The sequence below is a fragment of the Magallana gigas genome, chromosome 7 (assembly GCF_963853765.1).
Source record: "Magallana gigas chromosome 7, xbMagGiga1.1, whole genome shotgun sequence".
Lineage (NCBI taxonomy): Eukaryota > Metazoa > Mollusca > Bivalvia > Ostreida > Ostreidae > Magallana > Magallana gigas.
In genome coordinates, this window is record NC_088859.1 from 8,444,600 (window position 1) to 8,563,084 (window position 118,485).

Below are 118,485 nucleotides of genomic sequence, written 5' to 3' on the forward strand. Positions count from 1 at the left end.
AGTAAAATTTTTGACATGAGTTTGAGTAAAAATATACATCATGCTGTTTATAATTAGACGTTTCACAAACTCTATGCCCAAAAAACATTTTCTGTCTTTAGTTATTTGTCTCTAAACTTTGCTACACGTCTGATGAATATTAATGTGATCCGCCATTTGTAACGACACTGCGCATGAGTGCGGGAAAACCTAGCATTGAAAACACGATGGAAGAACAGTTTGTTTACAAAAGAATCACGTTTTTCATGTCTCAAATTAGATAATTCTTCTATTAGATTATACTCGAAGCATTATTATTCCGATATTCATTAATATAGAACGATATAAATTGTTAATTATGTTTAATAGAGATGAAACACGATTATAGCATAATCGACACGGTAAACTGAGTAAATACACCTTTTCGTAACTTGAGGGATGCATGTACTGAGAGTGTTTATTTATTTCTTATTCAAAAATTCCTCTTAACGAAAATCCGCATTTGGTTTATAACTTATAATGTAAAGACATGGAACACATGGAGCACGAACCTGACAAGCAAAATCCCTCAACTTCATGATGAAAACTTAAGTTTAATTCGGCTTTACTTCATCTTCCATCAATCTACATGGTCAAGGATGACGATCTTCCCTTTGTTCCTATCCTTGTCAGTCTGTCTCTTTTTTCTTTCATTGCCAAATCTGTCAAACCTTTAACGGTATACCTATCTTTCTGATCGTCGCCATTGTTGTTGATCGACAGAGATGGATGTCATGTGTCCCATTTAAGGCGGGGTTATTCAAATCTTTTGTATTTTTTTACCGTACCGGTAAAAATTTAAAAATATTTTTTTTTTTGGATTTCTTGTATCTTTAATATGCAATTGACTTATAAAGCGTAATTTGTGTGAAAGTCCTATCTTTTAGTAAAGAAATGAAGCAAATAATCAGATCTTATTACTATTCACTAAAAATACGCCACATACATGTATAATGTTCATCAGTACATCTACGTTAATAAGAGAAACAGCCAAGTCGTCTTATAATTTGAGTATGACATCATTATTATTTCGTGCAGTCCGTGATTTTTCTTATATTGCTTAAGGTTTCGACCGATCAAACTGGTTAGAACTGGAACATGTAGAGTTCAGTCCTGTCAATTTCTATAGAGCTGTGAAATAGAATTAAAAGAAAGAAAATTATATAAATACGTCAATATTCTACAATTTAATCGTACAATTGCTGAAACTAATATAAATATAAATAATAAGGAATCATTCTTTGAATATTATGAGGTGATAATTTTGGTCAGGCGTGGTCAAATCTATCATTAGGCCCTTTGGGCTTTATTGGATTTGATCACGACCCGACCAAAATTAATTACAATATCACAATACTCTAACTAAGAATGATTCCTTAAATACATTAGGCCCTTTGGGCTTTATTGGATTTGATCACGACCCGACAAAAATTAATTACAATATCACAACACTCTAAGAATGATTCCTTAAATACATGGGTATCATTCAAAATAGCTAAACGTTGAAAATGACCCAAACGTAGGCTCTGAAACAACGCCGTTGTTATAGCAGTATGTTAAACACTAGTTATAGAATATGTCTGTCGTTTGTACTCTGATAGCTTCAAAGTCCGTCCACTTGCAGATCTTTTGTAAACAACAAAGCTCTGCATACTTCTGCATGGCTAAATTACAACGCCAAATTAAAAAGGGTGTAATCCCTATGATAAATACGACAGACATCGAAATGTATGACTTTTTGTTCAAAGAATGGTAAATGTACTTGTTTGATGTAGTTGGTAATGAATACTTGGTATACATTACTCTTCGCCGTAGGTCATTAAATATTTCCCCTTTACCGGCTCTTACTTTGAGGTGCACCTGAAAACTAAAACTCTAAATCTCAATGCAAACAGTATATCAATACAGATCCTTAATGAAAATAATAAAACTGCATATATCATTTAAAGTGCGTGTGTTTTGATAAGAAAAGTGCATAAAAGGTGTAAATATATATACCTAAAGTGCCAAAAGCGAATTCTCCTGCCAAAAGTTTGCCGATATATATGATTGTGTATCACCAAATTACGTTTTATGGAGAAGGACAAATCGAAAACAGTATTTACGTGATGTAGATATATACGCCCGGAAAACAAGCTACATGTATACTTGATGTACGTAGGAACGCCAGGGAAACAAGTAATGTGGCGGTTAGTTAACCACAGACTGATGCAGGAACGGCGACCAAATTCAATAGGGTCTTGATCCACCGAGAAAAAAAATACTAAAAACGCTGTTACTATTACAAAGACATTTTAAAAAGAAATAACGTACGTATGCTTTGCTTATATTACTCTTTTGATCAAGATTTTAATATCGTGACTTGATATGTCTGCTATTTTGACAAATTGTAGACCTTGTCGGTAAAAGCTAGCTGAGTCCGATCAGGGATTCCTTGTACATTCTAGGCTTGTTGCAGATAGGGTGATTACTTCGTTCGCTATTGATAGAAAAATGATCGAAGAGATATGTTATTGCCTACATACTCGAATAGTTACGCTTTAAAGAACCAAAGCCGTGGTCTGCAATACTGCTTTCGCGATTTCCTCTGTCATTTAATGATCCGATTTCGAATAACTCTATTGGATCTAGTTAATCTGTTCTTTTCACGAAGCGTTCGTGTTTCTTATTATCTTCTGTTGAAACCATGCAGTCATTATATACCTTATTTATATTTAGTGATCAATTAAATCGTCGCCATTGGAACAGCTTGGTCAATATGCAATGTAGGCATTTGGAGCCTACAAGAATAAAAGCCGCTAGAACAAAACGCAGACGATGTTTGCTAATTGAAGTTAGAATGTTGTCTTTTAGTTTTTGTTTGCTTATTTCCCTGACCTCATACTTTGCTCTTTTCTCTTTCGTCTGTTCCGGTTAAACAAAGAAAAGGGGTACGTTTTGTGTAACGCTATTTTCATCTTCAGCCTGCAAGAATGAAAGATGGCAATTAAGTTGATTACTTTGGGAAAGTTGATTTTCCCCCGAAAATGAACATAATGGATGTACATAATGAATTAGAAAACATATTTATTTTTAATAAGCATATTCTAGAAATCGATATAGTTTTAGAGTCCCACGAGAACTTTGATTACTTTTAGGCATCTAAAGAATAGCTCCATACTTTAACAGCATGATGTGGTCTTTATATTTGTCTTATGTAGGTTGTCGGAGAGCTTAGATCAACAACATAATAGGAATTTCAGACGGTTTCATAAAAATCTTTGAAGGATTTGATCACAGCAACCAGTATAATTTAATCGTTTTGTCCGCATATTCCTCGGTAGTAAAGGTACTTTGAAACATTCGTTCTTCAGACCTTTCAATAAATAATCAACTGAAGATACATGCAAAGCCAATAATCCGGAGAAACAGCCTCACCCAGGGTTTCAAATGTGATAACAATGGTTGAACGTTTATCATGCCTTGTTTGAAAAAATAATAAATTATAGATAAATATCTAAACGAATTCGGTTGACATGAGTTTAATTTTATCGATTTTGATGTTCAGTTACGGAAAGGGATGGAAATTGTCGATGAATTATTCATGGGTAGAACATTAACACCAGAAACAAGCATCATTACAAAAATATGTCATTGATTGGCTCGGGTGAGCGGGGCAGGGCGACACTGCAGCAGACAGGCTAGAGATACCCGCAAACCGCCCCGTTAATAATGAATAACTGTCTTACCCGAACGCCCAACATATGTTTTTGTTTGCTTTAAATCAACATGCAAATGTAGGATTAAGGAGAAAGGTATACTCTTCAATAGTGAGACGCTTTGTTTGTTACAATGATAAATTTCCCGTACATAGAAGTGCCAATTTCGATTGTAATTACAATCGATCCACGAGGATATTTTCGTTTCTAGAAAACATCATTACACCTGCCACCCGCTCACTGGGAGCGCATACTTCATGAATTATTGCAGGTGAACTTCTAGAGATCCATCTTGTATCCAAGTCGTACCTTGCAGTATCCATGTTGAAAACGTGCATTGAGTAAGAAGTCTTTTGTGTGGAATTCTTAAAGTGCGGACCTAGGTCCGAATTAACTTGATAGCTAGCTAATTTTCATTTTTATCGAGGAACATGTATATGTGAATAAGAGGAGGGCTAATATTGACTCGAAGTTTGACTAATGCGTTGAATTTGGTGCCGTGGTTTTGGGGGAGGGATGAACTGGTTTTTAGGGGCCTTGGGGGTAGAGACGGTGGCATGTTGGTTACAGAGCAAGATGGACAGTTCAAGAGTTAGTTTGATTAGATGTCGATTAAACCAACAAAGCCACGAGGCCATGCTGCCAATATCAAACATTTAAAAAACAATCAAGACGTTGTCTACAAGGGTTTATTGGGCTTTTATAAGATACAGGTATTTTATAACCCGGGTGTATTTTTTCCCTTCACTTTTTAACGGGCACCTGTTCAATGTGTATGTTCTTTGAAGATTTTCTAGCAACGCAAATCAGTTGACGTTATAAATGACGGAGAAATGAAAAAGAATTCTTTAATTCACAATTTATTTAAAAGGAACAATACATCCCCTTTGTGAAAAATATTATACTATGTGTCCAAATCACAGGTTTGTTTCTTTTTCTCGTTACAGGTTTTAAAAACACGGAATTGCGAGGTTTAGATGTGACGCTTTCCTATTAAATTGTGGATCTTTAAAGGATTTTAAAGATCGCGGCCTTGACGAAAATCTGCTACAGCTAAGCCATTAAGACGAAGGATAATCATGTTCGTCACTTTGACATTGACGTAATTGTTTGTTTGTTCGGAAATAACTGTATTTGAACTGCAATAAAAGTTTCATTTTCTCGCGAACACTTTCAGTATTGGTTTGGATTTTCGGCACAATGGCGCTCTCTCATTACATGTTTACCCCACGCTCTACTGCCGACATCAGGACTTTCAGACTTCGGATTGATACTGATGACCCACTGTTTAGAGGGAAAAAGAAGCTGAAAATGACCGGTCGGGAATTGGGGGACATTCCTAAAGTCATTTTCCAAATTCATGAACTAGAGATTCTAGATCTGAGTCCAGAGAGAGAATCGTGTCTCAATTACAAACTGTTGGCTGTTCCCCGAGCCATCAGTAAGCTGACAAATTTGAACGTTCTTATTTTGGATACTAATGAGCTTACAGAACTTCCGGAAGAAATTTGTCAGCTGGTGAATCTAGAAAGCATGGCGCTCAGTAACAATTTGTTAGAATCCCTGCCCGCGGGTTTTGATAACTTACAGAAACTAAGGAGTCTACATATGGCCAATAACCAGTTCCAAGACTTTCCCAGGGATTTATGCCAATTGGAAAACCTGGAGTTTCTGGACATGAGTGACAATGGACTGAGCATGATTCCAGAGAGTATATCAAATCTGAAGAACCTTCATACTTTGTTACTGTTTCTCAACAAGCTGTCCGCTCTGCCGGACAGTATCACTGAGCTGAAGGAACTACATTGTCTGTGGATCGGGAACAACAACATCAGTCGTCTGCCACAGAACTTTGGTCAGCTGACCAATCTGGACTGGGACGAGAGATACACGTCATCGGTACTGGACGGAAACCCGCTCACCTACCCACCCCTAGAAATCTGCCGCCAGGGTGTTCAGGCCATCGACAGGTTCATGAGGTCCTCTGATCTGAATGGACATAAACTGGTGAACAATACGACGTGGGCAAAGACTTAACCATGGGTCGGGGCGAAGGTCGCTGCACCCACTGCATTTTACGCAAGTTTTAGAACATAATCCGCGGAGATTGACCGATAAGGCGCGTCTCCCAACGGATTACTGAATTATAATTATATCTGGAGAAAAACAAGTGATTCATAATCTGAATGTGTCCATTGTTTTTCATATACAGTGTGTCCATATAAATGTAAATGGAATAAAACTACAACAGGTACATGTACTGCTAATATAAATTATTGTCCCTTTTTTCGTTCGTTCTAATTAAGTGATAGTCGCTTTAAACTTTTAATGTGTATAGTTAAAGTTCATTCTTTAGAATTTACTCAAATGGAAACTATCTCTTTAGAAGCTGTTTTATCGATATATTTTTTAAATCCATAATGTACATTAAATATACTTTTTGTATGTTTAAAAAATCAATGTTAGCTATTGAGTGATATGAATTTGTGAGACATTTAACTGAAGCTAATTAGCCGTGTCTGTGTCGGCGCCCTTTTTGTGTACATATGTATCAGATTATATCAAATCGAGCTTTAATCAGCGAAATCCGTTTTCAAATTATAAAAAAAAATATCACGAACATTAAATATTATGATTATTTCATGAATGTTTTTGGAAAAATCGTTGCTATTCTAGCTGATCAAGGCGAAACATATCAGGATCATTTAAGGACAAAGAGATAGACCGTGATAGTTCACCGTAAGGATGTCAACCATGTAATGTTGTAAAATTTCTAGAGTTACCTTGTACCAACTGTTTTATCAGTAAGAAGGAAAAAGTTTGTAAAAAAATTTAGTTAGTCCTGGAATGGGTGTGCCCACACAGGTATCTCCATGCAATACATTCAAAAGGACAATTACATGTTCATAAGAGTTTCGTATATATAAAAGATTAAAAATGGTAAATCAAGTATTATCGGTGAATATTTTTGTAATATACCTTAAGGGGCAATCAATCAATGAATAAAAATACAAAGTAATTTTCTTTCATTGTTTTGTTTTATGTATCATTGACATTTACATGCATTTACAATTAATGGGCCGTGCAACACGCATTTATATTTATTTTTATATTATAGGAAATATTTTTATTAGTCCAGTAATTATCGAAGCCCTATGTGGAATTTTAGCATCGCTACCAGGAAAACTTTTAGGAAATACTTGTACATTCATTTACGAAGAAATGTTCTTTTCTTACGCATTCTGGACAATGTGTTTCTCTGTGTGTATAAAAAAAAACGTTTGCACGAAATCCAGGCTTGTGTTATCGATACTTGATTTCTTTGCGATTACTTGTTCAAACCTTCCGGTGGTTCACGGGGATCATTCCAAGAAAAAAAGGTGCGTTAAGATAGTAAAATATATCTTCCACATAGTAAAGCTGACAAAAAGGCACCGAGGGGGTCTATATACGGTTTAACTGTTGTGGTGCCATAAAAATATACCTGTATTCGTCATGTTAGCGACTTCTTCAAGTTTTCAGTGTAATGACAATTTAAATATATCCATGTGTCTGCCTAAGCTGTGGCGAGAACTTTTCCACATACACGTATACTATTTATATTATTGGTAATATATTTGATTGGCTTGAATTATATTTGAACGTGTCCTGTTTTGACAAAACTGTATTCGGAAGTTCATCCAGTTAAAAATAATGCACGATGCATGCAGAAAAGTTTCTAAAATTATTGTATTTCGGAAAAGTGAATCATGCACAGATGGGCAGAACTTAAAGCAGGGTCACGTTTTATGTATATTGTTGCAGTCTAGTTTATATATATGGTTAAACATGAGATTCTTTTTTGTAAATAAACAAAAACTCTACAGTACGGAAGCCCATTTAGGACCTATCAAAAAATATTTTTGAATTTGATATAACGGATTCTTGAATTTGTTAAAACGAATTTAAATCGTTATAACAAATTTTTGAATCCGTAATAACGAATTAAATTTGTTATAACAAATTGTAGGAATTCGTTATAACGAATTTAATCTGTTATAACAAATTCGCTTAATTCGTTATTTCAACTTTTGAAATCTGTTTTAACAAATTAAATTTGAAATAACGAACTCTTGAATTCGTTATTTCAAACATTTAATTCGTAAATTGGGTTTTTTAAAATCAGTTATAACCTATTTCATCCAATTTGTGGAAACAAATTTCATGTTTTGGGGAACATATTAAACGGGGCGGACTTCATTTGTTCCATATCGGCGTACGACGAAATGCGCCGATCAATTGATCGGCGTTAAACGGCGAAATGGTAAATGAAGTAAACTAACGTAAAAACAAAAGTGGAGGAACATATTGTCACAGCTGTTGCTGTAACCATGGTAACAGATGTAACAATTCCAAAATATTGTTTAGTCAATACCATTAATTAATAAGCATGCTGATTTATCAAATGGTACTTGCAGCCAAGCCAATGTCGAACTTATGTCATAGAATTTATTTACCAGAATTTAACCGCACCGAAATCGATGCAAAAATAATGGAACTACGCCTCTTCAAAATGTCTATTTTAAAAATTTGCTATTCTAGTCGCCTTTTACCGATGAATACGATATCTTTAAACGCTTGCATGGGCATTATTCATATTTATTTTGGTCGGTGCGTGTTCAAATCCAAAACAGCTTGAAGGGCTTGATGATAGATTTGCTAAGCACGCTCCGACCGAAATAATCACCTAATAATATTCAAAGAATGATGCCTTTTTGCTTATATTTATATTATTTCCAATTTCAACTCTTCAAACCAACATTTTAGAACCACTGAATTTTTTTTTTCATGCATAGCACATGATATGTATTATTGCAGCAAATACCGTTTCTCGGTTATGCTGTAGGACACGCCCATTTTGTGTCGCTCATATTTTATGAACTTATTGGCTTATAGGTTTCAAAATTAATTTGTAATGTTATCACAGTAAAGTACACTTGAAAAATATAAATATGATATTTTATATGACAAAGCCAGGCATTATAACCAGGATGTGCGCATGCGTGAACCAACTTTCCATCGGGATTCGTAAACGTTTGGGAAGAAATTCGATAGCTTCTTAGAGGAACTTCGAACTGATGATAGGTGCTAAAAAACAAAACAAAAAACCAAACCAACAAACAAAAAACCGCTACTTTTATATCATAGTCATTAAAAATAATAGGAATGGTTTACACTTAAAAAAGTTTTAAATATTTGCGAGGACAATAAAGGCAATGTTACATGAAAATAATAGACACGTAGCTTCAAACGGGTGGGTGGGTGGGGGTGGCAGGGAGGGGCCTGTCTCCATGAAGTTGCCCCCCTTTCCCAGCATTTTCGGAGCATGTTAAAAATTGAAAGTGACTGGGAGGAAATAAACAGTGGAATTTAAGTTTGAGGTAAATTTAGCATTTCTATAGCTAACCCCACGGTCTACAATTTTCGAATTTTTGAAAAACATTTTTCTTTTGCATGTCAAGAATTGTTTGGCGATTCACCAACCCCATCCCCCCCCTCTCTTTTCACTTTTTTACGATGCCACCTGTCTGAACAAAATATCACAGTTTCCTTACATATATCAGTAAGAGAGAATTGGGTTTATATATAACCCAATATTACTATATCTCATACAATATTCCATTCACTAGGTTCTATAAACACATACGCTTAAATTCAATGTAAACAAAAATCCAAGGTAAGGAGGACATGGGTTATTGGGGAGGGGTATGGGTGGTCAGGACACCGACCCATGTAGCTCTATCCATAACCCCTCACCAAGGTCTGTGTGCCCATCACCAGGGTCAGAGTACGTATTACCAGAGTAGGTGTACGTACATGTATCACCAGGGTCTGTATATTATGCAAAACCAGATTCAGTATACCCTTCACCACGACACTAGGGTCTCAATTCTTATTAATGTTTCTTTGTGCTCATTACCAGGGTCTATTTACCCATAGCCAGAAATCCACGTTACCATCACCAGGGTCTCAATGCCTATCACCAGGGTCAGTGTACATTTCACCGGGGTCTATATGCCTATCACCGGGGTCTGTATACTAGTATTTATTAATAGGGTCAGAGTACACATCACTAGCGTCTGTATACCCATATACAGAATCAGTATACCCATCACCAGGTTCAGTTTACCTATAACCAAGGTTAGTGTATCCAATTAAAAGTGTACATGTATACGCGTAACCAGAGTCAGTATACCCATCACCTGGGCCTCAATACTTATCACAAGGTATAGGTTTTTGAGACCCTGGTAATGGACACATAGACCCTGGTAATATGTATACTGACCTTGCTGGTGATATGTCTACTGACTTGCTGATGGGCACAGAGACCCTGATGATACGATCACTGACCCTGGTGATACGTACACTGACCCTGATGATACGTACACTGACCCAGGTTATTTGTATGCAGACCCAAGTGATGGGCACACATCGTAATATTGATCCAGGTTATGGGTATACAGACCATGGTGATACAAACACTTACCCTGGTGACGTTCACTATGCTATTTAAACATTTAAAAATCCTAATCCGTGGGGGTAGTGGGTTAGGTGAACACTTAACTTCAATGTTACAGTTTATTTCTCCCTTTCATTTCAGTTTTTACCTGGTCCCAAAAACATTGGTGGGGGGGGGGGGGGCAACTCTTTGTTAATTCACCTTTTATATGTAAATTTAAGAAAAGTGTGCTGAAGGGGGTAGTCTCGTCCCCACTGCCCCTGCTCCACTCCACACACAACTCCCCCACTCCGATGCTAAGTGTCTGTTGTTTTCCTGTAACATTGCTCTTTATTGTTTTCTCAAATACTAATATTTATTCAACATTTTGGTGTAAACCTAATGTACACAACATTCCTATCACTTTTAATGAACATTTATAATGTAAAAATAGAATTTTCCTATACTTTTTTAAATTGCGGAAATATCAGTTCGAAGTTCCTCAAAACAGCTTTCAAATTTCCTCCAAAACGTTTACCGAAAAGTTTGTACACACATGCGCACATCCTGGTTATAATGCCTGGCTACGGCATTGCAAATATTATGTATATATTTTTTTAGGTTTCTTTACTGTGATAACCCAGCCCAATATATACATGTATATGATATATGTTGATAAATCGACACGCCCATTGATTGATAGCATAAATCAAACAATTTTTTGGAATTATGCGCAGACACCCGTCGAAACAAGTCTGTATATATTGTATTTTTGGTGGAAATGCGTCGCTACATATATAGCAGTTCTTAAATATTTTGTTCCTATTTATGTATGAATTCTAGCAAAGCCGATAAAGTAAGGTGTCTTTTGGAATTGTTACATCTGTTACCATGGTTACAGCAACAGCTGTGACAATATGTTCCTCCACTTTTGTTTTTACGCTAGTTTACTTCATTTACCATTTCGCCGTTTAACGCCGATCAATTGATCGGCGCATTTCGTCGTACGCCGATATGGAACAAATGAAGTCCGCCCCGTTTAATATGTTCCCCAAAACATGAAGTTTGTTTCCACAAATTGGATGAAATAGGTTATAACCGATTTTAAAAAACCGAAATTACGAATTAAACCTTTGAAATAACGAATTCAAGAGTTCGTTATTTCAAATTTAATTTGTTAAAACAGATTTCAAAAGTTGAAATAACGAATTCAGCGAATTTGTTATAACAGATTAAATTCGTTTAAACGAATTCCTAAAATTTGTTAGAACAAATTTAATTCGTTATAACGGATTCAAAAATTCGTTATAACGATTTAAATTCGTTTTAACAAATTCAAGAATTCGTTATATCAAATTCAAAAATATTTTTTGATAGGTCCTAAATGGGCTTCCGTACTACAGTGTCAATAAAATCAGACAAAAGAGAATGAATGCTGATGACTCTGAACTCTAATGTTGTGCAAACCTGATCGTAAATATATTTATATGTAATTACATAATTTGTTTAGTATGATAAAAAATGAATTCAACAAATATTCAAATATTGTATTTATCTTTAATCCGTATAAAAGATCTATCCTAGATAGGATTTTTAAATCTTTTTAAAAACTTTTCGAATACGAGGAATCATGACAATTTATTATATCCAAGAGCAGCCAAATCTCGGTCATTTGGGTTTTGAAAATTCATAGGTCACGCTTCTAGATCATTAATTCTATTTACTTCAAAAGAGATATGCCTAATAGAAGCAAGCATTTACACTATGTGTTTGTTAAACAAGTGTATTTGTTGACTACACAAGATTTTTGTTGACAGAGAAATTTTTGTAAATTATCGGTCAAAGAAGTTAACATCATTTATTTTAATGACAAAGGCGCGCGTCGGAACCTTAGGTGGAAGTGGAGGAGAGGGCTGGTCGAGGCTTAGCCCCACCCCCCCCCCCCCCTCTTTTGCAAAGATAGATATAGTCATAATTAATGATTCAATCAATCATTTACAGTGAATTAAGGGGGGGGGGGGGTCACACAGCCCCCTCTTCCCCCTCCTTAAATTGTCAAAATAAAGTTAAATCATACTCCTTCTGGGCTCTGGCAAAGAAAATGAATAACTTGTGAGTCTTATAATTATCAACTTTTTGGAAACTCGTGAGATTTCTTTACATTAGACTGATTTCAACTGGGTAGTATAAAGAAAACCTGTGGGTTCAATGGTGTAACATATATAGAAAACCCATTTAGGCATGTCCCCCGTGGGTTCAAATTTAATCGATAAACACCGTTGACTCTTCCATGTTTATGAAAATACAAGCTGGCACGGTTATCATTTTTTAAACTTCATTTACATCGTCCCATTTTATTAACTGATTAATTTACAGCCATTCCTAAGTAAAAAATAAAAGGAAATGTTTTGTATATTTCTGCAAGACAGAGGCTTCTGATGGAATTATTGCAGGGCTTGCATGTAAATCTAAGAACGTTTATGGAGTAATTTTTATTTCTTTTTACATGTAAGTATGATCACGAGAAGATATATGACAAGAGTCTACCTTTGAAGACTTAAATTTTACCGCACAAAATGTTTAGAATCCAGGAGCTTCCCGCTCTGACTTCAAATCCGGGATCCGCCCCTGATTAAAATTTCACAATGATGTGTAATCCGGAAAAAAATTATTTGGTGTAGGAGTATTCTTAAATTACTTTTAAGCATCGTGATTTAAACCCCCCCCCCCCCCCCCCCATCGGATTAGGGTTTTGACAATTGGCGAGTATGGGTTTTCCTTTGTAACCTTTTTTTTTGCATGGCAAGCTAGCCCTTCCCCGCCCCACCCATCACCACCACCACTTTCAATTTGCTTCCGACGTCACTGAATGATACTTATCATCTTTATGTATTCGTCGATCATGTAGGAGTAGTAAGTGGTGGTTTTTCCGACCATATTCGTCGGAACCGCAGGGGCAAGCCCCCCCCCCCCCCCCCCCCCCCCACTTTTTTGTGCAAAGTTATACATAAGTATAGCTGCAGGTCTTTAGCTCCCGGTCTGGAAAAAATCGGATGGACGACCTGGGAGCTACAGTGCCTCCCATAGTAAAAAAAGACTGAATTTACGGCGCACAAAAAATGCGCTAGTTTTGGACTGATTAACCTTATTTTCACACAAATTCTGTGAAAACAATTAGTACCATTAAATTCTTCAGACAATTTACTACTGATTTTGTTACTTTAGGCCTTACTTGCCTCAGACTTTCTTTGAAACATGCTAACCGACCTCGGAAAATAAAGTATATTAATTCACGTCGAGATCGAGAGTCGCCATTTTTTACATGTAAACAAACTGCACCACTTCACTTTACAGGGCTGGTGATCATGTTTAAAAGAATATCAGAGGCAAGTGAAGTGACGATATCTGTAGTCAATTGTCCGAGAAATTTTTAGGAATCAAATAATTGTACAGAATATGTTCGGAAATAATATTAATCAGTCCAAAACTAGCGCAATTTTTTGTGCGCCGTAAATTGCAGTTTTTGTGATCGGCTTCGGCCGATCACTGTTGTGTCCATATGAGGCATCCGGCAGATGCTTCCACGTGCGCACACATTCCGCTTGCATAAGTAGTCCTTATAAAAACTTGAAGTTTGGTTTAGTATTTATGTAACATTTTACTCAGTTTTATTTCAGTTCATTTACCTTAAGAGATGCAAACATACATAAAATACAGTTCGACCTGTTAATTCAAGAATGCACATTTTGTCTCACGCGTAAGAATTTCGATCGAAAGATTCATACAGTAATACAGTTGACCTCGATGAACTGACCTCAATCATAAGATGCTCCATGAACTAACCTTGATCTATTGATGTTGCATAATAGTAGCTAGGAAGACGCGATTTATAAACAAGGTTACGTTATAATGCGTCCTCGATAGCAAGCTATGATGGCATACAATGTTTTTCAGTGGCATTAAATTATTTTAATACAACTCTTTCTTCGTAATCATGTTAATGCTCTTTGAAGAGCCCTACTCAGTATTCTGAAGAAGAAAAAGATACATTTAATAATTACGTTAAAAATATAAAACTAGACAAGGAGTTTACGAACGGCTTTCCCCAAGTTTATTTCAAAATTAAATTTGTTGACGGTTTATAATGATGAAATTATGGTGTACAGATTCAAAATATTCTATATTTTGTAAAAATACAGTACTTTTTTAATTATTTTACATCAAACTGATCATGTTGATTGCTTCTAGCTATCAAATTAACATTATTGCCGATCATTCCTTTAAAAGGAATACTTGTTACCGCTTGGAAGACGGTATAAAGAGTTGAAATAATTTACAGTCTCCGGGCTGTGCACTTCCTCTCCTTTGTGATTGGTAGAAAATACATGATGTGAAAATTTACATTTATTTCATTGGTTGATATACTGTTCGGCACAAGGAAAATAATTTTCAGATGATCGATTTTACGTACGACTTAACAATTTTCGTAGATTTCAAATCTTAAAAAGTGAGAAAACGAAAGAACAATAAAAATGGCTCTTAGTGAAATTCAGGCTTTCATTTTTCTGTTAACTAGTTGAAAGCAATATTCTGTAACATTTCTTGAAATAATTTGTTCTTTTCTTTTTGTTTTGATTATACAAATACCAATGAAATTTGATACGGTATGGCTAATATCAGTAAACAAGTTTGTATATTAGATACGGTGAAACTAATATCAGTAAAAATGAATGATACTGAATGCAGTTGTGTTAACTTTGATTTTACTAGTGATACAGTCCTTCATAAGATCTGTTTTTACCTACTACGTACAGTTGATTTCAAATAAATAACACGCTGTAAATAATTTTCAATTTTAAGCACGCAGGCACATATTTTTAAAAAAAGAAGTTCGGCACGCTATTGCATGGAGAAGAAGGCGACATTTATATAAAAAAATAATTATATTGTCTTTGATATCTTATTGCTGTTAAGAGTTTGCTCTAAAGACTGTAAGCTTTTTTTAAAAAGCTAAACTTGTTTACTATGAGAGGCACTGTAGCTCCCAGGTCGTCCATCCGAATTTTTTCAGACCGGGAGCAACAGACCTGCAGCTAACATAAGTAAAGACCTTTCTTTATTTTGCTTGTCAAGATTCTTGATATTAAGTTTAGCGCTCAACACCCAATTTGAATTTGCTTCCGACTCCACGGTATTTAATCATTCAAAATTACGAACAAACATGCAAAGACATGGGTATGTTTGAAAGTGCATTAATAAATGTTGTTGAATATATATGCAGACAGCCAAACATTGCAGTCTTCGCAGACAAACAGACGAAAGATCAACTTACAGGAAAAACCTCACTCCAGATCTTCGGGGCCAGAAAAAAGTCGTTAAGATTTTATGATATAAATTTAATCGTTTTAAAGAAAGAATGCAGAAAAAAAGTAGATTAAACCATTTATATATGATTGCTTGCCAAATAGAACAACGTTTTGATATTGTACTGTTTATGATAATATGAAACAGGTGAAAATGTGAAGAATGGTATTGGTAATGTAAATACAATTATATACCGGTATACTTCGTAATGACACAAAATACATTAGATGTTTTTATTTAAGATTCGGAAGCATGATAGAGTTATCCTTCTTTGGCACAAAACCAGAATGTCTCTACTTGATCGATACTTCTCACATAGAACTAATTGTATTCTCAGTCTGGTTAAATAAATGTCTTCCCTAATCCAACATATTGTAAGTGCGCACAAAAATGGAGTAAAATTGCTAATTTAAAAAAATTCATATTCATCAGGTTTAACATTAAATTGTTTGAACTGAAAAAAAGTCAATGCATTGTTTTGTAAAAATTAAAAATAAATTAGATAAATTAACAAAATATAACAACAACAATAACTATATAACAAAGTTGTGCTATCTGTTGATAGTGGAATTATGTCTTTTCATGTGCTTGGCTAGGTGGTCGCTCCTCATGAAGCGCCTCTGACAGTGGTTGCACACAAACTTCTTCTCCCCTGTGTGAGTATACCTATGACGTGTCAGTTCATCAGAGCGCGCGAATTTCTTTTCACAGTTTTCCCACTTACAGATGTAAGGTTTTTCCCCTGCAATACGATCAACCAATCACGGTATAAATATAATGGTATAAATATATGCAAGAGTTCACGAAACTTTCGTTGAAATGTACGATATAAATGTATACTTAAGCAAAAGAAAGAATGGTAACTTACCTGTATGTGTTCGAAGGTGCGCCTTCAGGTGCGAACTCTTGTAGTAAGTTTTCTGACAGTCCTTGTAATGACATATATGACTTCGTCGTCTGCTTCCAACTTTCAGATCTTTTGCGACTCCAGAACTTTCAATTTTACTTTTAGGTGCGGGTGCAATGGGACAATATTTATCAAGCATCTGGCTTTTGCCGTCACAATATTGATGATGCATTGAACAATGGTTCACAATTATGAATTGTATGATGGGAAGAACAGGAGAACTGCTAGACGGAAGTGACGTAGAAGGCACATTCTCTTGGTGCGGTGTGTTTGGATTAGAATCTTTGGACTCTGTCGTCTGCTGAGGTGTTTCGTCCAATGTGAGCATTTCCCTCAGAGACTTCGTCTTCTTGGGTGCAGGTTCAGCTGTGACGTCGTCCTTCGTTCTTTTTGGTGGTCGAACTTCGCTTTCCTCTTCTTCAACGGGTATTGCTTGGCTTTCTAGGTTTTCGGTATGATTCAAAGAAACCGGCAACGTCCCCTCAATTTCATCCCTAGGAATTACTGAATCTTTTTCTACCCTAATCTTCTTTTGAAACGGTTCAAAGCTTTCGTCCTCTTCATCATAATCCTCATCCTCTTCTTCATCTTCTTCCTCGTCAAATGACGCCAAAAACTTTCGCTTGTATGGAATCGGTTTCCTATTACGCGGAGGTGGTGGGCCGTACGGAATGTTGGAAGAATCAATGAACATCTCCGGGGATCTAAAGGGGTTACACGTGGCCCCGGTTTTGGCGAGATGGTAGTTGGGGACGATGACGGATACTTGGTTGCGTCTCAGCATCTCCCGGTCAAAGTCGTCAGGGTCGTCAAGTAAGAGCTATAAATATACAGACAAAAGATTCACTGAAATTTCATGACCTATTACAATAGGGAGATTCAAGAATATTCATATAAAAAAGATTACATATTATAACACAACCTTTATAAATACAAAAACGGATTTTCGGTAAACTAATATTTCATATAATAAACATAGCTGCTCGTATACCCACCCTGGCGAGTTTGGAGGGCCTCCTCATTTTGGGATAGTCCGGATACGAAGACGAGGCTTCGTCGCCCCTGTAAAATCGTGGGCCCCGAACCGGGGACGCCCGGAGGTAGGGGGAGTACAGACGGTCCTCCTCGGACGAGTTTGATGCATTGTCTCTGTGATTGATTCGCGAAGAGTTCCGCATGGCCAAGAGGGTTTCCACGGCATCCCTCTCCCCTGGGTTGTCGATGTCGGGAACGTGTAAAACCATTGTTAATTTCCTGAAAATATTAAGATGGAAGTCTAGAAGTGTCGGATGATTTCAACCCAAGCGCTGCACTGCAGATACAACGCCACGATGTGTAGAGTGAAAAATTATCTAAGTATGTCGCCGCATTGTTTTGTTGTCAATTCCTATCGACTGTTTGTTTACCTGATGTGAATGTATGTCAAATAAAAACGTGAAACACCTCACGTAACTTTAGCATCTCTTTTTAACACAAGTAACTGATAACCAGGGCATGTACAGTTTGCACTTGAGATAACATAAAAGTTTTATTTTATCACAATTACACGCTTATTTATAACGGGATATTTGCAATTCTTTTTCCACGTTCAAATTTTCGCGCGAAAACTGTAGATTGGCGTGGGTGGCAACTTGCACAAATCGGTCAGTAGGTTAATTTTGAGACCAGGGTAAACCATTCTAATGAGGCGGACTGGACGCAACTAGCCTATGTCCATTTAAACGATTGATAAGAAGAAGATATAGGGTATTTCCGATGGTGTAATGAATGTGCTATCTTGTGTTACGTAATGTGGTTTAAAAGTAGGTCATCGTATAGCCACGATAACGCGCATGATTGAACTTGAATCCTTTCATGACCAGGTTGCTTAATTTTTTGACGCATTTATAACGGTAGATATCGATGCTTTAGTTATATTATTCAGTATATTTCACAGCAACTTTCTGCATCTGTGCATTTCATAACAAAAAATGTTTTTTTTGTGTGATTCCAACAGAAATACACGGGTCAATTCGAACAACTTAAATATAACTGATGTTTTTAAATACTAGTTATTTGTTATTATATGCATGCATCCCTAGTATTTATGCATTATCAATATAGTCAAAATCAGTTTCTCGTTTGGGTATATTAATTTTTCCGTGTGAAATGGTAAACATTAAAAGAACACAAATATTTATTATTTTAAAAATAAAAATATATAGTGAATTCCATTAATAAACAAATGAATTTTAAAGAATAAATTTTATTATAGCAATTAAATTAAATGATTACTACTTACTGTAAGATGTCATGTTCCGGCGCGGCGCAATATTATCATAACAATGTAATTGCACGGAAAATTATTTTAATTTTCATCAGCCGTGGTCTGCATGCTTGAAAATCTACGGAGAGCCGTTTTAGCCCAAAACCAAAGGCTTTCAAAGCACAGTGGTAATCGGTAGTCGCACTGGAAAATTCATTCCTATTTCAATTCGAAGATAAATTTGAAAGTGTTAAATTATGAAAAATTAACAGAAAATACACACTAAAATTTTATTAAGAAAATTGTGACTCAACCAATGGAACCAAAAAGGGGTAGAACAAAGGAAAGTGATGAACGACACGAAGACAGAGACAAAAATTAATAAATTATCAACATTTCTCTTTCAGCCTTTGGTCTTAAGGTCATAACTAAGGGGCCTTTTTAAGTAATATGAGATATTCAAGACCTTTGGTTTATTCAAAAGGTTTCCAGAAGTAGAGAAAGCATGAAAACTAATGATGAAACAAACAGTTTTCTATTTTGAGTTGACCGGTTGTCATCAAAACCAATAGGAATTGTGGTAACATGTTTCACTTCAAAAATTTAAACGTGACTAAAACGAAATTGTACATCTACATATCAAAAGAATATAATAATCCTTGACCTTTCGATCTCAGACACAGATCGAAATGGTCTTTTTAAGAACATATATAGATCAGTGTCAAACGTACGTATCTTAGCATCTGTAATTTTTAACTTCTGACATTGATCTTCAACCCTGTGTCCTTGAAATCGATAGTTTTCCTCCTTAGGTCATAAAAAATTGTGATATTAAACATGCATTGCAAAAGCTCAAAGGGTTTTAAATAAATTGGCCTGAAACGATAAAGCCTAGCTGTGACACATTTTGACACAGAGACATTACATCTTTTTATAAGTATTTTGTTTTTCCTTTGAAAAAAAAAGAAGAAAATAATTCTACGTTTGATTTCAAATCATTTTTTTTTTTAAATTATATTTCAAAATAAAGATTCCATTTTTTGAATAATAAAAGTTTTTAATTTTAGTTGGCTTCCGTACACATGTATCTCCAAAGTTTGTAAACAAAATAAGGGTTGGGCGTGGAAATCTTAACCAATGAGAAACCTCTTTAAATGTACGGTCGTCCAATCAAAACCAGTTGTCAGTGTGATCAGTGTCTGATTCTATGGATCGGTATACATGTGTTTTAAGTGACTTTACAAAAAATGCCTGATGAAATCGCCATTGACTCAGGAGGTTCGTCGATGGTACGTGATATGAAGACCGTACCAACGGACATGCCCTTGCTAAGGTCTATCCAAGTTCTCGAACGCTATTTCATGTTGTAATGTACAGTATACATGTATATCCACGTGCTCTATTTAGTCTCGCTGGAACAAGCCGTCCGTGCATGACCTACAAAAGTAACCCCTTTTCCGTTATACAAGCTGGGCGTGCCCTCACGGTTCGACTTTGATCGGACTGGTGTTTTGCGGGCAATGTTGAAGTTTGTACTCTGACTTCGCATATTAATGTGTCCGGACATATATCACAACCACGTGTTTGTGATAGATACAAGACACTGCACATTAATACGATTATATAATATTCGTTGTGTTTAGATAAACATTTGTACTACGATTCAGGTACGTTTATATACGTCCCTGCTGTGATCGGGGTGTAAAAACGACAATCAACAATCTTTTAAAGGGAATATACCCCCCCCCCCCCCACCAAATTCACGGTGTTTATGCCAATGCTAATTATAAAACTTATAAGAGTCACTATACGAAGGCGGTGCACGTTCCCTCTGCGTGCCTTCATCAATTATTCTTATTGGGCTATAACCCTGACATAAGCCTCTGACATTTCCGCATATTTTTTACCTTGATGTTCTTGTTCACCCACGTAGGTGGAATGAATTTCACGATATGAACAGGGCCTGGGGCCAAAGTCTTGGTCATCTTCAAAGTGAATAGATGAATACATTTCTTGCACATCTTAATTCGTGTTCAGCATACCAATTGCTAAATATTGGAAAACTACGTTGATAAATAATATAAAATAGCATGAATTTCCAATATAACTATTTTAAACTGTTAAAAGAAACCTCACGATTTCAAATTAGAAAACTGCATTTACCACTAATAGTTTTCAGAAGTTACGCTTTGATCGTGTATGACCAAGAAGTATTTTCCTCGGCCACAATAAACATACAGATTAAAGTTCATTAATTTTACTCCTGGGTAAGGTGGCTGAATGGTCAGCAAATTAACCACCATGTCCACATCAAATTTAAGATTGTGATTTGCTTAAATAGCTATGAACTATTAATAAGTAAAGAAAAAATCCACATATTTTGCCTTTTAAATTTTGGTATTTCCTATATTTTTTTGTAGAGCTCTTCTTCTAAAGGAGATCAATACAGTCTAAAAATAGCCACGACCATCAAGCCCTCTTAATTAAACATAGAAATCATCAACAGCAAAGCCTGTGCTGAGTCAATCATCAAGCCAAAAACACGGGTTACTCTCGTAATTTGCTTTACTATGATCATGATACATCATCCACCTGTCCTGTTTGAACACATACTGACATAGTTTACCCAATGTTTGGACATTGTTTTCACCCAATGTTTGGACAGTCTTTACCCAATGTTTGAACATTGTTTTTATCTAATTAAATCACAATGCCAGTCATAAAGACGTGTTTCATGTTTTTATTCTTTTCAAATAACCAAAATATAAAAATGAACTCATATATAAAATAAATATTTAAAGTAACCAATATACAGACTTGACATGTATATATATATCATGTATGTACATAAGTTGGGACAAGAAATATTGCATTGTATCCAGGTTTCACCTGCTGAGAAACATCAAATCTTACAATGAACTGTACATGTCTTCATCTCTCCATTGATTACCACAGCTAATTAAAGTACTATCAACAAACTAACGAGCTTAGTGCACTTGAGAAAATCAAGCATAATTATAAATGTAATCTGTGACACTTGGACTACGACCTATGTCAAATTCTACATAATATTGAATACAACCTTATGATACACATGATAAAACCATGTAATCAAGAAAAAACAATTGGAGAGAAAAATGCCAACACCTTTTATCACAAAGAAGTAGGTAGCACTTTTGCTCTTAACTCAATGTGTGAAAAAGGACATTACATATTGCACATACAATATAGCCACTTTCATTCAAAGTGTCTGAATATTTACAAAACATTAGTAGCACCACAACTCGGAGATGCAATACACAGATAAACTAGTGGGTATTGTTTTTTTTACAAAAAAACACATGTCTCCCCTTCTCCCAAAGGATTGTAATATGGGGCAATTTTAACAATTGAAAAAGAATAATGTTACCCAGACCCATTTTTTTCTTAATTTGACCTTGAGTAAAACATGGTCAAGGTCATATATAAATCAATAGTACACCTAAGTGTATTATTATTGTTCTTTGTTTAAAGTTTGAAGTCCTTCTGTCAAAGTATATTCAGGAGTTGAACAATGAAGTTTTTTCTAATTTGACCTTGAAAAAAAAAATAGGTCAAGGTCAAAAATTTTGGTAAGGTTCAACTAGGTTATATACCATCTATCCATGATACAAGTTAAAAGTCTGTATGTTAAAGGAGTCTTGTGTTATGGTCCGGACAATATTTTTTATGAAAAGCTTGACCTTGAAGAACAAAATAGGTCAAGGTCAAAACTTTTGGTGGCGTGCAATCCTTCTCAATACCATCTACCTATGTTCCAAGTTTAAAGTCTTAATGTCAAAGGGTATTAAAGTTATGACCCAGACAAAATTTTATTATTTTTTTCTTTTTTCTTAATTTGACCTTGAGTAAAACAAGGTCAAGGTCAAATATTATTCAATAGTACACCTAAGTGTATTATTATTGTTCTTTGTTTAAAGTTTGAAGTCCTTCTGTCAAAGTATATTCAGGAGTTGAACAATTAAGGTTTTCCTAATATGACCTTGAAATAAAAATTCTAAGTTAAGGTCAAAAAATTTGGAAAGGTTCAACTAGGTTATATACCATCTATCTATGATACAAGTTTAAAGTCTGTATGTTAAAGGAGTCTTGTGTTATGGTCCGGACAATATTTTTTTATGAAAAGCTTGACCTTGAAGAACAAAATAGGTCAAGGTCAAAACTTTTGGTGGCGTGCAATCCTTCTCAATACCATCTACCTATGTTCCAAGTTTGAAGTCTAAATGTCAAAGGGTACTAAAGTTATGACCCAGACAAAATTTTATTATTTTTTTCTTAATTTGACCTTGAGTAAAACAAGGTCAAGGTCAAATATTATTCAATAGTACACCTAAGTGTATTATTATTGTTCTTTGTTTAAAGTTTGAAGTCCTTCTGTCAAAGTATATTCAGGAGTTGAACAATGAAGTTTTTTCTAATATGACCTTGAAATAAAAAAAATAGGTCAAGGTCAAAATTTTTGGTAAGGTTCAACTAGGTTATATACCATCTATCTATGATACAAGTTTAAAGTCTGTATGTTAAAGGAGTCTTGTGTTATGGTCCAGACAATATTTTTTATAAAAAGCTTGACCTTGAATAACAAAATCGGTCAAGGTCAAAACTTTTGGTGGCGTGCACTCCTTCTCAATACCATCTACCTATGTTCCAAGTTTGAAGTCTTAATGTCAAAGGGTATTTAAGTTACGGCTTGGACAAATTTGGATGAAGAAGAATAAGAAGAAGAAGAATAAGAATAAGAAGAATAAGAAAGTCGACAAAAACAATATGTCTCCCCTTTGAAAGGGGAGACATAATAAATTAACAGGACATCACAAATGCTGCAATAGAAAGGAGGTAAAGAGATAAACATACTAGGTACTTTGACCTGTACAAAAGAGAGACAGTTGGGACTTGCATTGCATACCCCCATCTCAAACGACATGATTATAATAGTAAGGACTCAAATAGGACTCCAAGGACTTGTAACCTTGTCAAAGCTGCAAGAATATAAAGTACTTAAATCTCAATGAAATATGAAATAAATAAATAAATTTAAAAAGTCATAAATACAAGTATATTGACAGGCAAGCTTTATATTTCAGAGATATTCAGTCATGAGTAGATTAAGGCCTTAGAATGTTCTCTGCAATGTTGATACAAGTGCATGAAAATAATAGAGATGAAGTGAAGTCTTTTCCTTATCGAGTGGCATGTCTTTTCATGTGCTTGGCTAGGTGGTCACTCCTCATGAACCGCCTCTGACAGTGGCTGCACACAAACTTCTTCTCCCCTGTGTGAGTATACCTATGGCGTGACAGTTCGTCGGAGCGTGCAAACCTCTTGTCACAGTTCTCCCAAGTACATGCAAATGGCTTCTCTCCTGAAACAAAACACAACCTCTGTAAGAAATAATCTGATGATATGTAACATTTAATCATTTTAAAAGTGTTTAACCTTTACAAAGGTGTACCACTCCTTACCATTATAACAAAATAGGCTGAAATGTGTCACAAATTGCAGTAATACACCTACCTGTATGTGTTCTAAGGTGGGCTTTCAGGTGGGAGCTTTTGAAATAGGTCTTTCCACAGTCTTTATATATACACATATGGTTTCTTCTTCTATTTCCCAAGCTCTCATCTTGTAAGCAAGTATCTGGTGAGTTGCTAGGGGGTGGGGCGGGAGCTATGGGGCATAATTTACTCAACCAATCAGTCTTGTCTTTGTCCGAACACTGTACTTGATTATTCACAATGATCACCTGAATCAAAGGGGTACTTGCTACAGTGTTTAAGTTCTGAATTGTTGCAATAGTTGATGTTGTCACTGTGCCATTTTTCTGCATGTCTGTCTGTCTATCTATCATTGGCTTAATCCCTAGCAAAGAGTCAGTAGTTTTGAGTTTCTTGGCCTCTGTATGAGCACTCTTGGGCTGCAATGAGGGCCTCTTGAGATGAAGTTTGGGTTTAATTGGTGGATAAGGGATGTTTGTGGAGTCGATGAACAGTTCTGGAGTCCGCGATGGGTTACTTGTGGCACCCGTTTTGGCAAGATGATAGTTAGGCACAAACTCTGATGGCACTTCCTGGCTTCTCCTCATGGGTTTGTAACAGAAATCAGTTTGGTCTGCCAGTAAGAGCTACAAAATTTGCATTGAAAATTAAGTAAAAATCTATCCCCAATAATTTTATACACAAACAAGTCTTGGTCTACTACAGTACATGTGTCATTGGACTTTGGAAACTTACCCTTGCAAGTTTAGAGTTCCTGTTAAAGATGGAGGGTTCTGCTGAGTTTGACATCGAGTCCTCATCGCTGGACTGGAAGGAGCTAGTGGGGGAGGGGGTGCAGCGAGACTCATCCTCCGACATGACGGAACTCTCATCCCCACTGCCAATACACATTGAATTCCTCATTGACAGCAGTGTCTCCACTGCAACTTGTTCCCCTGGGTTGCTGCACATTGCCATTGTATCACTTTGAAGGACCATACTGATGCCACACAGCTGAAAATGTACCGAGATACTTAAAAAATAAATACTTGTTACCATAGCAATTACAAATACATCTTATTTTACATGTTCAACCTAAATGTAGTTGACCCGATTTGTATGACACACTAAGATACCGTCAGCTGACCTAGTAATAAAGTTTAAACTAAAGTTGATAGCATTCCTTTATCAGCTAAAGGAAGATCAACGTGGAATTATTGCTGCTCGATTTCGGTTTCTTTTCTTTTATCATAAGTACAGACATGTTGATTTTTTTTATTCAATAAACAATAAAGGGAGGTGGAAAACTTATGTAATCATGAAAAATAGGCATGAAGCAGCTGCATGTAATATTATACAATATCTCAGTTCTGGGAGGTCTATCGGACTCTCCGTTGTGAATTTGGCTAGCATCAAAAGGTTCATGACCTATTGACAGCATTTCCCCCGAGGCAGTATACTTGACATAACAATTTCACACTTCAACGAAAATGTGTGTATTGCCTAGAGCTAACGACACAGGCTTTCACATCAAAACGAAATTAAAATATTGGAAAGGACCACTTTGAAGTTCGGAAAAATATCACAATGGCCTTCATAACAACGTCTACACACACCCAGTTTGAGAATGGTTTTAATTATAGTACTGTTATAGAAAATTACGGGAAACGAGACACCTTAGATTGCCGAGCGTTCTCTCGATTAACGCCAAATAAAAAGGCCATTTCTTTAAAGAAAATAAAAAACTTACCTCTTATAATGTTATTCAACAAATTTCTTCCAAATAAAATATCTCACATCATTTCCAAACATTGCAATATGTGAAAAACATCAACAAAAATATCACCAGCACACAGTATGCTTTGTGTTAGGGCGGGGATTTTCTTATCCAATCAAATTAGAGGGGTACGGTAAAAATGACCAATGAAATGAATTCCTTCGTGTGATCACTAGCTGATCAGAATGTCGCTTGCACGTGTTTTTATTTTGATTAGGCAACGTACATCCGGAACATCTCGGGCCTTTCCCAGAAAAACACTGAAAACATAGTTACACAATTGTGTTTTTCTGTGAAAAGCCCGAGGTGTTCCGGATGAGGCAACGTATGGAACTCGATGCGTGTCATTTATAATTATAATACATATATTCATGATTTAAGGTAGTCCTATACTCGGCACTAAATGGGCTCAATCATTAAAAGCTTAGCTTTAAATGATAAATATACATTCTAGCAATACATATACAAAAGAAAATATGTATGTTTACATGCTAGTTTGTTTGTTATCACCTCTCAGACGGGTGTACCCCCTTGCGAAAATTATTGACAATTATGAAATTTGCCAGACGTCTGTTTTTCCTAAAAACAATTACCAATTTTGGGAAAATTAGAACTGAACATACAAAATAGAGTATAAATATTTATTTAAGCCATATCTCATCAATAATTTTGCGCAAATTTTTGTAAGTGAGTACGCTTTATGGACCTAATGTATCAAAATGGAATACAAAAAAATGCAATGCTAGTATCGCGTTTTGTAATTTTTTAACTATTTTATGGACTCAAACTTAAATTCATGGTGTTTATTCTATAGATTGATATCTAAGAAAAAAGATTTGGTAAAATAAATTATATGTTGACGGATTACTTTTCACGCTATAAGCTTTAAACCAAGTAGACCCTGACGAAAAAATCCGTAAAAATCGCATTTTGCTACTGTTTTCTGCCTAAATCTGTCAACAATGTTAGATATCATTTAAACATCAATAAATTGGCGATTGATTAAACTCGAAATAGCTTCTGTCTCTAAATTTAAACCGGTTTTAGTAAAAGAAAAAGAAAAATTCGGGGGGGGGGGGGGGTCAAAACAAAGAAGATATAAGCATACCTGAGATCCTCACCTGGTTAATCAGAAACTTCGTTTTTCATTTTACATTAACAGAATCGAGTTTCTCAATATTAATCATTTCTATCTCTCATAGAATACAAATATTACCGTTCTAATTACCGTCTTCTTTGGAAGACGGTATAAAGAGTTGAAATAATGTACAGTCTCCGGGCTGTGCACTTCCTCTCCTTTGTGATTGGTAGAAAATACATGATGTGAAAATTTACATTTATTTCATAGGTTGATATACTGTTCGGCACAAGGGAGATAATTTTCTGATGATTGATTTTACGTACGACTTAACAATTTTCGTAGATTTCAAATCTTAAAAAGTGAGAAAACGAAAGAACAATAAAAATGGCTCTTAGTGAAATTCAGGCTTTCATTTTTCTGTTAACTAATTGAAAGCAATATTCTGTAACATCTCTTGAAATAATTTGTTCTTTTCTTTTTGTTTTGATTATACAAACACCAATAAAATTTGATACGGTATGGCTAATATCAGTAAACAAGTTTGTATCTATATCTATACTACTATATTAAAATAATAGACTCGAATTTTTTGTCTTTAATACCGTGAAATCGGAAGAATACTGTCTTTTGTTTTATGTATTTTAAACATCATTGGTACTTGAAGATTACCAATTTGTTTTTATTTTTTCTCAGTTAAGCTTCGCTAATTAATAATCAACGAAAATTGCTCAAAACATCCCGGAAATTACCTGAATTTTTTGGATTTTACAATCTTGCGCTTGCGCAATACATTCACGCTAACGGGATCTTTAGTTTATGTTTCCAAAATATCACATCTGCATGAATAAACTCAGAAATGATAATACAAATACGGGTAAATTTTCATTGGACTTTTGCTATATATTCTGTTCATATATATTAATGATTTCTTATGAGAGAAAGTGTAAAACAAAAAAATATACATTTCAACTAAGTACTTACTTTTGTCTTCGTGATGACAAAAAATATTTTATTACATGCAAAAAAGTTACATTATATTTGTTAGGAGAGTAAAGATAGAATATGTTTTATCGTTAAAATGAATGATGTCCTACGGACCCAGTTTTACAAAGAAAATACGTGTACGTTGGTGAAAAGGTGTTGAATACTTCCATTCTATGCATAAAAATTTTTAGTTGAAAGGTATTTGCAGTCTCAAAAAGGTTTGTTGTGATGAATTTGACTGTTATTTTCAAGGCAACTTTAACTTTCTCCTAAATCGTTCCGGAGCGATTCTGCAATTTTCTATGCTATATCATTCGTAAACTACAGTTAATTAACAGCCGTTAAATATGGTTTTACAGATGAAAACTATGGTAAATAATCGTAACATAACACTGAAAACAAATTAAACACTGAAAACAAATAATAAACACTTAAAATATAAAATAAACACTGAAAACATATAATAAACACTGAAACTAATGTCCTTTTTGATATATTTCATTTTATCAAAAAAAAAAATATATAACATGACTGTATATTTTAATTTGATAAAATGGAATATATCGGAAAGGACTCTAAGATTAACAACTGTTAACTATAGTTAACGAATGTATGTTAATAATAGTTTACAGATGCAAATCTATATCAAGGACGTATATATATATATATATATATATATATATATATATATATATATATATATATATATATATATATATATATATATATATATATATATATATATATATATATATATATATATATATATATATAAATTTTTCAATTTTACAAAGTCCGCGAGGAAAGTGATCAGCTGCGACTTGCAAAAGAACAATATTTCATAAAAAAAATTTAAACCTAAACTTAATCGATAATTGCATTATTTATTCTGCATTGACTTTATTTAGCTTTCATTTCAATAACCTCTTATTTTAAAACAATAGTAGAGTATAATCAAATAACGCTAACAATAAATTTGCTGATAAATATACTAGATTCACAACTGTAAACTATAATTAATTTACACTATAGTTAAGAGTTGTAAATCGAAGAATAGTGAAACCATACTCTACGAAAGACAAAGAAGGCCACATAAAAAAAAATTATCGCGTCACTACGAGAAAAGATTTCGTAATAACGACAAAAGATCTCGTTATTACGAGTTAATTATCTCGTAATTACGAGAAAAGATCTCGTTATTACGAGATCTTTTCTCGTAATTACGAGATAAAAATATTTTTTTATGTGGCTCTAAATTCGTCTTTCGTAATATTTATTAGATAAACTATGTTTTGCAATCACAAATGGTTGCTTTCAGTGCTGTGGGATCAAGCTGCCTTTTAGATTATCATGATTTATCTCCTTTAAAAGAAAAGCTCCACATAAAGATAATGGAAAATGGAAAATTTTATGATAAAATATAGGCCTATGACATTTTTCTTTACCAAATAGTAATTGACAGCTTCAAAAAAGCGTTCGCGGGTTATAAGCAAAAGATTTCTGCTAAGATAGCTATACCTTCATAACTCGGCCGCATGAATGATACAAAAAAGAAAGCATTTTACTGTTTATATATATATATATTACAGATACATTGTTTTGTTTATACTGTTAATGGACATCAGTACGTTAGATAAAAGGAACAGCCAAAGTTCCAATAACTTCACAGAGCATATGCGCAATGATTCGCGTAAACATGTACGAAGTATATGAACATGTATTTTTCCAAGTGAAAGATTTGGTAACTGCACTATATTCCGCCCCGTTCTCTCCTCAAAATCCTTTCGTAAGAAGAGGAGATGACCATAGACCGTGTACTTGAAAAGTTTATCTTAGCCCCATGTATGCTTATTTCAAACTATTGTTTAAAAGGAGAGAACAATGTTTTGAACAATGTTTTAAAATAAAGTTTATAAAAGTTAAAAAAAAATGTCTATAATATTTTGACATATTTTTACATTTTGTTAGATAAATATAATATAGTTTCATGCATAGTTATAATTGCTTACCGATCTGATTAATAAATAAATCGTTAGACGTCAAATAATAATTTTTAAAAAAAGATTTTGTGAAGAATATATGTAAACGGAATTTTCATCGAGCGAAATATCTAATTTCGAACGCACCGAAACCTACTTTCGGTTTTGAACTATTTCTGAAGTCCGAAACAGTGTGCTGTTTCATATGAAATAATGAATAGAATGGATGATTTACCAGAAAATCTGTTGTTGAAAATATTTGAGTATCTTGCTGTGAAAGAGCTTTGTATTGCTGGCAGGTAAATATTGGTCTTTGTAGAATCGTCGATAATGATTGGGAGTTTTTTCCCATAGAACTAGAATTGGCCAGAAATTGACACAGTCTGAGCAAAAACTAGGTTAAAAAGTATGATAAAACTTGTATTAAGCAAAATTGTCTTGAACATGGGCCTGAGACACGCCGTACATTTCTGATTTCAAAATATCCCATTTCCCGTTGTTGACACTATAATTGAAACCCCCAGTCACCTCCTTTTGAAGCATAATCAACCAAATGCTGTTAGAAATGACATATGAATACTGGTTTCTACAACGTGCATTTTTCTACCAAAAGTGTGTGGATAAGGTTTCAATTGTATAAACAGATACAGGGGACTGTGATCTTCATTAGAATGCATATTAACCCCACCTAATATGTAACTGATGCTAAAGAAATGCTGAAATGACAAAAACAAATTTATGACCCTATATTAACTAGAATTATTTATATTTTAATGATTAAATGGTGTTTATTCTAATTAAATTACAGGGTCTGCAGACAATGGAGAAGAATAGTCCGTGATAACACTCTATGGAGGCATGTTGATCTCTTGAACTATCGCCTTGATTTAAAGAAGATGTGGAAATTGATTCGAAGTCACCTGTCTGAATGTTTGCTCTCCATTAAGATCAAAGGTTTCTTGGACACAGGTGAATTCATTTTCTCAAGTCAATGGTTTCTGATCTGCTCCTCTCTACATAAACTCTGACCGAACTTGCATACATGTAGTTTGACGTGACTAGAAACCCGACTCTCTGCTTGGTGTCATAAATGTTTGCATGATCAAATAAGAAACAGTGTTTCATGATTGACGTTAATGGTTCAACGATTAACGTTGCTCAGTTGTCATTATAAAATATGGACATGCTTATAAGTTACTTACTTAGCACTACTGGTAAAAAAGTGGTTTTAGTCCAATGAAATTCAACTTTTCTTTAAATTATTTTTTTTTAAACAACTTGTACATGGGTGCAGCCATGCTGTTGAGTATTTCATTTCAATACACTTTTTCTGATTGGTCAAAACAAAAGGTTGTCGCAGTTCAAAAATGTGTTATCTCGATAGATGAAGAAACAGTAAACCCACATATCTATTGCCAGTTCGGTCAAGGGTGTATATAGAGCAGAGCAGATCAGAAACCCTAGACTTGGGAAGATGAGGTGAATATTGACTTACAACAAATACACATGTCTGCAATGTATAAAGGTTGGGTATATACTAAAGTTGACTTATTTTATTGCATTAAAATGTTTATCATCTTGGTTTTGTTTTTTTTTATAGGAAAACCAAAGTTTGGTGTTTATTCTTTGTCAGATGCCATGTTGAAGGATTTAAAAGAAAGGTGTCCAAACTTGAAAGAAATTCACCTAAAAAATTGCAACACAATGAACTTGGATCCCAGTCTGCTGCCTTCAGGTCTAGTCAAATTAACGCTAGAAAATTGTGCTATTGAGCCAGGTTTGATGAAGCATTTTACAAGAGATTTGCCAGAGTTGTCCTATTTAGATGTGTCCAGAACTGTGAGATTTGATGATAGAGAGTTGTCGTATGTGTGTGGCACAGACCAGCTAAAAGTACTAATAATGAATGGTTGTTACAGAGTAACTGCAGAAGGTTTGTCAAAGGCAGCACAACAAATGGCAAGCTTAGAAAGGATGGAGATTGGGGATGCTGCCATTGAAAACAAAAATCAGAACTTTGAACTGGCAGCTCATCACATGACACGTCACATGGTCTCTCTGAAACATTTGAATTTACAAGGCTGCAAACCATTAACTTCAGATATACTGAAGGTTCTCCTCTCTGGTTTGAAGAAGTTAGAGACCCTTAATGTGGCCTGCTGTTTGATGAAGTACGATTCATTTGTAAACATGGAACCATACTTGAAAAAAATAAAACTTCTGGAAATTTGTTCCTCTGAGATGGGACATCAACAAGTAGAGGATTTGGAGTCCATCTTGTTAGAATGCTCAGTCAAAATGGTGAGATGTGTTAAAAGTTGCAGTTCTGCTGTGGTTTCATCCTAGTACATGTATATATATGTACTGTTTATATAGAAAAGCATACAAAAACTGCATAAGTATCTGATTTCACTACACAATTTATTAGCATATACTGGTATTCTTGAACATTTTTATTATTTATTAGAATTTATTGTGACCATGTACATGTATTTATATATTTTTTAGATTTTTACAAAAAATATTCTTTATTAGATTCAAATGTTTAACTAAGATATAATATTATTTATTATGAATATTGACATTGGCTTACCATTAGAAATATTATAGGCAATTCAAATTTAGCATATGTTGAATTGTGAGTACTAGTATTGCATCTAGATTAATATTTATATTATTTTCTGTACTGTGATAGTTTTAAATTTAATTTTTCGTCTGTTTTTTTTTTTTTCTTCAATAATTTAGTATACATGTGAATAATATTATTTACATTGTCCATAAGTTGACTCAGGAATAGTAAAATAAACAAAGTACTGAAGTAGTACTGAAAACCGGACTCTTTTGATGTATCATTATGCATATTTTTCAGTAAAAACTGGCAATCTCTCTCTCTCTCTCTCATGCACCAGAGAGCGACTGATTTGCTTTGTTAGTGGCTATAAATAAAAATGTGTCTGTCTAGTAGAAAAAAATCAACAGTTGCATTGAAATTTGAAACAAGCGTTATAAAATCAACCCCCTTCCCTTCATTACTTGCAGCCAAACACCAATGCTTTGAAAAGTACCGGTAGTTCATGGAAATTCATGCTCATTGTATATGTGCCCAAAATGCGTAGTCTTGTTTAAAAAACACGTATTTAATAAGAACATGGCTCTCTGTGTAACTATTTGGTATAGCGGAAGTTTTTACTTTGACGCTGTTTGGTTTTTTGTTTACTTTTGAAGTTATGCTATTTTTAGTATCACTGGCGATTTGCCTGCCTACAGCCAGGACTCTGCTTTCAGCAAAGCCCGGCTAAAAAATGAAAATTCAATTCAGTTGTTGTACCAGTAATTCCCCTTTACTTTAATTAAAAAAAGAGGCCCATGGGGGAAATGATTAGCATGGAAAAGGAGCCATAGCATGACTTTTGATATTAATCACAATACAGTATTCAGTGCCCAATAAATTGATGAGTTAAAATATGTGGATGAAAAATTACATGCATATATTTAGTTAATGGATCAGATCATTTTAAACAAGAGGCCTATAGGCCACATTGCTCACCTGAGCAACACTAGAAGTAATAAAATCAGCTTAATGGAGACATAATACAAAATATCTGGACAATGAGTGATAAAATAGATCCTGTATTCAAATATCTACAAAATTTTTTCAAGGTGTTCTTATGTAAAAAATGTGAGGATCAAAAAGTTTTAAAGTAACATTAACAATTCATGAAAATAGGGATGATAAAAGGGAGGGTGTGGTAGATGATATGCCTCTTTCTGTAACTCTGGTGGCCTGAACAGTCAATGAAATTGTATGATGTATTTAGTACATGCAAGAATAATGTAAGGTGAAACTATTTAAACAATTTACATGTTAAACCCTCTGTTAATATTCAAACTGACTACATGAAAAATACCTTGAAAGACATCTTATTTAAAGTTTTATTTTAATAAAATTAATGAATAAAAAATAAAAATGAATGCATACAGAATACAATTTCTAATGGAACATTAAAAACATTTAAATTCACTCAAGACATTTTTATACATATACATGTACAGAGTTTGGTGACCCATAAATTAATAATGTAATAAAGTCAACAGTATATTCCATCATAAAGAAAACATTTGTTTTCCTGACATTGGTGATATTTGATCACTATTAATCGGTCTTTTTAGATTTCTGTTGTTTCTTGATTTTGTTAATGTTTGCTTCACGTTTGGCCTTTTTCTTCTGTTCCTTTTCCTTGGCTTCAATTTGTTTTGCTAAATTCCATGCTAGAACAGCACTGATCAAGAACAGGGGTGACAAACAGAGAAGCACATAATAAACAAAGTTCCAAGGATCTGTTGCTGCCCACTTTATCATACTCATCAGCATCTCTCTCCAATCCCAGTCAAACATTGTATAGTAAGATGCCAACTATAAATGATGAGACATACAATTATTTTTGTTCACAAAGACTGCAAGAGACATGCTGTAAGATACAAGTTAGAATACAAGATATATACCAGTAAAATGTATACCACATACTACATTGAATATTAGAATAATACACACCCTCTGTAAATACTATACTATTTTTGTTTACCTCAATGCAGAAACAAGTGCCTGTGGTCTACATGTTTACATGTATTGCACATGTTGGGAATAATCGCCCAAACGGGATATAGAAATACAGTGCAAAAAAAAAAAAAGATCTTTTTTTATTTTGCAAAAAATATTGAAAAACTAAATCTGCGTTTAAATACACAAAATTAAACAATATTTGGTAAACGAGCTTTTATGTAACCCTATAGTTGAGAAATTGATCCCTCAGTATATCCAAAACTTCTTGGGGATCACTCTCAAACTGTAGAGTTACAGAAAAACATGCTTACTAAAAGTTGTTGTAATCTATTTAATTAGTCAGTAGATTATCTAAAAATAAAGATATACGTATATATCATATATGTGCAATCATTGATACATTGTGTGATCAAGTGATAAGTGTACACCAAGTAATAGTTAGATCATATTACTGGTAAGTAAAATTCAATGAAGTGACCGAGCCCCTTAATTGCGTAAATTTTACTACATATTATTTACATGTAACTTGCTTAGAACATAACCTCTTTTTCATTGACTCATCAAAAGTTCTACGCCATTCAGACACTATCTCTCTACTTTGTTCATGGCTGTCTTAGCTGTCGATCGAAATGTGACGTCGCTGTGAATTTAGAGAAATTCTTAACAATTAAAAACATCACCTAATAGAATATTTAGGGACTTCTGATTGGATGAAAAAGTGGGTTATGTTCTAAAACAAAAAAAGATTACTAGCATACTCTGACTGTTCTGGATATTATATTTAATATATCCCACCGGCTGACTTAAAAGCTAATATTGTGTACATATTTATGCGGATATTAAATATTTTTCCCCATTTTTGCACTGTAAATTTATATCCTTTTTTGGGGTATATTTAATGGCCATATTTATCACACAACCTTCAATATATCAAGATTTAAAAAAACCAGTAGCCCCTATAGGTCACAAACAGTAGCACTTGGACTCTGTATTCTCATTGAAACAATAGGACGTGTACATCATTTCGAATTTACTCTGCATGTGTTCGCAAAATCTTCTTTAAAAACCTTCTTACACAATATATCAAAATTGCTTTGATAAAAATGACTATATAACGAATTGTTAAACATTCCCTTAATGGTAAACTCTACTCAAAACTTACATATATTATTGAATGAACCTTTCGCGTCGGTTGATCAAAAACGAAACAGGATGTGATCAAAGAAACAGGAAGTGTTAAAGATTAGTAACTCGTTCTCATTATCGAATCAACCAGTTTAGTCAATTTTGAATAATGTAAAAAAAAAGACCATCAAGTGAAAGAAAATTATTCGAAAACCAACCTTATATATTGTATTTTTAATTTAAAGTCATAATAAATATCTAACTAAAAAAAACCCATGGAGAACGGAGCTTAAATTTTGGTTCAGTTTCTATCCGGCTATATTTTGGTTAAAAATAACATGTAACATTCTTTTATTCATTTAGAAATGTAAATGTAAGTTCACAAAGTAAAATTATCAAAGAAGACATCGGACCCCCCCCCCTCAAACTCCGGGCAAACCACTTGCGTTGGAAGCAAATTGAAAGTGGGGGGGGGGGGGGCTAGACTAATCCTCAGAAATATTGGGGGGAAAAAATCTTATCTACCCAAAATTTTTTCCCCGAATCATGAAATTCCTAATCCGTGGAGGGGGGGGGGGTATACCTATGGCTCCAACTTCTCAATCTTTCAAGGTAAATTTAGGAACAATTATCTTTCCTGCGAGAAAAAGTGTGTGTGTGTGTGGGGGGGGGGGGGTCTGAACCTTCTATCATGCTATGTCCATAATGGTTAGATCTAACTTTGCACAAAAAGAGGGGGGGGGGGCTAAGCCCCCCCCCCCCCTCACCCCCCTAGCCCCCCGGTTCCGACGCCTATGCAAACATAATAATGATCACTCGTCGGACACCTTTGAAGTGTGATATTGGTGGGTACGTGAATGATGTTTTTAGCAGAGACATAAATAACATCTGAATGTTATTTATAAATATCATAATGTTATTTATGTCTTTGCTTTTAGGAACTATAAAGGCGAACGGTGAGAATGCGAATGAATTCTAATTAAGGCGAACGAACTTACATACGGTGGAAATAGCCGGGGTCGTATCTTAGACAACGGAAAGGAATACTTAGAAAAACTAAAAGCACTTAATAGATAAAAGGTCGTTGTTTGAAATGCGTGCACGAGTTAGTGACCTTTTTTTTTTAATTAACCAGCAAGTCTGCGGTAATTTGCTAAGTATTCCCCCAATAATTACAATAAATGCAGTTTTTTTATGATCCTTCTTACATGTCACTAGACTTTGACCCGTGCGTGCACGGGTTGACATTGCATATCGGACATTTAGAAATAGGTACATCGATACACCTTATTAATGACATTTACATAACAAAGCTATAAGCCTACAATAATGCTATTAATTTCACTACACTTTCCTTAGTTTTAATAACCTAACTGTGTCTCGAGAAAGGCCCATCCCTTACTTATACCCGTAAAGTAGCAGAAAATTGCAGAATAGCTCCAGAACGATTTTGGAGAAAGTTAATGAATGATGTTGCCTTGAAAATAACAGTCAAATACATCACAACAAACCTTTATGAGACTGCAAATCTCTTTCAACTAAAAAATTTAATCCATAGAATGGAAGAACTCAACACCTTTTCACCAACGTACACGTATATTCTTTGTAAAACTGGGTCTGTAGGACATTATTCATTTTTACGATAAAACATATTCTATCTTCACTCTCATAACAAATATAATGTAACATTTTTGCATGTAATCAATATTTTTTTGTCATCACGAAGATGAAAGTAAGTGCTTAGTTGAAATGTATATTTGTTATTTTATACTTTCTCTCGTAAGAAATCATTAATTTATATGAACAGAATATATAGCAAAAGTCCAATGAAAATTTACCCGTATTTGTATTATCATTTCTGAGTTTATTCAGGGAGAGGTGATATTGTGGAAACAAATATAAACTAAAGATCCCGTTTGCGTGAATGTATTGCGCAAGCGCAAGATTGTAAAATCCAAAAAATCCAGGTGATTTCCGGGATTTTTTGAGGAATTTTCGTTGATTATTAATTAGCGAAGCTTAACTGAGAAAAAATAAAAACAAATTGGTAATCTTCAAGTACCAAAGATGTTTAAAATATATAAAACAAAAGACAGTATTCTTCCGATTTCTCGGTATTAAAGACTAAAAATTCGAGTCTATTATTTTAATATAGTAGTATAGATATGTACATTACTACATTATTCAGTACGTCTTTAAAATTGTTCATAATATAGTACAACATAAAATGGATAATTTTCAGAAATGATGCCTTTTTATACACGTATTAAGTCAAGATATTAGTTGATTTTTATTTAAATTGTTCATTGAAAATATTTATGTCAAATGTTTACCTAGCTATAGCCGACACTATTTTCCATTATATGATAATATTTACTGATTTGAAAATTTTAAACCATTAAGTCCCCATTTTACCTTTTTTCTGTACAATGTGCGTAAATTAATCATAGCAAAATGTAAAGTTTACTCAAATATCTCCTTAAAAATTTGTATAGGATAGAAGCTTATTTTGATTTATTCTAGGGATAAGAGGATGTAGGTAGTCGGAAAAATAAGGATCGATCGAGAAGGTAAAAAAATATTGTCTTAATTTTTTCTACGGTACCACATAAAACTCTACATACATGTATTTCAAATGCCCGCTGAGAAAAAGAACAATGAATTATAAAATCGTTCTAATGATTGAGCCATCCCTTCTGCGGACCCAGAGATCGACCGCGTGTGCATGTGAAAGCATATTCCGATATGAAGTATGTATACATACTTGAAATCACATACACCAGCATTGTATGTCACAACGGCTTCGTTACATGCAACGATGTTTAGTACAGGAATTTATAAAATGTGTTGTGTACAATAGTGAAATGCTTTATGCGATTATTTTTACCGACTTTTTAAATCGAATCGGCTTATATATGAAGAATTGATTTTAGAGTGCCCTGTAGTGTTCGGTAGCTGTGCGGGATTTCTATCTCGTGCTATCGACAGCATGAGGACACGGGACAGGTGCTTGTTTACCTTACACATCGCTGCCGTGTTGATTTTCTCTGCGTACTCGTTAGACATCTGTGTCACAGATAATTCCGGCGTACGCTGCGGTGATGGGAATCACGTACGCCTCACCCGAATTCAGGGCAACGAGGTAGGTGCACTTTCAATGTATGTTCTTTCACATATGTTTACATCAAATAGTGACGTGCATAACTATACTGGACTTAGTGGTAATTTGATAGAAAACTGTACAATGACAGATAAGTAGCTGTCGATTCCCAGCGTATACCGTTATACCGTAATGTATGTATGTAATATAGAGCTAGAGTGACATGATCATTGAAGTGCCTTAAACTGGACATCTACTACATGTATATAGGCTAATCCTCATAAGCTTTGATATATATTTAAACTACTCGTAGTTTTAAACGTGTAAAGAACAAGATTCTAGAATAGAAGTATATCGCAGACAAAGTTTATTGGATAATTATGATTTAGAGCTCTTTAATAATTTATAAATCAGGGTATTTCATGTAAAAATTATAGAATATCGTGGGATGTTATGATCTGATTGACTAACTAAGCAACGAAATACTGCTCATATATATATCACAACTATTCGTGGATAATACTAGAGGGAGTTGTCCATGTAAATATGATGAACTTCTTGCCAGATTGCATGGTTCCTCTTATCACCAAACAAGACACAAATTATCGAAAGCTCTTTTATAATTTATAAATCAGGGTATTTCATGTAAAAATTATAGAATATCGTGGGATGTTATGATCTGATTGACTAAATACTGCTATATGTATCACAACTATTCGTGGATAATACTAGGGGGAGTTGTCCATGTAAATATACCCTTAAGCTTATCAGAATCCAAATGCAAGCAATTTCCTCTATTCATCCCTAGGACACGGAAAGCGTTGAAACAAGACCTTATAAAACACTCGATCGATTTTAGAATATTTATAAAGATTTGAAATACATTGGACTGATTTGTTATTATTGAAGGACGGCATTCATATTAAAATTACACTGTGAACCCAGACCAATATCGATAAAAGATCATTTTAAGTTTTACCTTCAAATCACAAACACACTTTGATATAATTGCAACTGCTTATATCTTTATCAAGGTGGGACATGTTCAAAAAATTGATACCAACGACACCCTAGGAAGCGTTACCTTGACAACGCTCAACACAAAGCCGCTTGTGATTGGTTCGTTCATTGGAATCTTAAATACTAGTAATACTCTGAAAAAAAAGATTACTTCAAATTAACGCAACCGACACATATGTATAAACTGTGACAATATGCATTGAAACCACAATGTGTCAAATATAGATTATTTAAAACTCTAACTTGAAATTACAGAAGCAGAAAGCTTTCTATCCCCAGAGGAATGTGACTACTTCGTACAAATGGCAAAAGATGAGGGTCTGAAGGAGAGCGAGACTGTGCTTAATCAACCGGAGAACCAGCGCTTCGTGCTCAGAGACCATGACGGAAACAAGAAGCTGAGTGTGCGTGAGGTACAGACGTCATCAATCGCTTACCTTACATACACAGAGTCTAACTGATGCTAACGATCGCTAATACCGTACATAAACAAAGTCTGTCATGCTGATTGTTTCTAAAGTGCGAGCTATTGGATGAAACCGGAAAAAAGCCGAGATTATTGGAGCCCATTGGAACACTGTTTAGCATTTTTAAAGATATATCGGCATTATCCATCGGGAAACATTCGATCGACTGCCTTAGCTTTCTGAGCATCATTAAAATTTATCCCTTTTCGAAGAATATATATATATATATATATATATATATATATATATATATATATATATATATATATATATATATATATATATATATATATATATATATATATATATATATATATATATATATATATATATATATATATATATATATTCCTATGATTTATTATTTTTAGATGAGACATACCATTCAGGGAAGCTTTGATGTTTTCTTGGAGGATGAAGATATATTAAAATTGCAAGTATAGATATCGACGCCTTTGTAGAAAAAAATCAAAAGTATTTGGAGGAAAATATTATTAGAACATTTATTTGTTGTAATCATTTAATTTATTTACTAAAAAGTTCAATGTAAAACGGTTACTATAAAATTCACGGTCGTTTATAAATGCTTTATACCTTTTAAAACCAGCATTCATTACTTTTTGTTTTCTAAAATGTAGGTACAAAGAAACTGGGTGGGACAAAAACGGAGACGGTTAGTAAATCAAAAGTAATTTTGAAGAATAATGACGAGTCATCAAAGATGTAATTGATGCATGCTTTATTTCAAATTCCTGAAAAATATTAAGTACTGATAAAATATACCTCATATCACACTGCAATATTAGTAAAAGAGAGTTGATTAGTCTCGATGGGATGTAAAATTTGTAATATATACAGAATCTCTTTTACAGAGTTGATAACGAATGATGAACTGAAGTCTTTTACCCCGATGATGTTACAAGCCGAGATACAGAAAATAGTGAAGGCCAACCCAGAGAAACATTCCCGGATGAGTAAACAGGTGTGGCTCTACCCAGACCGGTCCAAGGACAAAGTGTTTGCCGAGGTCCAAAAACGGTGAGCGACTGACACACACGTCTCGAGTGCTGTTCTGTGTATTTCTCTTGAATCCAACGTTTTATATGTTTCCTAATATATCTGTTGACCATATATTTCATATGATGTCATTTTTAAAATTTTCAGTGTTGCAAAAGTAGTTGGACTTCCATTAGAGTTAATCAAACTCAGTGATTTTCAGGTAAGAAATACAGATAAACCTAAACGCTAAAATTGTGCTATTTCAATCTGTCAGTTTGATGGTTCATTATTTTTTGTTTAATCTTTGTGATATTAATATCAATCATGTATAACATGCCATTTTGCAAATTGATCAAGAATTCCGTTATTGGCCGTGCATGCGATTAAAAATACATAATTTTTGGCCTCTCTTCATAGGTTGTGTCTTACGGCATAAAGGGTCATTACAATGCACACTGGGATTCAGCGCGTGTGGAACCAAAAGTACCTTGCTGCACTAGAGAGCGCACCAAGCAATGTCGGATATGTAGGTATGATAAATTACATGTATTTGTGAATTGTGAACTATTAATACAGAAATATTGAATCGATAAACGGCTTTTCCCCCCTCATTTTTATAGCTGTTTTATATGGGTGACGTACAAACCTTTACTGGGCTTTAGCATATTTTGTCTTTTTTTAAGGTACATGACCATTTTATTTTACCTGAATGACGTAGAGGAGGGAGGCGAGACAGCATTTCCGGTTGCAAATAACAGCACTCTGGATTACCAGGTCCACTAGTTAAAAAATAGCAGTGATTTCTTAAGAATTTGTAAAGTCAGTGAAAATCAAAAGTAGATTATCCAGATAACGAGTTTACAAAGAACAGTTACTGTAAATCTGTTCTAAAGTACATGCTATACTCTGTCCCGAGTTTTTGCTTCCATCACCTTTTGCTTGATATTTCGATAATCATGAATACCTTTGGGCTCAAACTACGTTTATCCACTAATATGAAAAATGTCCAGATTACATGTTTTGAAACGCCCCCTCTACCGCTTTGGGTTTCAATTCACATCCAAAAATAGAAAGTCTACGGGGATTTTGCATTGCATAAGCCATTAATAAGCCCGGATGATAACGTTAAAAAATTGCGCGAGGTATACCGAGTACTTCCAAATGGAGAAAAGATGTAAACATTTCCCATTATAAATCTCCGTAAGAAATTTGTTTTCGTTCCTATAAACTTTTATGAGTGAAAAATGATAATTGTTCAATGAAGATACCTTGGATATATTCCCTTTTATCGATTTCAACTGTATTTCTTTCACAGGTATGGGTATTTTTAGTAAAAATCACCAAAAAGTGATGGAAGCAATAACTTGGGACAGACTATAGTGTATAGTACCTATTCACTATCTGCACATACTTGGTACAGAATGTCGCATTGCTGGATTTTCCATAATTACTCGTACATTGTATCCACAGACAAACTTTACAGGAGAGAACATAAATAGGCATTGTGCATGCTGTTCAATCCATTTCAATGTATTTATATACTTGAATAAAATACTTCTTAAATTAAAGTTTACATTTAATCACAAATCATCATGTTCTCTGCATCAATTTCAACGTAAACTGTACAGTGTTTTGACATCTATGTGTGATATTTTGTTGCAGACGATGATGGAGAAAGATTTGGTAGACCTCTACCGGAAGTGTGAGGAATCCCCGCTAAAGGTGTCCCCGGCAAAGGGGAAAGCCGTCATCTGGTACAATCATTTTGTAGACGACGCCAATGGTTGGCTAGGGCCGCTAGATGAGTTTACGTTCCACGGAGGTTGTCCCGTCAAAAACGGGGTCAAGTGGATAGCCAATTTCTGGGTCAAAACAACGGACCATAAAATTAAAGACTTGAAGAAAATGCAAAAGTTTTACAAAGCATCAACAGAAAAACAGCCAAAGATGTCGAAAGAGGAGCTATAAAAAGGACAGCACCTACTGTTATTTGCTCAAAATCTCATTCCTTTACTACATACGTTTGTATAAATGGTTTATTTCCTTAATTTATTTTTTCATAATGTTGTCATCCTGTAAATTATTTATTTACCGGGTGGTAGTTGATACATAATTTAATTACTCGTTATGTTGTACATTTTGTATTTACTGCCACCAGGCAATTTTTTTCAAAATTTTACAACATGACTATTTCGTGCATCATCAATTTGTATTTTTAATGAATGGGGGAAAGGTGAACGAAACATGCAATAAACAGGAATTTTTAATTAATTCAGCATTTTGAGTTATTTTTTCTGGCATAGTTAAAAACTGAGGGACGTGAGAAATTGACTAATATGTTTAAGCACTCTAGCAATCGGCGAAGTGCATTTTTTTATTTGACTGGTTTGGCTTCGAACCACAGACGCCTGACGATAAGAATAGACCCTTTTTAAAAAAAGATTTCACCACATATCATAATAACAATTATCGATTATTTTCATTGTACATGCAGCTAGGCAATGATTTTACCATAAAAAAGAAATATTTTAACGTCAAACATAAGATAATCATCATGCCAGTAAAGTTAGTGACTCCTGCATTATTCATACAAAACTGGGCTAATTTTTTTTCCAGAGAATTATTAGAACTGGTACTGTAATATAATAGGCTGAGCAGTTTTTAAATGAAACAAACTAATTACCCTTTTTTATCAATTATGTAAATTTCTGAAGGATGCTAGGAAACCATCTCAAATTTGTTATCTACCACAACAATCGTATACATGTATATTGATTTGAGAAGAATAATTTTTATGTGTATGGCGTGCCGCCTCTTGTTTATTGAACAAATTTCGTAAGATGCATGACGATAAATGTATGGAACAACATGAAAATTTAATGATTAATTGTACAATAACGAAAACACACTAATGTATGATAATTTTAACGGAATTGATGCTGTGGTTGCGCAATTGTTGCAAAATGAGACGTTGCACCGGAAGTTGATCCCGGGTGATTAGATTGTTGCTGCCTATGTACCTGCTGCTGTTCTTTGTAGCGCATGACAAGTTCAAATGACTCCCTTTGGAACTTCCGCCAAAGCTCCTCGGGTAATTCCATCACCTCAGCAGTCAGCCAGTTGGCCCACGCTGTCCGAGGGCTGTTGCTACTACTCCTCCTCAGGTCAAGGACTTCGCTGGTCGGCGGCTGAAGGTGATGGTTTCTTGGCAATGTCTCCGTCGTCTGCTCTGTGGAATCGTCTGGAGTTTCTTGCTTTATAAAGGCGGTCCTGAGATCAGCCCTTACTGGTGTTCCGGACATGTTGACTAACTCCTCCTCGGAAGCGATGGACTCGGGCAGGCGCAGTGGACCGGGGTGAAGGTCGTACTGAGAAATATCCAGCTGGGCCACATCCTCATCCCAGGAGTCATCATCCACCCGCATCTCCGGCGCATGGTTGTGCTGTTAATTGAAAAAGAACACAGAACGAAAAATAAAGCAATTCTCGCCAATGCATTGTTGTACGCCATTTTTCGTATGTAGTATGTGTTGATGACATGCATGACGTTGCGGGCCAGCATACAGGTTATATTTTTGTCGATCATTGTAGCATATATGCAAAACGCGCATTAAATGCAATCAATGGTAAAACTATTTCAAGAGTGGAAACCCCTAACCTTTCAAATCTCAATGATAAATACTTATTAATATTGTATATACGTAAATAACTGATATTTTTTTTTTACATGTTTGACCAATTTACAAATATTATGAACGGATTTTCAATGGTATACGTAGATTGTTATCGGTTTTCCATCGGAGAACAAGCGGTGTTCCATCTTGATCTTTATTTCAGCCTCCCTTTCTATCTTATCTATATTACACCCTTACTTTTGCTAGGTTCCTGGAGTTCCTAGCGATGAGGTAGGGGGACAGGAAGCTGAAGGTCCTCATCACCCATCGCTGTCTGGCGGTCAGACTTTGGGGGGCGAGGCCACTCTTCTTCTTCTTCAGGCGGCCATAGATTGTTCGCTGGGACTTGAACCACAGCATGATGTCCTTACCTGGAGTTTTTAAAAAAGTTAATTAGAATTAAAATGAATTGCTACAGTATACCGATTACGTTAAAAACGTACACTATATAAACATATCTATAAAAAGTTCCTTTGAGAATAAATCGACGTAAATATTTTTTATCGAATCAAAAAATCTCTTGAGGATAGGAGCACAAGTACATATATATTTTACCGACACATAATAGGACTAATAGGAAATTATTGAGACTTTAACTCTTATTTCCTTGGAAGAAAAGATAAACCCTTTAAATTTCGCCAAAACGTACACCAGGATATAGCTTATCATTGTAAAAAGTTTCTTGCCCATGGCATGATTAGATTATTTCTTAATTTGATATTCAAATACCTCGTATATCTGCAAAGTCGTCTATCAAGATAATTAGATCCTCTGTTTTATTTTATGATTATCGTGCTCAAATTGTTTATATTCAAATTAGTGATACATTAATGCATCTTTTAAAAGTTCATTATATATATCAAATGATACGAGCCCATCAACATAATCTACGTATAATATACCATAGAGTATTGTTTTCATAGTTTTAAGTTAACACTTTCAATAAACAAAAACCACTGATGGGTTTTAAATTAATACACCATTTTACAATTCGAGATGATGATGATGATGGCGTGGATCTAGACGGGGCGGGGAGGAGGGGTCCCAATCCCCCAATGGAAAGTTCCAATACTATGTTCCAAGATATTTCATTCGAGGCGCAATTACTTGATATTCAAATACCTCATGTTTCAAATAATTTATATTTTAAGAAAATCTTATGATTTTTTAAATTCATATTATTGAATACTAAATATCGTTTGCCAATATCGTGTATACTTTACACGTTACTATTGCAGTAATAAAGGAAAACGTGCTGCATGAGTATATCTCGAGGCAAAGTGTTTATAGTCACCTTGTAGTCCGAAGTCCTGGGCCTTCTCCTCTAGAAGCCTCTCCCTCTTGTCCTTGTTCTTGAAGTCTCTGACAGACTGGTCAAAGAACAAGGGCTGGCTCTGGAACCACTCGGCGAGGGCATCTTCCTGCTCGTCCGTCAGGCTGTCGGGCACCTTACATCGCCTGGCCCTCAGTCCAAGCTCCTCGTCCTGGAGTGCGCTGTCTTCTTCCTCGTTCAAAATAGAGTCACTCATGGGCTGTACTACAGGATTATCGCTATCTTGTCGATTTGATGGGGTCGGCAGACGACCATTGCTCTCCTGTTTCTCCTCGTCTGGACACGATTTTAATGACTTGATACTCTCCTCGTCACTGAAATCACTTTCCCTCTCCTCTCGCTTCCTTTTTAACAGAAGATAAGTCAACATTCAAACATTTACAAAATCGCGAACTGATCGTCAAAGATTACCGACTGTGCTATTTTTACATTGGTTAGTCACGTGATCTACGACCGGTTGTCAGCCTATCGTGACTAAATAGCAAGTCGATAGTAACGAGGTTATTCCGCGGATGTCAGCTCTTCAGATTTAGTCACGTGGCTTTGTAATCATGCGACCTGTGTTATTGTAACGGCAGGCACGTGAAATCCGTGAGTGAATAGGATTCATGAAAGTTTGGACAACATAAGATTTTTATCGGTCGATGTTATCTGCTTATCGTAAGCTCTGTGTTTGGAATGTTTTTAAATCGGCTCGCATGAAGTCCTAAATCATCTTGAACATGTTGGCTATTTTTAAACAATCTCGCACAAAGGGCTTAGGCGGATCTAGTAAAATGAGTGATCGGATTATTCAATGAAAAAAATTCGATTCATTACATAAATCACTGTAGATAGAACTGTCATTGTTGTACTAATGCCACAAGGTTAACCAGGGATGGTAAATGTCATATTCCCCCTACGGTAATAAAACATATTAATTTAAACATGTATATGTCAGAAAGTTTGCAGCACAGATATAGAATTGAAAACAAAATCCCCATACAACAGTTCTTAATTAAAAATGTATGTCAAATAGTGCAAACATAATCTGCTTTAATCAACATAAATTTCTTCAAAATCTGACATCAGAAAACATTGTTTTTCAATGACATGTATAATGAAAAGAAGAAAATTGATACTATTGGCTTTAGATGGTATGTTTTTAATCGGGAGTCTTGACAAATTCAATTAGTCTTTCCAAATTTTTTTTTCATCATATTTTCTGTTAATGTAACCCAATGTAGGCAATTTCAGACAAAAAATAATTGTATTTTGGTCTGACTCGGATAATTGATCCCGAGGACTATTATTTTCTTTGAAGTTCTCAATATAAGAATCTGCAGGCTTCCATCATATAAATGACAAACGGGGAATTTGATATTACAAACAACTTTTAAAAATTGTCAAAATAAATGTACTGGAATCATGATAATTTTAATTTCATTTCCACAGGGTCACTTTGTCTAATTCTTTGACAACTGAGTTTTAAACAGATTTTAAATATTACTTTGCAAATTATTTCATTTCTTTATAATAATAAATAAAAATTGTTTAATATAAATCAGTATAACCCGCAAACCATTTTACAGATTATCAGTTTTTCTTACATATGCTCGATCTAATCCAATATGGCTCAGATAATGTCCGATTGGGAGAAATGAATTCAGTGGCAGTTCAGTTTAAATTTCTCAGTGTTTTTTTTTTTAAATATAAATGTTACATTTGCGAGTTGAAACAATACTTATAAAATATATATTTGGTTGTAAAATAAGGATAAACATTCATCTGCGTGTACATGGACCTAGTTATATTTTATATTTTTGGATTTTAAACCATTAATGCATTATTAAATTTGTAACAATTTCTTTCCTTACTTCATTATTTTTTATATTTGCGTACAGTATGAAGACTAAGGAAAAGGAAAACTCTTCACCATTCATTTAAGAGATCTTGTCTGATGGAGTTCCACCTCATGCACCATCAGCTCTCTGCACGGTGTTTAGGGGTGATGTACCTTAAAATTGTTACAGTTAATCATCCTGTCAAATAATCAGATTAAGAACACAGAAACTGCCGTTTATTTTATTCATAGTACACACAGGAGATGTCCATAAAGCCCTTGTTGGGCGTGTCATTCACCCTGGCGTTGATGTGTTTCACAAACTTGAGTGTCTCTGTGTCCCTGTAGACCAGGGCCAGGCTGTTGGGGGTGGGGCACACTGACAGCAGCTGTAATCACACATCATGAAAAACAAGGTGTCAATTCTCAACAGTATTGAACAAAAAATAGCAAATTTCAAACATTTTGAATAAAACCATCAAACGACATAAGTGGAATTGAGATTTTAAGAAAGTTATTAAAGAATATAAATAATGGTACTCATCAATTAATCAATTTATGTACATGTATTATCAATTTAAACATTTTACAAGATAAATATATACCTAAAATCTATCGGAAAATAGGCTTATAATCCTTTTATTAATGCAGTCATAACAGTTTTGTAATGTATGTACTGTACCGGTTTTAAATCCTTACTTTGGTATTGTATATCAAAATAAATTTTTGTTCAAAATGTTTGCTTGATTACAAGAGCACAAACTAGTAGTCGGGGGACATACACTAATTACAGAGTTTCTTGTACTGCGGTCCTCAGACATCTGTAGGTCTTACCTCCTCATCCTCTCCTTTAGCTATGTATGATGTTATTCCTCCATATTCTGTCTGCCAATCTACAACACAAACACATAGTGTAATCTAATAAATTGGCAGTACATATAATCAGACAATATGGCAGTAGGTGTATCTTCAAGTTGGGTTAGCCCCCCTGACACTGACACAAGTCGCACAAAAAATACAAACTAGTGATTCCAACTTATCCAAAAGAAATACATGTATCTACACCCTCCATTAGCAGATGAAGCACATTCTGTGCAGTGAGGGCCTACCTCCGCATCCAATGTACAGCACAGCATCCAGAGCACAGTGCTTGGTCTCGGCGTCAGTGTCGTGAACCAGCGTATAACTCCCATGCTGCCATTTCCTGACTTCGCAATGACATCGCGGGGAATCCCCTACAGATATCACAATCATTCATTACTGTACGTTCTTTGAGACACTTCAATATTGTGATGCTATTTCTTTTGAAATAAAAAAGAATTAACTTAACTACATTTTTTTGGTAACCAACTTATGTCTGTGTACGGTAAGTGCAAATATTAAAATGTAAGCAACTGATCTGCAATTTCAAAACCTCTTGGAACTAAATTTTACATTTTTATACTTTTGAACAATCATGAAATTGCATTTTATTGTGAAACATTGTACAATTTCAAAATAATTATGTTATGATGTGCTCTCATCCACATTGATATCTAGCCTTGTTCGATACCACCTTAAAAATATAACACTATTCACTGGATACTGAAATATCATGCAGTAGCTATATTTACAATGATGGTTTTAAAGTAAACAGCCTACCCTTCTGATTTGTTTGTTCTTCCTCATTCTCCTCCTCCGAATCTGACACTTCTGCTAACTCATGGAGTTTCAAACCAGTTAAAGATGACAATATCAAAAACAAGGCATCTGATTGGAGGAATTTCAAACACTTTGTCACATGATCTGGCAGCTCATTCACATCAATACTCATGTAATTTCTATAAACACAAATAGTAAACATTTGAATTCTTTATCATTTCAATTCTCATTGGAAATCACGTTTATTGTTTGTAGCACTACCAAAGTTCATGATTAGGCCTATTATGTAAAATCTGTCTAAATTTTCCAGCATGCATGAAATACTGGTACATGTATCAATTTAGTAAAAAAAATGTATGTGTAAAGTCTTCTATAAACCTATTGTTTGCTTCAACTGTAGCACAGCTAATCAAGTTTCTCCTTAGAAGTTTCCTGTCACTTGATCTACAATAATGTTTGCAAAATATGCCACTATTCTCTACCTTTTGTTGGGGGGACCCTTGATAGACCATTTACTTCTATCAATTCCAGACAGGAGTGAAGCCAACTCTTCATACATGTTCTCCTGGAAATCAGATTACAAAAACATTACTCAAACATTCATAAAATGGAAATTTAACCCAACATAAAAAAATGCAGGCAATGTGAAGTATAACAATTAATATATCATCAAAAATCTACTCATAATGAGTCAAAATCTGTCAATTTGTGTATCAAAACTCTGTATTTAAAGCTAATATTATCTACAACAAAGTACTAGTAATCAATTTTCATGATTCAACAAATGCCCTACTTGACAGAATTTAAATAGAACCATTTTAACAAGGCCTTGGACTTTCAGCAGGACGTATCTATCTATTTTTTGCATCAAAACAAGTTAAAATGACACTGGTTCCATGTTAAATATACACTGATTGCGTAGTCATACCTCAAAATTAAAGCCAGACAAATCTTGTGGATTTCAAAGAGCAATGGCTTGGTGGCCTACAATGAAATAGACAGGCCTACATCACAATGCTGTTTGACACAACTACCCAAAGTCCAAGCTCTTGTTAAAATGGTTCTAAAATGTTCATGTTACAAATAAACAGGGAGTTTTTATAATAAATACATGTACCTGTAGGAAATTACTGAGTTCTATTTGTGATTCCTCTACAAAGGTCTCTTTGATGGAGGCTTGGGTTGCAGAGTCCAGATATTGGGGGTTCAGCCAGGAATAGAAGTCATCTTCCTGTATCACACCAATCAATGAACATTATTCAGTTTAAACTCAAAACTGTATTGAAAAACTAAGACTTCATAATTATATGCAACATTGTAATAAATGATTTTCAAAATGATATGTATACAGTGAAAATCCCGATACTTGGTAATCTCATGGAAAACCTAACTGACTTTTTGTTACTTCTACGGATTACCCTGTATGTTGAACATGAGTCATATACTTGCTTACAAGGATAATGATGAACTTGTTTAATGTACTGTTTACTTACTTCAATATTGATACTGATGGACTTGTGACATGTGTCATTTACTTTACTTTAATAAGTGACATGTACCTGACATAGAAAACGATGGATTTGTACCATATACAGTAAAACACGCTTATAACGAAGTCCCAGGGACGGACAATTTTACTTCGTTATAAGCGTAATTCGTTATATCCGTCAAGTTTCCAATATGTTAAAGAGTCTTGGGGAATGAAATTCACTTCGCTGTAAGCGTAAATTCATTATAAGCGTGTTCGCTATAACCGTGTTTTACTGTACTTGAACCATGTACTTACTTCTATAGATACTGACAGACTTGTACCATAAGAACCGGAACATACTTCTAAAACTACTGATGTACCATATACTTACTTCTAAAGACACTGCTTTACTTGTACCATATACTTGAACCATTTACAGTACTCACTTCTATAGATACTGACTGACTTGTACCATAAGAACCGGTACATACTTCTAAAACTACTGATGTACCATATACTTACTTCTAAAGACACTGCTTTACTTGTACCATATACTTGAACCATTTACTTACTTCTATAGATACTGATGGACTTGCAGTAGGAGGGGCCTCCACATACCGAGATGGTCTGTCTATCCTCGGTCCGTGGAACCACCCACTAATGGATAACCTAGTCTTATCCTCAGTCAGAACCTCCTCCACCTTATAAACAAAATGACACAAAATTACAGTAAAACACTGCCAGTTTGTGTTTGATACTTTAATAAACCAGTAAATGTAATAGTCATTTTAATCTTCACCTGATGAAATGAAGCCGGTGTTACTTCAAAGAAAACAAAACTGTTCTGCACAGGAATCAGGTTTTTGATGATTTCTTTCGGTTCACCATTATCTGAAAAATGGACAGTTTTGTTTTTGTTTTGTCTACAAGCTATATCAGTGATATCATCATTAAAGTAGATCCAGTGTTCTGTGACGTCACACTTTTTTGTAAAACTTTGAATTCTTTAAAAATTGTGCAAGATAGTTTTATTTATTTTATGTGAATATAATCACATGGATGTAATTAGAATTATTGGTAGGTTAAAGATATTTTCGCACTTAATTTTATACTAAATTTCCAAATTTTTATATATTTTATCTATGCAAAGGGGAAATAACTCTTTTTCTGACTTTTCTCTCAGTTGTATGTCTAAATGCTATAGTTTTTCTTATTCCAACGATTAATTTTAAAATATTTTTGTAATTTTAGTTTTCTGATAAAGTTGACATCAAAATTAAACAAGAAAAACAAATATCTGCCTACAAGATTTTAATTTTAACAGAAAAGAAATACATTTTTCTAATGCTAAAATATGCTTTAGTTTATGTTTATCTGGCACATCAAAAAGTGTGATGACATGTATATTTTTTCTAACAATTGGTGACATTTAAGTCTATTAAGTCTAAATCAGTTCGGTTTTTCAACTTTCCTCAGAGAATTTTACGAGTATGGAGCTACCTTAACATAGAGAAGCTCTCCACTATTTTAAGATATTCTAAAATAGTTCCAATACCATCCAGAGAAAACAGCTGCAGACGCCCTCCGTCCCCTTCATTCCACGACTCGGGCACCAGGTAATATATAAAGGCCACCCGCCTGTCATCTAACTCATCATCATGGCAAGACAGCACATCTGAGGAGCACAAAATTTTTAAAGAATTTTTAAGACATTGTGATAAAAACTCTCCCTAGCAGTTGCTCTGAGGAAGGGGTATGATATAAGATGTACAATGTATCTGAATACCACAAAAAAAATGGTAAGAAGATATAAGACAATGACATAACATATAACATACATGTCTAGTAGGATGTTGCAAAAATGTGGAACAGAAAACGGAACTGAAAGCGGAACGGAACGGAAAAAATACTATGACGTTTAATGCTTAAATATTGTATAAATTGGACACAAATATGTACTTTGTATCTTTTATTCATATTTTTGGAATTATTATTATCAAAAGGTAGCTTAATTATTTGATATCATTCTTACGAATATCTATCAATTATATCATTGCATTCAATTTGCTTACCGGTAATAAAGTACAAAACGGAAAAATGAAATTACACACATTGTGATTAAATAAGCTATCAAAATAACTTTTTAATTATTTTCCATTTGTAATATTGTTGGAATAATAGTGTAGGGCAGTTAGTTCAGCGTTTGGTTGTGTTTTTCATACTTCGAACCTTGCTTGGGATTTTTAACTTGTTTAAAAAATTCAAAGATTGAATTTTTACTGATCTATACTATTTAAAAAATTCATTAATAGATATATTGATAACGAAAACGTGACTGACGAACAACATCCACCATCATTGTCAAGAGGTTTTGCTGCAACATCTGTTCGTCTCACTATTTTAAAGATCGAAAACAGATTATCTGAATCATTTTATTGGGTCACTAACACTCTAGATTTCTTGCAAAGTCTCTTTTCTTTCTTCTGATATCTCCGTTCATTGTTTACATCTTCTACCGTTTTAGATTACTTATTCCTAGTATTTTAGGTATGACAGTTTCTTTACGTTTACCTACGTGATTGTACAGTCCTGCAACTTAATCCGAATAGAGCGCTGGATATGTTGTTAAGTTTGATAACCTGGATATTTTGTTAAGTTTGATAACCTGGGACTAGTGGTCAAAGCATGTAATGTTAATTGAGAGAAAATCATACATTTTCTAAATAAATAAAATTGAATATGAGTAACAGTTTTAACAATATTAAAAATTTACATTAATTAAGTATATCGTTTATAGCTTGTTTAACACATCTATCGAGTAAATAACACTACATAACATTTTCTGTATTCCATTCCTTTCCGATTTCCGTTCTGCGTTTTAGCAACACCCATTTCTAGTAAAATCATCATGAATCATGACCATATGAGACAAAGAGAGTGCATAAATAAGTAAATATACAAGAATACTCTTATGTGTGTTTGACAATACATGTAATTACAAATCCAATTTATTTGTTCATCATCCTCACCTGTGTATCTATACATGGCACAGGACATGTCTACCTGGGTGCTTAGTTTAATCCCAGTCATCTTTATAATCCACTCACGAACACTGGTGTAAATCACATCCCTGACAGATAAATGGGTTAACTTTTACCAGTACATGCATATGAAATGTAACAACAAAGTGTATATACCAATGAAATTCACTGTCTCAGCAAATAAAATCAAAATTACTTTTACCTTATTGCACTTAAATTGGGCAACTTTGTCACTTTCAAATCTTCAGTGCTCTAAAAAAAAAAGAATTTCTACACTTAGTTAATTTTCATATTGATACCAGTATGTTAGGATGATGATAACCTTTATAGTAAGCGTGAGTCTCTGATGGTAATAGACAGGACATGAAAGTGGGATGGATAGACAGATGGATGAACAGATGGATGCAGACAAACAAAGATAGGGTGGAATAAAATGAGATGTATGGTAATAAACTTCCTAGCTAGATCCTGTCTCAGTTTGAAATATTGAAATCTTTATCTACCGTATTTGAATTCTGTTGAATATAAGGTTTGAATATCAAAGATTAAATTTTCAACAATGCAGGTTGAAATTGATGAAGGATAATAGTACCATGATATTACCTGATGAAACTTGTACAAGTCGTTATTCTTCTCTACAAAACTAAGATCTAATATTTCATCCTGTAAATTGGCAGTGAAGTCTTTGTTCTGTACAAGGTTCGACAACATACAGTGAAAGAACGGTCTCCTGTAGGCCTTGATGTCACCACACTCACCTGGAAGGAAGCAGATTATGTATACCATATAAGAACAAGGTGAAAGCTATAGACACCTGGTTAATCAGGCATACATGTATCTGTAAATATGCTCACTTGATGTCCATGGAAATCATTGTCCATGAGAAACATATAACACATATTATGTAAACAATATATTTATTATTTGTCTGAAAAGGCAAATTTCAGGAAACCGCATAAAGCTTTTCATTTATTATTTTTTAAATTGACATCATATAGCTGTAGCTAGTCCACTCACAGGGGCTCGTCACGATTTTTTTCAACCTTTTATATATACCACCGCTATACAATAAAATACACAACTTGTGTATTTTATTGTATAGAGGTGGTATATATAAAAGGTTGAAAAACTTCGTGACGAGCCCCTGTGGTCCACTTGTATATTACATGCATGTACTATAACCATTAGAGTTGGCATGCAGTTTTATATTTATAATAGTCTTCACTTGTAAATACTATCCAAAACAATAAATCTGTATTAGACTGACAATCACTTATATCTGCATAACTGGTTTTTTTTAAATTAGAAAATCTTGCACATACAACTGTCCCCATTTTCTAACTCTTCCTCTACAAAATGTGTGAGCTTCTTCAGTACTGCCTCACCCTCAAATACACTGTTCACAGAAATTTCACACTGGCCTTTGATTCTAGTTTTCTTTGATGTCGTATTAGCATTAGATTTAGACGATTTCCTTTTTCCAGACATCTTTTGAGAAGCACACGTGTGTTTGTTTATCAAGATTTGCTTTCACTTTCACTTTCTATGAGACATGCACTCGTTCCGAAAAGTTTCGAGTAAAGAAATGTTTTCACCTCCATACTGATCAATTCGGAAAATTATTTTCTCTTTAAAACCATCACTCGAGTGTAATTTGAGGGCCCAGGGTGGTTTTAATAAGACTGATTTTAAAACAGACAAGTAAAGTACTAAAAAACCTAAACCGTAAAAGGGGTGGGTGGGAGGGGACTATGGGGTGCCGTTTTAATATTATTGAGGTATTTTCTGATATCAAGAATTCTAATTTCTGATATCAGGAAATGGTTTTTTGATATCAGAAATTCGAATTGTTGATATCAGAAAATTCGATCCATTTTTTTATATAAAATTTTTTTGATATCACAAAATAGATTTTTTGATATCAAAATTTTTTTTTATTCCAAGAATTATTTTTCAATATCAATTATTCGAATTATTGATATCAACTAGATCGTTCTCGTTGCGAGCAACGAGTGGGTCTTCCGTCCGATTTTTTAGTAAATGAGATAAAATCCTTCACTTTTAACACTAAATTGTTAATCAACGCCAAAAAAATTAGGAAAAAAAAAATTCGGCACCCAGGGCCTGAACCCAGGTCGCCTGGGCACATGTTCACCACTGTAACGACTGAGCTAATCCGACTCTCACTTCAGGAATTTGATGCTTAATATCTCGGGAACGCATCAATCGATTTTAAATTTTTTTTACATATTCTTAATCAGTAAAAGAGTCTCTATTAACCCGTTAGAAAAATATATATAAAGCAAAAAGTTGAAAAAACCGATTTTTTATCTTTTCTTCCAGTGACGACCGGAAGTGACGGCGGACGATTGTATGACCATGTTGCAACAGGTTAAGTGGAAGACTATCTTCACTGAAAATTTCAGCCCTATATCTTTATTCGTTTTTTGGATCTCTAGCCGACAAAATTGACTTTTAAAAATCGTAAACGGACGATAACTTCCGACCGGAAGTGATTATCAAAAAATTGAAACGGCGGTACAAACTTCAAATACCGACACATCAACCCTCAAAATTTGAAGAAAATCGAATGAGCCATCTTCGAGAAATCGCCTGCACAAAATTTGTAAGACAAAAAAAGAATAAAAAGAATAATAAGAAAAGTGAAAAAGAAACAATAGAATAATAGTAGGGTCTTCCGCTGAAGACGGAAGACCCTAAATATTTAATTTTTTATATCAGAAGATACCTCAAAAATATTAAAACGGCGCCTCATAGGGGATTGTGTAGTATGTTGAATTCCTTATTTTTACTTCCATTTATTACATGCTTCCATAAAGAAGATGGGGGAACAAGATAGCGCAAATGCCCATTTTGTTTTGTCGGAAAAAACAATTTCAAATTAATTTTTTTCCAACCAAATATACTAGATAATGTTATATTAAAAGTTTACAAAAGCACGATTTCTAACTATATTTAGTTTTGAATATTTTAACAAACGATAAGGAAAAAAATAAATTCCAAAGTTTTGGTGGAATCGAACCCACATCCTAAAAACCCTAGCTCTATAATGTTACCTCATGTCTGGTGCTCTAAACACTAAGCCATTTCAGTCACAACAAACATCTTTGTTAAATGCTAAATGCAACTTCAACCACGAATTGACGGACTTGCAGTATTTTTCTAAAAAGTTCAATTGTTGGGATACAAAATGACATTTTTAAAGCATAGTGGGTCATCTCTCCACGTTTTTGTTGATTGAAATCGGTTTGATTTCCTTTAAACCTCATATAGACTATGACAAAAATATGGAGCCCAGACCCACTATATAAAAGAAAAGGCATTGAAGTTCTAAAAATGACACTATTTGGAGGTTTTGACACGCATACGCCAGTTTAAATCAACATATTCTAAATATTTAACATATTTAACGGTTATAAATCGATGTTATGGTAAATATACAGTTTTCAATAACTGAGAAAGAAATTATGAGATTTGTTCATATTTTAATTTTATAGTATCTTATCTATCCTCATATGGGCAGTTTACACGCCTTATTCACCCATCTTCTTTCGGGGGGGGGGGGGGGGGGGGGGCTATATGTCAATTTTTTATACGTAAATCAAAGACAAATGTTTTTTTTCTGTTGAAAGGAAAGCAAGTTATTCAAAGTTTACGTCAGAGGAGGTCACTTTATGTGCGCCACATTGACATATAAAGATAAGTTATATATAAAATCCATACAGAGACTATAGTTCACCTTACGTGTACTATACTGATACTGCTTACTAGATTTTTGTCCTTGAATTTTTTCGGAGTTGATATCCCAACCGATATCGTCAATATTGAATACATTACTAAATATCAACTCGAAATCGGCATATGCGGATCACCTGGAATATTCAATCTTGCAAAATGTACTTAGTAAAATTACCAAAATATAGTCGGACTCTTCCCCCCTTCTGGAAACAAAATTATCCCTCAGACTCACCCAGCCCTGCCCCTTTGAAAATTGTTCTTGATCCGATTAACATCAATGTACATTTTTATTTCAAATAAACGGCAATCGGGCCCCAAATATGAATTCTAAATTTTGAATTGCGAACTGCGTTCTAGATAGAACGCAGTTCACTATTCAATTGCATATAAGGCAATCGGGCCCCAAATAGGAATTCTAAATTTTGAATTGCGAACTGCGTTCTAGATAGAACGCAGTTCACTATTCTATTGCATATAAGGCAATCGGGCCCCAAATAGGAATTCTAAATTTTGAATTGCGAACTGCGTTCTAGATAGAACGCAGTTCACTATTCTATTGCATATAAGGCAATCGGGCCCCAAATAGGAATTCTAAATTTTGAATTGCGAACTGCGTTCTAGATAGAATGCAGTTCACTATTCAATTGCGAACTGCTTTCTAAAAACCGATTGCCCAAATAAACATATATTTTCTAGTTTATTATCAAGATGTCGATATCGTTTTTTCGTTTATCTTGTTTACTATTGCTCTGTTATCTCCAGTATTAAACTAACTTTACATCAACCCTTTTCAATCATTTTTTTTCATTAGTCGTATTGTCAGAGTATCCAGCATGCGAACGAGACATTTCTTGCTTTGTATAGCGACTAGTGTGCTTGGGATATGTACCCTAACAGCCAGTTCCTCCCCATTTGACAGAGATTCACCATCGTCTTTGACTGAATCTGACCACAAAGGATCCGCGCCTGCTTCTCCGTTTGTGTTCAGCGACCTCGTCATTTCTCCGTCGATGCTACAGGTCGACCAACTCGTGAATGTCAACGTGTCTTTCAAGATCACCAATACTGGAAACAGAGATGAAGACGCGGTGAGAGTTGTAAATAATTGTAAACTATTGATGTCTGGATCGATTGATTGAATAATGATCGATTTTTCGCATCAAACACTTCTTTCAAAATTTACATAAAAAAATTTAAATTGATATGGAGTTGGTCCCACTTTTTTGGTTTTTGGGAGCATGTAAGATCGGATTGAAAGGGAGGAAATTAACAGTGATGTTATATGAAGTTAAATAGGTATGCTATGCTCTGCCCCCCCCCCCAACCCGAATTTTGAGAAGTTCCTTTGTTTTGCCTGTCAAGATTTTTTGGATAAGTCCCCCCCCCCCCCCCAGATGCTACGTGCCTGAGTATCCATGCTCATTTAATGTCTAGACGACTAGAGGGTACTGCGCATGAAGTGAACTATATGTCTGATATCTATCGAGCAAAACCTTCCTAAGGTATTTGGTCGTCTAACCGACAGGTTAGATCAGGATTTGGCTTCGTCGGTGGCTACATGAACACGGCCTTAAAAATAAGGGGAAACTACTTGCGATAGTATTAAGCTTACATCAAATGTATATAAGAAACGGAATGTTTACAAATCACACCCAAATCAAAAACTGAAGGAGAGATAAAATCTTATTGATGAAAACAGTTTAAATTTATTTGATAAAGATTGCAGAGATGTACACATCCTGGATGAACGCTACAGCCTCTAGGCCTATCAGCAAACTGGACGGATTTGAGAGGTACTCAGTGAAGAAAGGGACTTCCGTTTCCGGCAGCATGACGATTTCTTCTAAACAGCTGCAGTTTAATGATGCTGTGAAGGGGTGGACGGTGGAACCAGGTTTGTACAAGACAACAAACGTAGCTAGCCAATTACGACTTTTGTTGTGGTTTTGTTTCTTTTTTCCAGTCGTACCGAATCCGATGGAAAGTCATCATATCTTTCTTATTTTTACTTTTATAAAAGGCATTTCTTTAAACCTGTTTTACACATGTATATATTTTAATGTTTATTTTGGATATTTCTGTGATTGCCTCTCATTTCAGGGACTATTACCATATTTGTTGGTGGCCAGCAACCAAACCACCACAATCTGGGCGGATCCAACATTATAAACGGAACACTTCTGTTATATGACGGGCACAGGAACTCAGCAGGGACCAGTGATTGCTTAACCTTTCATCTTATTTTTTGCATAGTGACCTTTTACATATGTTCTTATATGGCAAAATAAATTTAGCAGCAAACCGTTCCTTCCCACCTACATGTAATTCTGGATCAGAAAAGATTGTTCATTGTGATTAGATTATACCACTAGTAAACCCATCCTGCGGTTTTGGAAATTAAAGCGTTTCTATCCATTAAAGCTATATTTTTTTGATTATCAATTACTGTAGTATATTTACATATATTTAAATTAAAAACTGCAAAATAATGAACTAAAAAATATATAATAGAGGATATTTATTTCGTTTTCCTTTGACCAGAAAAATCAATTTTAAATAAGAATTAAGCAATAAGCAAGCCTGTATGAAATTTGAAATAAATAAATATCCTGATATTACTATTAGTTCACTCATTTACAGTTGATATATATTCATTACGAACACATTTGCTCGTTACTTGTGCCAAAATGTGACGGTGTTTAGTTGAGGAATGTGCCTCTTGGTCGTTTGTTCTCACTTCAATTCACGCTGTAGAGGGTTTTAGCTCACCTGAATTATTTGCCAGACATCTGAAGTCGACAAATATTCTCATTCTAATCTTTTTGATCATTCAAATTTTCACTGATCCTAATTCCAACAAGCTTGGCACACAACATAACTGAGTGAATGGCATTTTAGTTTATTCAAACGAATAGCCATGATATATAGGACGCTTAACTAAAGTATGTACGCATTTAAAATTACTAAGATATGAAGCAGTCTTACCGAGAAAAGGGAAGAAAAGGTTACCTCTCATTGCTAAAAAAGAAGCAGCATAGAATGCAGAATGTTCATCTACTGCATAACCCATTTTGACGTCATATAGAGTCCGCCATATACTTACCCGGTATATTAACAACATCTTCGCTAGCCAAGAGTGTTCGGTCGCGGAGGGACAGAAAACAATTGGCTAGCAAAGATGCTATATAAGGCTGATTAATTTTTAACTTATTCTGAAAAATGGAGGTTTTATAATTTGTGAGAATAATATCACACTTAAAAATATTTGGGATGGGTCAAATTTTACATGATTTTAAAGAATTTTGATTAAATCTAGGCTTTCATTATAAACAAAAAGACGAATTACAGATATCTCTCGTGTAGGACCAAAGGAGGGGCTCAAACTACATGTAACTCCAACATAATATAAATCATCCTGTGGGGATAAATCAATATGGACGCAAGGATATACTTATAAGTTTCATTTAATTCAAAATTGAGACATCCAGCCCATCCGGCATGCACCCTTTTGGTATAAATATACTTCAGATATAGTCTGTTACTTAGACTAAAGTTGGACATTGTTGTTCAGATGAGCAATTTTGGCCATGGGCCTCTTGAAGTCCAGTAAATGTTATCAAACATTGACTTGAACACACGGGAGCATCTCAGTTCCTTGAATATAATCTATGTACGTATTTCTTTGTTTTATCTCTTTCTTATCACATTTGTGATAATTATTCCCTAGAAACGATGCCTTTATCTTTTGACATTAATTGATAATTCGATGCATTATATCGAGAAATTACCTAGCTGCCTATCGATCTATCGGTACGCTGCCATATTGAAGAACAAGATATTCGATCTAAAACAGCATGTACACGGATTAAAAACCTCGTCATTCATTTTGTATGATGAGTTACAAAACTTAAGTAAGGATTAATTTTTTTAAAATGGTTGTGGATACCTTCTCCCTCGACCCTACCCCACCCTGTAAAAGATCCCACCCCACCCTGTAAAAGATCCTACCCCACCCTGTAAAAGATCCGTCCTTGAAAATATAAATTAGAAAACTAAAACGCTTATCGCAAGCGGTCAACGAAGTGGCGTAGATCAGAACATCATTCGGTAGCTCCAATAGATAACCAAGAGCTATGAAACGTTCTATTATCACTCTCCAAGATATGAATGAAAGTCTGTTCAGAAATTTTAGAATTTTAGAATCCCCTGCCTATGAATCTGTCATGTTCGCGACAAGTTTGAAACTCTTCAGAACTGTCTGTTTAGCTGCTGAACGTGTTGTTGATTTGTAATCCATCACTGCGTTCTCATGGCTATCATCGTATCTTGACTTTAATTATGTGTAAGTCAGGCTCAAGATAACAACCTTCGGAAATATGATCGGAAGTGACCATGACTCGGTAGGAAGTCCCTTGAAAGGGAAGTGGCCTTCACAGCGGGGGACACACGGTAACAAAGGGGCTTTCTGGATCTGATCGGGGAAAACCCCCGCCCGTGGCGCAATTCTGCATCTTTTTTGTTTTACAGTGGGTTATTTTTACATTTTTTTTATAAGCGCGCGCAATTTTCTTTAATTTCTGAAGCCCCGGAAGACACATTGTCGGATGCCCAGTTTTTGCTTTCAAAGTAAGATGGACACGTGGTGTTTGCTCTTGCTGGGAATATTATGCTGTTTGAACGGTAAGGCTAAAACTAATTAAGCGTATGTAAATGATTATTAATGCAAGAATACCAGTTATCATTATTAATAAAAAAAACAGGTTTGGTGATTACAGCCATGTCATTTGTCATTCGTTACTAGTACTGTGTAAAAGCATACAGAAATACCGGTAGAAACGTAGACTAGCGTAAGAAATAAGTAAAATTGAATTGTTTTTGTTACAACTTCGGAAACAATTATAAATACCGGTAGAAACGTAGACTAGCGTAAGAAATAAGTAAAATTGAATTGTTTTTGTTACAACTTCGGAAACAATAATAAAGAAGTCAAAAGTAACGAGATAATGTTACGACATATCATACGCATTGTTAAATAGACATATGTTTTGTCTGTTTTCTGTCAGTTCAGTATGTATGTACATGTACATATATGTAGCATACATGTATGTATATATTCTGTCTTCCGGATACAATAAAAAATTGGCATGAATATAATGAATATAAAGATTGTCGCCGGAAAATGAGCAATATGTTTTCTTGTAGATAACGCAAAGTCATACCAAAATAAGCATAAAAAATACCGGTAGAAACGTAGACTAGCGTAAGAAATAAGTAAAATTGAATTGTTTTGTTACAACTTCGGAAACAATAATAAAGAAGTCAAAAGTAACGAGATAATGTTACGACATATCATACGCATTGTTAAATAGACATATGTTTTGTCTGTTTTCTGTCAGTTCAGTATGTATGTACATGTACATATATGTAGCATACATGTATGTATATATTCTGTCTTCCGGATACAATAAAAAATTGGCATGAATATAATGAATATAAAGATTGTCGCCGGAAAATGAGCAATATGTTTTCTTGTAGATAACGCAAAGTCATACCAAAATAAAAATTCTTTCAAATGGTGGCATTTTATTATTTTAACTTGCATATCATAACCAAGTTTTATAGTTTTTTAAATGTTGCTACATGTATATGTATCTTCCCGGGTCATCTGCTCTATTTGCGGACCTGTTTGCGGAACAAAAACGTCTGGTGCTGTATTTTAGTAACAGATTAAGGGGGCACATTTGCTAAATTGAAATTAAAATGCTGGGTTTTCCTTATTTTCGGTGACTGTTCATATCTCTTTTGACTAACAATATGATGCATCATTGCATTGACTGTTTTAAGGGTGTGTCTATGTTGCTCCCTTTCCTCTTTTTAAATAGTCACATAATCTATAGGTGTCTGCTCTGTACACTTATAATAATAAGTTACTTATGAGTAATTATACTTTACGCACTCTAACTATTGTCGCGACCGGAAACGTGGATTTGTCTTAATTACTGTACCCCATCCTTGTTAGAAGTGGCGTGCATATGCTAATTTTAGGAAAATACTGTGTGAGTTCTTTTGTTTAATTTTTTTTACACAAACATTAATTTTGACATCATTTCTTGTAAGCTCTTCCACCAGTCTCTATGAAAAACAAGAGACCCATGGCCCACAATGCTCACATGAGTAACAAGTGTGATTGAAAATAATGCTTTTTTCTGAATGTCCTCCATGTACACATATGAAGAATATTTTCTTTAATTCTCTTTTGACCCCCATTCAACCAGGGGGTCACGGTCGAGCAGAATTAAATTTTAACTAAAACTAATTATGTGTTCGTCAGGATGCCTACATTGTAATAACAAATTGTAGCAGTTTTTTTAAAGAAATATTTTCCTCTTTATAGCTCTCTTTAGAGATTCGGGCACTTCTGGGCATTCATTATTTTTTTTGATAAGTCAGGATCTCTTTAAACTCAAACACTTTACTATTATCATCTTTCTTGAAAAAGTAACCACATTTATCACTGCTGCTCTGTGGTTTCTCAAAATATGTTCTGGAGACGTTGAAGTTTGTACCCCTTTCGTGACCCAATTATTACATGCTGTTAGGGTTGGCTGTTTATTAAATAAAATGTATAAAATATCAGAACACGCGTTTACATATCGGAGAAGAGGTCACAAACTTTCCCCATTATACACTCCAATAGAGAATTTATATCCCTTCTGTGGCCCATTTTTGGTCTGATAGTATAAGAGAATTTTAAAATAGATTTTTATTTTAATAATGCTATAGAATTTTTAACAAATCAAAATCTACCACTACCACGAGAGTGAAGTAAAGTGAATGGTGGTTAAACGAATGTTTTGTTTAAAAGGTGAGGACGTTTGTAAAAAAACGTCAGTCACGATGGGTTAATCAAAATAATGAAATGATATGGCAAAAAACCCATAATCTGCGTTACATCTTTCATTTAACAAAAAATTGAATTGATCGTAAAGAGTAGGTAAATGTAACTATGTTATTGTAAATGTACATCATTACGTTAGTTGATTAAAAGAAATTTCCAAATCGTCTCTTATGGAAACTGAAGTCTGACATCATTATGAGTACTTCGATCGTGATTTTTCATAAGTTGCTGAAGGTTTAGACCGATCAATAAACAGTTAGAACTGGATTGTGTAGAGTTCAGTCCTGTCAGTTTCTATATACCGGTATCTATAAATTACAATCAATTTCCGTAACAAATGGAGGGAACCATTCTTAGTGGATGTAAAGATAAACGAATAAATACCGTATACATGTAAGATATTCTGAAAAGAAACTACGCATACATACAAATTCATTGCTTCAAATTAAATAATCTTTTTAGATTCGATTACTGACGCATACAATCTATAAAATGTAAATGGTTATATTTGTTTAATCGTCTATTTGATTGTCTAAGTGTTAATCCCTTTTCTTTTCACAGGTGTTCAGACATTGACCTGTCCCTCAGGATTCCAGTCCACTATTCTGGGAACGTGTGCAGACACAAACGAATGTCAAGGTAAACAGTCACTTGGATGTAGTCAATCTGAGACTATCATAGTCTACACTTATAGTCACTCAAACTCAGGTCAGACGTATCATCTATTGTCACTCAAACTCAGGTCAAACATAGTCATCTATTGTCACTCAAACTCAGGTAAGACATAGTCATCTATAGTCATTAAACTCAGGTAAGACACAGTCATCTATAGTCACTAAAACTCAGGTAACACGTAGTCATCTATAGTCACCTATAGTCACTCAAACTCAGGTTAGACGTAGTCATCTATAGTCATTAAACTCAGGTTAGACTTAGTCATCTATAGTCACTCAAACTCAGGTTAGACTTAGGCATCTATAGTCACTCAAACTCAGGTTAGACGTAGTCATCTATAGTAACTCAAACTCAGGTTAGACTTAGTCATCTATAGTCACTCAAACTCAGGTTAGACTAAGGCATCTATAGTCACTCAAACTCAGGTTAGACATAGTCATCTATAGTCACTCAAACTAAGGTTAGACATAGTCATCTATAGTCATTCAAACTCAGGTTAGACGTAGGCATCCATAGTCACTCAAACTCAGGTTTGACATAGTCATCTATAGTCACTCAAACTCAGGTTAGACATAGTCATCTATAGTCATTTAAATTCAGGTTAGATGTAGTCATCTATAGTCACTCAAACTCAGGTTAGACTAAGGCATCTATAGTCACTCAAACTCAGGTTAGACATAGTCATCTATAGGCACTCAAACTCAGGTTAGACATAGTCATCTATAGTCACTCAAACTCAGGTTAGACGTAGGCATCTATAGGCACTCAAACTCAGGTTAGACATAGTCATCTATAGTCACTCAAACTTATGTTAGACTTAGTCATCTATAGTCACTCAAACTCAGGTTAGTCTTAGTCATCTATAGTCACTCAAACTCAGGTTAGACGTAGTCATCTATAGTCATTAAACTCAGGTTAGACTTAGTCATCTATAGTCACTCAAACTCAGGTTAGACTTAGGCATCTATAGTCACTCAAACTCAGGTTAGACGTAGTCATCTATAGTAACTCAAACTCAGGTTAGACATAGTCATCTATAGTCACTCAAACTTATGTAAGACATAGTCATCTATAGTCACTCAAACTTATGTTAGACTTAGTCATCTATAGTCACTCAAACTCAGGTTAGACTTAGTCATCTATAGTCACTCAAACTTATGTAAGACATAGTCATCTATAGTCATTCAAACTCAGGTTAGACGTAGGCATCTGTAGTCACTCAAACTCAGGTTAAACGTAGTCATCTACAGTCAATCAAACTAAGGTTAATAATCAATAACACAATATACGGTATTTGGTAAGTAGACTTAATTCAAAATAGCCATTTGCAACCAAAGAGTCTAAAAGGCAGTTTGAGCTATTGGTAATTTGTATGTATACCATTCTATGATTGAGTGGCATCAATGGTACTATGACAATTGTGTATGTATATTTGTAAGAGAATCAGGTAAGTTTCCCTTGGTTTGCGGTGGAGATGATTACTTAGTGATGTTACATCGTGATGATGTCACAATAAGTTTTGATAGAAAAAAATGAATGATATATGTACAGAAAACCATAGCTTGAGACTAAATTATGAATAATTACAATGGTTTTATCAAGGATTATGATTTTATTAATGTGCCTTCCATAACCTAACTGACCTATGCTCGAAAAGAAATTAAAAGCTCAAAAGGACAAATCGCACGAGAAAATTCAACTTACATTTAACATATAATTTAATATGAAAGATGAATTTGATAATGCTATAACTTTCATGACTATAGTTTTAACATTATAGAATGCGTTGATTTTAAAACGGTTCTATTCTATTTTTAATCCTCACTTAACAGTTACACGTAATCGGATATCAGTCGTTCGGCGTTCTTCAGTATTAAGTAATACTCAAAAGTATCATACTTGATGGAAAAACAATTTTAAATAGATCTATTACCGTATTGCGTCTTTAAAAGTAATGAAAGAGTGATTCAGATAATCCTGAAGTCAGGGGTGTATAATATTTGTGTTAATTAAGGAAGTTCAAAATTTTAGTTTTCCATGTAGTCTTAAAAACGGAAATCCTGATCTCTGCCTGTGGGACATGGTCATCAAAGATCCACAATTAGATTGGGATGTAATCCTTTGTAAGAATAAATTTAAAGTGTTTTCCTGAGGGTTTTTGGGGTACCTTTTAAAGCTATACCAAATGTCGACATTGCAATTATTATTCTGCCAACACCAGGCACTTGAAAATACCCAATGCAGGATCCTCTAGTCTTACACCAATACTGGTGTTAGCTGCCGTTGTTATGTCGGAAACGTTTGAGGGGAATTTGAACTTAACTACTTGAGAGACAAAAAAAAGTTGTCCATAGATTAAATCTTCTGTTATATGTTTTGTAGGTAAAATGAGAGGTTTCTGAAGCAAACATCATTTTTCTCCAGTACAAAAATTAGTATTTTAATATACATAATTTGCAATTCTTCCGTAGTTCAAAATCTCCCTTCTTATTAGATTCGACGGTTTATATTATCAAAAAAGCACGTTTCTGAAACAACAAAAATCCTGAATAAATAACCTGCTCTTATTGCTTTAAGAATATCAAAATCCTATACTTGTTTGATTGATGGTGAAATGAAAATAAAAACGTAAATCGCATTCTTTCAACTTTTGGTTGAATGCAAAGTTCTTATATCTCATTACGTCAATTAAAAATAATGACATGGCGATTTGGTGTATTTTGATTAGGTTCTGCGCCATGTTCCAAGGGCACCTGCATGAACACCAATGGTAACCACTACTGTGACGACAGTCAGTCCACCGACAAGAACAACCAAACCGTCTGTGGCTCCGGTAAGTACCCCACAAACACAACCCACGGCCATCTTTTCACTTTATAACAATGGGGGCAAGGTTGTCTTTTCACAACATTATAATACAAGTTTCTCGACTTGATGTTCAAAAACAACCAGAACTGTATTGTTGTCATGTTGAAAACTTTGATTTTTCAAGTGGCTGATAAAAAAATACAAAATGCCATGACGAATTCTGTAATTATTGCCAGGCGGTAAATTCAAAATTTACAAGATTACAGAGAGTACAATAGAATTTGTATTCAACTTTAATAATATTAAAAGCCAAACATTAACATTTCATTGATTTTTTTTTATTCTTAAAAGTAACGTGCAACAATTTTGCCAACTGTGTAAACAACACCAACACGTGCATCTGCCAGCCAGGATATACGGGCCCAACATGCAGCGTTCAGCTTTCGTGCGATAAAATGTGTAGGAACAATGGCACTTGTGATTTCCAAGGGATAGAGGAAGTATGTATCTGCAGTGAAGGCTTCACCGGAAGTGAGTGTCAGTACAGCCTCAACATTTGCAATAATCAGTCGTAAGTTATGATTACTATTTAGATCTCCTACACCCTTATAGGTTATAATGACGTCACAAACAACAATGTTTGCCAGAAGCTTTTAAAACTGAAGCAGTTATATCCTGTGAATCAATTTATTATACATTATTTTCACGATATTTTTGATAATCAACTGAAAAAACTGTATTGTCACCAACTGCATCGCCGTTATCGAATTTTCTTTTAACATAACCATTTTTGAACTTTCAGACAATCAGTTTGTTTGAACAATGGTACCTGCGCGTTTGGACAGTTTGACAGCTTTCCGAGTTGTAGCTGCTCGGGGTCCTATGAGGGACTGTTTTGTGAGGCCTCAAACTGCAGCACTCTCTGTTACCCCAGTAATAAAGATGCGTCTTGTGGAGGAAGCTGCCCTTGTAACAGTACTTACTATGGTAATTCAAATTATAATGTAAAATCATGGGGGAAAATCGATATGTAGAGGTTCATCTACTGTCAGGAAATAAGTAATTCAAAGAAAATTATATTTTACCTTCCTGTGAGGAATAGACACAAAAATGAAAGGGAAAAATTAGGACAAACATTTACGATTTTAAAATATTTTATAGAACTCAAGGTTTCAATTATCATCGATTAAAATACATTATTAATCTTCTCAAAAGAGCGCTAAGATGACAAAAAAAACCGTATGTTTCATGGTCCCAGTTTTAAAACTGGCTTGGCATTTTCATAAAACACGATCCATGTTTCTGTTAAATTGGTCAAATCACATAGAATGAAAATTAATAATACTATTGGGTGGGTGTTATTTGATAAAATAAAATAGTAATCTTGAGGACCCATACTAAGTTTAGATTTTACGTTGAAAATCTTGAAAAGTTCTGGATAAAAAGTTTTGTAACTTTTTAAACCAGGGGACTCCTGCCAGTACACGACCTGCAGTTGTGAAAATGGCGGAGTGTCGGTTCCAGATGACGTGGCTTCCTGTCGCTGTGTTTGTCCGGAAGGAACTAGTGGCGCCAACTGTTCAGTGAGCACAGTCAACGAGTGCAGATCCTCTCCGTGTCAAAATGGCGGAACATGTATGGATGAAATAGGTAATAATAGATACCGCACAAGGAAATTAAGTCTTTGTATAGCGAGGAAAATAACAATCTAATTAAATTTGCATTTTGTATATCAGCTTTATTCATTCTTTTCAAGTAACATAAGTATTTTGATATTACAATTTTTTTTATCTTGATCTCCTTTGGTATTGCTGTAGGTTATTACACCTGTAAGTGTCCGCCTGAATATAGTGGTTATAACTGTGACAAAAGATGCGAGGTAAACTGATTTTTTTAATTGCTGCATTCTATAGACGAATACTGTAATGCATTTGCATATGTTAAGCTATTCTCGACGGTTTACTATACATTTCTCCATGCCAGGTTGAGGAATAATCCGTCTCCATTGTGTAACATACTACTTCTTATACCTATAAAATTATCTTTAGTTAAAAAATTTAGATTCGGACTATATATCAAATCATAATAATTCATGTATGAATCATCCTAATCAACAAAAAATTATAATTGTACACTAGTAAGCATTGGTATCGATTTGAGTTTTAAGGCTTTCAAAACTTTAATCAAATATCATCTATTTTGATTGACAGTTGGATCGAAATTGTCTTTGGAAAGACTGCATGCAATGTAAGAACAAGTTTGGTGACGGAGTGTGTGACAGCGAGTGTAACAATGAGTTGTGTCTGTTTGATGGCTTCGACTGTTACAATGGCAGTGCCAGCGTCTGTAACGGGACCTACCCAAACGGAACGAAAGTCATGGACCTTCCCGATAAATGCATGGGCCTATACGACGACAACATCTGTGTGTCCAATGAAACAACTGCGGAGGTCCTTTGTCGGAACCAGGCGTGCGGAAGTGATGGACTGGATTGCCTTGACAACAAGAGAAGCTCTTCCAACATCATTGGAGTGTTGGTGGTGGATTTCATCCTGAAAAATAACGGGATTACCGACGAGGCTGTGCTAAACGACTCCACGCCGACACTGTTTGGCAAGCTGCTGCCCTATTCTCTCAGTTCTTACCAGGGATTTCCCGCCTTCTTTGTTCGGCGGCAGACGACCGATTCTTTCAGTCCTGGAACCGGTTCTATGATGGTCAACCCGTATCCTGACTTCTTTACATCGTAAGAATATCACTGGACCAAAATTAACAACATTTTCAATTACAGACGTTCACTTAAGAAATAACTCTTATTTATTTAAATTATTTTGCAATTAGCTAGTTGACAAATTAATTTCAAATCGATAAGATGTTCAGCAGAGCTGGCGCTCGTGGCGTCAAAATTTCCTATCATATGTTCGCGAGAGCCCGCTCTGCTAAATAGGCCTCGAGTGTTATAGAATGTGTTTCTCGTGTATAACACGTAATAACACAATGAAAACTTTATAAATTTTTTTTATAAAACTATATAAATTGAAAACTTTCAGGCTCAAATACCGAGTTTACTACAACGTGGCAAACCAGCCTAACTGTAGTAGTTCGTCGTCCTTTCCATGTTGGACCGACATCACCAGTGTGTCTCGATATGTCGCACTGACCGCCACTAGTCTCCTCTCGACCTATGTAGACAGTTTCACAGAGCTTTTCAGTGAGTCATTATATATAAAATGTTCATTCACCTCATTCTGCCTAAAAGAACCGGAACTTTCTGATTGTAACTCCGCAGTTAGTATAACAGCTATAATTAAAACATTTTCACACAGATGTGTTATGATTTGGTATTATAATAGTAGTTATCTTTATTTGTGGACTAAAATTATTGTGAAAAAAACTTCAAGATAAACATGAAAGAGTTCTTTTTTTCTTCAGCTTGCACGGAGGGTTATTATGGAAGTAGATGCGCCATGAACTGTAGTTCCATGTGTCAAAGCAACAGTGCAGGTCGCACATGTGAGATGGATACGGGAAAGTGTATATCTGGTTGTAGTAGCAATTCATATACGGGAGATAACTGCGATATAATGTGTGCCAGCAACTGTCTGGGGTCGTGTTCAAACACTGATGGAGTCTGCGCATTGACGTCAAATAACACGAGGTGTAAAGCGGGCTACCAGGGCTTCTATTGTAACGAAAGTAGGTATCAGCGAACCAAATAAAAAGAAAACTGTTGAGTAATCAAATTATTTTAAAATTGAAATAACTGTGGGTAAACCACGAAAAAGGGGACGTATAAGAATTTAGATATCCCGAACTTTTAGTGATCGTTGAAGATTTTTTAATCTAGTAGAGGCCATGGTATGTTAAATACTAGTATATTATCTTCACTTTTTCGGTATTGTCTCGAGACTTCATAGCAAAATGGGAGGCCAGAGAATGTGTTAGGATATCACTGGTTGTCTTTTCAAAATCTAGCATGGTATTTTTATATATGAAATGTCATTAGTTATGGCATTGGCGCAGATACAGGTCCGAGTCAATGTTGAACACTCTCTCTTCTCTCTCTCTCTAATTGTCTTTATGTGTTTCCCCCTGTTTGTCTTTATTAAATTAACGTTTAAAGGGTATGAAAAATAAAATGAATAGTTTCAAAACAATTCTTTAGAAACAAAACATTTATTTTCAGCATGCAGTTCGATTACGTACGGTATTGACTGCGCATTCAACTGCTCCACAAATTGTAAAACAGGAACATGCAACACAATGACGGGGTACTGCACGTGTAAGCCAGGCTACAGTCAAACTGACCCTATGTGTAGAACTGGTGAGTAACAGAGTGTACATCATCATCTATTATAACACTGAGACACAACACATATCTTTGCATTCAAAAATTTAAAAAAATATATATTACCGATTCACGATCTAGAAAATTCAACGCAGTGAAATCCCTAATCCGTAGGGAGGGGTGGGTGGGTAGCGTAGTTTACCTATATATAACTTCAATCTTTATTGTTATTTTTAATTTCCTTACGTACTCCCAAAACAGCGATACTTCAATTTTTTTATGTAAATTTAAAAATGGCGGAACGTGCATGAACAAGTGTGGGGGGGGGGGGGGTGCTGGCCCCTCCGTGACGCTACGTGCCTGATAGTTATGTCTTACTTTCCAACGACTATGCAACACTGAGTGTAAAAAGGGAGTTTGCTGTAGAAAATGTTGATCACGTCTCTGACAATAAATAAGAATTCTATTGTCTTCATACGATTGACGTAAACTCTCTACATAGCTGAGTCCTGCTGATACGCTCCACCCATCCAAAAAATAAAGTAAGGATACCGGGTGGGGGAGGGGGGGGGGGAGCGTAAAATTGTTTTAAGAACTGACTTTTAAAAAAAGAAGATAGGTTTGGGACCACATTCCCCCTCGAAAACTTTGCTACTTGCGTTTGTCTGTTAGAAATTAGACCAACGGTAGTAAGAACAGTCTAAACAGTTCTGGAAAACCAGTCCAAGCTAGCAGCTCGATGGCAAGTTTATCGATCTTCGCAAACCAAGTGGGTTCCCAAAATCTTTGGCTAGCGAAGATGAGTAATGGTAATACTTCAGAAATCATAGATATGTTTCGTTGATATTACAGCCTGCTCCTCTGGGACTTATGGCGACAACTGTACGGGTGTATGCAATCCGTGCGGTGCGGGCTCTCCGTGTAACACTGTAGACGGGAGTTGTTCCTCATGCCCAGTGGGCAAACAAGGGTCCTTGTGTAACCAAGGTAAAATCTCTCTCTCTCTCTCTCTCTCTCTCTCTCTCTCTGAGACAGCATTTCAGGAATATATATGATGCAAGTCACTTGTATTTTCCCAGACTGTCCCGATTTTACCTATGGCACGGGGTGCAATGAGAAATGTAGCACCAATTGTGCCTCGGCGTGTGACAAAACCAACGGAACGTGTTCTCCTTGTAAAGCAGGCTACGAAGGGATGTACTGTACCGTCAAGTCCAAGTCCGACGGTTAGTCTATTAAGGACAAGTGTTGAGAAGTATAAGACATGAAACCAAGCTTGTGTTTTCATCAAAGCAAAATATGTGTATGCATGCACATTTCATCATTATCAGATTGCAAACAAAATATAAGTTTGCAGTCGGTTAAGTTTAACGATGTGTGAATATTTCTAAAGTATGCTACTGCAGTTGACCATATCTTGTATTGTACACAACAGCCGCTACCCTCGCGGATCCAACCAGCGACATGCAGTCCACCATCATCGCTGCTATCATCATCATCGTCTGTCTACTGGCCATCGCTGGCATCATCGCCTTCATCTTGTGGTATGTCTGTTAGTGAAGAGAAATCACCTTCCTTCAGTTCTACGGTGTATTTTAAGCATTATTTTGTAAAATGTTCCCAAAAATTGCAGGAGAAGAAATCAAGGATCGGAATACCAATTAAATGAGGTCGAGCCACTGTCAACTAAGAAACTGAATGGAGAGAATGGAAACGCGTTTGAAATGCAAGAAAAGATTGGTAAAATCCATTGATTTTTTATAACTTTAAATACGTGATTGATGGATTCTCTTTAATAATGCCCTTTTTATTGTAAAATCATCTGCTAGTGTCTTTAAGATTGACTTTCTTTTTACTTTTACATGTCAGATACAACAGCTACACTAGAAAATGAGAAAAAGCCAGAAGCAGAGGATACGCCCCTGTTGGAACAAACTGACAAAGTGTATACTGGTGATGCTGCTCAAACGAACCCAACAGAGAGCTCAAAAAGCGATAGGTCATCGTCATCGTCCAGTACCGAGAGCACAAAAAATAATGACGCAGGAGATAGTGATGCAATCAATAACGGGGGCATCCTTAAACTTGACTTCAAATACATTGATGTAGAGAGTAAAGAAAATTCTCTAGAAGATGTACGAGACACTGGAAAAGAAGAGAGCACAACAGAAACTGGAGGTGAGGGCAACGTAACAGGTGATGTCAACACCGGAACAGCGAGCGAGGGCGAGACAGCGGGAAAAACCATGGAAACGGGGAGAAGTAACTCTTACTTAGAAACGGACATAGACACAGCTCATAAAAACGGGGAATAGATTTTTAAATTATTTTTAAGTTTATAGAATCGAATGTGTATAAACATGTACAGAAATGGAGAATGATCTCACTCAGAGTTTTATATTTTTATACCTATAGATATCAATGTATCTTCATGATCAATTTATCTTATAACATTGTCTAGTTTTTAACAAAGGCACTTGGATTCAAAACCTTAAAATTACCGATCTCCTGCAATGAAAACATTAAGAGAAATACATTTGTGTTTTTGTCATCAAGTGCCTATGTTACTCAATTGCCATATATGAATATGTCATAATACATTGGATTATTACTAGTCATTGTCAAATTTTGCTGACACAGCTGTAGTTGCTTTTCCTTTTTTGTATATAGTTTTTTTTTTATTATTAAAACAGAAACCAGCATCTTATAATTTCTAAAATAAAATCAATGCTACAAAAAGTTGTCTAAATATTTGATATATTTATTGGATTCTTGAAATAATCGATCAACAATAACAAATTAGAGGTGACTTCATTATCTTCGCTTATTCTTCACATTTGTGGTGGTATAAAAGTGGGTTCCGATTTTCTTTGTGCGTGCATCTCTTTCTAATCTCCGTTTCTGAAATGGTAAAATAAAAACGAATATACTAAACATCAACAATATCGCAGCCCAAATGAAGTATACACCAATAAACAGAGAAATACATTTTCTTGTTGAGGTTTTAAGATTTTGAAAAAAGTCACCTGTTTGCTTGAAAGTTTTGGTTGAGGAGAATCATTTTCTTCAGAATCATCATTCTGTTTCTGGGGTTTCTTATTCACTGTAAAAACAAAAATAATTTGTCAGCTTTGTTACTTTAAATTGATGAGATTATGTCTAACTGTCTAGTTCAATGTGTAAGGCATCAGACTATTGACCTGCAGATCAAAAGTTGGGGATTTATTTACATTAATTGAAAATTATGATTTTTAAATACAGATAAATTACTTTTTTTCTTTTAAAATTTTACTTACATACCAGAAAAATATATTTTGATGGACTTTTTCTATCGATATTTCAAACTGGTAATCAAATTTTTGAATTGAACTCTTTTATGTATAGTATTAAGAAATCACAAGATTGTCCTTCATATCACATAAAATCTAAAAAAAATTCAACCACATTTTCAAAAGATATCTAACACAGAAATGAATACCTGTCTTCTTTTTCTTCTGTTGACCACTGTCTTCCACTACAGTAAATTTTCCACTGGTGGAGCGAGCAACTTGTGTCTTCTCCACGTCTGCCACTTTCCGCTTCCTTCCTTTCCTCTCCTCCACATCCTCAGTTCCTCCCTCACTCGGCTTCAGTCGCTCCGACACACTCTCAATGCCCTCTTGTCCTGTTGTCAAGGTTACCTCATCACCACAGCTCTCCATCTCCTTCACCCTCCCCTTCTTTACTTTCTTTGTCCTTGACCTGACCTTTTCCTCGCCCTCCTTCTCCTCCTCACCTTCACTGTCTTTGGCCTCTGCCTCTAGGTCAGAATCATCTTTACCTTCTAGTTCCTCCACTTTCTTGATATCTTCCTCCAAGAATTCAGGTTCCACATTGATTTTGGTAAGATTCTGTTGAACCTTGGGTAAGGTCTTTTTCTCTGAGTCTTCAGTGTTTTCTTCCTCTTCTGTTATTAATTTGGCTGCTTCATTTTTGTTTTCAGGCTTCTCATCTTCCTTTGACTTTGAACCTTCATTCTAAATAAATAAATTGATAATGATGGAAAAATGCATACTTCAAGCATCATACGCTGTCTTTAAGAAATGAAATAGACATTTCATCAACCTACTAACCTCACACCCGGGTGGTTTTACAAAGTATGGAATCTTCCCTCTCTGCCAATCATTAAGCACCATTTTAGCCACTGTCCCTAGATCTGGCTCACCACCCTACAATCATTTACACTATGTACCGGTACAATAAAAGAACTACAGGTGCATCAATGTTACTTGGCAGTCTGATGAGAATCAAACTTTCAAAAACTCCTTATTCTGATGGTAACTTTGTTTATTTTGATTGTTGCGACAATAAAAATAAAAGGAGCTTGTGAGGGTTTATTGTATCAGACAAGTGACACTTTAATATCAGTAGAAAAGTTCTCTCTGTTTCAATATTGTATATTATATTCATAGATACAAACATATCTGGATACATATACATATCTTTGTAACTTATTTAAGTGGACAGCAGTATGTCTCAAAAGTTTTTATCCATGTAAAAATGATTTGATTCATGTACCAGGGTATAATTTAACAGCATTGCAATCTAAAGTTCTTACAAAAATTTAAGTAGCTTTACCATATATATTTTTTAAATACCTTGAGAAGCTTTCCTGATTTTCTAGCAATCTGCTCTAAGAAGTTTTCAGCGTTGGGCCAGTCCTGCACTTTGTATGTGCTCTTTATGTAGTCGGGTTTCACTCTCTCTAGCAGGGCTGGTATGTAGTCCTCTGGACTTTTCACTTGCTCTACCCTTACCTGAAAATAAAATAAAATGAAATTATCTTAATACATCCATGAGTATAAACAACATTACGGTATAGAAAACTGTCCTCCAAGGCCTCTGAATTAAACAGATAAATGTACAATATGAAGTAACAACTGATGTATATTTTGTGAAGAACAGTTTCAGCCAGTGTAATTCACAATGCCCTAATTAAGCAGTTTTTAGATGATATATATAAGACCTACCACTCCTTTGAGGACGGACTCTGTGGGGGTAGCAGCAAGGGGGTACACCACACCTGGGCAGTCCACCAGGTAAATCCTCCTCATCAGGGTCACATACTGCCACACCTTTAGTTACAGAGGACAAAGCAGGTGAGCAGGATTAAGCTGTACATTTAATTTCTATCCTTCAAAACTCTCATACATGACGTTTTTCACAAAACAAACAAATACTGGTAGATCAATGTAAAACCACCTAGAGTAAAAATTATTTCATATTTTCTCAAACTAATAGGGAATGATAGAAAATGTTTTAAATACCTGAGCTACAGATGTAAAGTTATTCTTATCTGTCAATCAATTGTAAAATGGACAAATAAAATATTGATAGTAGCTGACCATTATTAGTTTGGTACATGATAAACATACCTTTGTTTCCCCTGCAATTGGCGCTACTTTACAGACTTTTTTAGCTCGTAAGCTGTTGATGATGGAACTTTTCCCAACATTGGGATATCCAATAAACCCAACACTAATCTGCTTCTTGTCTGTATGTAGCTGTAATCAAAGCATAAACACTTGTCATTATCATGAATTCAAGTTCCAACTGAAGATTTAAAAACATCTAAGGATCCAGTAAAACTAATTGATAATCAAATGTTTATTTATGGCAAATAGATTTTTGATCTGTAGAAACCCTACCTGACTAAATTGCCTCAGTAAATTGATGAGAGCTCCCTTTCCAAATGGATTTGTGATGCTAGCATGGAAGGCCATTGTTGGATACTCAGGGGACAAAATGGCCACCCATTTTTGCTAAAAATAAATAATACATGGTTTTACATGTTCATGTATATATGTGTATCAATTGTCATGATTTCTAACATTCATATGAATTATAGGTTGCAAATGTACAAGGTATGCAAATTCAGAATATAACAAAACAATCCATTACAAAGAGACCAGTCTTAACCATTTTCAGCATTCTTTTATATATTATAGACTTAGTCATTACACAATGGCATGATTACAGGTAGTGAAATCACAGATTGTTATCACAATGGTACAATATTCAAAGTATCAACTCGTCCATGATTCTCTGGACAATAATAAGCTCATAGATGACCTACTTATACCAGACAGAGGTTGGTGACTGACTCACCGTGACCCAGACAGGGATCAGGTCCACTTTATTCAGCACAAAGATCAGGTGTTTGTGAGGTTTCTCCTTCTTCATGTATCTCTCTATCTGGTAACAGCGGGTGCCTAAAGGATCCCTAGCGTCAAGGACCTGAATCACGACGTCCGAGGAATCAATCACCTGTTTCAATCAACAAAAGGTGTCATAGTAAACACATGTACCGTATACACAAACAAAAGACCTTGCCAGAAAGTAAACATACTTGTCCATATAATTATAAATAATCTCTCTAAATATCAATTGATTTAAATTTATCTATATGCATGTTTAAAGAAAACCCACAAGATGTATGACAACATACCTTATATAGTTCTCCCCAAACTCTTTTTGACTGACCGGCCTTGAATATGACCTCTGGCTGTTCGTCCTTGAACTCTGGTGCTTCAGTGACAAGGTCATGATCTTTTTCAGCTGAATATCCGTCACTTGCTGACATGGCATGATCAACAAGTGCCTGTCAGAAAGATTATCAATTTATCATTATCTGAAAGACTGACACTTCATTTCTAATTTTCTATTCATAAACTTAGATTTGCGTCTTTGCAATGCATACTAACCTGCATATCTGCAGTCTTTAATTTGGGTTTCTTTCTTTGGGCTTTTTTACCAAATGTTGTTCCAAATCCCTCAGTGTCAAGAAGATGTACTTTTGCATACTGAGAATATAAAAACAAGAGGCCCATGGGCCACATCGCTCACCTGAGGAACAATAGGTATGATAAAATCAGCTTAATGGAGTCATAATACAAACTATCTGGACAATATACAATAATACATGTTGATCCTGTATAAATAAAATCCATTTTTCCCCTGGATATTCTTATGTTTATAATCATTAGTCCCTTCTCTAACAGGATGATTTTATAGTCATATCATATGTTGAGTATTGCAGTTCTCAAAAAGATCCTTAACAATTGTTTATATATGGGATATAAACGTACATAAACTCTGAACCTTCTTGTGAGGCCTAAGAGTTGTCCTGGGGCCAAAGTCTTAACAATTATAAAGAATCATCTGGCTGATTAGTTTCTGAGAAGAAGATTTTTAAAGATTTACCATATATATTCCTTTGTTAAACTTTGACCCCCCCCCCATTGTGGCCCCACCCTACCCCTGGGGATCATGATTTTCATAACTATGAATCTACACTACCTGATGATGCTTCCACACAAGTGTCAGCTTTACTGGCCGATTAGTTTCTGAGAAGAAGATTTTTAAAGATTTACTCTATATATTCCTATGTTAAACTTCGACACCCCATTGTGGCCCCACCCTACCCCCGGGGATCATGATTTTCACAACTTTGAATCTACGCTACCTGAGGATGCTTCCACACAAGTTTCAGCTTTACTGGCTGATTAGTTTCTGAGAAGAAGATTTTTAAAGATTTACCATATATATTCCTTTGTTAAACTTTGACCCCCCCCATTGTGGCCCCACCCTACCCCTGGGGATCATGATTTTCACAACTATGAATCTACACTACCTGATGATGCTTCCACACAAGTGTCAGCTTTACTGGCTGATTAGTTTCTGAGAAGAAGATTTTTAAAGATTTACTTTATATATTCCTATGTTAAACTTCGACACCCCATTGTGGCCCCACCCTACCCCCGGGGGTCATAATATTCACAACTTTGAATCTACACTACCTGAGGATGCTTCCACATAAGTTTCAGCTTTCCTGGCTGATTATTTTCTGAGAAGAAGATTTTTAAAGATTTACTTTATATATTCCTATGTTAAACTTCGACACCCCATTGTGGCCCCACCCTACCCCCGGGGATCATGATTTTCACAACTTTGAATCTACGCTACCTGAGGATGCTTCCACACAAGTTTCAGCTTTACTGGCTGATTAGTTTCTGAGAAGAAGATTTTTAAAGATTTACTCTATATATTCCTATGTTAAATTTCGACCCCAAATTGTGGCCCCACCCTACCCCAGGGGGTCATGATTTTCACAAATTAAAATCTACACTACCTGAGGATGCTTCCACACAAGTTTCAGCTTTCCTGGTCTTATGGTTCATGAGAAGAAGATTTTTAAAGATTTACTCTGTATATTCCTTTGTAAAACTTTGACCCCCCATTGTGGCCCCATCCTACCCCCGGGGATCATGATTTTCACAAATTAGAATCTACACTACCTGAGGATGCTTCCACACAAGTTTCAGCTTTACTGGCTGATTAGTTTCTGAGAAGAAGATTTTTAAAGATTTACTCTATATATTCCTATGTAAAATTTCGATCCCCCATTGTGGCCCCACCCTACCCCCGGTGATCATGATTTTCACAACTATGAATTTACACTAACTGAGGATGCTTCCACACAAGTTTCAGCTTTCCTGGCTGATTATTTTCTGAGAAGAAGATTTTTAAAGATTTACTTTATATATTCCTATGTTAAACTTCGACACCCCATTGTGGCCCCACCCTACCCCCGGGGATCATGATTTTCACAACTTTGAATCTACACTACCTGAGGATGCTTCCACACATGTTTCAGCTTTACTGGCTGATTAGTTTCTGAGAAGAAGATTTTTAAAGATTTACTCTATATATTCCTATGTAAAACTTCGACCCCCCCATTGTGGCCCCATCCTACCCCCGGGGGTCATGATTTTCACAAATTAGAATCTACACTACCTGAGGATGCTTCCACACAAGTTTCAGCTTTCCTGGTCTTATGGTTCATGAGAAGAAGATTTTTAAAGATTTACTCTATATATTCCTATGTAAAATTTCGACCCCCCATTGTGGCCCCACCCTACCCTCAGGGGTCATGATTTTCACAAATTTGAATCTACACTACCTGAGGATGCTTCCACACAAGTTTCAGCTTTCCTGGTCTTATGGTTCATGAGTAGGGCTGGGACGATACTGTACTGAGCCGATTCGGTACATATCACGATACATGAGATGCGATACGATACATATCACGATACATTGCAATTAAATGAAAACATGAATAAAAGTTTAAAATTTATTCAACCTGCCGATGTATTACCGCATGTCCAAAGTTATTTTGTTATATTCATAATGAGCGTTGCACAATTTACAAATTACTTTAGTTTCGTGTACACTAGTTTTGCATAAACAAGTACTCCAAAAGTTTTCCACACTCCATATTTAGCTTCCTAAAAGTTTTGACAACTTTACGAGGTTTTCCGCCATCTTTGTACTTTCATATTAGGCGCGCGGACTAAAAATAGCCGATATATGAAGCTCGGATATTTTTGAAAAATAAAAAAAGTTCAGTAAAGTATCGTTGTATTAATGGTAAATGTATCGATCCAAATATCGTCAAAATAAATACCGCGATGCACCGGTGCATCGGTGGATCGTCCCATCCCTATTCATGAGAAGAAGATTTTCAAAGATTTACTCTGTATATTCCTATGTAAAACTTCGACCCCCCCATTGTGGCCCCACCCTACCCCCGGGGGTCATGATTTTCACAAATTAGAATCTACAATACCTGATGATGCTTCTACACAAGTTTCAGCTTTCCTGGTCTTATGGTTCATGAGAAGAAGATTTTTGAAAATTTCTCGAAAATTTTCATAAATTCCTAATTATCTCCCTTTGCAAAAGGGCGTGATCCTTAATTTTCACAAATTAAAATCCCCTTAGGCTAAGGATGCTTTGTGCCAAGTTTGGTTGAAATTGGCCCAGTGGTTCTTGAGAAGATGTTGAAAATGTGAAAAGTTTACAGACAGACGGACGGACAGACGGACAGACAGACGGACAGACAGACAGACGGACGACAGACAAAATGTGATCAGAATAGCTCACTTGAGCTTTCAGCTCAGGTGAGCTAATAAACATTCATAAAAACCAAATAGTCAAAAACTAACAGCCTAAATATAAAAAAAAATATCCATGGAAATCCATGTAAAAGCTTAGGCTTAGCTTGGCTGCATTTTACAAAAGAACCTTCAACAAAGTCGTAAATATTTTCAGTCTCATAGATTGATCTTTGACAAACAAAATTCATATAAAATCATTGATATACTCTCATTATCTATAAAAATATTTTGTGAATAATAATTATTCAGTAATTTGGTCACAAGTTCTTTTGTAAAATGCATCGCCATGCAGAAACCCATGGTTGATAATGCGTTATTCCTATCTGGGAATGACGCGTACTAAACCGTAGGTTACCAACGAAGGTCAAATGCAACCCTACAGGTGTTTCTAATTAATTATTGAATACATTCCATGAGAACAGACTTAGCCTTGTTGTTTAAATATGGTTTACTGTGATTATGAACTGCTTTATCCTATCATACCTTGGCTGTCTCATTCAGCAGAGTGATTGGAAGCTTTGTCTGTCTCATGATCACTTTGTAGGGATCTTTCTTGACTTTAGCCATCTCCTCTTGAAATGTTTGCAGAGCATTTTGGGTTATAACTCTAGTATTGCCTGAAATATTCATTAATGTAAATTGTATTTGTAGAGATTGGCATACCAGCAATTCACAGATTATCAAAATATACAGGTATATTTCTTTGATCTGCTTCTTGATAAGAGTACAAAGGATATTTTCTATTAATTAAGATACATTTACTTTATCTTACCAAACCATCTCCTATTTGGTTCAACCCTGGCCATACTCCCTGGAGTCAATTTGGATTGAAATGGAGCTGCTTTAATTATCTTCCCATTCTTGTCCCTGACAAAAAATCCACCAAATCCATTATTCAAAATATAACAAAATGCAACAAAGATGTTTTTCAAATTTATTGGTTAAATTTCATTACCTCTTTGCCTTAAAATTTCTGTACATCTGGAGTCGTTTAATTGTAGTTTTATCTCGCATGTTGTTTCCTCCGGCACCTTTGGGGCGATCTTTCAATAGAAAAAAATAGTAAAGACAAATGGTAGCAAACTTTATTTGATAAATAAACATTTTTTTATTTAACTTTAATAGACTCTTCAGGACATTAAATATCAAATATAAAACAACATTAAACAAATATGACTTATCACACTTTTAAAGTCACTAACAGTAAGTACTGTGAGCTCTAACAGCAATGCATAGACGAAGAGAAAATTTGAACTATTGCTCCATTTGACATACTGAATTTTCGGTCGTCAGAACTGTACACACAATTCCCTGTAAATTGCGTATGGCTTAAAATGTCATGTTCTTGTAATAAAAGGTACATGTAATTAAAATGTATTTTACAAATGTCATGCATTATAAAGATAACTTAAACATTATGCTGATTCTAAAAGATGGTATGCAACTGGTGGTTTTATGGAACAATGTTACGATTGTCGAATGATGTCTGCTCTACTAACATGACGCAACAATGTATAGACTGAGTACACGACCTTTAGCATAATGAATAAATAAATAGGCAGATCAAACTGTGCATGTTTCTAATGAATCTGATAGGGATGATTGTGTTATTGGGTTTACCTCCCAAATGGCCACAGAGCAAAAGAGAGACTCAGAGAGAGAGAGAGAGAGAGAGAGAGAGAGAGAGAGAGAGAGAGAGAGAGAGAGAGAGAGAGAGAGAGAGAGAGAGATTTAGTGGAACTCGGAATGCCCTTCATGTAAATAACTTTCATAATAGCCTTTATTAAGATACCCAAAAACATTCTCAGGTTCTCATAAAAAAAAAAAAAACCCACAGCATCCAGTGATTACTTACTGAGAAGGGAGGGGGAGGGGGGGGGGGGGGGGTAAATGTCTAACAATAAATTCAAACCCGAATTGAGAGAGAAATTTCAAACAAATTTTACACAAGTTTACCATAGAATGTTGTGCTTTTCCTGCACTTTTGAAAGGTATAACTATTAACAGTTTATAACTGAAACATCATATGATCAAGTTTCTTCTCCCTATATAAAATCTAAAACTGGCATGAATTTGTGATAGTGTAATGAATAAATACCTGGATTCATGCTGTGGGAACTTCTGTTGATATTGTCCTTCTGTTTATCTTTCTTTTTTGTTTTCGCCATGGTTTATTTGAGATTTGACAGCTTTCTTTACGTATCAAAAGTGAAAACCACGTTGTTGATTTTTTTCTGTAATAACAGGAAGTAGAAAATAACTTGTTCATGTTTGTCTCGTGGCCAATCTCATTGTATTAAGACCAGCATATCAATTCAATAGAAGATTAATACAGGATTATCAAAATATTGTAAATGACTTCTTGATTCAAATGAATGTAAATGATACCCTATATATACATTGAACAAATAAAAAAAATTAAGATCGAATATATTTCAACCGGTTTATTTAAAAATATATTCCCGGTAATATTCAAAAACAAAATATGTTGCCAAAGTGTCCGAAGCAAAAGCTGAAAGCATCTCTAAAGAAGAAAACTCATCGGACACATATTAAACCAACTAAAGTTGATGTTTTGGTAGGATATGATTAATAAATAATTAGTAGTGAAAGTGCATTTGCAAGTCAACAATGTGGGCATATAATGGGGAAGGGGTTTTAAATTGGTAAATAATTAATATACACTGTATTATACTACATACTCTACCTCCTTATTCTGCTCAGCTTGTATCAACCCCGTGTGGTTAAAACGTGTATATTTTGCACTTCTATACATGTATAAATGACCACCATTGCTACAAAAAGTCCTGTTTGAAGAACACCTGCAAAATGACAGAATTCTGAGTATGAATAACATACTGGTATTAATCAGTTAATCATTAGCGTAAGAATTTGCTGGACTCTGATCAGCTCAACATCGTTACTTGCTCCTTGCATATAAGAAATTGTAACTTTCATAGAATAATTCGGAGGGTTCTGTTAGTTGCATTCTTGCACACTATTAACATGATTAGAAAGAATAATCTTACTGTGACCAGGCTATGCTCAGGTCACAGTGTCATTGAATGGGGTCCTTAGAACATCTGTCAATTTAGCGATGTAACATTCTTTTTCACACACTATAAGATTAAAAGGTTTAAACACACTGTTAAGACCAATGCGTTTGAGGCAAGTTAATTATTATTGTCCATATTCATTATTCTGTGCAGAAGGGCATCTGTGAATTGATGCATGTAAATTTTTGTAAACATTTAAAAAAAAATACATTTCTTATTTTGTACAGATATGGCTGGGATATATAACTATGATGCAAAAACTTGCCAAAGCAGCTCAGCTACAGGCCAGAGAGGAGAAGCAGAATTCTGTTAATAGCTACCACCTCAGAAAAGTGGCAGATGTAAGCCTTTTTAAAAATCTGCCTCATTTATCTCACAATGTAATATTGAATAGACTCCCTTTCAAAGTCCATATATTGTTGGGGCCATATTTTTATATAAAGCTTATTTTAATGATTTTGATCTATTTGTCATTCTGGTAGGCTGCAGTATGCATATTGTGTGAAATGTTACGATCATGGAACTACCGGTACCCATCATTTTACATAATTGAGAAATTAAGCACATAAAAGACATTAACAAGAATCCTGAGTCACAGACATATATCAGGATATTCTATTGATTTTATGTACTGAGAATGCCAATTATACATTTTGGATTTAGTTTAATTTCATGCAAGAAACCACAGCATTACATGGGAGGAGGAATTTTTAAGAATTTCAAAACAAAATATATACAGTAGTGGTGACATATGTGCAAGTCATTTGCATTTTCCCTGGCTGCTAGACCAAAACTAATTTGAGGAGGAGTTGATGTTATTGTTACATTTGTAACACATTGTACCTGAATTGGCTGAAACCAACTAAATGTATTACAAGTATAAGCATGCATTGTAAAAAATTATTTACTGCACAACACACAAAGAGTTACATGGAAGTAAAGTCTTGCTAAAGCACCAACATTAGAAATTTAGAATCCATATTTCTCTCAAGAGCACAGGTAGATTTAAAAAATTTCCGATACATTTAGTATCAAATGCATGCACATGTTACGAGTTTTTCTGATGAGTTTTAATTTCATTTTATAGCAGGTCCTCAAGTCATGCAAGGCCTAACCACATTTTTGGAATGGAACAAAGAAGATTGGAGGTGTCCTAAGATACATGCAGTTTATGAATGACGCTAGAGATCTGCCTTGAGATATTGAATATATTGTGATCCTCAGTATCTTAACACTATGTTCAACTCTTATTTGTCAAAATGTCATCTATCTGAATGTTCTTCAGACTTTGCCCTTTGAGGTTGTAATGAAATCACAAGAACACATTGTAAAGACATTTAATACAATTGCACCGATTTGCTGTAGCAGCACAGTTTCATATCATTCTGTTATCTACAAACATGTCACAACAACTCTGAACAACATCAATCAATTTTCATTCATGAACACATTTATTTCACTTTCTTCCTTACACTGTATCTATCTAGACAATAATTCTAAACTATGAAACACTTTAATGGATTAGAATTAAGGCATGCAAATATAAAGAGAATATTTCTTCAAAAAGCTCACACAAGTATTTTTGAGTATTTTAACGTGGATGTTTTAAATAATGTTCTAGCACTGAAAACTTATTTCTTTCATGTAATTTGTGTCTGGCATTTTATCAGAATGAGGCTTTGACCCATTTACACCATCATACAACTTTCAGATATTTTTTATGCTCTTCATTGTACATGTATTAAAAAAATCTTAACATTCACACATACTGGAATGATTTTAACAACAATAAAGCATCTGTTCTATGATCATGCATGTATTTGTTTTTAATCAAATTGATACAGGTAAACATTATGACTAGCCTGTTACACATATGGATTCATGTTCATATACATGTATTTAGTACATGTAGTTGTTTTTGATTTACTATTATTTCCTGTGGAAAAAATAAATGAGAATAAGAATTATAAAAGCAAATAGAACCTTAATTGACTTGTTCAATAAATCTAAAGATATTGGACGATTGTTAAAATGACATGATTACGGGTAATATGAACTAATCATAAGCTCATGACAAAAGTAAAATAAAGCTTCTACCGTTGTATAGGATTGATGTATAATTTACTAGTCTAGGTAATAACATTGTTAAAAAATATATAGTACTCTTAAGCACAAAAATTACTAAATATGTCAATATTAATCATCAGAGCTCATCTTTGGGAAGAAATTCTCCGTAATTAGTGGCCTGGCTCCCGACAAAGTCTTCGTGATTGTTGACGATCTCTTCGATGGACAGTTTGCCATCTTTGTCTGAATCTGATCGCTCGATTAAATGTTCCGCTTCTTCAACAGCAGCCTCGTTGTTATCGGGTAGCACCCAGTCCTTGATTTCTTTTTTGTCGAGTATGCCGTCCCTGTTTTTGTCGAAGTCTGTGAACCTTTCCTCCTCCAGTAATAGAAGCTGTTTGTCATTTTTATCCGCTGTAAGAGTAAGACCATGTAATAATTATAAATATTTACATTTACAAATTTGTTTCCTTTTATGAAGCTATATACCGGTATAAGCTAAAACATTCAGTTCTGTGGGAACTTTTTCATGACATAACAATGATAACCACACACGAATATCATTTGACGGTTGCTTTTTTGTAAAGGTTAAAACACCCTTATATTAATGATTCTAAATGATTTGCCTTTCTCAGACATAAATATAATAAACAGTTAAAAAGTTGACATGAACTTGGTACATGATTAAATCTTGTGAAAAGCCCTTTGGGCTTCACACGATTTGATCAGGTGACCAACCAAGTTCATATCCTGGTGAACTTTTTAACATGCTGTTTATTTCTTAATTGAATATTGATATCGCAAACTATAAATGAATGTACATATGTACTTGATTGTAAATCAAATGCCTACAATATATTTTAAAGTTACTTTACACAAAGTTTAAATTACAGAATGACGAATATAGTTTTGGACATGAATTCAATGAGATGGGTCATTTTTACACTCATTTCTGTAATTATAGGTACAGAAGCGAGTGCGTGTTTTTGTTGAGCATTAAGGTACATATGTACTACATACTGTCTGCGAGGAACTCCTCCTTGGTGATGATTCCGTCCTTATTTTTGTCATGGTCCTGGAGAGTTCGCTCCATTTCCACGTCGTGCATGTGAGGAAAATCTGCTGGATACAAGTAAGCAACAAACTCATCCTTCTTCAGGGCACCATCCTTATCCAAGTCTGCTGCATCAAACCTCTTCTTGTCCTCTTCAAGAACCTATGTCATTTACAGGACAATTCTTAAAATAAAACTCATGGAAAATGAAAAGCTATTTCTAATCAGAATAAGGACTAAGGAGACTATTGTATTTATTTTGAATTACTGGAATTTAAAATTGTGATTAATGATATTCAATTTACATGTAATTTAATACTGCAGTCAAAGCAGTTTTGAAAAAATTGCACATGGTAAAATAATAACCCAAGGAAAGATATTTAAGGAAATATATGTACTAGAAGGCAGGCATGTAGCATCGTTTTTGAAAGTGGGGGGCCAAACTCATCCAAAAAATCTTGACAAGCTTAAAAAAAAAAAAAAAAAAAAAAAAAAGGAAATAGGACTTTCCCAAAATCTTCAATTTCAGTCCTCATTTCCTTATCTTCATATTAATTTTTTACATGCTCCCAAAAAAGGGGGGGGGGGCAACTCCATGATAATTCAATTTTTATATGTAAATTTTAAAAAATTCAGTTGCTGCGAGAAAAAGTGAGGGAGGGGGGGCAGGCCCCCCTGGCCCCCCCCCCCCCCCCCCCCTGATGCTACGTGCCTGGAAGGTACATGATTTAGTAACAATTGATCATGTTTCCTTATCCAAAACAATTCACCAAGTCCATTCTTATTGAAAATAGAAAAATTTTGATCAATGAAAATTTTTAAATACTTAAAAAATTAAGATACCGGATACCAAGAAAATGATTTTTAAAAACCCTTCACCATCATAATAAATTTACCTTCAATTTCTGTGAAGTGAAGAATGTATTCAAATACATGTATTCAAACAATGCTTTTCTAGTGATTGTATGCATCTCAATAACAGTAGTTTTCAATACTTTAATGTAAAAAAATTATCTTATTCCATTGCCAACATTCTGTTGCTACTTATCTCCCTTCACTGACCTTTGTGAACTCGCTCACTGCATCCTCCTCAGTGTAATCCTTGAAATCGTTGATGTTGAAACCATGGTTACGAGACAGGTATTCTTTCCAGGTAACTTTGTTGTCGGCATTCTCGTCACTCTCCTCAAACTGTTCTAAGGAGTCCTCCATATCAAGCTTTCTACAACACAATTTAACATTGTTTGGTATAAATACATGGTATTTACTTCAATGAAGTTGTTAAAAAAACCATGTATGTCTATTGAAGACTTTCTAGGTAGTTAGAAATGTTTTGATATTACGGTATACCGGAAAGAGTTCATGATCCACTGGACTAGTTCATCCCGAGATACGAATCCATCTTTATTGGCGTCCATTTCACCAGCTAGGACGCCCAATCTACGCTTGGCTTCCTCTGGTTCTAGTTCATCGAATTCCTTCTCTAGCTGTCTGTCTCCTGTAAGGGTATGACAGTTGTATGAGCAATACATGTAGTAGGCCTATGGACTATACAGTGCATTACTGTTAACCAGCTCTTACCATTGTCTGTGTGTGAGATGTAGTTGTGAGTTTGTGAATAACTGTTAATGTGAACAAGTCTATTACCTGCATGGTTCAAGTTTTTCATCAAACTTTCATCTTTTAAGAAACACATACATATTTAGTTACCATTATCGTGAATGTTAACCATTGCTACATGTAACTATATTAGTACTGCTTATTAAGCATCAATGACTTGTGAATTGAAATGAATGGTGTTCACAGTGTGTTGAGGTAAACAACACACTAGTGATGCTACTATTTGTTGACATACCCAGAATGGCCTCGTGATCATAGTGCGGGTCGTGAGCGCCGTCGTGGTAGTGTTCTTTGTGAATCGGGTTGTGCTCCTTGCCGTGACCACCGCCATGTGTGGGGTCCTCCTGTACACACCACACGCTCTGTAGACTCAAAAGAACCGCCACTCCAATCAAAACCAAGGTAGGCTTCATGACTTCTGTTAAAACAAAAATCAAATTCAAGTAATCAAACCAGTGAATCAGTGAATTCATGAAATGTAAATGTATTCAAGTGTTGACTCATAAGACAAAAAAACAATTAATTCCTTGGTTATCGTACTTTCATTTTGAAAAATAATTTAATGTTTAACGAAGCATTAAGTTTTTTGAGTTTCAAGTACATGCATCATTAATTACCCGTATTGTAACTAAATATATTTCTTTACTTGGCCAGGTGTTGCTGTGTTCTCTTTTATACACAATGACTGTTGACAATACACCTGCTGTTACCTTGCACAGGCCACAGGTACATGCATGTACAATGTACCTATTAACTATGATCCAAAGGGTTTTACTTAAATATTGATTTGAAGGACTGATGTGTAATGTAATAATTGCCATGTTTGGATTGTGACCTGTGAGAGAATAAAATATATTGAATTTCACACTACAAAGGAAATTAAATTTTTAGTCATAAATGTATTTTATCATAGGTAATGTCTGCTTAATTAATTTAATAGACTTGGCGAATGGTGTAGAATTAATGATTAATATTCAATGTCCTTTTGCTTTAATCAGGGACGTATATACTAACGTTAGTATATACGTCCCTGCTTTAATATTCTGTCACAGTAACTGCATTTTTGAAAAATAAAGTAAATGTTGATTAACATATCTAAGGAACATTTCGGTTAAAAAAGGGGGCGTGTCACAACCTCTGAGAGGGGAAAGTGAAAGTACATGTAGATATTATGAACATTCATTGAAAAAGACGAGCATCTGTAACAAAAAATAAGGAAACCTTTAAAAACATAACAAGAACTTTATTTCAATTAATAAATTCGAAGTAAAACTAAATACGTACATATTTTGCAGGAGAGAATGGTGTAGTTCGACGTTCCTCTGCACCAACCAGTTTTTCGAACAACGGAAAGAGTGGTAACAAAGTAGCTTAGTTTGAATTCCTAACGTCCTGTGGATTGTTCAAACTATAAAGGCTTCAGTGGATTTCAATTACACGTGGCCAAGGCTGATTTGAGAGACTGGGTACAAAGATCATGTTTTTTGTTGTGCTCAGCTGTGACCAGAATCGACAGGTGATGTTTCTGTCGTACCACGGCGTATTCGCTCCTCATTGATTTCTTATAATCTCTCTTATTTCACAACATGCTCACTGATCCAAACGAGCAATGTTATTTTAACATACTTTGTGATATGTATATACATATTTCAAAACAAGAGACTCGAGCGAACTGGGGCCTTCTTCAAACCGTGACCGTGAGCACCTATCGTATACGTTACTCTAAACAGGAGCAATTCACGTAATTAGGCCGCTAGCTTATCGACTGTAAACTATTTGATAGAATTTAATTAATAATGTTCAAATAACACATTTGAATTATAAATGTCCATCAATTACTATTCAAGAAATCAAAAATTACCTAGCAAATTTATGAATATAATTACCAGTGGCGTCGGAAGCCAATTTGAAAGGGGGAGGGCTAGACTCATCAGAAATCTCGAGAAGCAAAAATAAATAAATAAATTTATGGTCATGTTCCTCGGAGGCTTCAGCCAATCTGCCAGTTAATAAACAACAAGCACTCCCCGTAAAAGAATGAACCATTGCCCCATTAGTAAAACAATGACAAAGATGCTTGTTCCTGTCATAATTTAAGTCTATTCGAACACTGCTACATGTTGGAGTTATCACACGCACCCATACGTCAACATGACATAAGCGATAAAACGTCCTCAAATACTGAATCATTATTATTTTTAATTAAACTTTGCAAATCCTTAAATTTTGTTTTCATGATATTGTCATGTCGTAAATTTTAAATTTACTGGGTTGTCATGTTGTACATTTTGGATATAGATGAAAAGGAGATGGTCAATTCTAAAGCAATGCATTAAATAAAGACACTGTCTTTGTGAGTTTTGTTATCGTCAACAGTGTCTTGGCACCAAGAAACTTTATTTATTAATAATCTTACTGATCATAATGATTGTATTCTCAAAAGTTTGTGTGTGTATGTGTGGGTCTTTGGAAGGGGTGGTGGGGTGGTGGGGGAAGAGTTGGAAATGCAGCCTTGTTCATAATTCAAAATGCATATATTGAATTTCAAAATTATTTCTGAAAGCTGTTGACTGAAAAAGTGTATAATTACGTGTTTATGATCCACCAGAAAGTCATTACCGGTAATACGATACAGTACTGACTACTGGGGAAAAGTATATATACACATGCACTTATACTTCTAGTGAAGCAAATCACCCATGCACGTTTACGTTGTTGTAAACAAAACACAATTCTCTCTCTCTCTCTCTCTCTCTCTCTCTCTCTCTCTCTCTCTCTCTCTCTCTCTCTCTCTCTCTGCTTACTTTTAGAGGTTTTCAAATTTGTATCTATATATTCTGTTCTTGCAGATATAGAGATGTTCTTCCATTATTGCTTGCGGACATTTATTTTGATCACAGCATCGTCTCTTCCATGGATCAATGCATCTGGTAAGTTGACATTTTCTAAGCAAAATATCGTTACTGATAATTAATAGCCTTGCCAGCAAGTCATCATGCAAATACTAAAATGCATTTTGATCGACTTTTTAGACCAAACATTCGCTCTTTGTGGCGGTCAAAGGGGTTTCATACGCTGTGAGAATGGAACCAAAATCAGAATTATGTCAGCCAACTACGGACGGACAGATGACCAGGTGTATCCAGGTGGTGACACTAGTACCCGCACATGTCTCTCAAAGTCATCAGAAATCAAGGTCAGATGGAACTGTAATGGTTACTCGTCCTGTCATCTTCGGGCGTCAAATCAACTCTTTGGAAACCCGTGTACCAACTTTTCGAAATATTTAGAGGTCAAATACTCCTGTATTAAAATTTTAGAAAAAAATATGAGAGGTATTATGATATATATTTCATAGTTTACAAAATGCCAAAATTAACTCTCAATATATTGTTGATTTACACAGATTCTATCAAATTACGAGGTCTTTAGCATTAAAATTGAAAAATTCTTGAAAACTTACGACTGTTATAATAAGATATGAATTTGAAATTACAAAATAGCAAAATAAGTGATATATACGAGAATTAGAAACATGCACATAAACTGTATTAAACGAATCTACCAGTTTCATTGATATACAAATGAACTAATGAGAATAATTGCTTGCTAATATCAACGGATAATGAATCATCGCCCCATAATAAAAGATGAGTATTAATGATATGAAAAGGGTCTAGCTGTAGCAAGAAAAAGGTATTTCTAGCGATAGTGTAATATTTGCATTTGAAGAAAAAATGGTAAGCATCTTCGGGTGATCCACACCGACAATGTCTTTCTATGATATTTATTTTGTGCAAATCATTACTGATTATGCAGTGGTGTCAATTCGTTAAAGTCTATTTAGAATATAAAATTCAATTAATCTAAAGTTCTTTTTATGAATTTTGTCGAATGTTGCAAGTATTAAAATCTTTGTATAATTAAAACAAAGTCACTTATTCTTATTTTTCAGAGAAGCCAATTATTGCTTTCAATGCGTACCTCACGAAAACACTGACTATGCACATCAGTACCCCCGTCAATATTGTGTATGATGGTTTGATCCTTAACTATGGAAACGCGTACAATCCCCATCACAGGATCTTCACAGCGCCATCTGCTGGGCTATACATTTTTACCTGGACGAGTTTTGTTGATTCTGGAAAATCATTTAACACAGAACTTCTTGTAAATGGACAAGGAAAAGGCGTAGCAAATTGTCATAATAGTAATAATAGAGGGTATGAAAACTGCGCGAACGCTGTACCTGTAGTTCTAAAAAAAGGAGATAAAGTCAACATTCGAACTACCTACGCCGATTCTTTGATCAGGGACTGGTCAAGTTTCAAAGGATGGAAAGTATAAGAAAGTATTCCAACAATTTCAAATCCTATCAATTTTACTCATTTGATGAATCATAAAAAACTTACCAACTTATTCGACACAATTGTTTATTATCTAGTTTGAAATAAATGAACATTCTTGAAGACCATTAAGTTGTCATCATCTTTGGAAAGCTTTGCAAGCTAGAATTAACCAACAAAAGTAGCAACCACTTTCAAAACTCGACTAACATTCTAAACAATTAGGAAAATATTACTGAACCATTATACATTAAAGATATAATATTCTTTTCTTATTCTAATTTTATTCTAATTTATTCTGTTTAATCTAACGTCAATTTGGCGAGTCGGTACATGTATTTGTGTATCAATGTTTTCACGCCCCCCTTTTACAATTTCAATAAAACATTGTTGTGCTAGCACTTTCTACATGATATTATTAATGGTCTTATACTAAATATTTTTAAATATTAAAGGTATGTGAAATGATTGGGGTTTAGATCTCTGTGATGAAGTTGAATTCAGTTTATTTCAGTATTGTATTTGTTTGTGTAAATAGTTGTAATATTGAACTAATTTGTGTTCCATATTTCCAATCGAGAGTGTTCGGTATTAAGGCTATTTTTAGAATAACCGGTTTGGTGAGTTAGAGCCGTGGCTGCTTGTCAAGTGTGCGGCCACGTTGTTGAATTTGTCCTCCTGTTTGTAATTTGGCGAATTCCAGAAGTTAGTCTGGTAGACTGGTAGCTAGAAATACTGTAAATCTGTTTGGGTATTTGATTTTCTCCAGCCGTGCAGGGAGAGTTATATCGTTAAACCAGTTGTGTCAATGGTGAAATGTCAGTTGAAGGCTTACCGTAGCAAGGGCAGGACTGGGACTGAGAACCATTAACGGAACAGCGCGTGACGCATGTGGGACGCACGGGAGCTCGTGTTTGATGAACGTTTATGGTCAGGAGGCCCTGGGTGGATAGTCATAATTCCAGTGAGAGACCTTTGTGTCCGGGACTGGAGACGGGACATTTTGTTTACGTGTTTCGTGTGCTATGGAGACCCAGTGGTGACCATTTTGGGGTGGCTGTTGCAATTATTCGAAGACAAACTTTCAATTCTATTTAATTATTAAATGATATATCAGATAACCTAGTGATAAAAGTTGATTGTTCAATTACAGATAACATTTCAGTTTACTTTTCCTGTGAAATTACATATAACAGTATTGGTAATTTTGATTTGTTGGTTTAATCCTTTACATAGTGTAAAAGCTATAATATTTAGCCAGTGTTTGAAGCATTTATTTGTTTCATATAGATACTGACAATTGAATGTGTTAAAATTTAATTCACTGTTGTTTCGTTGTCAGTGTTAATTGATTTACAATTTAAAGTTATATTTTCTTTCTTATTGAGAGTGAGGGTGTGTGTTTGTCAATGTAAGTATCTTCATATTTTTTTATTTTAATTTTTTTGTTGATAAATAAAATCATTTTGTTTTGTTATTTTTACTGTTTGTCGTTTTCACTATCACCCCCACAAAATCCAAAAAAACTTCATTACAATCTCCCTACCGCGACATATATAGGGCATGTAAAAGTATTGTTTCATCGACAAATGCCTAGCTTTGGACGCGATATTTCTTGGGCTTTCAATCAGTTTTATTTTAGATAAGAGGTTCCTTGTTATAAAAATGATGGCAAGATAAAAAAAAACCTTATCAATATGATTGTCATGCAGTTCTTTCAATTAATAATCTGTTGTTCTGTATTAATTTTGCTTACAAATAATTATAGAGAAATACTGTATATTTAGGTCAAACTTTTAACATAAGTTTAATATGCATATAGCTATGTGCAATTCTTTGGAGTATGCCAACAAGCACCACTTCTAGCACAAATCTTCAATAAATGGGAAAACACCAATAATAGCTATATGACTTTTTAAAGACTGTTGAGTACCAAGGGATAATCAGTCACTGTATGGATGCAAATAATATTTTCCCCTGAAGAGTTTCACAGCCACAGGACCCTCCTTGCTTCCCCTTCGCATTCCTCTGATTACAGCCTACTTTTTTCGAATGTGTATGAAATCCAAAATACTAGCAAAACATGAAAACTGCGAATTTTTTACATTCATATTAATTAAACCCATTCTTAGATCAGATATCTACGGAAACATATGGAAACGTTTAGCCGCCTTGCAATGTTGCACTGATATATAATGCGTTTTAACTATGCCACCAAAATCAAATGTCGCAGAATTTATTGCAACATATTGTGTATGGCGAATTCACCTAGGCGACTTATCTAAGTCAGAGAGGATTTTTGAACGACTAGAATAATTAGTTTACTTAAAGAATGCTATGATATGGAGAAGAGATGGTAATCTTCCCAGATGCTTTGGGGGTTTAAGCAATGTGTGTGTGTGTGTGTGTGTGTGTTTGTGTGTGTGTGTAAAGCACTAAATAAAATCAGCAACACTAGGCATCTTAAAGGTGTCGAACCTAATATATAGACAGGCACGTAGCATGGCGGGGGGGGGGGGGGGGGGGGGTAATCAATCGACAAGAGCGTTCGGCCACACGGCCTACACTATCTCAAACACTAAAAACAAAACTGTAAAAAATGTAGTTGCAATTTCTTTTATAATTCCTATAGTTTGCATTGTTAGTTGTAGTGCTGGATTTTGTTTCCCTTGTTGTTTTTCTATCAAATTAATATTTTATTTTTGTGTCCTGAATAAGGGGCTGGCTGTCCCGAAAATATGACAATTTCAGTTGTTCGTGTCGTTAGCCATATATATATATATATATATATATATATATATATATATATATATATATATATATATATATATATATATATATATATAATATATATATATATATATATATATATATATATATATATATATATATATATATATATATATGAATTTTGACAAAATTCCTTATCGTATATAAATTTCCTATTTTATTTTTTCTACAAAGGTATATGGTTCAGTCGAACAAAATTAATTTACATGTGAAAAGAAACTGTTTGAAATGTTTGAAAGTTTTCCCAATGACATTTTGTGATTCAAAATGACCGATCATTAAATTATTGCCCATATCTACCAACTTACAACAAAGTTACATATTTTTTCTATGCCTCGTAAAAATGGTTAGTAAAATTTTAATTATGCTCGTCATTTCTTTTTCAGAGTGATGACAATAAAATCAAGCTGTACTGCTGTGATATATTCAAATGTAATAGGTACATGTATACTACAATTTTCATATACATATGAACAAATATTAACGAAATTTGACATTTCAGGGAAAAAAATTAAAAAAACAAACAATGTATGGTTAAATAAGTTTGTAATCATTTGAACAAAGTAAAATTAAAACAGCACACAATCATTCAAAGAAGTACAACTTATGATCAAACTATAAAGAGAAATTCAAAGAAGGGCGAAAAGAATTTACCGATTAAGAAAACTTAGCATAAAAGAATGAATAATAAAGTATTATTTTGTGTCCGTGTTGCGACAATAAAAATCCTTCGTTGTCCGATCTTATAACTATATATTGACCACGTTGATGGTCTTCCTTACATTTAGTTCATTTGACGGTCAATACGAACCAATAAGGGACAGAGGATCCATCGTTGCCATCGACAAAAGCGACAGACACAGGTATCAAATCAAAACATTTTGTGTCAACATCTTTACTTGCAACACGCTTTCAATTGAAAAGAAAAATATCTACAATCCATATTCATTGTGATATATTAAATACTAGTATATACACTTCTCTGCATTTTCTAAGTTATACTGAAGAGTCTCATGACAAAAGACTATCGATATTTACTTGAAACGCACGAATATGACGAAACCAAAATTGAAGGTATCCAAGTAAAAAGGTGCTCGTTTAAATCTTTATTATCTCTTACTTTTAGCATTTCCAATATAGTTAAAACCACCGAAAATCTAATGATTTTTCAGGCCCGCCTTTCTTTGTATCAGAGCAGAATATCAAAGAACTGTTTGGTTAGTGTGTGTATGTTCTTTTGAGTGATGCTGCTTTGTCTGTAAAGATAAACAAAGAATACTAATAGATAAACGTTAAGGTTAATATTTCATATGAACAGTGGTATATAAGGATATGTCAATAAATCGAGGATCAGTCTTTCCACAATAAAACTATTATGTTTTTCAGTTTTAACTTTTTATGCCTATATTTTGATTATATGAACTTTATTACAAATAGTGTAAGGACTTTAGGTTAGAATGAAAACTGCTACAATTGTATTTTATTTTTTGAAAATGCGTTGTTTCAGATCCAGCCGGATAGCGAGCGTATGATAAAATTGCAATTATTAAAACAAAAATAATTATTGGCTTTTCTATAACACAAATGAGGTATCATTTATCAATAAAACACTTTTACAATATATCACTGCGTTTAAGATTTTAAAGAAAAACATCAAGAAATAAACATATGGCATTTTTTTTAAACATGGAAATACACAAATATATTCAAAAGAGTGAACAAATATTCTACTGTACCTTTTTCTTGTACATTAAACTGAATGTGTAGATGAATGGGTTCAACGCAGAGTTTATTGGCAGAACGACAACAACAATCCAAGCGTAAACGTCTGATGAAATATTGACACCTCCCATTGCCAACAGTCCTTACAAACAAAATATTAGAAAAATAACAAAGTTAAAAGAGAAACAACATCATAGCAAATGAATTTATAATGTATTCAAAAGCATTTTCCTTGTTACAATAAAAATGAAATTAAAAAAAAAAATAAAAAAAAAAAGTATACCTATAAGTACAATTGGTATCCAGCAAAATGCGTCTGACAATACTACATAGGACAATGACTTGAAGACAGCAATCTCTCTCTTTGTTGTATCATTTGTTACATTACTTCCAATGCGTTTGACTTCAGCAAAAATAAGTATTTGCCCAAGAACAACAGCAATGAAAACTAAAAAGTTGAATACTATAAAAACAGATGTAGAATATTCCCAACCGGAAAACATATCTGTCGTCAAAGGCAACGATATGCAAACTGTAGACCTGCTATAGAAATCCGAATAGTAAAACAAAGGAGCTGTGGCAATACTAACAGCAAATAGCCATACAGTGATTGCTGCACATATGCCACATTTCTTGTTTTTAAGCTTTGCACTTGAAAATGGATATTTAAATGCTATGAATCTTTCTGCCGTTATCAAGAAAACGAAAAGAACGGAGGCTTCGCTAGAAATTGTGGCCAATAATCCAGCAGCGGTACATGTATTACTGAATCGCCACTTACTGTCATTCAATCCATATTCATTCTGGTATTCTAAGTCCGCTACTGCAATTATGAACAAATATATTCCCATTAATAAATCCGAAATGCTTAGATTCAGAATTAATAAGGTTTGTGACGTCGCGCTTCCCTTGAAGTAATTTTTCAATCGGTAATAAATTACGTAAATATTACCACCAAATGAAAATAATGCCATATACCAGATTATCTGTGCCAATGCCCCAACACTTATCAGTTGGTCACATGTCGATATGCGATCACGAGGGGAGATGCATTTCTCAACGTCAACTGTCGAAGGTCTAACACAGCAGATGATATACGAGTCTGTCCGTAACCATTCCAGATTACACAAGCCTTCAAACATGGATTTAGAGACAACTAACTCATTTCCATGAATGTGTAAATACTGCAGCTCACCCAGTCTTTCGAAAGCATTCCGCTCAAGCGACTTCATTCCGTTCTCAGATAAGTCAAGAATTTGGAGTTGTTTTAAAGCAGTGAAAAGAGACGCACTTAGGTGTACCATTTTGTTTCCAGTAAGATTCAGTTCTCTTAAGGAACCCATTGCCATGGCCAGTCTGTGTATTGTTCGTATATTGTTGAAAGCTAAATTTAATTTATGTAAAGATTGAAGTGGGTAAAAAGCAAAAGGGTCAAGTTGTTCTATTACATTGTGCTCCATGTTCAGCTCTATTAGTTTATTTAAACCCTGAAACATGTCTGAAGAGATCTTTTGTATTGAATTGTAACTCAAATCAAGGAATGTAATCATTTTCATGGATTCTGAGAAATAGTTGTTTGTATTTGAGATGTTGTTATCTCTCAGGTCTAGTTTAATCAAAGATTCCAAGAAATAAAGAGATTCCGGCTGAACTCTTTGTATCTTGTTACCCGTTAGGTCCAAAATTGCAAGGTTGGTTTCATTGGAATCAGTCGGATGTTTTTGGTCATGAAACTGAATATTGTTTAATTCATTATTTTTCAGATTCAAAAAGCGGAGACTTGGAATTTGTTTTAGAAAACCAAGATCTAAATAATATATCCTATTGTTAGATATATTAAGATACAATAAATTTGGAAGGGTTTGGAAGGTATTGCCTGCTATATAAGATATGAAATTAAACGAGATGTCTAATTTTTGCAAATGCATGGATCCTAATTGATGTAAAATATCTTCTAGAGAGACATTTTTGTCAAGAGATGCAGATAAATTCAGGTTGACAAGATATCTGAACGCTTTCAAACGTTGAATGTCTACGTTATGAAAACTTAGATCGAGCGACCTTGCCTCCTCAGTAACGTCTATGATTGAACTGCATTTAAAGATCAAATAATGGCATTGACAATGAGCTGGACAGACAATTGGGGCTCCTTTGGTATAACCTTTGTGTGTGCAAAACGTTTCATCTTCATCCTCAAGACAATTGCTGATATTGTTGCAAAGGTTTTGACTCGCAATACAACTTCCATCGATGCACTGGAACTGGGATAGATCACATGGGACTTTATCTGAGAAAAATAGTATGAACTAATTATAAAATAGTTCTTTTCGTTTAAAAACGGATATGATTTTCACGACCTATAGATAACATTGATATCAAACGTCTCAAGAAAATTCAATCGTGATTTTTTTTTTACAACCTTTGCAAATTCCGATTTCTTGACGTATGGTGTGAATTTTCAGAATGCTATCTGATTTGGATATGTAGTTTGCTTTTATCATAACCTGTAAAGGAAAATTTATGTATAATTAATTTTTTTGTTAACCTCTGAGTAAGAAATACGAGTAAAAATAGAACGAATGACCAGCATTGTCACTGGAATTTTAATATAGAATCGTTTTTTCATATTTAGTAAGTTAAAATATTTTGTTACAAAATCGAAAGGTCTCAAATGAAAAAATTACAGTGTTGTTGTAATTTGAAACGAATTATGAACATCTAGATCTTTCATAACTTCTGTAAGCACATGTTTAAGGTCTACATTTTGAACAATTTGACAGGCATGTCGCAATCCTTGTTCAGCATTTAATTTCCATTTACCATCTACATTTATTGGGTTTTTTCCTATTTAGAATTTTAAGATGGAATATTCCCTTGCAAGTCAAAACTCGTTTACAGCTGCTCACTGATACCATAAAGTTAGAAGGGTAATCCTACCATAAACGCGGTATCTATAGGTGTTTGGAAACTGGTGGACATGACATCGTCTGATTGTATATTCAGATGTCGAAATACTCTCCTCTCTCTGAAGTACATCGTTCCGTTGGTAATAAACGCTTCAAGGTGACTATTTCTGCCAGAGTAAAACAGAGTAAGACAACTGTATTCCGTTGATGGTGGCTGGGGTGTACTATATAGAATCGATTCGTCTCCCAAACTTCTACTCGCGTTAATTGTATAATCGGGAAAGACATATGCATCTCCTAAATAATAAAAAACTAAGTAATTAAACTAGTATACTTTAAATACGGATAATCTATACTTTATTTCATTTAGAAAAATATAATAGAAAGTGTCAAGTACTAATAAGACAATAAAAATGTTATTATAAGTTGTCAAATTTGAAGAGAAGAAAAAAACCCAACCCTCTTTATTTAATAAGACCTTGCAAGACCGAGGATGTTTAACTTTGTTAAGATAGATTTAATTCAATATAATTGATGAAATGCAGTATTATCTAAGGAAGAAAAAAGGCGGGAAATGGAAATCATTAAAACTTGACCACATATATACCATTACTGTGTATTCAATAGAAAAAAAACCCGTATCTTTGATGTGAATTTAGGAATTACTTTCAATTGTGTAGGTTTCTGGCAATTCAGCAAGTTCATCTTACATTTAATATTCAAAATTATGTACTTTGGGTTTTTATTAAAGAGGTTAAATTACCCGTGTTTTCGTTAACGTTGCGTCTCCACTTTAAGCCGTTCTTCCATTGCTTCCACCCACACGTATCATCAACAAATGTGCACGTCAAATCCCCACGTTCTGTAAGCATTGATAAACTGATAAATATACTTTGTACAGAGTAAAAATAATCTAATAAATATATATGACATAAACAATTGATATAACACAATCTATATTTTATTGATCGTTTACATTTACAAAAAAGTTCAAATTTGAAGATAAGTTTTTTTTCTCTTCGAACGGATGATGGGGTACGAGCTAGAAGATTTAATTTGAAGAAAAAGTTTGAAATTATTATACAGCAAAATTTTCCTGCAATTTATGAAAATAGAAATATACCCTCATTTATTTTCATAAGGTACAGAAAGTTTTTCTTTTGGGGGACGGGTGCTTGTTTTGTCAATTTTTGACAATTTATGACAAAATACCAAAATGGAAGTGCAATAATTCAACTTGTGCGTTTGTATAATGTGGAGTTTTAAAGCCGGCGATTTAAATTAATCTCTGCATATCGATAAGTTACAAGACGGCAAGGATAACTCAATATATCATATTTAAAGTATCATACCACATTCATCAAGATTACAAGGCTTCCATGTATTCTCAACAGCACATCCTATAAAATTTCGTTCTTTGTTGAAACTACATTTTCCATTTGCGCAGGGATCAAAAGAAATTGTTTCATTTCGAAATCCGGCGTAGTAGTTATCAAAAAAACATTCCATGGCTGCAATGAAGTATATATACAACCATAGATAATCATAAAACCATACTGCTCTTTTAACTGATTAACGTAATTTTTTTCCAACTCGGTATAATATATATATTATAATATATATAATATATAATATATATAATATATAATATATATAATATATAATATAAGAGTTTCAAACGTACCACAATTCTTTTCGTCAGAAAAATCAGGACAGTCTGTGATCACATCACAAAATCCGGATATTTTAATGCACAAACCATCATTGAAACAAGGAAAACAATCTAGAACCACAAAACAGTATAATCGAGTACCTAACATATGCTTTCAAATTCATTAAAATATCACATTTACACAACTCTACCGTGACAGTATCCTTCTCGAACACGAATGTATTTCACTTCTGCAAATTTGGGAAAGGCTGGTAAGGAGACGGGAGAAATAGAAACCTAAATTTAAGGGAAAAAAGAAATTTATTCTGTATATTGTAAATCTTCAACCAAAGTTGTCCAAAATGAAATACCTGATATTCTTTTGCTTCCGGACGGATATTCACGTTCACGAATTTCCATTCACTGCTATTTGGAAGAAGAGTCATTGTCTGAGACGCTGTTTTCAATTCTAAATTCAGATTTTTGGTACGATATTCAAGCTGTAAACAACTTCCAGTAGACACAGATCGTAGAGAAGGGAGCTTTAAATAAGGTTTTCGTGACAAGGTATTTGGTGAAAGAGGCTCAATCCTTAAGATGTAGTTATTCTTTGTACCTTTAATTAACAAGGGATACTTTGGCTTTATTGACCGTCTGAACAGCATTGTCCAACTTTGATCTCAGTGGCTAACTTTACGGGTTTTTTGTGTCTTTGAAATGCAAAAAACCTCATGTCTAAATACACAAGCTCGTTTCCTTTCAAAAACAAATTATTGTTTTTTACAACATATATCAATATAGTTCTGTATAAATACACGCATCTAAATCCCCTTTAAAACACTTTCAAAAATACATTAAACGGCTGTTAATTTTTGTCACATTATTCAAAATTAAAAGAATGTAAAATTATGTTAACCTGTTTTGTTGTTATTTATCCACTTGATTTCTGAACTATTAGTCAATTGAATTTCAAATGCCTCCTCTACACCATTCCATTCATAAGAAGCTAAAATAAAGTGTAAAAGGTATAAAATGTGGGAATATGTCAGTTTTTCAAATCAGTTGCATTTGTCGTTATAATTATTTTCAAAATCATTATCTTTTAAATTCTCTTATTCTACATTATTGCCAATAACAAAGTCAGTAACAAAATAGGTTGGGATTCTTGCCTTGGACGCAGAATGGAACATCGCAGGGTTCCCTTTTACCTCGAACCGGACATGTCCATTTGAACCAACTGAATCCTTTTTGGTGAGTGAAACACCAGAGACTACGATGACCATCCGGATTTCTACAGTAGTTTTCCTTCAACATACTCTTATTATAAGTAAGGCAATGTTTTTCGACAGCTGACCATCGCATACAGGTGCGCCCTGAAGAGGACACACTTTTCGTACCTTCGTATTTAAGTCCTCTTTCGTCTTCCCTGCATTCCTTCGCTAAAGTATGAAAGGACAAAAATGATACTATTTAAGTGAGCCATTTTTATTGGCAAAGGAAAGAGCAAAAATCTTAAAAATAAAACAAATGCCTACTTGAATTTTGATGACAATAAAAAAGTTTTAAATGATATTAAATGTATGGCCAGCAATTTCTGTAAAAAGAATGGGCATAAAAGCAAAGTTAAGTACAGCAAACAACACTTCGTGCACAATAAATGAATTGTATATATATATATATATATATATATATATATATATATATATATATATATATATATATATATATATATATATATATATATATATATATATATATATATATATATAGTTGTTAGAGCGATGGCCGCTCACTGCTAGGAGAGTGGGTTCCATAGGTCGTGAGTTCAAGCCTCGGCCGGGGCGAAGGTGGAGCTCCTATATAGTGAATTTTCCTGTGCTATATATACATTAAGTTAATTCATAGCTGTATAGAGCTATGGGTCGAAATTTACAGCGGCTGAAACTGACAAGAAAATGACAGGACTGAAATTGACACACCCTGTTTATCGATTGGTCGAGACCCACAACTACCTTAGAAAAATCAGGACTGCACGAAATAATCATAATGATGTCAGACTCTCAGTCTCATAGAAGACGATTTGGCTGTTTAATTATGAACATTAACAGTAGTTTAGTGAATTTTACTTACTTTTTACGATCAATTAATTAATTAGTTAAAAGAAAGATGTTATATAAACAATAAAATGCTTTCTTTAATGATTCATTGCAGAAAAAAAATTACTTTTAATAACTGCAATTCAAACTGATTTGAAAACACACTTTATACATCTCTATCACGGGATACTACAGGTAACTTTTTGGATTGTGTTATCCGTTTTAAGCAATGAATAGAAGTGGTTTATACTAATGCTTTTAATAGATGTTACCTTTAAAAAGTCATGCTTTATTATCTTGCGCATGTCATTCGCTTACCCTGCTGATGATTTATGAGTTTTACATTAACCAAGTATAAATTGCAGGCAACCAATTTTTGTAGTACCGTGAACGTAGTGGATCAGGATGAAATATTGTTATCATCAGATTCTTGGAGAATATTGTACATGAATGGACTATTCATCTTATAGTTTTTTATATTCCGTTATTATTGTTAATAAGTAGGAATTTAGCATTTAAGTAATTTTAAACAGTGCTTAAAATAGAACTTTTTTCAAAACAAATTGAATTACTTTTTTGTGTACACGTCAATGTTTTTGCGTATACATAGGGATATTTAGCAACTTCATAGTAAATTCATTGGGCTTAATGTTTTTAGCCGGGCTCTGCTGAAAGCAGAGTCCTGGCTGTAGGCAGGCAAATCGCCAATGTTACTTTAAATAGCACAACTTCAAAAGTAAACAAAAAACCAAACAGCGTCAAAGTAAAAGCTTCCGCTATACCAAATAGTTACACAAAGAGCCACGTTTTGTCAAAAGTGTTGGTATTTTGTTTCTTTTCTTTTTTTAATTTCGATAGATTTGTCTATCTTTTTTAGTCTTCTTATTAATAACGTGTTTTAAAAACAAGACTATGCATTTTGAACACATATAATGCGCATGAATTTCCATGAACAACTTTGCTGCGCGTTGAAGAAATGGGGATTGAATATACAACGCTTGTTGCAAAATTCAAGGCAGCAACTGTTGAATGTTTTCCTACTAGACTACAATTTAGTAGCAAAACACAGGTACATCCAGCAAGGAACGAGAGTTTGTTTACGTCGAAGTTACACGTGTGCTTGAAAACCACAAGACCACAAGCCAAGAACCTATCACCCCTCTTCCCATAAAAATCAACACACATCACAAAAATGACTTAGCTTGCATTATTACAAAACGTGAATAGTCTGACATCTTACACATACCGGTATTTTTTTCATCTCATAAAAAGGTAGCTGTCCTAAACGGCCCAATTCGAAGAGGAATTCGAATGGTTTTGCCTCAGCTAGGTTTTGACGTGAACCTACGGTGCAATACTGTTGTGACATCTGCACATGACAACATCCTTATAATAATACTCGTTAAAAACACGATACGTTTTACGTCTGATGAGATGTTAGCTAGACTTCATCAAATTCAATAATATACCCTAAAATATACCCCAGAAGAGATCGTCTAGTTGATGCTGAAATGAAAAGAATTAAGCGACTCCATTTTGATATTCTAACATCTGGTATTGTTTATTCATTAGGGGTCTTTGCATGGTGTATTATTAAATAAGGCTGGAAATGTTGTTCGAATACCAAAGCTTATATTTTAAAGAATAAGTAGTATTCCCTGCAAGGAAGATCTTTAATGCGATTAGAATTATCTTACTTTTGTCAAAACTTTTTGGCTTTTTATTTTGCAATAATATTGGTATCGTAATTTGTCACTGTATTTTTTAGTGTTCTTCTTTTTTTGTTTGGAAGTTGTCAGATGTAAAAACAAAGAAATTATGAAAATTAGCAAATAAACATAAATAAAAATTAATCATCATTTAAACGTTGTTATTGGCGACAATCTAATTTTACAAGAAACATGCACTCTGTAGCTCTGCTAAACAGTAGCGAAATCTGTTTAAAACTAACCAGCAATATCATTATAAAATTACTACAATGATCTCGATTTCAAGAAATTGCTAAAATTTTAAAATCAAGCAATATCTTGTTAAACATTCTTTAAGGCAGATTGTTATATAATTGTAAATTTGAAATTTCGATTTTATATATTAAGTGCATTTTTCTTAATAACGAACAATATGACTCTTTACATGTATTTTCATATCAATCGATATATTTTTAACAATTTCTTACCGGCTTAGCGCTTTTCAGTGCTTTCAGCACTTTGATTGTTTATAGCCGCTTACAAAATTTGGTAGCTCTCTGACGCTTTGCCGACATTAAAAACATGAGAGAGAGAGAGAGAGAGAGAGAGAGAGAGATTCTCAGTCTTTACTATACACAATATGCATAAAGACACACCAAAAGAGCCTGGCTTTCAGTACTTTGATTTAAAAATTGTTGTAGCATTTTATGCTTTACAAGTTATTTAAAAACTATGAATTAAAAAAAATTAAAAAAGTTTGATAAAGCCTTCCCATGCTGCCTTTTGGTGAACAATATACTGAATACATTTTAAAGAACCAGCGAGACAGGTACTAAAAAACAAAAACTAAGAAGAACATAAACATAAGCATAAGCAATAATTTGCTCTAATGCTGTTCCAGGAACCCCTTCTATACGAAGCAGCCTCAAAAATAAGAAACCAATCGGCAAGAAAAAGCAAAAGCTTATCCTGGAGGGTCAATACAAGTTATTTATATATTGAAGTAATGTTATAGATAAAAATAAAATATTTTACATGTGTGCAGATTTACATACTTGTATGCGATGCTGTATGGGATGGGGTATGTATGCGATGCTGTATGGGACATATATGTTGTTTATATTTAATCATGTGTATTCGTAAAAAAAAAACCAACAACAACAAAACACTGGTCTAGCCAAGAACTTAAGTTAAAGGTTTGCAATTATTTACGTAGATTAATTACAAATCTATTTTGGTAATTTGTCTTCATTATATTGCATGTAAGTAAAATACATGCACGTTGTTATATTACATGCATATGTATATTGCAAATGTTTATTTTCGTTAATTTCTAGTACAGATTTGCTTTTTATTTTGAAGGTTCTGTGCAAAAATCTACAGCTATAGATTTTTCAAAGCTACATTCCAAAAATTTAAACATAATCGTTCTGTGCTGATTTTATAAATAGATTGCTCCTAGTTTAACAAATAATGACAATGTGCGCAAAGAACGTATAACCTAAGCAGTAAGCTCTCTTGAATATGTATTAAACCATTGACTTACGCAATGCACTCGTCTTGCACACCAGGTAAATCACCATTATAAAGAACCACGTCTTCCACATGTTGTGTTACTGTTTATAAACACCTAGACACTATGTATAAACTTTCCAGTACTCCAACTGATTTGCCTTTGCTGAGACCTTAATCACATATCACGATCCAAAAAGTATCCAAACAACATTATCAATGCCCATTTATAACCAACTAATTACTCTATTCACAAAATCAACAAATCAAGTTTGTTGTGTTTTGTGATATTTTGTGTGCTTATCTTTCTTTCGTTTTTTTAAAGATGTGTTGAAAGTTAGTGATAGTGAAGTAAGAAACAAAGCTATAAAAGCTTGCATTGTTATGATTTCATAACAGGATTTCCTAAGCTTGAGCCAGACACTACAGTATTTACTTCACTTACTATAAACATAAACAACAACATGTACATGTACAATGTATGACAGCCACCCGTGCGTGTGCGCTAACGCCGTATTTATTTTATTTTACTTTCAACACAATTTTTAAACACTTTATAGACTACAATAACACAATACAACATACTAGTATTTCAACCACACCTTAGTCATATAGTTTTATAACGCATGAACAAAAAATATGCGAAGCGCGTGAGGGCTGGTGTAACGAGGAATATTGTCCCGGGTTGAAAATTGACCCGGGGGTCATTTTTCACGTTGAATATTGACCAGGGGGTCATTTTTCTGATACTAGTAATAAAATATTTAACAAATACTGACTGTAATCGTTACTTTTCATGCAATTCGACATAGCTTAATTCGACAGGCACTTGACTTTGTATATAGTTTTAGCACACACACACACACACACACACACACACACACACACACACACACACACACACACACACACACACACACACACACACATATATACTGTTTTTGTAGGTAGATAGTATATTTATGTTTCAAAGGGGCATGGTCACAATTTCGGTCTAAAATTATTTTTCGGATTTTAATATTTACAATGCTTCAGAAAGGCATTTTTAATAGGCAACGAAAATTTGAGCGCCATTTGTTGAGTTATAAGCGAGTAACAGAGCTTGAAATTCTTCGCTATGTAAACAAAGCGTTTGTTTACATTTTGAACGTTGAAGTAAAAAATTCAGTTTTAAACCTAAAACGAACGTGTTAAACGTTAGGAACCGTGTATCTATGCTTAAAATAAATAAAAAGATAGACAAATAGGCTGGATAAAGATTTTTACCGGTATATTGAACCTATGTAAACAAAAACAGGGCATGAGCCTTGTTTACATGACAAAGAATTGTGAGCCCTGGATCTTTCTTATAACTCTATGAATGACTCTCGAACTTTATTTGATCATTAGAAATGCATTTCTAATGCATTGTAAATAATAAAAACATAAAAATAGAATTTGACCCGTATCGTGACCATGCCCCTTTAAAGACCAAAATATATAACGTCAGGTACCTGTGCTTTATTTTAAACAGTGAGAATATTTCCCCCACAAAATAAAGTAACATTTATCATATTTTTATCCAAGAAATCATCAACAGTTTTTATTATATTTTTTTACAACTTAACAATAATTTTTCATAGACTTGCCAGATAAACTTTGTTAGGAGCAACATCCAATTTTCTGCATATGCATAGTCTAAGATCTTTTAAAAATGCAATTTATCTCTATATTTGGAACGATTTACCATTATTTCATAAAATATTCTTATTTGATATCATTGTTTGTTAGAAACATTGGCGTTAAAGTTTAATCGACAACTCAAAAACGCTTTGTGCCAAATTTAGTTAAAATTGGCCAAGTGGTTTAGGAAAAGTTAAAGATGTGAAAAGTTGACAGACGGACGGACAACGGAAAACGAGTAATCAGAAAAGCTCTCTTGATCCTTCGGCTCAGGTGAGCTAATGAAAGGTAATATATTATTTCTAGCAGCAGAATTACTATCTTCTTGTTTTTATGTATCAATTTACAAATGCCCTTTGACCTAAAAATTGGTTTGAATATGAAAAAATGTTTCTCCTCCACATCTTCCAGAAGATCCAGAACCTTTTGGTGAATATTTACTGGACAAGCCGCTGCGCTCCCTTTTGATATCAAAGTTTCGTTTCCATGACGATATTGCACTGTCTTGCTTTTCCTTATAAACATAACCAGCTGATCTTCGCTAACCTATCATTGAAACATAGAGAACTTATAGTTTGTCGAATCGTAAAAATCCTGAAAAACTGAAGAAAATCATCGACAGGTTTCTAACAATTAACAAATCCGTTGAATCTGAGAATTTTTCGCATAATTCTATTAACACATCCTCTGTTATTAGATCCTTTCTGTTAACAGATTTTGACGTTTTTCTCCTCGTCGCTTCCTGTATAAATGAAACATGAGAAATCTTGGTCGGGTCTGGTAAACCAACACTGTCATGCGCCCATTTAATCGCATACACAGCCAAATTTACAGGATGATGCGTTGCACCACTCTCTATAAGATGTGTCAGATATAATGCAACATGAATCGGATTCGCCGGCAGGGCACTGTGTCCTTGTGACTTTATAAAATTTCTCCATCTTTTGAAAGAGTTGAAATATGTCCAATTGATATTGTCACTTTTACTTGATAAAATAAGAACACTTTGTAGTGTAGAGGCGGTAAAGGTCGTTCAAATAACTACTAGGTTCAACTCCACTGTCCAGTGCTACATTCCGTATTCTAATCAAAATCAAAATTCAAATTTTAGGTTATCATATCAAACAACAGTCTTATTTCCCAAATAATCTATTATTTCCCTTTCCTCTGCATACATCATCTACATTTTTAAGCTTAACAACATTTCTCACATACCATTTAAAACTACCCTACATTTATTGTTAAAGCTAGAAGCAAATCTGTCACAAGTATGCTTGCCCCATCCATCGTCGAAATATTAATATACTACCTGTTAAATTGACCAGTAGTCACAAATGCTCATTCTTCTCAGAGTGTCTGCTTTTGTATTTTGCGATCTAGGCAACCATATGCAATTCAAATGAATATGTTTTTCGTCATACAGACTATGCACGGACATAGTAATGTCTTGCAAAGCCTTTTTCTTACTACCCACCTTCAATATGTGTGGCACATTCCGATTATCTGAATTCACCTCAACTGAGTTGTTATTCACAAAGTTAATTAATATTCTCTTTACCGTTTCCAGCTCCTCCAAGTGGAACTCTGAATGCTTTCCCTCTCATTCCAAATACCACACCATTCAAATTCCTGCTGTTCATCCTTTGAACATAAAGTCAAATGACCTCCATAACCTGAATCAGAAGCATCACAGAACAATGCGATTTTGTCTAATCTCTGTATCAGTTATCTGACTCAAATGAGTACCTTTTTCATTCATGCTTTCTAAATTGTTTACCCGAAACACATCACCAAACACAGTCTGTATTGAAATAATCTGTACAACTACTGATGAAATGGAACGAACTTCAAACCACTTGAATACCCGATGCATAGCATTCCAAAATGTTTTGAATATTTCCCTTAAGTTTCTGAATTCTATGATTTGACTCCGATGTTTTTTTAATTTCTGTGTCCCATACTAACCCTAACCAAAACTCCTGACCAGGTTTCCACTGACATTTTTCATCAGCCAAAATAAAACCTAAAGCAATCAAATCTGCCTGTATTTCTGAACTAAGATTTTCAGCACTTTGACCACTTCGCGCAAAACTTTTGTAAAAATGTATCAAGCACTACTAAGACCTAAAGGTAGACCATTGAAAACATAGTATTTTTCTTTCCACTTAAAAACCAAATATTTTCTTTCCTCTTTATTTATCATAATGTGATGGTGAGCGCTTTTCAAATCAAATGAAAACCAATTACCCTCCATCTGAAACAACTCTCGCGATGTACTCGCGTCTTCATACTTGTGTTTATGCTTAAACTAATGTGGATAAACATGCCTTGCATCTAAAACCAATTTTTGTTTTGATATCTGCTACTGTTAATGGATTGACCACCTTAGGTTTTCCTATAACCTTCTGCATACAACCCTTCCTCACCATTTTTTCTATCTCTGACGACACAAACCTTACATTGTCTATAGCAGATTTATTGTTTTTAATATCTACAGAACTTGGAGTAGTAAATAATGGCAAATATAGCAAAAATCAATATCACTCAATACATACCTGCTTGCTTCAATCGAACCCCATAGACCCAGATTACTTCTCAGTCTCCCTACCGGCGATTTACCTGTCTTTATCTCCGTTTCGCTCGACTGATTACTTTTTGAACATGCAAATACAAATCTACTTATCTTTTCATTTATCTTCTCTGTGCAATCTTTTCTCCAGTGTCCTTACTTGTGACATCGGTAGCACTGTCCGGATCTCCATACACCCGTTGGACCATTAGATGTTTTGCCTCGTTGGAAGAAGTGGACGGATAGGGCCTAAAGTTTTCTCATATATCTCTCCGTCTCTTTTTCCATTCGTCCTTGACTTTTCTCTCGGCTCTTGTTTGTGCTTTAGAAATTCCCTTTTTGTCTTCTGAGTCTGAAGCGATTCGATTTTTTTCACATATTCGTCTACTGCTCTACAGCCCGCGGCTGAAGAATCTGCTAATTTTATGAGTTTTCGTCTGTTTTATTAAGTCATAACCTTCAGATGTCTTCTGTCTCTCTTCCTGGATTCGGTTCTCTTCCATTTCTTCATTCGCCTCCTTAATTTTTGCCATCAAGTTCGCGTTATGTTTGTACTGCTCTTCATCCACGCGTTTTTTAAATTTAAATCATTCTGCAAAGACTTGCTCTATTTTAGGTCCTTGTGTCTTCACAATAACTTTCTGGTTTTCGTTAATATATTTCTGCACTGTAGACAAACGACTGTCCAAAATACTCGAGAACTGGCACAATAACTTGTTGTTAGCTTCTTTAATTGTCAGGTTTATTTGCCTTTGAGTGTCGTCCACGTCCATTTTGATGTCGCTCGCTTGAAACGGCGGCTGGACGTAACCAACCCTCAAAAACCAGTTCTTTGCAACCATTGAAAACATTTTCTCTTGGCCAATTTCTGACCAATACAATGCATAAAACTTATAATCATGTGGTCAATGATACAACATTTTCCCGCTATTGCTACCGAAACATATAAATATATGTTTTTGCAACCCGGAGCCGTTTTTCTTTTATAAACAGGACCTGATAAAGGACCGATAATTTTATTTCTACATAACAAAAAACTTTTGATTTAGCACGAATAGTGTTTATTGTAAAGAAAAAAGACTTGTGCAAATTAATATTGGTCCTCCATCTTCTGGGATTATGACCGAATTCTAGCACATCAATAAAGTCTTTTTTCATGAAACTTAAAATAACATGAATGATTCATCATGTAAGTACAGAATAAACATTTTAATGTTGAAAGCTGACATGAATTCACATAATCTAAGTATTTAGTCGCTTTTTTATTTTGATTGAACCTTATCTACGAGTCTCTTGTCCCATACATTAAGTGTCCAGCCCCTTTCTCTTGAATCAGACGAAAGGATGAAAAGAATACTAAGATTTTCTGTTTTTCACTAATTAAAATTGTTGCACATTTATTAGATACAAGGAAATATTTTTGGGGCCAGTCCTGTGTAATACTCAGAAAATTGTGTTGAGGTTTCCTTATTTATACATATATGTTGACAGATCCTAAAAATTTAAATAAAATTATGTTTATTGCACTTGTAATATAAAATGTTAACATCATAATTATACATGTACTCCCAATACTCTTTATTACTCATCTATCTCTATATAATAGTATTACCCCTTTTCTTTGTCTAATACATGTAAGTACATGTTTATCTTTTCTCATTCAAAAACTTTACAAAATTGTTTAATCTCAATATTAAATAGCTAATGAAATTTGTTAATACACACACTATCATTGCAATAAGCAAAGAAATTTACAAATGCACATACCTAAGCAGGGACACACTGTGAATGTTAAATTAATTTCTTTACACCGAAGTTATATCTTCTCTCTAAGTCTTTCTCTTCGACAATGAAAGTAAGCTAGGCAAGAATCACCCAGCATGCTATCCGTACAATGACATAACAAAATAATTAACGAAAACCAAAATGTATTTTCTATAATAAAGATAATACATGTATGTTACTATTAATATAAATCTGACTTAGCTTAGTGGTATGAGTCGCATGCTTACACACCAAAGGCATTCGGTTCTATCCCCCAAAACCACAGACAGTTTCCTTTTTATGCAAACATTCAATAAATATCAAAGTAAAATAATTATTTAAATTCCACCCTCTTCCGCCTGTATATCCTTAATGGGAACATTAATTGGTGCTTCGATTGGTGGAATCAATTAGAATCATCAATGCGAACATTTTCTCTTTTATTTTTTCTTCTTCTATAGTTTCTGAGATGAGCTCTCCACAGAATTGGTCGTACAAAATTTTTCAAATCTGCGATAAATCGGTACCAAAAGTGACGTCATCAACAATAACATATAGAATTAAGATCACGTCAAATAATCTGTGTGAAATGATTGAGATCGCCCCAATAGATTCCGAGAAACTGCATGTCCAAAATTATCACCTAATAATACTTAATAATGGTTTCTTATTCCTTAAATATGTCTACATGTATATAGTTGTCTTTTGTTTCGGTGAAGATTCGGTTAGGTCTCAAGATGTCTTTAAAGGGACTTGGACACGATTTGAGATCAATAATTTTATTTTTGTTTTTTTATGTATAAAATGGTTTACTGGTTTATTTTAAATAATTCACCAAAATATTGAATTTTAAAGTCAAGTTACAAGCGAGAAACAGAGGTAAGAATTGGTTGTTATGTAAACAAAGCTCGAGTCTTATAGTTGTTCACAAAATATATTATGTAGAAATTTACCATTTCTTACACAAAATGACATGTAAAAACAATCTAAACTAACTCAATATCTTCATAAATACCAGTATCAACAAAAGAAATATATATTTGATTGAAACTTACACCAATACAACACATATGTAAAAAAAATTAAAAATATTCGAGCTTTGTTTCCAAAACAAAGAATTATGAACGCTGTATCTTGCTTAATACTTGATATTTGCCTTTCAAATTTTGACATAGCATTAAAAACGTCTATATTTAAATTACTCTTGTATTCTCACACACAGCTTGGACTGTTTTACTGCTTTCGGCTATTATATCTTCTTTATGTTTCCTGTCATTTTAATACTTCGTTTCTTCAATCTGATTTGGTTTATGTAAGTAGGAGTTTTAACTGTTTTCTGTCTTCTATCAACTTTTATGAATCTTTACCTTTTCCATTCAACACAAATATGTTGTCTGCTGTTTCGAATTTAGCTTTTTCTCATACTTTCTCACATTTCTTTTAAATTTCCAATTCCACTCGTACTAAGAGTCTATTTTTAGCTTTTCTTTTGGAATGTTGTTGCATCGTATTTCTTTCTGCTTGTATCTGCATTATGTTGTATTTTCTTTCATTATATTCTGATATAAAATCTTTAGATTTTTTTCAACACAAGCATAGTGCATTAGCGTCCTTTATAAGAATTAAAAGATCTTTGTAACAAATGAAAAAAAAATTCAAACTTTTCTGGCATCCAGAAAATAAAAAAGGACTTGATGCCAAAGGTTTTAGTGTCATCTAAGTAATTTTATGGACTTTAATGCCACACGTTTGTTGGAATTAATTGAATAACGGATCTTTCCCCGTGTTGCATTCACCAGAGACTTAATCCCAAGGAATCCATGTGTAGGAAGATATGAATCAAGCAACACGTTTCATATACACTTCGTGGATTAGTTAATCAATTTCTGTTGCGATGTTTTCCTAATTGCTTCAGATACATGTGATATATGGTAATGAAAAAGGTTTTTCGAATTTTGAAAGTTTTAACTTACCTCAGTCTCAAGGGAAACTTTGATCATGCTAAAGATTAATTTAAAAAAAATGTTTTTTGCTTGTATGGAAAAATGTTCTCTCGCTTATTTGAATTTTCCATCTGAGATCCAAACAGGATGCATTGTATTTATCGTTATCAGCTCTTTATCCGTAGATTGTAGCGTAACTCAAGCTTATCTTTTTAGGGAAATTTTTTCTGGCAATGATTATGAAATTAAATTCCTTTATATGTAAATTAAAGTTTTAGAATTCTTGCAAAGAAAACAAGAATCAATTATGAAGTTAATAATATTGAGATTGCGTGTTTAGAGCCTGACTGGTAGTTTTCATATTATGCTTTACAGTCCTGTTTACAAATGTCAACCTGTATATGCGCCGATTGTTTGTCATAGAAAATTATCAGGAGTTGTAACTCTTTTATCTCATATAATTGCATGAATTGAAGGCTTTCTGTCTTCCTGTCCTTTGTGAAAAAAGTAGGAAGATTTTTTACTCAGTCGATTGTCATTGCTTTAGTTATTTTTGAGAAAGATTATAACCAAGGCATGCGACAGCATCCAATTTGTAATTGCTAGAATCAAAGACCTATAGTAATCAATTATTTATATTGTGTAAGTTTAACTGTTTATGCGAGGACAGAACTGTGTAACAGTACATGTACATTTGTTGATCAATGGGTTCAACGTCTCGTAAATTCTGTCTATTTACAAGGTGACCACTACAGCTGCTGGGACCAGATTATATCATAAAAGAAGTAAACGTTTGAGAAAGCGCACGCAATGAAAGAAACTAAGTCAAAGTGTGGCTTCATACGTTACCTAAATTTACATTTCTGATTTGGTATACACTGTTTGAAAGTGCCAGGAGATTCACAGAAAGTGTTTTGACACATCAATTACATCATATCTTTTGAGAGAGCAACCCAGCAGTGTACGTATTGGCTTGGAGACTGTAACATGTTGGTACATAAATCTATAAACCACTGTTTCCTGAAACAATATATATATTACTTAGATTTATTTTTTAATTTTCTTCTTCGACAATTTTGAACATGAAAGACATACATGTAAGTAAAAAGGGCAATGTTTTGTTGGTTGCTTTTATAACAAGGATGCATTAACGTAAGCAAAATCCCAACGTGTGAATCATCTCTTTAAATGGAATTTTAGTATGCTTTGTGAGGTCCTTTAAGGAAAATTGGTGAGAAAATTTGTATAATTGCCAGTGCATGTCTGTGTTTTGAGATCTGTTAATGAAACATTCAAGCATGAAAAATGATAATAA

General features: G+C 34.4%; 12 protein-coding genes, 1 long non-coding RNA gene and 1 other non-coding gene across 28 annotated transcripts; 7 read left to right on the top strand and 7 right to left on the bottom strand.

Annotated features, from left to right (window-relative positions):
• The first annotated feature begins 2,151 nt into the window (after window positions 1–2,151).
• On the top strand, window positions 2,152–6,551 carry LOC105335687 (malignant fibrous histiocytoma-amplified sequence 1 homolog). Of its 7 annotated transcripts, none has more exons than XM_020070378.3 (2): window positions 2,152–2,327; window positions 4,664–6,551. In XM_020070378.3, the coding sequence occupies exon 2, from the start codon at window positions 4,917–4,919 to the stop codon at window positions 5,751–5,753; it is 837 nt and encodes a 278-aa protein (XP_019925937.2). In that variant the 5' UTR covers window positions 2,152–2,327; window positions 4,664–4,916; the 3' UTR covers window positions 5,754–6,551. The 7 variants fall into 7 exon arrangements, with proteins under 7 accessions (XP_019925937.2, XP_011438018.2, XP_065922352.1 ...); XM_011439716.4 differs by lacking the exon at window positions 2,152–2,327 and adding an exon at window positions 3,665–4,057; XM_066066280.1 differs by lacking the exon at window positions 2,152–2,327 and adding an exon at window positions 3,665–3,987.
• Window positions 6,552–15,624: 9,073 nt separating this feature from the next.
• Window positions 15,625–18,869, bottom strand: LOC105335688 (uncharacterized). The gene is made up of 4 exons (XM_011439719.4): window positions 18,747–18,869; window positions 17,461–17,719; window positions 16,427–17,285; window positions 15,625–16,300 (listed from the first exon to the last, which is right to left on the bottom strand). The coding sequence occupies exons 2-4, from the start codon at window positions 17,707–17,709 to the stop codon at window positions 16,110–16,112; spliced, it is 1,299 nt and encodes a 432-aa protein (XP_011438021.3). The 5' UTR covers window positions 17,710–17,719; window positions 18,747–18,869; the 3' UTR covers window positions 15,625–16,109.
• A 4,878-nt stretch (window positions 18,870–23,747) lies between these two features.
• On the bottom strand, window positions 23,748–26,113 carry LOC105335689 (Krueppel-like factor 5). Its single transcript, XM_011439721.4, has 4 exons — window positions 25,974–26,113; window positions 24,980–25,237; window positions 24,264–24,870; window positions 23,748–24,111 (listed from the first exon to the last, which is right to left on the bottom strand). Exons 2-4 carry the CDS (start codon window positions 25,220–25,222, stop codon window positions 23,930–23,932), a joined length of 1,032 nt encoding a protein of 343 aa, XP_011438023.3. The 5' UTR covers window positions 25,223–25,237; window positions 25,974–26,113; the 3' UTR covers window positions 23,748–23,929.
• Window positions 26,114–30,196: 4,083 nt separating this feature from the next.
• LOC105335691 (F-box/LRR-repeat protein 12) lies at window positions 30,197–32,880 on the top strand. Its single transcript, XM_011439722.4, has 3 exons — window positions 30,197–30,343; window positions 30,853–31,013; window positions 31,645–32,880. The coding sequence occupies exons 1-3, from the start codon at window positions 30,258–30,260 to the stop codon at window positions 32,388–32,390; spliced, it is 993 nt and encodes a 330-aa protein (XP_011438024.2). The 5' UTR covers window positions 30,197–30,257; the 3' UTR covers window positions 32,391–32,880.
• A 5,543-nt stretch (window positions 32,881–38,423) lies between these two features.
• On the top strand, window positions 38,424–43,587 carry LOC105335692 (transmembrane prolyl 4-hydroxylase). Its single transcript, XM_011439723.4, has 10 exons — window positions 38,424–38,872; window positions 39,865–39,949; window positions 40,106–40,263; window positions 40,689–40,750; window positions 40,956–40,990; window positions 41,190–41,355; window positions 41,482–41,536; window positions 41,734–41,846; window positions 42,000–42,090; window positions 42,979–43,587. The coding sequence occupies exons 1-10, from the start codon at window positions 38,720–38,722 to the stop codon at window positions 43,282–43,284; spliced, it is 1,224 nt and encodes a 407-aa protein (XP_011438025.1). The 5' UTR covers window positions 38,424–38,719; the 3' UTR covers window positions 43,285–43,587.
• A 511-nt stretch (window positions 43,588–44,098) lies between these two features.
• On the bottom strand, window positions 44,099–46,930 carry LOC105335693 (uncharacterized). Its single transcript, XM_011439724.4, has 3 exons — window positions 46,285–46,930; window positions 45,189–45,361; window positions 44,099–44,759 (listed from the first exon to the last, which is right to left on the bottom strand). The coding sequence occupies exons 1-3, from the start codon at window positions 46,691–46,693 to the stop codon at window positions 44,241–44,243; spliced, it is 1,101 nt and encodes a 366-aa protein (XP_011438026.3). The 5' UTR covers window positions 46,694–46,930; the 3' UTR covers window positions 44,099–44,240.
• A 1,441-nt stretch (window positions 46,931–48,371) lies between these two features.
• On the bottom strand, window positions 48,372–59,084 carry LOC105335698 (prolyl 3-hydroxylase OGFOD1). Of its 2 annotated transcripts, none has more exons than XM_066067043.1 (13): window positions 58,947–59,084; window positions 54,902–55,056; window positions 54,501–54,550; window positions 54,287–54,387; window positions 52,813–52,932; window positions 52,057–52,148; window positions 51,830–51,958; window positions 50,904–51,017; window positions 50,269–50,351; window positions 49,787–49,965; window positions 49,255–49,380; window positions 48,980–49,038; window positions 48,372–48,534 (listed from the first exon to the last, which is right to left on the bottom strand). In XM_066067043.1, exons 2-13 carry the CDS (start codon window positions 55,007–55,009, stop codon window positions 48,388–48,390), a joined length of 1,308 nt encoding a protein of 435 aa, XP_065923115.1. In that variant the 5' UTR covers window positions 55,010–55,056; window positions 58,947–59,084; the 3' UTR covers window positions 48,372–48,387. The 2 variants fall into 2 exon arrangements, with proteins under 2 accessions (XP_065923115.1, XP_034311905.2); XM_034456014.2 differs by lacking the exon at window positions 58,947–59,084 and adding an exon at window positions 55,621–55,857.
• Window positions 58,800–60,458, top strand: LOC105335694 (periplasmic beta-glucosidase). Its single transcript, XM_011439726.4, has 3 exons — window positions 58,800–59,145; window positions 59,777–59,951; window positions 60,158–60,458. Exons 1-3 carry the CDS (start codon window positions 58,891–58,893, stop codon window positions 60,343–60,345), a joined length of 618 nt encoding a protein of 205 aa, XP_011438028.3. The 5' UTR covers window positions 58,800–58,890; the 3' UTR covers window positions 60,346–60,458.
• Window positions 60,459–62,472: 2,014 nt separating this feature from the next.
• LOC105335695 (multiple epidermal growth factor-like domains protein 10) lies at window positions 62,473–75,465 on the top strand. Its single transcript, XM_011439727.4, has 16 exons — window positions 62,473–62,737; window positions 65,517–65,594; window positions 68,359–68,463; window positions 68,790–69,009; window positions 69,241–69,425; window positions 69,906–70,088; window positions 70,256–70,317; window positions 70,649–71,184; window positions 71,489–71,649; window positions 71,871–72,134; window positions 72,625–72,762; window positions 73,579–73,713; window positions 73,806–73,952; window positions 74,162–74,270; window positions 74,360–74,466; window positions 74,596–75,465. Exons 1-16 carry the CDS (start codon window positions 62,662–62,664, stop codon window positions 75,039–75,041), a joined length of 2,952 nt encoding a protein of 983 aa, XP_011438029.3. The 5' UTR covers window positions 62,473–62,661; the 3' UTR covers window positions 75,042–75,465.
• Window position 75,466: 1 nt separating this feature from the next.
• LOC105335696 (uncharacterized) lies at window positions 75,467–84,978 on the bottom strand. The gene is made up of 15 exons (XM_011439728.4): window positions 84,823–84,978; window positions 83,680–83,767; window positions 83,497–83,591; window positions 83,208–83,341; window positions 79,470–79,568; window positions 79,214–79,366; window positions 78,874–79,032; window positions 78,414–78,527; window positions 78,141–78,269; window positions 77,736–77,840; window positions 77,364–77,522; window positions 76,839–76,934; window positions 76,205–76,742; window positions 75,753–75,829; window positions 75,467–75,627 (listed from the first exon to the last, which is right to left on the bottom strand). The coding sequence occupies exons 1-15, from the start codon at window positions 84,890–84,892 to the stop codon at window positions 75,541–75,543; spliced, it is 2,103 nt and encodes a 700-aa protein (XP_011438030.3). The 5' UTR covers window positions 84,893–84,978; the 3' UTR covers window positions 75,467–75,540.
• A 168-nt stretch (window positions 84,979–85,146) lies between these two features.
• Window positions 85,147–87,591, top strand: LOC136269973 (uncharacterized). Its single transcript, XR_010707593.1, has 3 exons — window positions 85,147–85,302; window positions 86,008–86,121; window positions 86,868–87,591. It is a non-coding gene; the product is annotated as an uncharacterized lncRNA (long non-coding RNA).
• On the bottom strand, window positions 87,104–92,054 carry LOC105318407 (calumenin-B). The gene is made up of 6 exons (XM_034456011.2): window positions 91,806–92,054; window positions 90,757–90,939; window positions 90,252–90,399; window positions 89,964–90,123; window positions 88,868–89,063; window positions 87,104–88,261 (listed from the first exon to the last, which is right to left on the bottom strand). Exons 2-6 carry the CDS (start codon window positions 90,932–90,934, stop codon window positions 87,984–87,986), a joined length of 960 nt encoding a protein of 319 aa, XP_034311902.1. The 5' UTR covers window positions 90,935–90,939; window positions 91,806–92,054; the 3' UTR covers window positions 87,104–87,983.
• A 1,164-nt stretch (window positions 92,055–93,218) lies between these two features.
• Window positions 93,219–96,344, top strand: LOC105318398 (uncharacterized). The gene is made up of 4 exons (XR_010707594.1): window positions 93,219–93,238; window positions 93,371–93,451; window positions 93,554–93,856; window positions 94,477–96,344. It is a non-coding gene; the product is annotated as an uncharacterized protein (transcript).
• A 1,452-nt stretch (window positions 96,345–97,796) lies between these two features.
• On the bottom strand, window positions 97,797–113,987 carry LOC105335129 (G-protein coupled receptor GRL101). Of its 8 annotated transcripts, XM_066066663.1 has the most exons (15): window positions 113,450–113,979; window positions 112,453–112,567; window positions 109,267–111,977; window positions 105,106–105,375; window positions 104,853–104,942; window positions 104,308–104,552; window positions 104,149–104,233; window positions 103,970–104,068; window positions 103,638–103,796; window positions 103,049–103,147; window positions 102,317–102,582; window positions 101,799–101,883; window positions 100,575–101,666; window positions 99,394–99,521; window positions 97,797–98,913 (listed from the first exon to the last, which is right to left on the bottom strand). In XM_066066663.1, the coding sequence occupies exons 3-15, from the start codon at window positions 109,325–109,327 to the stop codon at window positions 98,860–98,862; spliced, it is 2,733 nt and encodes a 910-aa protein (XP_065922735.1). In that variant the 5' UTR covers window positions 109,328–111,977; window positions 112,453–112,567; window positions 113,450–113,979; the 3' UTR covers window positions 97,797–98,859. The 8 variants fall into 8 exon arrangements, with proteins under 8 accessions (XP_065922735.1, XP_065922730.1, XP_065922736.1 ...); XM_066066658.1 differs by lacking the exons at window positions 109,267–111,977; window positions 112,453–112,567 and having other exon boundaries at window positions 97,798–98,913; window positions 99,663–101,666; window positions 113,624–113,977; XM_066066657.1 differs by lacking the exons at window positions 112,453–112,567; window positions 113,450–113,979 and having other exon boundaries at window positions 97,799–98,913; window positions 99,663–101,666; window positions 109,267–110,244.
• Window positions 113,988–118,485: the final 4,498 nt, after the last annotated feature.

Coding starts and splice junctions, on each gene's coding strand:
- LOC105335687 (XM_020070378.3), top strand. CDS start 4,917: ATGGCGCTCTCTCATTACATGTTTACCCCACGCTCTACTGCCGACATC.
- LOC105335688 (XM_011439719.4), bottom strand. CDS start 17,709: ATGGTTTTACACGTTCCCGACATCGACAACCCAGGGGAGAGGGATGCC. Junction 17,286..17,460: donor GGCCCTCCAAACTCGCCAGG/GTGGGTATACGA, acceptor GTATATTTATAG/CTCTTACTTGACGACCCTGA. Junction 16,301..16,426: donor GCACCTTCGAACACATACAG/GTAAGTTACCAT, acceptor ATCGTATTGCAG/GGGAAAAACCTTACATCTGT.
- LOC105335689 (XM_011439721.4), bottom strand. CDS start 25,222: ATGGTCCTTCAAAGTGATACAATGGCAATGTGCAGCAACCCAGGGGAA. Junction 24,871..24,979: donor GGAACTCTAAACTTGCAAGG/GTAAGTTTCCAA, acceptor CAAATTTTGTAG/CTCTTACTGGCAGACCAAAC. Junction 24,112..24,263: donor CCACCTTAGAACACATACAG/GTAGGTGTATTA, acceptor GTTTTGTTTCAG/GAGAGAAGCCATTTGCATGT.
- LOC105335691 (XM_011439722.4), top strand. CDS start 30,258: ATGAATAGAATGGATGATTTACCAGAAAATCTGTTGTTGAAAATATTT. Junction 30,344..30,852: donor GAGCTTTGTATTGCTGGCAG/GTAAATATTGGT, acceptor ATTAAATTACAG/GGTCTGCAGACAATGGAGAA. Junction 31,014..31,644: donor CAAAGGTTTCTTGGACACAG/GTGAATTCATTT, acceptor TTTTTTTTATAG/GAAAACCAAAGTTTGGTGTT.
- LOC105335692 (XM_011439723.4), top strand. CDS start 38,720: ATGAGGACACGGGACAGGTGCTTGTTTACCTTACACATCGCTGCCGTG. Junction 40,751..40,955: donor GATGAAGATATATTAAAATT/GCAAGTATAGAT, acceptor TCTAAAATGTAG/GTACAAAGAAACTGGGTGGG. Junction 41,356..41,481: donor TTTGCCGAGGTCCAAAAACG/GTGAGCGACTGA, acceptor TAAAATTTTCAG/TGTTGCAAAAGTAGTTGGAC.
- LOC105335693 (XM_011439724.4), bottom strand. CDS start 46,693: ATGTTGACTTATCTTCTGTTAAAAAGGAAGCGAGAGGAGAGGGAAAGT. Junction 45,362..46,284: donor CCAGGACTTCGGACTACAAG/GTGACTATAAAC, acceptor TAAAAACTCCAG/GTAAGGACATCATGCTGTGG. Junction 44,760..45,188: donor ACTCCAGGAACCTAGCAAAA/GTAAGGGTGTAA, acceptor TTCAATTAACAG/CACAACCATGCGCCGGAGAT.
- LOC105335698 (XM_034456014.2), bottom strand. CDS start 55,786: ATGTCTGGAAAAAGGAAATCGTCTAAATCTAATGCTAATACGACATCA. Junction 52,149..52,812: donor GCAGCTGTTTTCTCTGGATG/GTATTGGAACTA, acceptor TCCATTTTTCAG/ATAATGGTGAACCGAAAGAA. Junction 48,535..48,979: donor CTAAAGGAGAGGATGAGGAG/GTAAGACCTACA, acceptor GTGTGATTACAG/CTGCTGTCAGTGTGCCCCAC.
- LOC105335694 (XM_011439726.4), top strand. CDS start 58,891: ATGCGAACGAGACATTTCTTGCTTTGTATAGCGACTAGTGTGCTTGGG. Junction 59,146..59,776: donor GAAACAGAGATGAAGACGCG/GTGAGAGTTGTA, acceptor TATTTGATAAAG/ATTGCAGAGATGTACACATC. Junction 59,952..60,157: donor GGGGTGGACGGTGGAACCAG/GTTTGTACAAGA, acceptor CTCTCATTTCAG/GGACTATTACCATATTTGTT.
- LOC105335695 (XM_011439727.4), top strand. CDS start 62,662: ATGCCCAGTTTTTGCTTTCAAAGTAAGATGGACACGTGGTGTTTGCTC. Junction 69,010..69,240: donor AACATTTGCAATAATCAGTC/GTAAGTTATGAT, acceptor TTGAACTTTCAG/ACAATCAGTTTGTTTGAACA. Junction 72,135..72,624: donor GGGCTTCTATTGTAACGAAA/GTAGGTATCAGC, acceptor ATTTATTTTCAG/CATGCAGTTCGATTACGTAC.
- LOC105335696 (XM_011439728.4), bottom strand. CDS start 84,892: ATGGCGAAAACAAAAAAGAAAGATAAACAGAAGGACAATATCAACAGA. Junction 83,592..83,679: donor AGAAATTTTAAGGCAAAGAG/GTAATGAAATTT, acceptor ATTTTTTGTCAG/GGACAAGAATGGGAAGATAA. Junction 77,841..78,140: donor CAATTGCAGGGGAAACAAAG/GTATGTTTATCA, acceptor CTGTAACTAAAG/GTGTGGCAGTATGTGACCCT.
- LOC105318407 (XM_034456011.2), bottom strand. CDS start 90,934: ATGAAGCCTACCTTGGTTTTGATTGGAGTGGCGGTTCTTTTGAGTCTA. Junction 90,400..90,756: donor TGATCACGAGGCCATTCTGG/GTATGTCAACAA, acceptor ATACCCTTACAG/GAGACAGACAGCTAGAGAAG. Junction 88,262..88,867: donor GGAGGAGTTCCTCGCAGACA/GTATGTAGTACA, acceptor TTACTCTTACAG/CGGATAAAAATGACAAACAG.
- LOC105335129 (XM_066066657.1), bottom strand. CDS start 109,327: ATGTGGAAGACGTGGTTCTTTATAATGGTGATTTACCTGGTGTGCAAG. Junction 103,148..103,637: donor TTGTAATCTTGATGAATGTG/GTATGATACTTT, acceptor CAATGCTTACAG/AACGTGGGGATTTGACGTGC. Junction 99,522..99,662: donor GATACCAATTGTACTTATAG/GTATACTTTTTT, acceptor TTTGTTTGTAAG/GACTGTTGGCAATGGGAGGT.